The 110,956-nt window shown below is 38.7% G+C and overlaps 6 protein-coding genes across 8 annotated transcripts; 3 read left to right on the top strand and 3 right to left on the bottom strand.

The window, feature by feature from the left end:
* Positions 1 to 381: 381 nt before the first annotated feature.
* On the bottom strand, positions 382 to 22,308 carry sf3b1 (splicing factor 3b, subunit 1). Of its 3 annotated transcripts, XM_041806411.1 has the most exons (24): positions 22,227 to 22,308; positions 20,375 to 20,547; positions 20,122 to 20,223; positions 18,901 to 19,015; positions 15,470 to 15,549; positions 15,096 to 15,278; positions 13,736 to 14,198; positions 13,268 to 13,389; positions 12,967 to 13,164; positions 12,746 to 12,847; positions 9,561 to 9,740; positions 9,390 to 9,476; positions 8,625 to 8,895; positions 7,589 to 7,734; positions 7,178 to 7,324; positions 6,729 to 6,854; positions 5,855 to 6,076; positions 5,580 to 5,762; positions 5,376 to 5,487; positions 5,173 to 5,293; positions 4,950 to 5,081; positions 2,938 to 3,210; positions 2,620 to 2,836; positions 382 to 937 (listed from the first exon to the last, which is right to left on the bottom strand). In XM_041806411.1, the coding sequence occupies exons 1-24, from the start codon at positions 22,252 to 22,254 to the stop codon at positions 779 to 781; spliced, it is 3,942 nt and encodes a 1,313-aa protein (XP_041662345.1). In that variant the 5' UTR covers positions 22,255 to 22,308; the 3' UTR covers positions 382 to 778. The 3 variants fall into 3 exon arrangements, with proteins under 3 accessions (XP_041662345.1, XP_041662347.1, XP_041662346.1); XM_041806413.1 differs by lacking the exons at positions 18,901 to 19,015; positions 20,122 to 20,223; positions 20,375 to 20,547; positions 22,227 to 22,308 and adding exons at positions 15,917 to 15,971; positions 16,528 to 18,814; XM_041806412.1 differs by lacking the exons at positions 18,901 to 19,015; positions 20,122 to 20,223; positions 20,375 to 20,547; positions 22,227 to 22,308 and adding an exon at positions 15,917 to 18,814.
* Positions 22,309 to 24,828: 2,520 nt separating this feature from the next.
* On the top strand, positions 24,829 to 39,406 carry coq10b (coenzyme Q10B). The gene is made up of 5 exons (XM_041807274.1): positions 24,829 to 24,978; positions 31,261 to 31,416; positions 33,884 to 34,076; positions 36,084 to 36,185; positions 36,421 to 39,406. The coding sequence occupies exons 1-5, from the start codon at positions 24,881 to 24,883 to the stop codon at positions 36,586 to 36,588; spliced, it is 717 nt and encodes a 238-aa protein (XP_041663208.1). The 5' UTR covers positions 24,829 to 24,880; the 3' UTR covers positions 36,589 to 39,406.
* A 2,905-nt stretch (positions 39,407 to 42,311) lies between these two features.
* Positions 42,312 to 51,247, bottom strand: hspd1 (heat shock 60 protein 1). Its single transcript, XM_041807541.1, has 11 exons — positions 51,127 to 51,247; positions 48,698 to 48,871; positions 47,346 to 47,681; positions 46,878 to 46,973; positions 45,480 to 45,573; positions 45,206 to 45,374; positions 44,829 to 44,928; positions 43,752 to 43,997; positions 43,495 to 43,669; positions 43,102 to 43,280; positions 42,312 to 42,912 (listed from the first exon to the last, which is right to left on the bottom strand). The coding sequence occupies exons 2-11, from the start codon at positions 48,869 to 48,871 to the stop codon at positions 42,754 to 42,756; spliced, it is 1,728 nt and encodes a 575-aa protein (XP_041663475.1). The 5' UTR covers positions 51,127 to 51,247; the 3' UTR covers positions 42,312 to 42,753.
* Positions 51,248 to 51,552: 305 nt separating this feature from the next.
* hspe1 (heat shock 10 protein 1) lies at positions 51,553 to 57,129 on the top strand. The gene is made up of 4 exons (XM_041807002.1): positions 51,553 to 51,838; positions 56,479 to 56,634; positions 56,744 to 56,833; positions 56,926 to 57,129. Exons 1-4 carry the CDS (start codon positions 51,710 to 51,712, stop codon positions 56,974 to 56,976), a joined length of 426 nt encoding a protein of 141 aa, XP_041662936.1. The 5' UTR covers positions 51,553 to 51,709; the 3' UTR covers positions 56,977 to 57,129.
* Positions 57,130 to 59,628: 2,499 nt separating this feature from the next.
* mob4 (MOB family member 4, phocein) lies at positions 59,629 to 69,831 on the top strand. The gene is made up of 8 exons (XM_041807001.1): positions 59,629 to 59,706; positions 60,561 to 60,623; positions 62,795 to 62,895; positions 63,421 to 63,463; positions 64,981 to 65,067; positions 65,877 to 65,956; positions 66,242 to 66,353; positions 67,186 to 69,831. The coding sequence occupies exons 1-8, from the start codon at positions 59,647 to 59,649 to the stop codon at positions 67,318 to 67,320; spliced, it is 681 nt and encodes a 226-aa protein (XP_041662935.1). The 5' UTR covers positions 59,629 to 59,646; the 3' UTR covers positions 67,321 to 69,831.
* Positions 69,832 to 71,681: 1,850 nt separating this feature from the next.
* rftn2 (raftlin family member 2) lies at positions 71,682 to 108,522 on the bottom strand. Its single transcript, XM_041807591.1, has 9 exons — positions 108,120 to 108,522; positions 84,863 to 85,043; positions 82,058 to 82,166; positions 81,224 to 81,398; positions 80,387 to 80,605; positions 78,419 to 78,525; positions 76,464 to 76,567; positions 76,279 to 76,360; positions 71,682 to 75,872 (listed from the first exon to the last, which is right to left on the bottom strand). Exons 1-9 carry the CDS (start codon positions 108,256 to 108,258, stop codon positions 75,669 to 75,671), a joined length of 1,320 nt encoding a protein of 439 aa, XP_041663525.1. The 5' UTR covers positions 108,259 to 108,522; the 3' UTR covers positions 71,682 to 75,668.
* Between the last annotated feature and the right edge of the window lie 2,434 nt (positions 108,523 to 110,956).

Below are 110,956 nucleotides of genomic sequence, written 5' to 3'. Positions count from 1 at the left end.
GTCAGACTGAGATCAGCACCCTGATGTGACCAATGATTTCATCCTGACGGAGGCTGCCAGCAGAGCCATCCCCCATCATCTCTCTGCTTTATCTGTGTTGTGTCTGTGTGGGATGATAACAGGGAGTTGATTTTTGATGGAGAATCCGGTCGTATTTTAAGGAATGAGATTAAACAGTTTCAGAAAGAAACAGATAAACAAAAGTAACGAGGAGATCTAGTTCTTACAAAAATACCTTAATTTCCAATTTCTCTTTAACTTCATTTACTTCAAACATCATCTGTCTCATCTTAAAAACATTAACCAACATCATCATGGCATCATCTGCATAAATGGCTGTTTCCCACATACGAGAAGAAAAAAAAAAACATTGACACAGAGTGACTTTTATACACAAACATTTTATTTGGTTAAATAAAGCAACAATCTAATGAGAACAGAGGAGGCGTGAAAGAAGAGCTGCGTGTGTAAAACAAGCACAAAGGCTGATTTTAATACACACAAATGAAAAAACATAATCCAGATATTTAAAACATTGTGTTGATGACTGCTTCATTTTCTTCTTTCTTGCTTATGACCTCCACATTTCCTCACCGGGACGTTCAACAACAGTAAAAATAAAAAATACATACAGACTCTACAGCGTCCCTTCTTTTTCATGCTCTTTTTGTTTCAAGGTCGGTGAAGGTGGCGTCAAACAGAAGCAGAGTGAGCTAAACTAAAACCCGACCCAGTCGACAGTGCAGAAGAAAAAAGAATTGAGGACATTAATTCGTATTTACAATGTGTACTCGAGCTCGTAGCGGACATAGATGTTCTTCTCGTCGTTGTAGACCTGTGGGTAGTGAGCAATCAGGGCGTCCTGTGAGCCGATGTAGATTGAGTTGTAGATCTTCCAGTAGACGTCTCGCACCTTCCTGGCAGGGTGGAACAAGCCCTGAAGAAAAAAAAAACAATGAATCATAATATACTCAACACTTAATATAAACCATTCTTACATTCATTTAATTCCCATTCAAATAAATGCTTGCATGAAAGGATGCTCCTAAATAACATTAAGACTAAGCATCTCACTGAATCATGGTGTACCAGTGATTCAATTCGCCAGCAACAAATACACAGTTGTTCTAATAATCCAGGATATTTTGAAGAATATTTAAAGAAGGAACTAAATGTCTGTGGAGATATTAATTCACTTCAAGCTAGTGGTAGCATTGAACGTGTGTCAGTGCCATCACCAGTAAAATTTCTGCCAAAAAAGGTTTTTGTAACACTGTCGCTGGTTTGAATTCATACATTGTGTTTTAATGCACACAAGGCATATCCAATGCCACCAATAGGTCAAACTGCTACTCACAGTGGCGGATGAATAAAAATTGTGCAACAGAGTAATGTTAGACAACAGAGTCTGGTAGGGCTGGGCAACAAATCCCAAATTAGATTAAATCACTATATGGCCTGCTTTAATATACAAGTCTGACAAGTTACAATCTGTCTTTAACCTGAAATGTGCCAATATACCAGTTTAATACATTATTTTTGCAGCATCAGAGATGTTATGCACATTATGCAAACAAACTGTGCATAAAATCTCTTAAGGGTGTGTTTATAATGACTGTTGTTTTAAATCCATGATGATTCAAAGAACAGGGCTGTGCAGTTAAATGAGGCTGGGGGAGAAGCTGCAATCACCTTAGCTCCATACATTCACTGACACTTCTGCTAAAGCTAGGTTAAATTAATGATACATAATTTATGACAAGTCTTTCGAAGTAAAAGTCCATATTTGTCATTTGTCTTGAGGGCTTTCATTGTGAATGCCTTTATCAGGTATTATCAGTAGCAGCTTGATGAACCTCAGCAGGACAGAAAGTAAATTTAAAACTACAGGTGGAGCTACACTTATAAAATTTTTATACATATTTTACTGTGATCACATACTTAGACACGAGTTCAACATACCAATGAAGGCTTGCTTTAGGGGAAAAGGGGGGTATTAGCACCTCTATATGCATTTAATTGTGTTATTTATTTATTATTATTTATTTTGATAATATGGGATATAACACAATTACTGCAAAGACTGAAAAAACAGTGATTTTAATTGATGGCCATATTGCCATGTTTGCTTTGAATTGATATGAAACATAATTTCAGCAACATCCATCTCCAACATTTTCAGATATATTTTTCATCTCTTCAGTCATACTTCAGACTTACATAACGTGGAATATCAACCTAGCAGTACCAGGAAACAACAGCACTTATTTTTTGTTTTAGAAGTCTGCATTTATCATCATCTACTTGCTATTGTTTTAGGGCTGTAGGACGGCGGTGTGGGTGGTTATGCAATGGTACAAAGCCTGGAAGAAATGTCATGATGTTTTATTTTTTCATTAGTATTATTTCTGTCAAGGGTTTTTTGGTCCCTGTGTTTAAAATGGTCTTGTTTAAGCCTCTTTGGGCCAGACATATTGTTTATGCACAACACAAAATTTAAATTAAATCAAAATCAAGTCAGATGTTACCAGGAATAACAGAGAAAACAATTTAGGACCAGCTAAGTCAACAGAATGTTAGGTTATACATCTATATGACATATTGGGATGGTAGTTTTACCTGTAGGCAGTACTGTAGCATGCGGCAGGGTCCAATGGCGACCCTCAGACCCTCCAGAGCACCCATGACAGCCTGGATCACGTGAGGTGACGTCTCAAACACGTTGGGCCAAACGTAGTTCAATAGGTGGTTAAGAGAGTCTTCACAGCCAAAGCCATAGACGCCCAGAGACATGTGCTGGACCACAGCACTTGCTGTCTGTCTGTGAACCAGATCTCTGCAGGACCAGACAAGAACAGAGTCACAGTTAATATGCTATAAACTAGATATAGATTTATACCACAGAAGCTTCAGGTTAAACTGAAGTGTGTTCCTCACCTGTCCATGAGTGCATCCTCCAGCAGCGGTGTGACAGCGTAGATGTAGTCTTTTCCCATCTCTCCGATGTATTCAAACAAGAAGGAGAGGGATTTCAACACACCATTCTGCACATTGAGCTCAGGTACTCTGTATTCATTCATGAGTGCTGGCAGCACAGTGAATGGGGAGCAGGTCTCAGCAACGATGGCGATGGCAACAGTTGTGCAGACTCTGTTCTGTCGCTCCTGGACCTTCAGGTTGTTGAGCAGAGTGGCCAAAACATCATGGGGACTGAGAGGAAGGAGGAGAGAAGATACTTAATACAGATAACAATTTAACATGTTTACATTGCACACATCAAGCAGATCTCCAACAGAGTAGACTTCGTTAGAAAAAGCAAGGCCTTTTAATACTCTGAATCCAGCTTCTGAAGTGTGAATGGTTTTCACTCCATAGTAAAAGTAAAGTTAGAACTCTTGAATTTTAGGCCTTTTGACTGGGATATGTCGAAATAATCAAATCTAAACCGCTCTCTTAGCCTCTGGACTTACTCCTGTTTCAAGAAGAAAATTTATGAGGCTACAATAAGGACATTCAAAAAAAGCTTTAAATATGGGACACTGGAGATCAAAGCTGTTGAGTCCCATATAAGACCACAGAGGCAACATGGTGGAAAAATCTATCATTCTTTTGATGTTTGGATCTTAAAAAGGTCTTCATTTCCATTCTTATTTTTAAGGTTTAGTTTGAGCATTTTGTGTCATTATTGGATAGAGGAGGACAGTGGATATTAGGGATGGGGATCGTTCATTTTTATAGATATTGATACCCTTATTGATACTCCTTATTGATCCGAGTCCTTATCGATACCACTATCGATGCTCTTCTATAGTTTGGTGGAAAAACAAAATGGATACAAATATTTACACTGGTCTTAGCTGAGTAGTGCCTGAGTTAAAAAGCTATGATTCAGTCTGTAACATCCATTTTATATCCCTCAAATACAAGCACATTCTTCAAATTAACAACTGTATTTATTAAGGTTTCTCGTGAAAAACTAAATTTTCCGGTTTTTATGAGACATTTGAACACATAACATATACGATACAGTTGTCTAATTTACTGAGGTTACCTCAACGCACCATATTTTCCGTCTTTCAGCTATTTAAGTTCAGCACCATGGATTTCTACACTGGATTAATACTTTGAACAAACAGGACTTTTTACAAGTTTTGGAGCCCATTTCAGCATTTATCTGAGCGGCTGAAAAAGAAAACTGTCCTGAAGCAGCTAAAGAGAGGGGTATAAGGGCCTGCTACTCCCAGCGCTGGTGGATATGAGTGCATGCATCTCGCAGGCAGTGTCTTTTTTCCTCAAGTCGACAGCTGAAGGTAGCACATTCTGGTGATGCACAATACTGATGTGCTTTTAGTTTATGCTCCCCTTGAAAGAACTGATGCATGTTTTTACAACAGTTATATCTTAAAATGACGTTACGTCACAGAGCCCGTGAGACTCCATAGCAGTATCGATTAGCTAAAACACCATTGATTTTCAGGTATTTCAAAAACACAGAGGACTCGGGTTTTGATCCCCATCCCTAGTGGATAGAGTCAGGGAAGAGAGCAGGGAGAGACATGTGGCCAAGGGGCACAGGCCAGATTCGAACCCAGGCCACCCGTGTACATGGTCGCGCCATAAACCACTAGGCCAACTGCGCGCCCTTCAATTCCATTCTAAAGACTGTATGGACACGTTGCTTTTAAAGCTAAATTACAAGCTTTTACAAAAATTAACTGCTGCAGTGCAGCTGCTGAATTTTCTTATTTATTGCACTGGTAGGGATACCACCCAAAACTGCAATTGAAAATACATACTCAAGTTTCTAAAGGTTATATAATATGACTGTCTCTGTTAACATTGCAATACTTTTTTGAATGAAACAGGTGCCAGAGATTGCGATACTATGGCAGAAACATTAAATCAATCACAAATAAAGTGGTTTTAATAAAGATCTGAATGCCACTCACCCAATAGCTTTGGCGATGTAACCGAACGTGTTGACGGTAGCTCTGCGGATCGCCTTTTTGTGAGCCTTCAGCAGCTCCAGAAGCTCAAAACAAATCCTCATCCACTCCCTAGCTGATACGTATTCAGCACCCCTGAAACACACAGAAAAGGTTGGAATAAAGTCTCCTTTAAACTCTGAATTTCAACTAGTTAACTGATATCTGAGGGTTTTATTCTACTAACCTGTCGGCAATCCTTCCCACCAGGTCGATACAATTCTCCTGAACCTTCTCATGTCTGTTCTTCAGGATGGGAGTCAGACGAGGGAGCAGATCTTTGATAGGTGGAGTCATCTTGTGCATACCTGCAATGACAGGAACATGTTTAGTTATCCAGCACAGTAAGGCAGGTTTGTAACTTAGATGGCTATGACATTGTAGACATACCAATAACATTCACAATAGCCTTCAGAGCTCCTAGGATGCTACCCAGCACCTCAGGGTACTCCTCTCCCAGGTACTCGTACAACACGACACCCAAGTGACCCATCAGCTTTTCCTGCAGAGACAGAACAGCATAGGTTAGTTTTTAGAATGAGTTACATATGTGTTGGATCTTTGAATCTGTTTGAGCAATTGTTCATTATTTACCTCCTGGCAAGTCTTCATGACTACAGCTGTTCGTGAGATCAGATCAGCCGCCTGTTGACGGACTTTAGCAGACTTGTTGTTCAGACGCCACAGCACTGTACCACAGATCTGTGGCAGGTAGGGCTTCACACGCTTCCCAAGGGCGTTTACAACTGTACCAAAACCATTCAACATCACAGAATCCTGCAGGAAGAGACAAAAGATGAGTTAAATAACTCAATCTAACCTTAAATACAAGTTGTTCGCATGTTGTGTAGATCTATAAGTCTTCTCACCTCTGTGGTCTGCTCCTGGAAGGCGTACAGGATACCGTCGATCAGCTGCTCCTCCAGCTTGTGGTCAATGTCTGCTGCTCCCAGGTTTCCCATGATTTTCTCAATGGTCTCCATCACCATCTTTCTGTATTGCTCAGCTTCATCTTTCAGGTCGTCAACAATGCGAGAGATGATCTCTGCTGCTCCCACTTTGTTGGCCAGCTCCACTGTAGTGTCCACCAACTGTACAGGGGAAAAATAATTTGAATTAAACAGCAAAGAACATTAAAAAAAAGTATTATATGGAATATTAAGACCTTTATCCTTTAACCTCTAGGGTAGTAAGGTACTAATTGTTGTTCTTTGCATGCAATGTTTTTAATTTTAATGGCATATAGAGATAAAGAAGACTAAACTGATTAGATTACTCTAAAGATCTGCAACTGCTTACTGTAAATCTTATTAGGAGACAAACACAAACACTCTAAACATCATTAAATTGTCTTTGCAAGTAACTAAACTGCAGTCAAAGGAGGAAGATATCTGTCTGTAACCAACGGGTGCAGGTTGAGAACAGACAAGACACAGATGCCAGGTCTGCTGGTTCTCGTGTTGGAGTTATTTTAGCAAACGACTAGCCCTGATCAGACCATGGATTGGTTAAACAGGCGAGAATAGTTCGCAGGAGAGGAAGTGTGCACAGGCAGCTGATAAAAAGTAAACAATTCAGTGACTGTTTAAGATGCTTTAGCTGGTTTCATAACTTGCAGCTGTCAAGATTAATGTGGTTAATATGAAAAGCACACATCTTATACTTCCTTGTGTGTAATCAAGCCAGCTAGAATCCCTTAAGTTTAACTTGTTTGGTTGGCTACTATCTTATGTGTCGACTGACCTGTCTGTAGTTGCGTCTGTCCAGAGCCATTCTGTGCTGCCAGAAGTGCTTGAAGAATGGGGGCAGGATTTCAGTCTTGATGTAGTTAGCTTCCACACCATCAGTGCCACAACACTGCTTCACCACCTATGAGACAGGGAACAAAACAAGTGAACATCAGAGGAAGAGCCTTGATTTTTCTTCTGATTTCTTTTACTCAGTGAGAGCTAAAAGTAATTAAAAAGTCCAGAATTTGTAACCAACGGGTGCAGGGTGAGAACAGAGCAGACACGTAACAGTTAGCTCTGCTAGCTCTCATGCTGGTGTTTATCTAGCGAACTACTAGCCATGATGCAACCATGCAGAGACTGAACAGGCGAGAATGGGTCACACAGTTTGGGCTAGAAATCCTCTCTTAACCTTTTATTTTTTTTTTCCTCTGATGTAGATTTACTCATCACATTTCTTACCTTCAGTACGATCTTTTTCATCTCCTCATCAGGAGACTGGAACTCTCTGATGAGGATCAACATCACTTCTCTGGTGTAGTAGTTTGCATACTCTGCATCCATTAGCGGGATCAGGTAACCGATAGCCTTCAGGAAAGCAGCCAAACCCTGGGGACGGATGCCAAGAAATAATGTCAATATAAATTAAGATTGTTCCTTGTAAACTTCAATTATCTAATCATTTGTCTGATGCCCTCAGTAGAGTTTAATTGTCTTTCTTCAGACCTCTACCAAAAGCAGCAGCCCCTCAGAGGAGACTTTATAGCAAGCAATATTCACACTGTGGCCACATTCAGGCTCAGTGCTGGGTGTGGATCTTGCATTAAAACAGCTTTCTTGCCATAGGTAAACTTTTACTGATAGACATCTTACCTTTCCTCTGTGCTGCCTGATACCCTTCCACAGCGGTTTGAGGACAGAGTCAAAGGACTCGATACCGTAGGGAGTCGCAGCCTCAGCCAGAGCAGCAATAGCCAGGGCACTGATGGTCCTCACCTTCTGCTGCTCATCAACGAGACCTGCAGAATCACAAATTTAATATCAGCAGTCAAGACTTGAACATAAGCCATAAGCTCTTTACAGGGATCATAAATTCTTTCTGCAGGATGTGACGTCTATTTCCGGCATGATTTAAACACCTGTGAAATTCAATCAAGGATTTGGAGGAGCACAAAAAAATTAAACACCTATTTAAAAATAGCATATGCATTTAAAGCAGTGTTAAAATCCAGGAGCGTAGCTGCAGTGTGAATTTGCTCCACTTAACTATATTAAAGTTGTGTTTAACTTGCAGTTGAGTTTTTAAGTCCTACCTGAGGCAGTAAATTTAAAACTTTTATGTGAGTGCAAAAGGAGGACAATAAATATCCTTTTCCCTGTGCAATAATCTGACAAAACTCTTCAATAACAGAGCCACACATGGGTTGTTTTATACTGTAAGTCATGCATCTTTTGTATTTAAATATGCATGAAACACTTCAAGGACATCTGTATAGAATTTCTTTTATTCCAGTGCCCCTGATTGCAAGATCCTTCACCTTAAGGTGAACAAGAGTGCCCTCAAAGTCTGTATGACATGTACACAACAGTGGAAGAAAATTCTTATTCTAAGGTTCTTGCGGTTTGTTTTCCTGTCTGAAAGAAGCAGAGATTGTCTGAAAAGGCAACTTTAGCAGATGTTTAAAAACAGTGTAGAACCATTGCAAACTTTGCACATGCAAGTAAAAATGCAGCTAAAACAGTGCACCGACGCATGGTTCTTCAAAAGTTCCCTGGTTGAAATAATCCACAGAGGGTCTAACGACATGTATCATTTGCTGCAGAGACTATGCCTGCTGAGGCAGACTGTCATCAGTAATGTTTGTCTAAACAACTCAAAGAATAGGCTTTAACATCTGCAATGATTTACCATGCTCAATGATCTCCACCAAGCTGCGTAGATGAGGAAGAATGGCGCAGCCCATCAGGATGGCGATCTGCTGCACAATTTTGATGCCTGTGTGACGAGCCTGCCAGGACTTCTTACTCTTACACACGGCTTTGAGGAAAGGCAGGAGGGAGGGGATACCGAGAGCAGACGCCACCACAGCGAAGGCTCGAGCTGTGGTGTTTCTCACATACTCGTCCATGTTGTCAATATCGGGTCGCATCGTGGAGATCATGGTGGCCAAACCAGCAGCCTGGATGGACATGGATAAGATGTTAAATATCAGAGACATCACTGAACTTTCTGAACAACAATTCCAGGACCTTGAGAAAGACTTTCACAACAATTAATCTTCTACAACAATATTCATTTGGCAAGTGGATCAACAAATTACTCTAAAATCTACACGAAAAGCTGCTTAATTTGCTATTTACAGCAAACAATTTCTTAAAAGTCTTTATAAATGTCAGACTTTGTAAGAATCTAACAGTGACAGTAAGTCTGACATAAAAGCATAAATAACACATTTCTATTAATTAAAAAATCTGCTTATAACCAACGGGTGCAGGTTGAGAGCAGATGAGACAAAAATGTCCTGTCTGCAGGTTCTCGTGTTGGTGTTATTCTAGCGAACGACTAGCCCTGATCAGACCACAGACTGGTTGAACAGGCGAGAATAGTTCGCAGAAAGCAAAGTGTTGAGAATTTTATAAATAAAAAAAGTGAATGAACAATCCTCTGCATTACCTTTGCCAAGTTAGAGATGATTTCTCTTCCTTCCACTCTAGCGTAGTAGTCCTCATCAATCAGCAGCGGCTCAATCACCACCAAGATCTAAACACAAAAATGTCCCACAGTTAGTGAAATCTCTCTCCCACTCTTAATCTGTTAAAATAAGAGCAACCAAACGTAGCCTACCTTGTGTACATATGGCCTAACCAAGTCGTCCAGTTTGTAGAGAATGCGGTCAATGACTTTGACCAGCAGATGGCGCTCCTGGTCCTCCAGGGTGGGTGACATCAGTAGAGGCAGGATCTGATTGAAGAGGGGTCCAGCTCCAAACTCACGAGCTTTATCTGTGATCTGACGTAGAGCAGCCTGAGGGACAAGAGGAGGGGATCAATCAGTGACATATTTTCGATCACAGTGACGAGATAGTCGACAGTTTTGTAAGATTTATCTTTGGGCCTTTTCATGCCTTTATTGGATAGGACAGTGGATAGACTCGGAAACAGGGATGAGAGTGGAGGTGAGACATGCAGCAAAGGGCCACAGGCCCTTAAACCACTCGAACATCGGCGCACCTAATAGATGCCAGTTTTGACAGATCTGATGATTTTCTGTTTGCTGCTCCCAGCAGATCATAATGGTCAACATTCTGACCTCTACTGACAACAGCAGCTCCTCAGGAGATTCTTTAGCAAGCAAATATTCACACTGTGGCCACATTCAGGCTCAGTGCTGGGTGTGGATCTTGCATTTTGTTCTTTATGCCAATATAAGCAATTTTAATGACTTCAGAAAGAACTGACAGTAGAAGTTTAAGGAAATATGCATATTTGGGAACTTATTGGTTTATTACTTTCATTTTTGGGGGGCGCTACAAGAGAGATGTGAACTACTTCTGTTTTAACAAGGATAATAAGAATAAAGATACAAGCTGTACTTCACAAGAATTCAAACCAATATTGAGCCTGTTGCAGGGAAAAGATTCACTTTAATGGCCACACTTTGTTTAAAGGGGGCATATTCTACCCTTTTAAGACAAGTTTATATTAATCTCAGAGAGATTTTTGTATGTCTAAAAACCCCTCTGTTTCAGCCCTGCTCAGAATGAGCTGTTTCTGTGCCTGCGGCTTTAAATGTTCATGTTAATCTCCTGATGTTACAGACACTTTTATCCAAAATTTAGGACTTGATTGGGATTCAAACCATCAACCTCCCAGACCATACTCAGCAGGGTAACCCGCTGAGCTATCCAGCATCTCAGCTGGCACCTGAGAGGAAGATCACTAGATGAGGGCGGAACTTTCTTCCAAGTGGGAAGGGCCAACAAAACCTGGGGGGGTGCTTACTCCCCATATGAGGTCACTAGGGTTAAAATCTGAAAATGGCTTGTTTCAGCACACATTTTCTGAAAGGTGGAGAAAGAGAGGGTGGAAGGAAATGGATTTTTCTGGTACTTGAGGGAACTGTGGACAGGCCAGGTGGACATATTTCTGTTAGAAAAGCCTGAAATAGTATGGGTGTGACGAGATCTCGGCAGGAGATCTCGCAAGATCAAAACATCACAAGATTTCTCGTCATGGAAAAATCAATCTCGCGAGATCAATATTGCGCAGACAGTAGGAGCAGCAGCTGTCCTTACAGAATAAAATACCAAACTGGAAGTTTTAATAGATCACAAAGATGCCCTGGACTCTTTAAAACTGTTCGTGAGAGAGCCTATTAAGAAATGGAGCTGATCCGTGGCCCATTAAGGCGACTTCTCCAACTCCCAACCCCACTTCCCCATGCGCTACGTGGGGCCGCCTCGCGTGATCCGCCTATGCATAATGAGTTCATCATAACGGTCCAAAATGATGAGATGCTGCTGCTGGTAACTTGTGACGTCTCCATGAGGAGAATACAGCATTTATTTAGCTTGTATATGCGCGCAGACTCGCTCGTAGTGCCGCTGTTTGTGACTTTGTAACTTTGAGTTGCTGCATCGTCATGTCTCCTTCTCGTCTCACCATCTGTCAGTCACACGTCCATCAGCTGTTGGCTGCGCGTGTCATCAATCAGAAGCTTAACATGAGTAGCTGCAGTAAACTTAGCAAAACAAACACTATTAGAGCGCCACAGAGTCCACCGTTAGCTCCAAAAAGCGAAGTTTTTTCTACAGTTAAACACGCCCTGTGTGTCTGACTGACACACACTCACCCATCAACACACAGACATTAACACACACACACATACACACACAGACATCTGTGCATGGTGTCAAAGCTGATGTGAGATTAAAAAAAAACACAAAACAATAAAATAATCTATTTCTCTAAATTACAGCAAATGTGTTATTGACAAATATTTCTTTTGAGTGTTTTAAATATGGATGTACTTAAAGAGGATGAAAAACAGTTTGAATTTACTGATGCAGCTCTTTATATTTCAGTCTATAAACAGTGCTTAAAGTACTTTCAAAATAATCCAAATGCTTTTATTATATATAATTAACTATAGTAAATATAGTTATTGTAATTGTAGCGATGAGTGCATAGTGTAGTAAATTAAAGATTTTGTAGACTGTTGAAATGAAAGGTTTGATTTGAAGAACATTAAACTACACAGTTTCAGTCAGAGTTAGACGAGACATACTTTTTGGAAGCACTGACAGCCTATTCCGTACAACAGGAGTTAGTTTAAACATTTTGGAATATACCTGAATGCTTCGCAATTATCACTTTTAGTTGTATAAAGGGCATATCATCCACCTATGTATTTTTTTTTTTTTTTTCAAAAATTAAAAAAGGTGTAAAATCTCATCTCGTCAGATAAGCGTCTCGTCACACCCCTATGAAAAAGTGATATTTGCCTAATATGTCCCCTTTAAACATGTTTGTAGCTATTAAATCCTGTTTCAGTGCAGTAGATTAAATAAATCTAGTGAAGATCCTCCAGAACTTTCTGAACTATTAGACATTTAACCATTCAAAAAACATATTTTCTGCAGGTACATGAAAGAGGAAAGGTTCTGCTGCAAATGCTTCTATTAATTCAGTTTCCAACCACTTAATTAGCCGGCAAATAAACTGGGAAGAGTTTTTTGTAGGTTAGCTGTAAATGCATTTGAGGAGTGGAATAACATGAGATAAAGGAGGAAAGTGGGAAAGAGGTAAGGATAAACAAGTTTTACTACTATGTTCTTCTATTTGGATACTATTAGTCCTGTTTGTTATAGTTTGTGTTGTAAAGTAATTTATTCATTTATTTAGACGTCAAAATATGAAGAGCTCATGCAAGGTGTTTTAAATAGAGGAACTGAAGCTAAAGATGTTTAAACTGCTAATTTTGGTAATTAAATGTATGTTGAGGGTATGAAAGTAAAAACTATGACCAACCTTCCTCATGGGCGGTGTTCCATTTTTAATCTTCAGCAGCAGTTTCATGATCTTCCTCTCTTTCTGCTCCTCTGGACTCAGCGTGGACTCATCCACCTCCACCTTACACACAAAAACACACCGTCAGAGTTCATCACACATGATAACCTTCAGACAGAGCAAACAACCATCTGTTGACCTTACAGTGTTTTACGTATGATGTACGCAGGGATGCGACTCACCAGCAGCTTGTCAAAATACTGGATGTCGTCAGGTTTGAGGAAGGGGAGGTTTCCTGAAGGTTGGTCGTTCATCTGTTTGGTGGTTCGGTCTTCAGCCTGCATGTGGAAACCCGTCATGCCTCCAATAGGAGTGGGTGTGGCTGAGAGCTTACGGGCCGGGGTACGGATCGGTACGTAGCCCGCTGGTGGAGGTAAAACCTGCAAAAATAGAGACAATCAAACCATCAGCAACAGTTCTGTGCTATTTTATCACAATTTTGTTACTAATGAAACAAATGAAAACTCATAATAGGGTACAGACCTTGTATCCCTCTGGAAACATGGCATCAAGCTCCTCGTCTGTGAGAGGTCTGTTCCTCTCATCGATTTCTCTCTCCCACCTCCATGCCTGCAGCTGCTCTGGAGTCATGCTCATCAAGTGACCTAAAGGAAAACAAAGAAGAAACATGTTAGTCTCAAATCTTAAGCATTTCAATGCACTTTAAAAGGGTTTTATTTCTTCTCCATGGCCTTTGATACTCTTGGCCCTTTAAACACAGTTAAAAAGTGGAGTCATTTTGAAGTTGTGGCTAAGGCTTTTAAATGCAAATAAATGATCACAACAGACACAGCTACATATCCTTACAGTAAATTCCCCAACTTAACCACTACAGACAAAGAGTTAATAATGCAACCAAGATAGCAATAAAACTTTACATCCAAGTCATACAGTACGAAGATAAAAAATAAACAAAGAAACAGGCCCCCTTAAAATGATGAGCTTCTTTACCTGGTGTTGGGGTGGCCATGTTCATAGCTGGCGTTCCTATCGGAGTTTTTCCAGGGGTAAGAAGTGGCGTTGAGGATCCCATCTGACTGGCAGGAGTTTCATCCCACCGAGACTTCCTCTTACTGGCTCCTGGAGTCGGCGTCTCTCCTACCGACTCATCTCCTCTGTCTGTGCGGGGTGTTTCAGCCCAGCCGCTCCCATGTCCAGGGGTCTCTCTTTCCGTCTTTGGTGTCTCATCCCAGCGGTTTTTGCGGACACTTCCTGTGGCTCCTCCATGTCCGGGTGTGGCATGGCCTGGTGTGTCTCTTCCAGGTGTGGCAGCACCTGCAGGCGTGTGGCTTGGAGTGGGGTCCCACATGCGTGAACTTGGGGTGGCTCCTGGGGTTTCACTGCCTTTAGGACGACCAGGGGTTTCATCCCATCTACTGTTTGAAGGTGTGTGTGCAGGAGTGTGTCCTGGAGTCTAAAAAGGAGAAGAATTGAAGAAAATTTAGATCAAAAACATGAAGGAGACTATCTAAATCTCGATTGCCTTCTATTCTCTAAATCAACAAGTTATATCATAGAAAGAGCATATGAGGAATCAACCGTACCAACTCTCAGTACAATCAGGTATTCAAAGAGTAAAGACCATTGTTCTCAGATGAAGACCTAAGTATGTTTGAATTATTAGTACTGTCGATCAGTTAGGGTCCATATCTTGACATTTTAGCACACATCACCTAAATTCTACCTTTCTGTCATCACAACAGAGCTCAACAGTTACTGCCTTTTTTACCTGACCGTTACCCTTACTTTGAGTAGCTCACAGCCAAAATTTGCAGCTCATCAGAGATTTTTCTGTGAGACTTTAGGCTCTTGGGTAATGGAGTACTGTTTCCTGAGATTACAAATGAACAATGTCCATCTCAAAAAATAAGATCAACAACGAAAAACTGTCTTCTGTTGGAAATTACCGTTAAATTCACAAAGGACAGACACAGAGGTTTGGGCAGGGAAGACTATCCAATAAAAGACATTGCAGTGACACTCTAGGATTGTGGGTCATGTATTGCTGTTGACTGATAATATAAAATAGACCTTTTTTATCTTAAAAAAATCAGTAACATAACCCTTTGTGTCTTCTGTATGACCATATTTCATTGTTTCACACTCTGGTAGCTAACTGTAAGCCTACCTTCAATGGCTGTGACATTATGGCTAATAATCTAAACAAAACAGTAGCATAAATCCTCCCAGCCCTTAACATGACTGTTTGAAAGTCCTGGGAAGATGCAACTTAGTTGAAACTTTAGTTTAGTTATTTAGCAAGTCTTAGCAAGTTAGCAATAAAGCATTAAGAGGTTGAAATCTGTCTCACCTCAGCAGCAGTGTCAGCCTGGTCCCAGCTGGACATCTTTTTGGGTGTAGCAGAGGGGGTCTGGTCTGCTGTCTGGTCCCAGCGGCGCTTACGTTTTGCGGCAGCTTGGCTTGCAGCGGACCCGTTGACTGCTTTCAGCTCCCCAGCTTTGGCCTTCTCTGCCAGCTGCTGACGAATCTCCCTCTGTTAACAAAAAAAACAGGAGTTAGGATAAATAATGCAACTATACATAGAAAGTTTTATTTTTAATTTGAGACTGTTCTAGCTCTTCAATGCCAAAAAAGTACAGGAAATCAACCAAGTATTTTCTGCATTAAGAGTTTTTGATGGAAATGTCTCAAGTTTGTCTGTCATTTTGATTTAATGTTGCTTACCTCCTCTTTGGACAGGTTTTGCTCCAACATGACGTCCACGTATGATCTGACCTGCAGCTTGGGATCCGGCGTTTTGCCCCCTGCGCGAAAGAGCACCAACAAGAAGAAAGGACAATCATCAGTACACACTCCAGAGACCCCACTTTATACAAACACAGCAAGCACAAACACAGCCAGCTAACCCTGACTCAATTTTTTATACCAACAAATTAACTTACATTCTTTATTTTTCTTTTTAAATAAACATATCAATCACAAAACAAAGTCCTTCTAAATTACATACAAATATACATTTGACTTTCTTACATACAGTCATAGCATTCTAATGAAAAACAAGCAGATACATAGAGAGAAGAGCTGAGTTTGTGGTGCTTTCTTTAAGTGGATTAAGAAGTTATAGCCATCACTGATGCAGGGGTCCTGGGCTGTGCTCTTCAGAATACGTACACTTTCAGTGCCAAGGGTCCTTCTGCAGTCAGACTTCAACCGGCAGAAAAGAAGCCTAGAAAATTTCTCTTTACCATTAGTAACACTTTGGAAAAGGGTTTGAACTCACACACAACAGTATACCACCTGGGTTGCATCATTGATTCATTGCACTCAAAAAAAAAAAAAAAACAGAAATAATCTTCTTGGGTATTATCATAAAACTTGACAAAAATCACATGTGACCCTGTTGTCTACATTCCCCTTAATTTAAACTAGCAATAAAGTCAGATTTCCAGGCTAAGAATTACATCGATATATAGTACAGAAGTATGTATTTTTGCATCTAAATGAGGCAAGTAAGTAAATCTCAACAGGCAGGCTGATAATTACAAATCAATTATAGATATAGGTCTTGAATTTCAAGAATAGGTAACTAATGAGAAAGGCAAAAATAGGATGTGAAACATTTGGCCAATGAATGTCCAATGTGAATGCCTCAATAATTTAGCTAAAATTGAAGGGGAGGGGTTTATTGTAGAAGGGCTGTGTCCGATTCCCCCCAAACAAGCAGCTAGTGGACCCTGACCAAACTGTCAAGTGCATAGATCTCTGTGATCCCCATAACCTACACAGGATGAGTTGCTGCACCCTTAACAGAGTGCAGTACAGGACTGGCAAAGCAGTACTGCTGTAGGAGAGAAATTAAGGACAGTTAGTATGGGCCTGTGGTATTGTTGTACACATTTTTTCTTGTTAACATATTTCTATTTTACAGAGAGAGTTGTAAAATAAAAATATATTGACACAACAACTTTGTACAAAGAGCTCTCTCTACATGCAGGCTTCAGATAAGCCCTAACTAGACCAGACCTGATACACTCAGGTCATTTAGCTCATGTCGTTGGGGGAGTGAAGATGCAATAAAATGGAGACAAAGATAAACTAACTGGTCTATAATATAGTCTGTTGAGTGTGTCTTTTCTGACTCTAATAACGTCTTATCAAATCAAAGTCTTAAAGCTTACAAAACTTAAGAAAAGGGTTTATTATAAACTAATATGTCTGAAAAAGTTATCCTGAAAGTTTGAAAACTAAAAAAATCTAGCCTCACCTAAAAGTAAGATATAACTAGAGATGCACCGATCGCAAATTCTTCAACTGATCCAATTTCTGATTTTTTTCAAGGTCCAAGCTGCTGATATCCATTTTCCTCCCCAGCTCACATTTTCTTTCTTTAAAATAACTATAATAAAGAGCAAAAAACAAATATTTGGTGCACTTTTAAACAGTTGTTGGACTTTTGTCTTTGATAGATAGGACAACTAAAGAGAGATTGGAAATTGGGAGAGACAGCAGGGAAAGACATACACCAAAAATGCATGACCCATCTCCTCTCTGAGACTGAGACTTCAAACTGCATCCAGGGCACTGAGGACTATGGCCACTAACAACTTAGCTCAACGAGCATCAGACTTCTGACTTTCTTTGATGAAAATAGCATTTTAGACTCTGAATAGGCATTCACTGATAATTTACCATCTTAAAAAAATCCTCCAAAACTGCAGACCAGTGACCTCTTTCACTCAAACAAATCTCCACCAGAAGATTCAATGCATTTCAATGCCTTAATTCTTTGTTTTCTGGTGTATTTTATACCAACATTTCTGGAGTATATTTATTCAAATGTGAATAAAACTAAAAGAAATTAAATGATCTTTTAAAATAATACATTAGTGGAAATTTTAAACACAATACATGACCATGGTTGGCCTGGCAAAGTGTCAAACCAGCACATGCTCCAATTCCTGACCTAACTCTTAAAACCGTCTGTTGTCAAATGTTACTTAGAAATAAATTACATCAAAATAAGAGTAAAAGTAATTAATGGTTTCACTCTCTTCAGCTTGAGCAATTTATGTATTGCACAAAAAATTATTTTTTTGTGCAATTTATGTATTGCACAAAAAATTAATTTGTTGGTGACTACTTAATTTGTCCATTGCATGCAGACTTATACATGCCTGGCCCTCAGCTTGTTTGTGGCCTTAGCCAACAATCTTTGTGGTTTCAAGAGGATCCATTGATTACCAGTGCCCAAAATGCTACTCTGCTTTCTGCTCAATCGGTGCATATCTAATTATAACTTAATGGTAATTCTCTGTCCTGTGATGAGGCCTAATGACCTGCTTAATTTACAGCAAGGTAAGCCAACTGGGTTAATTTAACTATCACAGAGCTGAATGTTTGCTTGGACTGAGCACAACTGGGAGACCAAACCAACCTTTTTTTTTTCAATTTTCGTACCAAAACATTTTTATAGAACTCTAAGGCTATCTCCTCGGACTGCCTGGGGATCTAATGATGTGTCTAATACCTCATATTTATTAGGTTTTAATCTCAGAATGGCAAAGCATAGTTTAATGCCAGGTGAATTACACCATAGCCAAAATCATGAAATTCCCATCACCTTTTTCACAATCTTTGTCATGAAATCACTGCATTTTCAATCATAATCTAGCCTGGTGCTCAGATGGGATTGTTAACCCTTCGACTCACACACAAACCATCTGCGACCCACGTTCATTAGGTGAAATACCCCCCGTGAACATCAAAACACCTAACCACCTCTCCCACTGAAACGTGTGGCAACCCCACCAGGACTTCATTTCATAGGCTTGAGCAAAAACGTTCATTTTGTATGCAGCAATCATAACTATAATAATCTTCCAAACCACATCCATCCAAATAACTCGAGCCCACACTAACATTTGTGGCAAAGTTGATACAAGTAGAATCATAGAAAATGTTCTTAGACCACAAAGGATTGACCACAGGGAAGGTATCAAGTCTGGGAGGCAAGCTATTGTATTGTGGTCGAAGGGTTGAACAGCATAACTATGGGCATTAAACCATTGGTAGTCATGGAGGTGTCACAATAGAGTGAACCGTGAAAAAAGGGGGAGGAAATGGGAAGAATGAAGAGAAAAAATAGCAAAATTTACCGTCTGCAAAAGGGTCAAGACGCTCAGGTGAGATGATCATCTGTCTGCGCCTGGCTTTGTATTCATCTTCACGCTCTGCAATCTTCTGAGGACGATGTTCTGCAAAGGGGTCATACTGCCAAACAAAAAAAGGTGCGAGTTAGACCTGGGAAATATGGCCTAAAAATCATATCACAGTATTTTTCTTGCCTTTGACGATAACGGTATTATATCACGGTATTACAAAATTAAAAAGAGATTATGCTTTTTAATCCAAATTCTCCCCTTAAAACAAGCCTTTGATGGCATACTCAATTTATCTCTAAATATAGGAACAAAGAAAACATGTTCATTTTTTAAGTCTCTCTAGGTTTACTTCTAACTGCACTCTAAGTTTTGCATTTCATCTCTAACCTGATGAGGTGTGTTAAGCTGCTAATGACTTGAACACGTTTCCTAGTGAAGGCATTCACAATAAAAGAGCTTGGCGGAAGTATTGTGTTTAGCATTGAGTTAGCTTAGCTTTGGCTGCTGTACCGGAGAATATGGCTAGTTTACAGCAGCTTTTCTGACCTCATTTAACATCGCAGCCTGGATCTTTGACTCACTGTGGACTTAGAAAAGAAAGTCATAAGTTAAAATAGACTTTTAAATGGTTGTTCATGCCGTTGTAAGAGGAAGAGCTGCAGTGCTGGGCTCTGAGACCAGCCAAAGCAGCACTTAGCTTGTGTTACAGCCCCAGGCAGGCTGACAGAGACAGCACACTGACTTTGTTGCTGTATAGCCGTCAGACTTTGAGAGGAAAAAACACGTTTTTTCCTGCTAACTGTGCCTGGTCACAGCAGCAAGAGTCCTTGACATTCGGTTAGTTACCTGGCTACATGTAATGCTAGAGCTAAATGTGCTATTGACTAGACTCAGCCTGAGCTGTGTGTCACAACTCACTCTCTCCGCCAGCTTTGGGACAGTATTAATACCAGTTTACTGCCCACGTCTATGTAGCACCGTTTTTTTTAACCAGCTCCTCCTGCTCCGTGGTCTCTGTGATTGAAGCCATTGTCACACTGAAGCAGATACGATGGCGTCATCCACAAGAGTTATCGCAACTGGTCGGTAGAGTCCAAATCTATATCGTTTATACCATCTACCTCATATACCGTGCACCCCTAGTGTGAGTATATTTTTAAATCCAAAACAGAGTACAAAGATCAAAACTGACACAAAGAAAAAAAAGGTACACACTTGCTCGTCTGACTGAGGAATGGCATTGAGAATCGCCACTGGTGCATGGTACCCAGGCTTCTTCTGTCCCAGTAGGCTTGTTGATGAATCTTCTTCATCATCCTGAAGAAAGAAAGGGAAAAAGGAGTCTAGTCAAATCTTGCCAAGACGGCAAGGCTCTCCTAGCTCATATGCAACAGACAAAGTGGAGCAATCAAGCCCCAAAGTGTGACATGGAAAAAAATGCAAAATAACTTCTTGTGATAATACTTACGTCCTCCTGTTCATTTGCTGCAATGGAGGTGACATATCCGGCAAAACGACTGTCGCTGCCACCATAGATCTCCTGGTCATAAAATCCAGTGGAATCAAGGCCAACTCCCTGATCTCCTTCCTCCAGCAGGTTGGCCTTCATCCCCTGGATCTCCAGGATCTGAGCCTCAATATCTTGGCAAAACAAAATAAGATTACTTGAAGAGCACCATACATACAAATAATGACTCCAAGAGCAATACACAGCTAAGCAAGAAGGGGATATGAAAACTGTGATGCTAGAATTCTGATACAAGCCTGAGTATTCATACTCGTCAAACATTGCCAGTACTGCTGCACTCAATATCATTTTACAGCATGATGTTAAGTCTTTGTTTGAGCAGTAAGGCAAAGCTGGAGCCAGTTTACTGATGTTTCAGCATACATGAGGATGACAAAAGTAGAGCAGACTGCAAATCATTTGGGAAAGTAAAACAAACTCTAACTTAATCAAACAAACTCACTTAACTCCAGAATTGGCAGACAAAAATCAATCATGTTCTAATGTTTTAACAGACACTGTACTTCTTTCGTTTACAACTGCACATTGTGTGTTATATTAATTTAGAAACCGCACTATAAGTTCATTACTAATATACCTGAACATCAGTATAGGTTTTCCTTTTGACTCCTTTGCACACTTTTGTGATGTTTTTATTGAATTTCATATTTCTTTTTTCTATAATAATCTACTTAAGTTTCAAGCTTCCTCTTCTTTTATGTTAATTGTTTGTACCAAATACCTAGACAAATTCCTTGTTTGAAGGAATGTAATTGGCAATAAAACTCCAAAATGATTTTTAAACAGATAAATTAAAACAGTGGTTCTCAATGGTATGAGGCAAGTCCAGGTGTGCCATGGAAATCTGAACATTCATGCATTACCTCAACTACACAAAAACTTTAGTTGCTGTACCCTGATAAAAAAGGGGGCCATTTTGTATTGATATAGAAATGGTGTGCCTTAGGACAAGACTTTGTCTATGAATTTGTGCAAATTAAACAATATGCTAGAGTTTCACTGCATTTCTCTGTACCTAAAAACAGTATTTATTCCCATATTGGGAGTTAAGGGCATTTGTTTCGGTTGCCGCGATCATGACGCGGGTGATCTTTCTGCTGACTACATTCATATTGTAATTTAATCACGACAATACAATATTTAATATTATATGTTTACAAATAAGCTTAAGAAACATTGGATATAGAAACAAGAGTGAAGAACAGAGAAAGTTTGAAATCTACATTGGACAATTTAAGTGTAGCAGAACATTTGTTCAAATATTGTGCAGTTGATTTATTTTGAATCAAGAACGCTCAAAATGCAGTTGAAGACGATAAACAGATCCAACACGCTAATAGCTGCACCGTACACCGTTGTGTGAACGTTTGGTGATGTTAACTGAAGCTACTGCTAACCAGGTTAGCCATATGAGGACACTATCATATTCATAGCACCTGGAAATGGCACTTTCCGAAGCAAATGTATACACAAAAGCATTTTTGAACGTGCATGTAACAGGCGTCGATATCTTGGGGTGACAATGGCCAGCAATAACATCGAAACACCCAAAATGCGGTCAGTCATGCAAGTTAACGGTTGCTAACTCAAATGCTAGCCACCAGCGCCATTATCTAACCCGGCCGCGTTGCGTCGTATCGTGGCCTGCTACTCCTGCTGTTAAAACTAAACATTTAGCTGAATGTATGTGCTCTCGACTCTGCAAATTAAACTAAATCCCGTTTATGACATAGTATACTAAACTGAGTCGATAGATAATGTAGGACATTTCAAACATTTAATATTTATTTACCTTCGTGCGTTTTGGCGATCTTCGCCATTTTGGTGCTGGTTGTTCAACACTGAAACCGGAAGTGTGTTGATGTAGACTTCCGTCCCTTTGTAGCTGTTCTCAGATCAGTTTACAGATAATTTACTTAACACATTGTTTGAATGATCAAAAGAATTTTCATTAGTCCAAAGTTCGAGTAAATTTCAATTGTTTACAAAGAGAAAACAGTTTTTGTCAACAAAACGAATCACTTTTTCTGGTAATAGATTATAAAAAGTTAATTTATTCACAAGTTTATTAGTTAATTGAACAATGTTATCGTTTTTTTCAATTAAAAATTGTGGTCTGAAAGTAACCAAATAGTTAAAAGAATAAACAGTAAACCTGTATTTGAAAATTTAGTAAAAATGTATAATAAATTCTTAACTTCTTCATATGGATTATTAATTCAGAACACCACATTCCTCTGAGCTTGTTATTGGTTTAATTCACTTTTACTGACACAATAATAGCCCTCCCTACATAACAGTTTCTAAAAGCTTAGGAGAAGCAAGTTTACAGATAAAAATTCTTCTTCTTCTTCTTCATAAAAAATAAAAAAAATAAAAATCAGTATAAATAACAAACTGATGTTGAAGCATTTCGTCCTCTGTTGGACTCAAATGTTTGAAGAATTGCAGTGAAAGTGCCTCCCTGATGCCTCTATGGATAGATTAACATAATAAAGTGCCCTTTAAAGTGCTCTCTGTGTTGACAAAAATTGATAAAGTGCACTCAAGGTTGCCTTTTAAATTGACAATAACTGATGAATTACCCTCCATGCTGCCCTTCCAGTGAACAATAAGTGATAAAATGCCCTTCAGGGTTTACTTCCAGCCGTTTGCATCTTTGTGAAATCATTGGTTAAATAATTTTTAGTCCCTCGTCTGCAGAGTTCTTATAGATGCAATAGTGTAAATGTTAAATCTTATCCAGGTTTGTAACTATTTATTTTAAACTTTTTTGTTGCGGGTGCCCCACCACAAACATCAGGTGCCTTTTTTTTCTTCTTCTCCTTTTTTTTCTTTTTTTACCTTTTTTGCCTCTCAAACATCCTGAGTCTGCCCCTTATTTCACTTAGAGCTAATGAAGTGTTGAAGCATGAAACAGTACCTCTACAAAAGGGCATCTTATGACTGTGCCTGACAAGGCCGTTTTGGAGTGAATTGTCTGACAGAAAGCAAGACCAATGGGTGAGTCTGTGTGAGGAGCCACTACACTTCCTACCTTATTTTAGCCTGATTCTGAGGGAATTTTGACCCTTCAACTCACACATACAGCTCATTTGTGACCCATACTTTTGTTTAGTGAATCACTTTAAACACAAAATTCCTAAACCTCCTAATGGAAAATGTGGCCACCTTAAAAAGCTTTTATTCAGTATTCAAAGGGGAGTGTAACATTCATTTTGCACATAACAGTCATGACAGTTAAAGTTTTCCAAACTGACCAAATAAATTGAGCCTATGCTACTATTTGTTTCAAAGATGATACAAGTACAATAACACAAAGGTACTTGGACCAAACAGAATTGGCCTTGAGGAGGGTACCAGGTGTGCCCTACTGCCTGTTGGGAAAGTGAGACTGTGGTCAGAGACAAGCAGTATAACACTGAATAACATATAAAGCAGGTACCTAGTTTGAGGATACTGTGATTTATCTTGTTTTCTAAGATTTTATTTTTTGCTTCTAGAAACTTTGCCAATGTATTTTTATTACTTATATGTCTGCAGTTTGGAAATACCATGAATGAAGACAACAGAAACTCTCAATCTGATGAAAATAAAGCAAACTTTGAAATAATTTTAAGAACAGATATGGTATTGTTAAGTATTTATATTTGTATTTGGTATCAGAGTATATCCAAATGTAAGTATACTTGTACTTGGTCTGGAAAAATGTGGCACTGGTGGATCACTAGTCTTGTTGCTTTCATGTAATGCTTTTGTTATAAATAATGTGTGTATTATAACTCTGTAAAGCACACTGAATTGCTTTGGGTATGAAGTATGCTCTGTTTATAAACTTTCTTTGCCTTAAGTTGCCAAATAAACTAAACATCACATAATAAGCAAGGCAATAAAACATAATGACAAAGGGAAATAGCAGCACATTGAAATGCGATGTATTTGAGAATGAAAAGCCATTAAAACCCAAACAGTTGATGAAAAACTGCTAAGATTAAAACGAATGATTGTAAAATGTAGGTTGTGTGCTGCGGAATTAAAATGGCCGTTAAAATATTTCTTTGAAAACATTAATAGTGATTGTAGCTGAAAATACAGAGCTGAAATACTTAAATGTTACAGTGATGACCTTACTGTGGGTTTGTGAATAACCTTACAGTTCACTGAACCTTCAGTTTTGGTATCACACAGCAACCCGAGCCAATGCATCTCGTGACATTCCTGCGCGTGCAAGTTCATGCACGCCCGTGGCATGCACGTCATAACTTTCAATTGACGAACTACGGGACCGGCCAATGCAAATCCGCAGCGAATGTAGGTTATCCAATGACAGAGCGATTTAGAAGGCATACGTCACGCTAGGGGCGGGACAAATCTGTGGGTAGTGACGCCTGTCAGTTTTGGCATTAGCAAGTGAAGCGAGTGGAGAAATCCGTCAAAGAAGGGACGATGGCGAGGGGCAGCCGGAGCCTGAGAAAAGTAGCCGAGTGCATTAAACAGTTACCTTCAACGACCAGCCGGGAAGTACAGACTAGGAACAATTTAAGGTAAACAAGCTTTTATATCTCGACTAAACATGGAAAATTTAAGAAAAGACACACCTTTAACAAAGACACAGCTAACCTATGTAGCTTCGGCTCTAAAGATCTCCCTGCTTATCGTAACCGTATGTAGTGAAAGCAAAAAAGCTTGAAAATGGCATCCTGTCTTACTGTGCTTGAACTCTGCCTTATTATTAGCCTTGAAAACTAGCAAACGCGACAGCTACAATACACCAGGGGCTGAAAACTGCTATAACTAGCTTACTAACGTTGCAGTTCTGCATATTTCAGTACTGTCAGTAATATTACATCCTAATAAACCCTTTAAATACCCAAAGTTAGACATAAACAGTCTAAAACTTGGCGTTTAAATCCAATAAGTCGACTCTCATACTTTAATTGCAGCTTTTATAGCATGTACTGCGATTTATTGTAGTTGTATGAATGTATAAATAAACCATATGGCCCAAGAGTCTAATAGTATTGTCAAAATTGACAATAAAACGCCATTTTAATCATAAAGATGAAACTTGAACATAGAAGCAGAATTTTTTTAATGTGCTCAGCTTGACCAGTCCTCATCTATTCAACATCTAAACAGATTACAGGGTACTTTTATCCATAAGTATATTTTAGGACTGTCAAAAGATTAGAATTCCTAATTCTTATCAATAATTGCAACCATTTTAGGGCATTTTAAAATGACACCTTTTTGTATTCTGTTTTTATGTTATCTTGTTTTTTTGTCTTTCTTAACTTTATGATTTTTGACATCCTGACGAGATACAAACCTGCTTTATGGGTATATTGAAGACTTTAACATGAACCTGATCACAGAAGAAATAACTTGTTATGGGTCTTAAAGCAAATACAAGGTGCAGATGACTTCTGACTTGTTACTGAGCTGTCTGTGAGGGTTTTAAAGGGAAATGAGTAGTGATGCACGATAACTATTTTTCTGAACCGATACCGATAACCGGTAATTTCCTCCTCCTGATGGCCGATAATAACCGATATATTTTTTTCAATTGTTGATTTAACAAAAGAAGTTTATTTGATGTGTTTATGCACGTCTGGGGGTAAGAAGGGGTTAATATGTAGTGAGAAAAGATATTTATAACTAATTTTAACTAATATCACTTGTGTTTTTCAAAAAACAAAGAACTATTCTGTCTTTATAACTGTTATTACAGTTAACTTTTTTTAGTTAAACATTTGTGTACCAAGTACAACATACACAAACAACCGACAGACGGTTTTCCTCCATAAAACCAAATGATAACAGGCTGTTACGCTTAACAAATGGAGATATTTAGGGGTCTGTTTTTTTTTTTTTTTTTTTTTTTGCTTAAGCCAGAATAAAAGCAAGCTGGTGTTTTACATAAAGATTAGGAATATGCACTGACATAAGTCATATCAGAGATAGGTTAAGAATGTAAAGTCCACCGTGGTCTGTGGCTAACTTCTGTTCATAACGTCGATCAGACTGAATGAAACCACGTCAAACAGAGCAGGCAGGTACACGCCTCTGAAAGCAGCGATGGATCAGGAGACTGCCACACTGATTTTGTTATTATAACGTTGGGCCTTTTGGCTCTTGCAGTTTTCAATTCCTGCTAATGCCCGCGGCTGAGGTTAGTGGCTGCTGTCGCTTCGTTTTAACGTCGTTAGGATGATGACTCTTAAGTGACTTATAAGATCCGTCGGGGACTTCTTTCTACTCTTTGCGACCTTTGCAGGGCAAATTCTACACACACGGTCGTGTTATCCTCCCCGTAAATACTGAATAACGCCACCGTGTTGTTAGCATTTTAGCACAGGCGCTGCTACTTTCTCTTCTTCTTTGGTGCTTTAATAGGAGGTCTTGTACTGCGGCGCCACCTGCTGTTTCGGAATGTGTAGTCTCCTGAGAAAGAAAACAAATGCTAGCACTGCCGTGCTGACAAAAATATAAATGTTATCGGGGCTCGTCGTAATGATATCGGACCGATAAGAATGACGTAATAATTTCCTGTTATCGGCCCGATAACTATCGGCCCTATAGTTATCATGCACCCCTAGAAATGAGACACTAAGGAGCAGTTTTCTTATTAAAAATGAGAATGGCAATACAATAGTCATTCCTTCCCTTTCAGAAATTCAATCAAATCTGACAATGACTCAAAATAATCACAACTTTATTTTTTTCTGAAATTGTTCATTTTTGGCAGCTTATGGACAAAGAGGACCATCCAACATGTTCATACAACAAACAGTGATAGATGATGGATTTTAAATAATTGACAACCTTGAAGCCAGGGATGTATTAATGCATCAGTTTAACATCAGTACAGGTGGATATTGACCATGTTTTTAAACATCAGCCTTTGGTAAATAATGTGGCATGAACAGATATAGATATATCTAATGTTTATGAGATGTATCCAATCAAGTTGATGTTTGTTGATGCAGCAGGTGTATCTTACTCCTGAACCAAGTAAGACACTTTTACTAGGCCAAGGAATCAGCTATTGGACATACTCTAATCTATTTCATGGTCAAACATGAGAGGAAATGTTGACTTACAGGCGTGTTTCACCTAAAGATGTGAGGAAAAAGAATCTGAATCATTGTCAGCCCCCTTTTCCACCCTTTTTCATAATCAGTGCATCTCTGCTCAAAGCTCCATGATGAACAGTGTTTAAAGCTTGTAATCGTTGATACAAGCCATGCATGTGTAAGGCATTGTCATAGTCTAGCACAGACATAAAAGTGGCTGAAACATGTCTCTTTTGGACTCAAAAGAAAGGCAGAGCACCTAGCTGAATCTCCTACTGAAAAATACATATGAAGTATAGGTAATTAAGAAAAGAGCATGGTCACAAGACAGTTTCATAGGTTTTAAATTGACCTACAGAGATTTGTTGACAGTCTAGCTGTAGATGTACTTCACTCCTATGACAAGTTAAGTCATGGGATAAGTTATGGACATGTCCAAGTCTTTTCACTTGCAACACCGGATTCCCTGGCATGATGTTTTGCATCATCTCTGGAAATCCTATTCTGTCTCTGGTTTAAAGTTCTACAAGGGAAAAGTATGTAACAGTGTCAGCAGATGCAGCAGGTTTTAGGAAAGATAAGACCTTTGCCATCTCTTTCATAACAGGAGACACTGCTGAAGTCTGAGTTAGACTATGGAGCAATGTTAGGGAAGGGGTCAGATAACCTAAATTAGTTTCTCTTGGAAAATGAATATAATTCACTGAATGCTGAATATAGCAAGCTCTCAAGAGTGTAAATATGACCTAACATTTTCCTCTTTTGGATGCTCAAAGTGTCACATTGTTTATTATGTTAGAGCTTGCATAATTTGGTGTGCAAATTACCTTTTTGTCCATGTGATTTGACTCTGGTTTTGTTCTGCTTCCACACGATGTTGAGGATCAAACATGCACGGCCTTCTTTTTCTTTGCTCTTAAATCCAATAACTCAGCCATGACCCTCCATATCTGCATGGACTTGGCAGTTTGAGGTCAGCGCCATGTGTTAGCTGTATCACATTTCAGGTAGTAGTGAGTGGGCTATCTTTGAAGTGACCTGTACCAGAGCTGGAGTTTAAAGGTTGCACGCACGTCATGTGAAGTACTGAGTAGCTTTTGTGGCTTTAAGGTAATGGTGACATTGATATTCTTGTCCCAGCACATTAACAGGTTACGTAATGGCTGGTTAAATCTGCACAGAGTGCTGTTGTGCATCCAAACCATCCGGTGCCAGGGACATCGTGGAACTGGCTCCCGCAGGTGTTACGGATGACAGCTGGGCACAGTGTACAAATCAAACAGTCGGACAAATACCAAGTAGTGGGCAGACACAGTGGCTTAATGTTAATGACGTCTGTGAAGTTACTGGCCAGGTTTTACACTTCAAGGGTGAATACAATCCTCCTCATTCATGGTGTCAGAGAGGATCAGATCACTTTAACTCCTGATGAGTGGTGCATTTGTTTTGAAATCATATTAGTAAATATTGAAAACATAGATTTTAAATTGGCAAATAACTCAACAACTTTAAGATCAATAAACAGCAGACTGTAGGGGGTTTTCTGACCAATAATACATCAAATTTACTGTATAAAGCCAGACAAAACAGAGCATCTGAGTGGACATCTACGTTAAGTGAATATTTTACTCTATGAATGTTCTTGAATTCAGTGAAAGGAAGAACACTGTGGCTCAAAAAAGTATCTTAGATTGACAGAACAATACTGTGAACTTCCTTTGTCATTATTGTTAGCCCACATGGGAACCTAGTTGTTGCTCACTGTCACTAGTCTTTATATTTTGAATTTTATTTTGTTTTGATTGCACACATACAGTCATAGACTGTTTTGTTGCCACAGTATTTACTTCTGTGGCATTACAGAGCATAAAAAACATTTAAAATAATGAGAGCAGCTTCTCAGACCTTACAGGTATATGGTTAAAGAAAACACGTTCAAGAGCCTTGTTTGTACTGGATCTTGCCTTCCTGTTAAAGTTGCACTAGTCTTAGACCCTTGTTTTTCTACTTTTGATTAGAGAGAGGGCTTAAGTGTAGGATGCTGATGCCTTGAACTAGACCTGGATGATGAATCATATTTATGGAAAATTTAGATTTTGATCATGAAAATCTAGATTTTTTCCTGGACTTCCTTCACTGGTCCCTTCCTCACTGGAAAGGCTTTTCCTGGACAAATACAGGATGGACTGGTCAGAAGTGCAGCGTAAGAATGAGAAACATTTAGATCATTTCAGCATTGGCTTGCTGGACAGGTTAAAGTCAATTTTGAACAAACATTAAGACCAGTTTTAGAATAAAGCCCAGTCAACAATATAAATATTAATATAGGATTTAATATAGAATGTTTCTAATATAATTGTTCCTATGATGCCTCTGTTGTTTGTACAGAGAGAGTTAACAAACTGTATACATTTTATACTTAATATTGATGTTATACAATAAAATACAATATTGTTATTCCTCATGTTACTCCTAAGTACCCCCTGAAATAACATAATGCACTTTAAAGACTTTTAAAGATGATTTTACAGTTAATCCCAAAAGGAAAATTCAGTATACATTTTTAAATTTCATAGATGAAAGTAAAGAAAACTTGTTTTGAGTCACTTCTTTTTAAGTTGTATTTTTTAGTAAGAAAAAATTGATTAAAAAGGGATTTGGAGTGAAATAACAGCAGGAGGATTTAGGCTATTTAAAATGTATTAAATTATTGGTAATCACAGTGGCTAAACTGAGAATATCTGTAAATCTGTGACAATTTTGCCCTTTGGCTCTTTAGCTGTCCTATCAAATAAAGGCAAAAAGCCCCAAAAAACTATCTTTAAAAAAAATGTAAACAACTCATGCATCTCACATCAGTCTTTGCCATCAGGAGGCTTGAGTATTAATTGTATTTTCTCTCTGGAACATTGTTATTCTTTATTGTGTTAGGAGGTTAGTGAAAGAGTTACTCTGCCAACTTTCTGACCTATATCTGCAAATTTTAATTGCACACACACTAAAAGCACATGGACAGAAATGGAGGCAAAGAGTCATAAAAAGGGGTTGAACAAGCAACGGAATTGGATATTTTCACAACTAATTATGGTTTTTGTATTGATCTTAATGATAATGTATATATGTATCATAGAGAAGATCTGTTATTTGAAGAAAGTTTACTAATTAAGGAAGTAACATATTTATGATTGCAGACATACATATGTGGGATGGCTGTACAGTATTTATAGGTCACCAAAGCTTGCGGTACATTTGAAGTCATTGACCTTGTTCCATATTTTGTTGTACCTATGTACGTGTGTGACCTGTTTTATTTCAAAGACCAATGTTTGGCAGGAGCTGCATGAAGACTTTTCCATGTAGACTTGTTTCCCAGAACTAAAGGCTTTTGTGGTTGCTTGTTACTTCCCAGGTATTGAAAGATGTTTAAGGCAGAGCTTAATGTCGATGCTGTTAATTAGAAATCAATGCAACAGTTTCTGTCATGCTTGAGTCCGCCTGGGAAAAAGATTCAAGGGTCAACAGACTTTTAAAACCAATTGTCCTAAGATTATTGAAACAAATCAGTGTCTTTTCTCTGTCTGTGCTTGTTTACATTGTACATGTAAATATTATTGACCTATAGGTCTGTACAGTCTAGACACACAGGTGAGAAACTGTCAATAAAGGTATACATGGCTGCTACAGCTCACTGTATTGATTCATAACCTCACTTTGCTTTTCTGACCCACTTCTTGTTTGTTTTGTGATCAGATACCTGTCATCATGTGGGATCCTGATGACTCGTGTACCTCCATTGATTGGTGCCACCATGCCGAGCCGGAGTGTCACGTTGCCTGCCCGCACCTTCTTCAACCTCGCCGACTCCTTCTCCAAAAAGAAAGAGTATTCGGAGAGACGCATCATTGGGTGAGTCAAGAGTTTCTGAATCTCTCCATTGATTTATCTCCTGAGTGTCCTCACTAACCATTTCAGTTTGTGCTTAATAAAATGTTAGAGAGAAATTATGATAAACATCCCTGTTTCTCAGACTGATGATAGCCTAGCAGTTATCTGTGTGCTCCACGTGCAGAGGCTGTTGCCCTTGAAGTGGGTAGCCTGGGTTCAGACCCAGCCTGTGGCGCTTCTCCTGCATGTAATTCCCAGCTCTTTTTACCCTGTTTCCAATTTTATCAAATGTCCTATCCAATCACAATAAAGGCATAAAAGCTCGTGTCAAACCTTAGACAGCCCAGGTCAAATTGAGCCCGTGGCTTCTTTCCTTCATGTCAGTTCCCCTTCTCTCTTTCCCATTTTGCTCTCTTTCCACTGTCCTGCCACTGCCTTAAAGGAACAAAAAATCTTTCAAACTAAACAACAAAATAGTTTGCGTTTACATAGACAGCTGTACCCTCACTTGGTGGGCGGGCCGTAAAGGCATGCATGTGAAGTCATAGCAGCATGATGATTAATGCAGATGTGCTAAATATTAAGGCTGCACTATATTGTAGGCATGATATTGGTACCTGCAGATATTAGCTTAAAAATGAAATATTGTAATGCCAGATATGACTAATTCTGCAACTACTTAAAACCTATATTAATCTGTATTCATCATCATTTCTTATACTTGGAAGTGTGTTTAAAGGACTGAAAGTTTAGGTCTGAACTACATTTAAATATCAGAATTGGTAAATATTAGCATATCGGATATCTGCAGAACTACAAAATTCAGCATCCCCACTTAAACAAGCCCACTTACGGCTACAAGCTGAAATATGTCAGTCTAATTAAGTTGTTCTCTGAACTACAGGTGTTGCAGGAGCATTCTGTTTGCCCCAAGATTTATTTATTCTCCGTGCACTTATGCAGTTAGTAAAGCTGTGCCAGAAATACTTTCTTCAGAGTTTTTCCAGTGAAATAAGAATTCTGTTTGAATATGGTTCTGCATTTATCTGAAGAATCTTTACCCAAGCTGTACATAATATATGGACTTAAAAACTTAAAATATTTCAGCTACTTACCAACACATGAAAGATGAATGGACTGTGACATACTAAAGGAAAAGGCCAAAAATATCACAAGATTGCATGTTATCATGCACACCCACAAGGCAAACTAAAAATGACCATATGGATGGCAGAATTACTCACTTAGTCATTTGTTACAGATTGTTTTGTCTTATTTCTTTTTTAGGGTCTACTCCTACAACCATTAAAAAAAGAAAGAAGGACATAAATTTACGAGACAAAAGCTGTATATTCTCTGGCTCATTTGTTGTTAATTTGCAGTTTTATAATTTGAAAAAATCTCAGTATTTTCTTGTAAATTTGTGGCTCATTTCCTCTTTTTTATCCCCCCAAATATGCATTTGTAAGAGTTGAATGTCATCTTAATCATGGTATTTTCTCCCTTTTCCATGCAGCACCCATCAAATGCTGCATTTGCACCAAACATTGCCCCTCTGTTTGGTTCAGCTGGCAATTATCTTTGTTGTCTCTGTCAAAAGCTGGGAAAGGTACCAATCTGTGCCGTCCTATTTTTGTTGCACCATTCTGTTGGTGAACCAGATGAACCTATCTGACCCCGAACTCACCACAAGTTTCATTAAAACTTGGCCTGAAGTTTTCTGTTCATTATCTGCATTATAAACAAAGTTACTGCATCAGAAAGATAAACTTCTTCCTAACTCAGAGAGATAATACTGTCTCTTCTACAACTATTTAAAAGTTGTTGTTTTTTCATTGCAACATCATCCATGTTTTTTGCATATACTAAGACCTGCTTATGAGCTTTTTAACATTTAATTTATGCTCTAAACATCATTGTAAAGTTAATAAAAATTGTAATAATGGTGCACAATCATGGTCAGAGTGTTCTTGAAAGAGAAAAAAACATTGCATGCATATAAAAGAATTTGTTTCGTAAATCATGGGGTTGAATATGAAAGTTGTTGCTCTGTGTGCAGCTCTGCATGCTGTTAGTGGCTCAGTATGACGCACTGAATGTCCTCTTTGTTCCATGGAGAGGTCATAATCACTAATCTGTTGTATAAATAGACTCAGACAGCAGCAGCTAGTTTCCCTCAGCTGGAGAAATGAACTTATATAACGTTGGAAAGTTTCTTTATCTTTTATTATTGTCTATATGTTATCTAGTTTTATATGCAGCTTTTATTTCCCTCCTTTCTTTCTTCCTCTTTCTGTTTCCACTCTCTCCTCCTCTCCCTCTCTGACCCAGTTCTTCTTCTTCTTTTTACTGGGTCAATCATCTCGTACCGTGCCAGCTGTGTTTAGTGTTCGGTGTTATGTCAGAGTTGGTGCTGACCTGTTTCTACTTCCTGACGTGTATGCTGGGAGCTCATGTTTTTTTTTCCCCCCTCTGTTTGACTCCTCAGGTATTCCATGCAGGAGATCTATGAGGTAGTGGCCGGAGTGGAAAACTACCGCCACTTTGTGCCCTGGTGTAAGAAGTCAGATATTGTGTTCAAAAGAGCCGGATTCTGCAAGGCCAAACTGACGGTGGGCTTCCCTCCTGTGGTGGAGAACTACACCTCACTGGTTACTACTGTGCGCCCCCACCTGGTCAAGGTGAGACACTGCAACTCAGCCTGTGTGTGCCAAATACGTCGGTCTTTTTGAAGGCATATTTTTCATCCAAAACTTTTATGTAAACATTATGAACACCCTGAAAATGCTAACTTAAATGAAAAGTAGGCAGCTTTTACTGCACAGAGTTTGGGCAAGTTTTACTCTCAAAACACTAAAAGAAAAAGAAAAAATACACTTCAGCATTGCAAAGCTTTATCTGTGCTGAAAGAAATCAGTAGACCAAAAACTATTTGACAAAGTCCATAAAAGTTGTGAAAGATGAAAAGAAACCCCCCTTTTAATCATCAGACTGTGGCCCTGTGAACCTGGGAGCTGTGTTTTCAGGGGCATTCTTCCCTGGAAGGGTCTCCAAAGGTAAACTGGTCCCAGAAGAGGGCCCAGACAAAGAGGCATATGGTATATGTGTACTAAAATTATGTTATGTATAAAAGGCATCTTATCACTAACTTGATATTCTTTCATTTTTAAACATTATATAACTCAGTCAAACTTGTCAAAGACGAACAGTAGTAGTCCTGGTAGAGAGAGGCTGACTATTCTGATGTGACTTGAAAATCGTCCTGTTTGCTCAGTAATTAGGCTGATTAACAGGAGAGAAGACAAATAAGAGAAAATTATCTCAAATCACCTATACCTCAAGACAAAGGCTGGCTGCCCGCCCATTGTGATACACTTTATCATCCCCAAGGGGAAATTTATCTCGGACTCCAAGTGCTGAACTCATACTGCTGCCGCAACAATAACAACTTGAATGCAAACACAAAATCTATGTGGTAGAAGAAATGTAAAATAGTACTGGTGCTCTTGTAAAACAGGAAAATTAACACATCATAGTGAGGAGAAACCAGACACTCCAAGCATCTTAAATATAAAACTAAGGAAGGGACTATTTAGAAAAAATTTATTTCAATGGCCAAATGATTTAAAAATCATGTTTTGACCATTGAGGTCTTCATCAGGGCTTACATACAATTACTTGTTATGTGTCCACACCTATGAATATCAACTTAAACCAGAGGTAGGTAGTCACATAAATCAGAGATGATTATGTAGGATCTTCCAATTCCTTAAATACACCTAGATGAGGGGAAATTGAGTGAGAGGGGAGGCTTTTGGAGGAGCTCAGAGCAAAAATTTTTATGGCAAAAGATGCATCATGATTGGTTTGGAGGTGCAACATCTGCTGAAAGCCACATCTCTTAACAGGTCATTATATTTTCTCACATTTTATATTCACAGTGCTAATATACTTAGAATATGAAAGTTATGCATATATCAAAAATACATTAAATACTTAAAAATAGGGATGCATGATATTGGATTTTTGCCAGCATGCTGGTACGCTTTCTGCTATGCTGATATTTACAAATTAGTTTTAGCAGACGCCTTAGACACAGTCCTTAAAACACAATGAAGTACATACTAAAGTTTAAGGAATGATGATGAATTAAGAAAAGACCTTAGCTGACATAGATCTGTTGGTCCAGCCTAAATCTTCACACAGTCATTTGTTCATACAGTGGTATTTACAGCTGATATAGGCAGATTTTATAGCCAAAATATTGGTTGCAAATATGGGCAGAAATTTTTATATCTGCAAAAACTGAAATCATGCAGATAATTTTGTGCATCCCTACTTAAAAACACACAAAAAATACAACATGAAAAGTCAAACCAGGATACATTAAAGCAGTTATTTTACCTAAGTAACTCTAAAATTTGAGTCAGCAAACATGTTAGAGTATCTTAAATTGTGTAGTTGTAGTTAGTAATAATGTAGGGTTGTACAAATTCCCACTGCACACTTAGACAAGCCTCAAGGCACAAGGCACCATTTTCATTTATATGTCACTTAAAAAATGTTTAAAAAATGTTTTTATTGTAAAGTTATTATCTCTTGCTTACTCTGTTGTATTGAGTATCATTTGTAAGAAGTCTTTAGTTTCTTTGTCAAATTGTTTTGTTTTTTTTTTCTTTTCTTTTTAGGCGTCCTGTTCTGAGGCTAAACTCTTCAACCACCTGGAAACAGTTTGGCGTTTCAGTCCTGGCCTACCAGGTTACCCTCGAACCTGCACCGTGGATTTTGCTGTGAGTACTAGTGAATGTGAAACCATGATTTTGAGGATGTAGAAGAGCTAAAGAGTGTGGTTGAACTTCTGTGTGTCCTCCACGTGTCCGTTCTCCCCCGTGTCTGAGCTTGGCATGTCTGCAGCTGTGGTGTTGTATTTCACATTGGATCAGTTTCAGACTCACATACATGGCCCTCAGACGTACACGGTCTGACATTCAGCCGCTAACTCCGTCCTCCCTCTCCCTCCCTCAGATCTCCTTTGAGTTTCGCTCTCTCTTGCACTCCCAACTCGCTCACGTCTTCTTCGATGAGGTGGTGAAGCAGATGGTGTCTGCGTTTGAGCGTCGCGCCTCCAAGGTATACGGTGCTGAGACTCCCATCCCACGCGAGCTCATGTTCCATGAGGTTCACCACACGTAGCGCCCCCTGCTGCACATACAGACACACACAAAGCCTGACGCCAGAGAGAAAAAAAGAGATAAAGAAGAGACTTTCTAACTGATAACTGCAGTGCCTTTTCTCACACCGATGACCGAGTTCATTCCCAGCAGTTTCCTTTCCTATCTCATGTTTTTATAAATAATGTGGATTTATCTGCTCATGTTACCCTTGGTGCTTCAACACACTGACCGCTGTGTCATAACTGTCTGTTGCATCCATCTGTTACCTGGTGATAGAATTACTCTGCAAGTTTTAAGCAATGCTGTCACATTATCACATCTGTAAACATCAACTTCACTCATTTGTTAGTTGTATTTTTCTAACCAACATTTCACTGAAACATGTAGAGGGAAACTTTAATTGTAAAGCTGCAGTTCCAGCCTGAGTATGTTTTCTAAAAACAAATTCCTGTCAGTGTATGTGGAAAATAACAGAGCCTTTAGTGGTAAAAAAAACTTTTAAACATTAGGAATAAGACAGACGTGGTTTTCACAACTACAGAGGAACAGATGTGAGCTTTTCTGTGGGACTGAAACAGATTTTAGATGTGTGAAAGTACAGCCCATGGAGAGGAGATTTGAGCTGGAATGAAAACAGGCCTCTCCTGTGTGGATCAAACACTGAAAATTTCACAATTTGCTTCCCTTTAGATAAAATCTGTATAGGACATTTAATTTTATTGCCACTCCTTTGCATCAAAACAAGTCAGTTGAGGTGGTTTGTGCATCAGATCAGGACCGGCCTCCTAGTTGCTTCCTTTTTGAGTTCTTTCAGGCACATCCAACTGAGAGGACACCCCAGGAGACCCTCAGAGCTTCCTGGAGGGATTATATATCCTGTCTTATCAGGGAATGCCTCAGGAGGAGGTGGAAAACATTGCTAGGGAGTGAGATTTCTCACCGTGACTGGACCCATATGAGTAAAAAAATCCATCCAGTATCTATACCATTTGACTCATTTGGGGTCACAGGAAACTGGAGCCAATCCTGGCAGTCAATGAGTGAGAGGTGAGGTACACCCTGGACTGATAGCCAGCCAACCACAGGACTATCTTCAGCCATTAAACCAATTATTTTCTGTTTCATCATGTTTTTTTCTGCACATATTATGAGGAAGTGACAAGATAAAAACATAAAAACATTTTTTTAAAAAAGGTGATTTAATTGCTGTTTTTCAAAAACAGGCCTGAAAACTTATGTTATTACCAGGGCTGCATAATTAGGGTTAAAATAATATTCATGTTTTTTAATCAACATTAACATCCTATTTATTAATCATGGTTAATGGGGATTTTAGGGACAGTTTTTGATAGTGATGACTTTTGTCACCACTCAGTCAGAACACAACTGTAATGATGTTGTATTCAAATATGTGTCCTTTAAAAATATCACTTACAGTTGACTGTTGAAAATCCAGTAGGGATGAAATTCCACCAACTGTCTTATTGCAAAGGTGGCATCCATCACAGTACCACGCTGAAAGTCACTGAGCTCTTCAGAACAACTATTTAGGATCACAAACGTTTGTAAATGGAGACTGCATGGCTAGGCGATGATTTTGTACACCTGTGGAAACAGGTCTGATTGAAACACCTGAATTCAATGACAGGTGTGGCTAAATACTTTAGTCCATAGAGTGTATCTTTTGAATATCTGAAAACCATGATGTGATCCCAACAACCATGGGATTTGTGGTCTTTTGCACAAATAGACGGGCCTGTATAAGAAAATATTCATTAACTCAGTTTTTACGCAGATTTATATCCCACTTCCTCCAATGTGACATCCATGTAATACCTAAGCAACAACAGCAGAGGGGCTGGACTTCTCTTCCATCAGAGCTCAGACATCAGAAGGATTTTAAGGATGTTTTTTATGTATATATATTGCAAATCACCTGCAATTTAATACAAACAAACACAGGCAGGAAAATGTGGCAAATTTAATGCTGCAGGAGTAAAGGGAGCATTTGTAAAGAAAACTTTTAGCAGGTTTTTGCAAAGGATAAGATAAGCTAGAGGATGTTGTGTAGTTGTGATAAGAGGAAGGGCTCTGACATTTTACATTAACCGACTGATAATTGCACAAATCAAAGCAGAGGAACTGCTAATGTACAGAGTCTCTTCTCTAAGATGTTAAGTTTTACCTCCACATGCTGCAAATTTTTAGAATATGTTACAAAAATAAACAACAGAGGCTAAATCCTGCTTATCAGTGCAAGAAAACATGCAAAAGTGACTGCAGATCGCTGGACAAAATGCACTCTCAACAGTCATAAAACCTTTAAAATCCTCTGGACCTTTATTTTTACATTGTTTCTCAGCAGGATTACTGTTTTTCTTCTTGCTAATGTTACAAACGCTCTCTTCTCTGCTTTATAGAGGGAGCGATGCTGGACATAGAGAGTCAAAATTATGAAGCATAAGTGTGCAATACCAGCAGTGTACTGTGGGAGTTATTTAATAAAATGCAGCTATACAAACATGAAAAAAATCCAGTTTCAATAAGAGGACCTAAACCATGTCTGTGCAGACGCTGAGTCAGACATCTCAAATCTTTTCGACTCCTTTTAATCCCTCAGGCCGTCACAGAGTGCCTCTTTGCCTACAGGCCGCATATTTATCTTTTATTTCATGTTATAGTCATTTTAACATATTTATTACTTAGTTTTAAGTGTAAATACTGGTTTGAATATCCAAAAAAGAGAAATGTGTTTGTATTTCATTGGAAAGGACTCTTTGTGGTGTAAGTGTTGGACTTGAGAAAGTTGCATGATTTATAAAGTATTTTTCTAAAAAGATGCCTCCTGTGTTTTGTTTGATTTTCTGGTGTATTATTGCATAACACAGCATGGCTTCACTGCCTGTGTGAGCAGAAATAGTGTCATCACATGAGTGGTAAAGATAGAAAGCTGCATGTGAACAGATGGGTGGTCATAAGGTTACGAAATGTCACTGCTACCAAGGTTCAAAAGTTATTTTTATCTGCTTTGATGTTTATAGTTTGGACTTTTAAGGACAGTGAGTTTGGCTGTACAATAGGAGCCTCCTGAAAGATAAGCTTACAGAGATTTAACACAAAACACAACGATTAGAAATTGATCAATGGACACAAAATCAAATATAAAGGTCCTGTATGTTATAAAGAAAGGAACCCTTTTAAAATAACATTAATTTTTCACAACATTTGCATTTTTCTTCAAGACAATATTGTTATTCATCACCAAATCAGCAGAAGGAGCAGCTCTTTGGAGCATTTGATCAAATCAATAACATCCTTGTTTGCAGATAGAGTTTAATTCTATCTTTAGATTATTTTCTTGGCTTTTGCTTTTATTTTGATAGGTAAGATGGAGAGAGAGGAAATTTGAGAAGAGGGAGAACACATGTCATGCATCAAACAACACCAGGATCAGGATGAAACCTGTGACCGGTGTATTAAGAATAAAGAAAACTACATTATTTCACAAAAACAAAAAACTACCAGGGTCTAAATTATTACCACTGAACTGACCTTTTCTGTTTTAATCATAGCACAAACCACTGTTGTGCAATGATGCTCTTTAACTTTATGTTCAAAGCTTGTAAAATCAGGTTAAACTGAGGGTTATCTTCATATTTACTCAGAGTCTAAAAACTTCAGTAAGGGTTTGAGCTGTCACTGAACAAGTCTGGCAGAGGTAGGAAGAGAAAGATTTCTAAGACTGGAAAGAAAACTAATGAGAGATGTGTCTAAAGACCCAAGTCAAGCCGTGAAATGTAGTCTCAAAGAAAATCCTTACTACAGCCCTGCACAGGAATGGACCAAGAAAAAGTCCACTTCTGCAGAAGAGACGCCTGTTTAGTCTGCTAAGGACAACCTGGAGAAAGATTCTGATCTTTGGAGCATGTCCTTTGGTCCAATGAGACCAACCTAGAGCTCTTTGACCACAGAGATGTTGGTGATGTTTTAAGAAAGAAGGGGGAAGAGTTGGACCCAAAGAACACCGTCCTCACAGTGAAACACGGTGGTGGGAGTATTGTGCTGTAGGGATGCTTCAGTGAGTCTGGAACTGGGATTCTGGTGGAGGGAATTATGAAGAAAGAAGGATATGTGAAGATTTAAGAAGAAAACCACAGCCAGTCAGCAGCTAAACAGGGTCTGGGTCTACTGTATGACCCTGAACATCCAAGGCTCCTGGTAAAGAACTACCTACAGAAAACCAAAGCAAACGTTACTGACTGGCCTGAACAAAGCCCTGGCTTGAATCCCATTGAAAATCTGTGGGGTGAACTGAAGACCAAGGTCCAGGCAAGAAGACCATCACATCTGGAGGAGCTTGAAAGATTGACCAAAGAAGAATGGTCTAGGATTCCTCAGGAGACGAGTCTGAGACTAAAACTACAACAAATGACTGCAGGCTGTTACCAAGCAAAAAGGAGACACAACTGACGATTACCATTAGAGGGATGATAATTTAGACCCCGGGAGTGTGAACAAGTTTGTTTCTGTGGGCAAAGTAAAATAACGTTAGCATCCAAAATAAAACTAGGGTGTTTGGAAACACTGTTAAAAGTTCATTGTTCTGTTTAACAGCACTTGGGAAATATAAAAAAAAATGAAATTTTCACAGAGGCTAATAATTGCGTTTTTATCTGTATGTTGTCTCATTTAATCATGATAAAAAAGCACATAAATGAATTGTCTTCCTGTTTATTTGCAGAAAACAGCAGTGCCCCCTTATGTTGAAATTAAGGAGCACAGTACTTATGTGCCAATATGCCCACATTTCATTTTCTTTTTTAAAGTTTTCTGCATGCCAAATTAAAAACAGACAGCAGTTTGGACACCCCTGTTCTACATTATAGCTATAGTTTAATCTTCTAGTGACAGAATGTGAAATACATTTAACCTAATCCATTTTTTCTTTGAAATCCAGGTAAAAACTGTTAGATTACCTCATCCTGGATAGCAAAACATGATTCCCATTCCTGTGTAATTCTTACAAGGTTTGAATATTTTGAACTGGGATGAAACCTGTCTTAAAGCAGCTAATTACTGGATTTAATGATGCAGTTATTTCCTCAGCTGCTGTTTCATAGGTGTAGAATTAACCTTCTTTACTTTAAATATTTAAAAGACACAAGGCATGACATGGGAACTTTATTAGCTGGGCATAAAATAAAGCTGCTGCTCCAGTTTTAATAAATTTGAGTTACAACACTTCTGAACAGGTGAATTTATTAAATTAAAAAAGAATCACCATAGACAATGTCTGTAGCGTACAAAACATGAGATAATCACCTCTACTCAGAACCCCCTTCTGTGTTTTCTGTCAGTAAAAGTCTCGTTTTTAGTTGCTTTAGCAGAACCTTTGAGTGAAACGAAGGTCAATGTGTAACAGCACAATGACAAAGGTTCTCACATTTAGACTTTGCGGCTGAGACCTCGAACGGTCCAAACTGGTTTGTAACTTGAGTCAGACTTCATGACTCTTCATCTCTTTAAAACAATCAGCTGTTTGTAATATGAATGTGAGCCTTAAAAGGCTGAAAATTCACAATTCTGCATGCATGACAAGGACTGTCAGGCTTTAAAAGCCTCAGTAAACATTATTTAAATGTTTCATTTTTAAACAGGCCTCTGGTGATGTTCAAACTCGTATTTCAGGCACTATATCCAATCAGGCTGACATAGAAGGGAAAAGACAGAAAGAGCTCAAAGTTCTGTAAGAAAACTTATTTAATTAAATCAAATGACAGATTTAACCTCACATTATTTTATCTGAGAGAAAAAAAAAATATATAAAAAAACAAGAATTAACATGACAAAAATAAAGAACAGACAATCCTGGCTATGTTTTCTCATCACACTCTGCTGTAATACAGAGCTTCATCATTGTGTGTTTGCTATGTTAGTTTCTTCTTCTCTAACGGCGGTTTTGTGCAGACGAACAATGGATTAGAGTTTATTCCTCCACAAACAGAAGAAGAGAGGGGGGAGGGGAGAGGGAGGCCGACCGTTTTCAGCTCCGTCACCTTCATCAGTCAGTGTGGCCGAAGTTTGCTGGAGGCGGGTGCGGCTTTTTTGGAGGTTTTTTTTGTCCCTCATCAGCCACCACCCTCCTCCTGCCTTTGAGTCTGTACAGCAAGTCACGGCAATCCGTTTAGAAGCCCATTCCTCCCATTCCACCCATACCGCCCATTCCTCCCATGCCACCTGCGGGCATCTCCTTCTCCTCTTTAGGGATCTCTGTGACAACGGCCTCTGCAGTAGAGAGCAGGGAGGCAACTCCAGCAGCGTCCAGGAGGGCAGTCCTCACCACCTGTGGAGGGAGAAGATCACAGGTCATACACCTTAGTTAATGTACCAAAAGATTTGGCCGGTTTGTTGAATTTCACCAAACATTTCAAGCTAATCATTTTCAGAAGCCTTAGCAAAAACACTTCAATCAGCAGCTGGCTGAACTCTACTGCTGTTAAAATTAACATCTACTGTGAAGTGACAGCTGTACCTTGGTAGGGTCGATGATGCCCTTCTCCACCATGTTGACGTACTCTCCCTGCATGGCGTCGTAGCCAAGCTCAGCTGATCCCTGAAGGATCTTCTCCACCACCAGAGAACCCTCCACGCCGGCATTTTTAGCGATCGTCATGGCTGGAATCCTGAGTGCCCGTCTGATAATGTCCACACCTACGAGGACACCAAAACAGGACATCAGATTACTTAGCTGTTTTTTTTTTTGTTTTTTTTTTCAACTTTTCTATGCACTGTTCAATCTAAAAGGATTTGACCTTTATCCATGCCCGTAACACTGCAGACATTTTTCAGCCCATCAACATTTTAACCAAATATTTACCATATCTGAATATCTGAAATAAAACTGATATGCTGGTGCTTAACTCACCAATTTTCTGGTCCGAGTTTGCTGCTTTGATGCCATCGAGTGCCGGGATGCAGCGCAGCAGAGCACAGCCCCCTCCGGGTACAATTCCCTCCTCCACAGCTGCTCGTGTGGCGTTCAGCGCGTCTGTCACTCTGTCCTTCTTCTCGTTCACCTCTACATCACTCGTTCCTCCAATCTAGAAAGAAAATCATGGTCACGACCTTGTTGAATTTGAATAAGTGAGATAGAACAGCGCTTGGATTTTGTGAAAGTCTTACCTTGAGTACAGCTACTCCGTCCGACAGCTTGGCGAGCCTCTCGTTGAGTTTCTCCTTCTCGTAGTCGCTGGTTGTGCTCTCCAGCTGCTCGGCGATCTCTGCAGCACGTTTCTCGACGTCAGCGGGGTTTCCTCCTCCCTTCAGCAGCAGAGTGTCGTCTTTGGTGATCTGCACCTCGCCAATTCTACCAAAGTCGTGAGCTTGGATGTCCTCCAGAGCAAGACCAAGAGACTCGTCTCCAAACACCTGCAGGAAGGAGGAGATTATTCACTTTACTTTTAAAAGCCTTAATTTTGGCTAAATTGATGTATGTATTTTTAATACATTAAGACCTCCATGGACACCTGCCAGTGTGTAAGTTGCTGTTTGTGTTTGTTTACTTATTTTTCAATGAAATGCATATTTAATCAGACATTATGATTAAAAAAAACTAGAGAAAGACAACTTTTTAAGTTAAACCACATGAATGGGGGCTTGTCTTCAGTGGTCAGCACAAGTGTGGCTCTTTTGCCACGTCACCCCCTGATATGTGACACTATCCACAGTCCTGTCATCTCTAATTAAAGGCAAAAGTCTCAAAAATAATAATTATTAACAAAGAGACATTTGCAGCAAACATTTCCGTTTTTCAACAGCTGCTGTTATGACATCTTAGGGTGCATTAAGCTGAGTCACCAGTTAACACAGTTAAATGTTAAACCATAACATCTGGACTGTAACATCCATGTACTGGGTAAAAATGTTAGAGACTGTCTATTCTGGCCACTGATCAGTCTGTGCTGATCTGATCTAACTACAAAAAAACAGATTATTATTATGAAAATTAATCCCAGAATTAACATCAAAGTAACTTCCTCATGTGTCTCCATGTCAGCAGTTTACATCTCACAAGTCATGTAGTTGAAGACAGCCTGCCCTCTAGTGGTGTCCTCCAGTAACACCCTTCACATAAGGTCAGTTATATCTACAATTCTTCTCATGATGCAGCCAGATGTTTACACCAGTACAAGCTTAAACAGTAAAGTGCATGTATAAGCCCTTATTTGAATCAGTACTTGTGGTTAAAAGTGGACTTACAGTGCCCCCAGTGGCAACGGCCATATCCCTCAGCTGGTTCTTCCTGTTGTCTCCAAAGCCCGGTGCTTTAACAGCCACGACCTGCAGACCCACCTTCAGCCTTTAGGGAAAATGATAAAATACTTAGTGATGTTAATCTAATAACTCTCAGAAACCAGCACCTGGAAAATCTTTGTAACGTGAGCTACTTTAAAGCTGGTCAGGAGGGAATCATACACAAAGATATTCCTTTATTCCTGTTTATATTTCTTATTCTATTCTTTTATACATATATTTCCTACAGTTTTCATGATTTATTGAATATAGAAGAAACTGTTACACCTAAATTTACCCTGGAAATTAGTAAATACTTTGATCAGATATTTAACATGAAGTACCTGTTGAGGACGAGCGTGCTGAGTGCCTCTCCATCCACATCTTCAGCCACAATGACCAGCGGTTTGCGGTGCTGGTTGGCGATCTCCAGAGCTGGTACGATGCTCTGAACACTGGAGATCTTCTTCTCACTCAGCAGCAGGTAGGCGTCCTGGAACTCACACTTCTGACCTGAAGATGGAGTAAACCGGTGTTACAAACAATGTTACAACAGAGGGTGTTCACTAAACAGAGTTGATGTTTAATAATGCAAAGGTTTAGTGTGAACATGTGTACCTTTGGCAGTGTTGATGAAATATGGGGAGATGTAACCTCGGTCAAACTTCATGCCCTCGATGATCTCCAGCTCGTCGTGGAGAGTTTTCCCGTCCTGAAAGAGAGCGCATGTTCAGTCTGGTCTCATAAACAGGCTTTATCTTAAAGGATTTATCCTCTGCAGACACAGTAATCCATCATTAAAACAGAAAAAAAACCTCAGAGCAACTTTAAGCCTCTTATGATTAACAATTAGGCAATTTAAAATTTGTACAGCAAGTACAAAAGAGGAAATCAGACATTTACTAAAGACAGTTAAAATCTTCCAGATTTGATCATTAAAAGATCCTGTTGATTTCACTTTTTTTTCTTGACATATTCCCACACTGTTCCTCAGTGAGTTTTTCCCTTCATTTCATTTCCCAAAATCTTTTTATACTGTTGAATATTCTGTGTAAGCTGTTTATGAACTTTTAAAAGTACGTTATGAAAAGTCTGAAAAACATTAGGCTGTTTTACCAGAATTTTAAACTTTTACATACTAAATTAAGTCAAATGATATCAACACCTTTTTTGATACCACAGAAGCATGATTTTGATGCTTTATTGTGGCATTAATCAAAAATTCAAAACACAATACTGAAAATTATTGATGTATAACAAAGTCAGATCATTCTACTTTAATCTGTTGTGAGTTATTGCCCCAGAAAAGTTTAAAAATAAAGTGATGAAGTGTTTTTTGTGCTTTTTGGCCTATCATAAACATGAATACTCCTTGAATACTCCTTTCAGAGTAAACATTTTTAGAAACCATTTACAGCTTTAAAGGGTAGATGAGGAAAACTGAGTTTTGGGCTTGTAACATCACACCGAGTGCTGGTTTCTCCTCCATTTGATGTCACTGGTTTTTGGCATTATCACTTCTTCTTTGGCAATTACGGTTGATGCCAAAATTGTTTTTGTGTTATTGCTAACTGAATTTTTTTCTATGCTGGGTTTTTCTAAGCTTCTTTTTCACTTCAGTGAAGACCATTTAAATCTTTCTCTGGCTCTGCTGTGGCAGCCGTTTCACTCTTTTAACCTCAGTTTCCCTTTTTCAATCTGATTATCAATCAGACTAATTACCTGAAGAGTTACACCTAGACGTAAACACAGTACACTGAATCATAATTAACTTACTGATCCTGAACCTATAACAGGCCTTGCCAAGTAGCTAGGTCTAGGCTTGTATTATTCACTGTTTTAACCTTAAAATTTGTTGTCTGTTAAAATTAACTAATTTTTCTTATAACACTGTTTAGATGTCTTGTGATTGTGGGTCACTTTGGTCAGGTCTAACTATTATAAATCTGCTACACAATTAAATCTGACATGATTATTTGTCCCTAAACAAATAAACCTGGACTATGTGAGACAAACCTTGACTGTGATGACACCTTTGCGGCCAACTTTCTTCATGGCATTGGAAATGATGTTACCGATCTCCACGTCTCCATTGGCTGAGATTGTAGCGACCTTTAAGACAAGAACATAATCATTACACCATTTCATTGGAAGTACAAAGGATTTCTAATTTTCATCAAACACTGCAGAGCTTACCTCTGCAAACTCAACCTTTTTAACAAACAAACTTGTGCCTAAGTTGATCAAAATTTCAAAGCATGTTGTTTTTTAGTCTTTAGGGGACCATGACGTTGTTTCCTAACTTTTTACTTAGGGTTAGGTGCTATTTATGTTGTGAGTGGACAAGATAATGTCAGATACTACACACAAGATAACCAGCTGATGCTCGTCTTTATGTGGATCACTGGTTGTTTTGATTGCAGTTTAATATTTGCAGCAATGATTTTTATTCCCTGTGAGTAGATTAAAGATATTGAATCATACCTGTGCAATCTCTTCCGGTGTAGTGACAGGCTTGGAGAGCTCCTTCAGTTCATTAATAACACATTCAACGGCCGTCATGACACCACGGCGGATCTCCACGGGGTTGGCGCCCTTGCTGATGGTGTCAAAGCCCTCCTTGGCGATGGCCCTGGCGAGCACTGTGGCGGTGGTGGTGCCGTCTCCGGCCTCCTCATTGGTGTTGTTAGCCACATCCTGCACCAGCTTGGCACCGATGTTCTTGTACTTGTCCTTCAGGTCGATGCTCTTGGCTACCGTCACGCCGTCCTTGGTGACCTTTGGGCTGCCCCAGCTCTGCTCGATGATGACTGTGCGGCCCTGGAGAAGAGAGGGAGAGTTATAACACAGTTGGATTATAAAATTATCTTCTACTGCAGTTAGGTAAAAGCTTTTAGACATGCAGTTGGAGAACTTTAACATCTTTCAATCAGTATATGTTGCTCTGGAATTTAAAAAAAGCAAAAGCTGGCAAGTCTGTAGTTTATTTATTGCATGCCACACACATAGAAATTTCAGTTTACAACTTAATTACTGTTTTAATTAAAGTCACTAATGCCTTTATACCATAGTTTTCTTTAGACTGATCCAAGGGATGAATGAGTTTAGTCATTTAGTTTGTTTCCTCACCCATAAATGATTTTAGGGAGGGCCAAATGAGTAAAATTGTCTGCACTTTCTTATATCAATCTAATCTGTATTTAATTTGCCACTTTGTATGGGACAGAGGAAAGAGAGACAGAAGATCATGATTGTGTCCCTTCAGTGAAAAGCTGACTAAGTTGTAATGTCTAATGTTAAACTCATGCTGCTTTTGCTGTTGTCTGAAGTTTTAAGTGGCAGATTTGTTTTTGATGATCATGGAGATATGGGCAAACATCAATAAGCCTCATACATTTGGATCAACCTGTGGTGATAACTGAATATAAGTAATGTTAAAGGCTGTTTGCAGATGACATCACAGCGAGATCTCCAGATAGAGAGAAGAAAAACTTTCTGGATAAAGAAGCAGTATCAAAATGCAATATGTAGCACATCATTGGGATCATCAGACTGAAAACAACCTATTTGAGCATAAATGCTGCTGTTGAACATGGCTAACAAAGCAGAAACAGACATAAAAACAAAGCATTACGAGACATGGAAGAACAAGATGCTGTGAGGGGAGCAGTGCAGTTTTCTTCAGCTTTACATGGATAGTCTTCACAGTTGCCGGATTATCAAATAATTTACTGTGATAAAATTCTTATTTATCAACAAAATGATTACTTAACACTAATGAGGTGTATAAAACCCATCATATAGACTGAATTAACAATACTAAACCCTTTGATTACCTTCGGGCCCATCGTGACAGCTACAGCGTCAGCCAGCAGGTCGACTCCCTGCAGCATCAGCGCCCGGGCATCAGCGCCAAACTTCACATCCTTTGCGTACGCACGTGTTAGGTGAGGAGCCAGCGCCCGGCACACAGGCCTCACCTGCTTCATGACTGTGGGTAAACGAAACATCTGTGTGGAAAGAAAAGGAAACACAGCATCCATTCATAAATAACTGATCAATCAGAATCAGTGTTCTGTTAAATCTTAAATATGGTAAAACAACTTTTATAGGTTTCACTGTTTGGAGAGAAGAGCCATAGTTCACATCAATAATTATTCTCTAAATTCCCCCTCAAAAGTATCACATGGGAGACTGTGACAAAGGTTAACTCTCCCCTTAGTGGCCATGAGTGGTATAACAGCAGAAATGAATGAAAGGAGGTCCACTGACAGAGATGGTCAAACATTATCTGAGTTCTCAGAGTCACCTTCAACTGATGGGTGCGATTACAAGCAAAGGAAGAATGCAGAAAGATAGGATAAATCTGCTTTTATACAAACTTTTTAGGCTAAAATCTACTAATACAGATTTAATGCCAATAAAATTGTGCATATCTACTATAGACATAATCAAACAATGGATTGGGGGATTACTGTGATGTGTAATACATTTTATGATGCGGGCTGCATGGTGGCACAGGGGTTACAGCAACAAGGTTCCCGATCCAAATCCTAATCAGGGCCTTTCTACATATTCCCCACTAGTAGGGGTGGGTTCTCTTCAAGTATTTTGGCATCTTCCCACAGACATCCCAAAGACATGCTCATTAGGTGACTAACTGGCCATAGGTGTGAGTTTGCCTGGGAGTCTGTCTATACATGTCCCTGTGATTGACTAGTGACCAGTCCATGAAGTACTGTTGGGTACTGAGTTGACATTCATGGACTCCTTGTTACAAAAGTGATTTTTTAAAAAGTTGCCACTAAATGGATGTGATACATGTTTTTAGGGATGCATGACATTGGATTTTTGCATTTATCTGATAGGTCAATACGGATATATGCAGGTATTTAAATGTAGTTCAGACTTAAAACTTAAGTCCTTAAAATACACAATTTTAAGTTGTAGTATGATCAAATTTCAGGCCTTCAAACAGACAATGGATTGATGACCAATTAGGAAAAGACTTAAGCTGATGTAGGTCTGTTGGTCTAGCCTATAAGTACTCCAACCTATTCGGTTGTACGGCAAATAAACACAGCTGAATAAGGCAGACTTTTAGGCACAGTATCAGTTGTAAATATTGGCAGTGATTTAAACATCTGTTGATACCAATATTATACTGATAATATCGAGCACCCCTCCGTGTTTTGCGTGTGTAATATTACTGTCTTTTGATAAGTTTAATAACTTAAATTACTATTTAAAAAAATAAATTTGAATAGATTTTTTAATCCTTATTCCTACCTTCAACACACAAAGCCATCAGGTGACACAACTGGGAATTTGTAAAAAATAATATATGCATTTTCCTTTTGTTAATCCTGTAAGAATTCTTTGGTAATTACCCCTAAAATGTCCATATTAGCTCGCACATATGTCTTTTGGGGGTGTCTGATTATTACCTTAGGATAGCGGACTCCATTGTCATGGTATTTAGAGACTTAAGCAAAATAGTGAAAAACAATTTACAAATGAGTGAGTTCAATACTGAAAGTATTGCTATGGGGATTTTTTTTTTAAACCCGTTTATTAGATAGTGGGAATAGTGTTGGTGTGCCATTGTATTTTTTGTCAGAAGCAAGTCACTGAGGAAGTGCTCTTTCAAATCTAATTAAACCTGATTGTGAATGGCTTAAATTCGATTTAATGCAGATAAAGTTCGTTGATAATGAATCCCCACTCCAGTTCCTGGTTACCCCACGTGTGCTCTTCAGGTCGTGCGTCACAAGGTCAAATTGTAAAAGCATGTGCGGAACTGATTCACCACCATCACTGCTCAGCCCTCTGTCGGACCATCACATTAACAGGGGCTCAATGATCAATATCTGATCGATAAACATGTACCTTACGGCTCATTCGTACTTCTAAGACTCCCACTGTGCTGCCATTTAAGTTGTTCCCAGCTCTACAGCATGGCATGACTTCAATAAGGAGAGGTTTCATCAGACAGTCACGACTTCAATTACGATCTTAATCCGATTTAATAACCAAGTGAGATTTAGTTCATATAGCTAGATTACAGATAGATTGCACCGTTAGCAGCCTGTTCTCACGTATGTCCTTGCAGTTAATCAGAGAAATCTGTTAGCAATGAGTTATTTAAGCTAGCTGTCTTGACAGCACAAAATCCACTACTAAAAGTCAACGCTTGTCAAAAGCAGATAGAGACTGTAACATTGAGTTGATAGCGCTAAACGCTTGATAAAATGTCAGAACTTACTTTTGAGGTGAAAGCTTGCGGCTGCTACGAGTCTGCAAGACGGAATGATATAACGCCTGGACGTTTGAGGACAGCGGTGTGGTACAGACAGGCTGCTGAGCTGGGACTGCACATGGCCTATCACATCCGGGTAATTTACCGGCGCGCCCCGGAATCTGAGTATTACATCAACTAGCTTGAACAAATGTCGCATTTTTTTTAGTTTAGAATGATAGACATAAATTTAAGTGAATTTGTGGATTTTTTTACTGACTCATTTCAAATTTCAGGTTTAAAACACTTGTAAATCGTCGTTATTATATCGATTATATAATAATGCTCGTTCCTGGGCCTGACGATTCTAGAAATTTCCCGTGTGCCATTGGAGGAAAAAATAAAGGTCAAAGTTGACGTTGTGCAATATTACTCCAACTAAAAATGAATGAATATAAGAGGAAACACTAAATTTGTCTGCTCCAAAGTCACTCATACATGTCCGAGTTAAGTTTATTTGTGGTAATCGCTGTTTTGAGTTTCGTTTTAGCCGTTAGGTGTACTAGAATTTTCGGTTAGGCAAAGAAACAAGTTAGGATAGGGACCACGCATGCGCAGTATCCTTCTGGATATTTCCTCACGTGGAGCGATTCCCCTTCACTGTGTCAGATCCACGCTCAAGAAGAAATCGGGGTGCAGCTCCACGCCGGCTTTTAGACCACTTTTACGTGCAGACATGGTAAGAAACTAGATCCAACATTTCAATATTTATGATGGATACTAATTATAGTGATGTTAGCAGCGAACGGGACATTTTGAGGCTACATATGGCTGCTAAGTTACGGCTAGCAGGCTGCTAATTTTAAGTAAGGAGGCGTTAATGTTCATCACAAGGTCAAATAGCTCAGAAGCAGATTTAAAAGGAGCATAGGATAATCATAAGACGATGTATGTCATGATTTATTAGAGGAACTGTCAGAGGTGAAAAAGACCGGGTTTTATCAGAGCTAAATTTGTAGGTGCAGCTACAAAATCGCTGTCAGCTAACATACTGACACATATTCCGTCTTTATGTTTATCATTGAGATACTTCGCTGTCAATAAACGGTCATATAGAGGCTTGATAAGTCCTGGGAGACTTATTATAATGCCAACGGATCGTGACATTCATCACTGCTGCAGACACGTGCATGAATCAAGTGTCTGTGATCTCACCGATAATCAGACTAGTACGGGTGAATGTATTTAATCTACCTTAATGTAAGTGATAGGTCTGATTCATTTCTCACATTGCACCATGCATGTCCTTGATCAGTGAAACATATGAGTTACATGCGAGTTGAAATCACTTCCTGCTTCCTCTACGTAGGCTGTGACCTCACAATGACCTAGGCATGACCAGTGGTTATTTGACCATGGCTAAATCTGGTAAAATGGCAATCTTATTTAACATGGAAGACGCATCTGCATTAATTTTTTAAAGAAAATTATTCAAAAACGTGACGTCAAAGTGAACAAGACAAGGTTTTTAGAAAGCAATTTGTCCTGCTGGTTATGCAGAGTAAATAATTGAAGACACTGATGTTATATGAATTAAAAGGTGCATAAGAAGCAGTGGAAATAGTACAAGAATATCAGCTAAAGTAATTTTTTAAAATTCAGTTTTATTACACATATAACAAACAGAAAGGAAAACATACAGAACTGAACAAAGAATGTAATACATGCACGGCATGATAAATTGAAAGTCATGTTAATTAAAGAAATGTGCAGGAGAAGCCAAAAAAACCCATATGGGCTTATTAAGTGCCCTCATTAGCGAGAAAATAAACATTCAGATGAAAAATCAAAGTGGTGCAAAGTCGCATGGTCTTTTCCCAGCTCAGTAAAAACTAGTACATTCAGAAATTTGGCTTAACATTACTAACAATCATTTTATACATTTTTCAATGAAAAAGAGAATAAAAACGTAAAAAATGTCACTCTTTTAATACCACAGTTCATATCGAAATTACAATATAAGTCAAATAATCTCAGTTTAATTTATTTCCAAAATTGTTCAGCCCTAGTGTGGCTGTAAAAGGGCACAAAATAAGGGGCAGGGCAAAGATAGTACTTTTTAAAAGAGTCCTGTGGACTTTATGGCATTATTTTTTTATCCTGAGGTATATTCATGGCCTATTGGAAATGGCTGCAGTAGTATGTCCTTTCAGTAAATGCACCATTTGAGGAGCAGGGTCTCTTATTAGGAATTAAGGTTTTCATGCTTTCATTTTAACATTTTTCATCTCAGCTGCTATGATTACTGAATACAAAGGGAAGAATTTCAAAAGGTGCGTGATGTTATTTGAGCATCTTAAGACAATGTGCTGCTGATGAACTCTGTCAAAAGCAGAGACATTGTGTAGTTTATAGACCAACTTTATTTGACTGATGTGTTTCAGCTTTTGGCCTTCAGGGCCATCAGGCCACAAGCTTAAAATCAGTCTAATAAAGCTGTTCTTTAAATTACAAGTGTTGCTGGACCTTTCTTTTTCCTTGGACTTTGTAATTCTCCATGCACCTTGGAAGTTGGTGAAGTCATGCCAGATATACCTACCTCATCTAAAGGAGCATAGACACAAAAATAAGCTGATGAAATGAGATAGGCGGATGGCCCCCTCTGTCACTTAAGTATAGGAACATTCTGTGGGAAACACTGAAAAGAGTAAAAACAAGAATGAATGAAATGTCAAATATCATATTAATAAAACAATTTGACTCCATAAAGGAGTGCTCCAGCTTTAAAAACCTTGATTAAATGTTCTCATCATTTCTGAGTTGGTCTGATACAGTGTTAATTATTGTGTTACGCATCCATTTTTATAAATAATTCAGACAATTACAAACAAGGCATTCTAAATAGGTAGAAATCCTGAGGGTCACAATCATCCTTTAGAACCTGTCCCCCCACCACATCATAAAGTACTGCAAAGAGAACCTTCTGGAAAACTGAACAGACTGGCCTCTCCTGTTATCTCCTATGGTGTTTAAAAACCTGCAGGATGTTTCCTCACAGATCAAGGCTGTTATCATGGACACTGTTTGGATTTTGTAACTGACTGATCCCCTCAAAGACCAAGATGGCTCTATCATTAGTCCTCGTCCTTCTCTGCCTTAGGTTAAACAGTCACGTTGTTAAAGTGACTCCTCCTCCTCTGGAGCTACAACTGAATCTGATCAGTCAACAAACTCTGGGACATTTTTTTCTCCAGCTCAACCCCCTCAGCTTTCTGTTTTTCTTTCTTTTTTTTCTTTTTTTTTTTTTTTATTTTAACTCCCAGCCACCAGGCGACCTTCAGCCAAGGTCGCTCTTACATCTGCTGTTATCAGACTGGCGGCAGTTGGTGCAATAAATCTTAGAGAAGCCCTTGACCTCCTCTCACTCATTCATTCACTGCTTTAACTGTTGGCATCACCTAAAACATTAGATCTAAGGACAAAACGTTAAATTTCATTACTCTACAAATAATCTGATTGGACAAAGGCAGCCTCTATGTAGTAGCTGTTCATTCATTGTACAGACGTCCTCACTTAAGCGCTCTGTTACCTCATCTAACCTCACCCCTCCTCCTCCTTCTTACCTCTCTCCTTTCCCTCTCAGAGCAGCCACACTTGCTTTAATCATTACTGAGTTCAACCAGAAGAGTTCTGCATTTACAAGCCTCAAACTGAGGTTTTAAGCTTGTTTCCTTGGCTGTAGTTAAATAGTTGTTGTCCTGAGACAAGCTTTTTGTTGCATCCAATTGAATAGGATTCATTGCAGCATCATGGCAAAAGAAAAAAAAATCCAACATGTGTGTTTGTAGAAGTTGCTGAATTTGTTGAAGTATGATTTGTGGTTGTCACAATAATTGCACCAATCAAATGGCAATGGTCTGTTACTGAAAGTTGCAAAATTCCTAATAAAGAAGGAAAAACAGAATTTCTGACTTTATAATACAAGGGGAAATACATTCATCTGTTCATAATCTGTTTTGATGTCTTAGCAAAATTTAAACAATTAAGGGAGAGAAATAATTAGGGATAAATGATACTGGATTTCTGCCGATATACAATGTAATGATATTTCAAAATATTTTATGCTCAGAACACTAAAGTTTAATAATTACAGATGTGCAAAGAAGACTTCACCTTGTGTAGTTCTGTCTTGCCTAAAACTTCATAAACTTATTCATGCATAAAGCTAATACTTACAGCCAGTGTAGGCCAATATTTACTACTAATAAAGGCTGATATCTAAAGCTAGTATAGGCTGACATCTACAGCCGACATGGGCTGATAACTACAGCCAACATGGGCTGATATCTATAGCCAGAGTATGCTGATTTTACAGTCAATCTCAGTCGACATTTAAAGTTGATATGGGCCAATATTTACGGCTAATTTGGGCTGACTTTACAGATGATATCGCAGATATTGACAGTTGATTAAGGCTGATATGTGCAGCCAAAATGGGCCAAAATTTACTGATTTTATTATATTTGTCAGTTTGGGCTGACATTTGCAGATACAATTTGGTAAATATTGATTTAAATGTTTGTATTTTTATATAATTCCCTTTTAAAAGGGAAATAAGCAATAGCTATAAACTCTGCAGCACATCAGCTTCATGCTCTGAAACAATTTTGAACTGCAGTCTTGCTACTAAATAAAGATAAATTCAGTTCAAGGCAATACCCACCAATGTCAGGCTGATTATACTGTGCATTCTTAAAGAATGAGATATAGAAGAAAGAAGGCCAAAATGTTTTAATGGTACAAAGATTTTGTGATATACAGAACATCTAATGAAACTCAACTCCCTTCACATATTTAAAATTGTTTAATGAAATACAAAAGCATTTGTGAAACACACAAAACAGAAAATACAAATAAGTTCTTGAAATGCTAAAACCTTAACTGATATGCAAAAAAAATTAATAAAATATTTTGACACAAACTTTATCAAAATATGAAAAGATGAAAATTGCAAACACATTTTGTGAAACTCGAAACTAGATTTTTTTTTAAGCCTTTACATCGTTGATGAAAATAACAGATTGTGTTATTTTACAGCTGTAGTATTGAAATGTGCTGCCGTATTCTTAAAGCTTCATATTTGATGCAGCATAAAAGCCAAAGATTTTTTTAGTGTTTGCGGAAGTTGTGAAACCCAGAATGAAGTCTGGAGGGTTGGGGGAATATAGGGTTGTGTTTAAAAAAAGGACTAAAAACAGCTATTATCTGATGATATCAGCTTTGTCTCTGTCGATTATAGAAAGTTAATATGCCAGTTAAAAAGTAATCTTTTTAATGGTCATTTTTTCCATGTATTTATTTTCTTTTGGTCACTTGCAGGCCTTCAGAAAATTCCTCCCGTTGTTCGACCGGGTGCTGGTGGAGCGCTTCACAGCAGAGACGGTAACAAAAGGCGGCATCATGCTGCCAGAGAAGTCTCAAGGCAAAGTGCTGCAGGCCACAGTGGTGGCAGTCGGACCCGGCTCTGTGAATCAGGTAAAGTATTAGTGATACTAGGGTAGCAAAATAACTATGAGAAATGTTGGGTTTTATAAATACTCTGTGGATGCTTGTGTGACTTTTATCTGTGTTTTTTTTAATCTAGAAAGGAGATCTGCAGCCGGTCAGCGTGAAAGTTGGAGAGAAAGTTCTCCTGCCAGAGTACGGTGGAACTAAAGTCAGTCTGGATGATAAGGTACGGGACATTTATCTGTGACGACTAAATGAGTGAACATTTGTTTAAGTGTCTTCCCCTGCTAATTTCTTCATTCTTATTCTGTCCTGTAGGACTATTTCCTGTTCCGAGATGGAGATATCCTTGGTAAATACGTTGATTGAATTTGATTTTGTTTTCGTCGCTGTAGAAGTCCCCACCATCGCCTGGAAGAGAAGAAATTATGTTGTCTCATTCATGTCTTTTTTTTCTATGTTATTTCAATTGTAAATAATTCTAATCACATTTTGTTACAATAATAAAGGTGAACTGTTGGATTTTTGGCTTTTTGTCTCAAGTACTTTTTGGACATTTTTGAAAGGAAAATATGAATTTGGTGGAGCTATATATCTGCCTGTTAAAATTAATATCAATGGTTTTATGTTCATATGTAAGCCATCATTTGATATTTTTAATTATAAACTTATATAGGTTCATATAGGTTGAAAAGTGAATAATTTTAAGGGTAAAAATGTATAAATTGGCTTCTGAAATGGAGATGACTAGAAGCAGAAGGATATATTAAACAAAAGTACAAAAGCATGTAGATCAGTACAAGTATTTAAGTAATCATACATAGTATATTTAATACATTCTTACAATCTGCCTCTGTTGTACCACCTGGCAAGTACAAATATGTGTTATGGCAGAGAGGAAAAACACAGTATTTGTAGATTTGTAGTACAGTTTAAGCTTTGTATATACAGTGCATTCTGCAAGTATTCAGACATTTACTTTTTTAATTTTATGTTGCAGCCTGATGCTATAGTAGAAAAAATGTACTCAATTGGTACCCCATATTGGTAAGGAATTTAGAATTTTTGCAAATGTATTTTAAAAAATGAACAAATTGACTTAAGTATTCAGACCCTTTGCAACAACACCATGGCTTCTGTTATTTCTACTGATCATTGCAGAGATGTTTCTACACCTTGATTGGAGTCCACCTGTGGTAATTAAATTGATCATGATTCATTAAGGCTCACACTTCTCTATAGAAGTTTGCAAAAAATAAAAAAACCCCATTTGAAAATGAGCTGGCTTTTATGTGTTCACTGAGGAGAGGCTTAGCCACTTTGTCATAAAGCCCAGGTCAGTGGAGGGCTTCAGTGATGGTTTGTGATGATCTTTGTCTCATCTCCACACAGGATCTCTGGAGCTCAGAGTGACTATCGGGTTCTTGGTCACCTCTACTGCTCAGTTATTCTGGACGACCAGCTCCTGAAAGAGCTGGTTGTGTCAAACTTCTTGAGTTTGAGAATTATTGAGGCTATTGTTCTCTTGGAAACTTTTAGCGCAGAAGAATTGTTTTTGTAGCCTTCCCCAGATCTGTGCCTGTCAACAATCCTGTTTCTTCAGGCAATTCCTTTGATCTCATGTCTTGGTTTTTGCTCTGATGTACAGGGCTTAATAAATTTATTAGACCACCGCTCAAAGTAAGGTTTATGCCACAGCTGCACTAAATTAACAGCATTGATAATTACCAAAAATATTATTTAAGTTTCTGCAATGGTTAATACACCAATATGTAGAAGCTCTTTAACCCAAATTATATTTTTAATGCTAAAATATATAATTATTATTGTTATCCATTTATTTTCAAATTTACTGATTACAAAAGAACTGAAAAAAAATCATAAAGCACATTATTATTTCTTGATTTAAATGTCAAATTATAGTTATTTACTTGCATTCCTGAACAGAAAAAGGCGTTTTAGTGGTTGAATGTTATGCTTGATTAATTTCTGACTTCTCAGAGAAGCCCAGTGAGCCGTCTCAAATTTGTGTATAAAAGGGTGAATTCAGTTTGAAATTCCTCATTCCTGTTCAAAATAGTGAAACGTGGAGAGCTCACTGAAAATGAAAGAGTCCACATTAAAGCACTTCATGATGCTGGATGGTCTCTGAGACAAATATGACAGGTGGTCTAATAAATTTGTTAAGGACTGTACATTACCAGTTGTGAGGCTGTTTTCACTTTGTAGTTATAGGTGACGGAGTGTAGATCAATGAGGAAAACAATATTTTTGGACTGTAGCATAAGGCTGGAACATAACGTTTATTAAGTTAAGGGGGCTGAAGACTGTTGTTTGCGTTTGCAGCTCTAGATGGTGTTGTAATAGATATATGGAAACCAATTTCTTCAAGGTCGTCATACGTTCATAGCACTGAAGAGTCCAGTTTTCACGAAACGAGAAAACAGCTCCCTTTCAGCTTTATGACCATACATTTTCTTCTAAATGTAAGTTTTTTGGGGGAGCAGTTGAAGAAATAGGGTTAATTTTCTCATCATAGAAAGGAGCATCACTACTGTATGACATAAAGCTTTGCTGCCTACATGCGCTCCTCAGATGCTAGGATTTTTCAGATTCGTAAGTTGTTCCTTCGATTTTCAATGTATTTTCGAGATGGAAGCCATAATGTAGGAACATTTTGGGTAGATCCAGAGGAAAAATTAATTTCAGAAATTAATTTCACGATAAACCAGGCAGATGTAGACGGCAACTAACCGTTATAACCTTGGCATAAATTATATTTCACACATTTATTTGAGTTCATTCGCAGCGTAATTATATGTATAAAAATATCTGTCAGTGTCTCTCCGTAATATGTCAGCAATTCTTTACTGAGTGCTATTTATACACTCTCTGAGTTGTTTATATATTTGATGGATATTACAAGTAAATCTTCCAAGTTGGAAGCTGAATTTACCGATTGTTTTGATACCCCCTGAACGCAGGGCGAGTCTGCTGCTACAACCCAGCGGTTGACGAACATCCGGGTATTCTGTCGAGATGGTCATGGCGGAGGGTACTGCAGTTCTTAGGAGGAATCGGCCTGGAACCAAGGCAAAGGTGCGTTTTCACCTTGTGAGAACACGCTAACATGACGAATAACAACCCCCGAAACTACACGATGTTGTCTAATTCGAGTACTGCTATTTTACTCTACGTGTTTAATCGACTAATACAATGGCAGACTGTATATAAAAAGGGCCTGACCTGGAAATGGACAGCGAAGCTAATGCTAACGGTCGCTCCGTCTATTTCCTGGAGTTACGTTAACTTTAATGACTGTTGGATTTGTTGTTGTGGCATTACGGTGACCTTATTGTTACGAAACGTAAAAATCAACATTCCGTTCTTAATTTTTTCTTTCTGAGGATCATGGTACATGTAATTTTGAATTGCTTAATATCTGCCACAAAAGCTCGTTAACGGTTTGAGATGCAGGAAATAGTTGCACCCCAGCTGACGTTATTTAGCAGTTAGCCTCGTAGCTGTGAGTAATGTTGGAAAATGAACCTCTGCTCCATGCAGAAACTATATCCTTGAAGTCATATGACAAATTTAGAGATATCCCTACTTTCCACCCTTTAATCGCCGTATGTTCATATTTGTCATTCAGTGATTGATTTTAATGCTCAACGTCTAATGACAGCTGTAGCATTGTTTACACTCAGGATGTTGAATATTTCTATTACCCTCGATACCTACATATGTTCCTTTTCATTTTAATGATTGATAGTATAGGACACGGCTAAAGCTTTAAAGAAACTACAATCATTTCATAAGATATATGTTAAAAAAGTAATAAATCCATTATAAATCTAAAGCAGACTCCCACACTGACGAAATTGCACAGATACTTTGGCAAGTCTCCATATGAGTTGGAATGTGGGCTAAAATTGTCCTCTCTCCATGTCTAGGATTTCTACAACTGGCCGGATGAATCATTCGAGGAGATGGACAGCACCCTGGCTGTCCAACAGGTGGGTTGTTGTGTGTTTGTGTGGCCCACTCATCCAGTCAGTAATAGATTGTTAGTAATGTACAGCCTTACAGTATTATCATTTAAGTGCATGTTTTTTCCCAGGAAATCCTGATATTTCAATGGATCTCTGCTCTATGGCCACCACTTTAGACATTTGTAAATTATAAAAATCGCTGAACATTATCCTGAAAGAGGTTTCTCTTAAATCTTTATTCAGTGTAAATAAGGGATGTAGCAATACATCCGTTTAACATATCTATCAGCTGATATCAGCCCTGTTGACATTGTAAATTAATCTGGCAATCACTGATACCAGTAGCCAATCTGTTGTGCTGTATCAGTTTAATGCTGGCTTCCAGTTTATCTAACTGCTGAATGAAATAAGAGATATTTAACTAGGTAGAGAAAGCCACCTGTTGGGCATCTTTGATCTGTTTATGTGGCAAATGATAGATAATGTTGGCATAGTGGGAGTGTAAGTCTTTTCGCACTGATTCTGTTATTTTGGATGTATTTTTTTGATCCATAGTCTGATTTAAAAAATCATGTACGCAAACTTTTCCCACTGAGACCAAAGTGCTTATTTTTCTATTCATTCCAAAAATTTGTAGTGCTGTACTCTTGTCCTGCGAAGAAAAAATGAGTGAAGATGATGGTGTGACTCTTTTACTCCTTTAATTTGAAAAAACACTGGGTATATCCATTCCTGACACAGATCATCATATGGGTTATTTGCACTTGCTCGTGTATCATGCCACTATGCTAAGTTGGTTTAAGACTCACAAGATTTTACTTCAGTCTGTGTTATGTGGCTGTGAGTACAGATTTTGGCCTTTATCTTGTATGTTCCATGTTCCACATCAACATAATACATGGGCAAATCACAGTGTTTAAAATTATGTTTCAGTGAAAGGAGGGAGGGAGAACGAGGGGGAAAGAAAGGAGATGCAGCTGCTGCTCTGATTTGTCAGTTACCCATTTGAATGACTTAAATGGATACCAAATAAATGCAAAAAATCAAAGTTGTTTAAAAAATAATTACAGGTGACAGTTTCAGAGTCAGTGTGCAAACATTATAAACACAACATAAGATTGTAATTCTTCTGTAGTCACACTTAAACCCAGATCGCTTGCCTGGAGGAGCCTCTTGGGGCCCGACAATAGACCTCTGGTTTTCAACTCTTTTTGTACACCTAAGGTCAAGCAAAAATGTCACGGCAAACCATATTCATAGCCATTCATAATTGCCTTTTTATGAACATTATAATGTCTTTAGTGGATGTATTTTTAACAAAGTATGGTTGTATAATTTCTCATGGAACACCTAGATAAGGCCTTGCATGAGAGAAACACTTCTCTAGGCCAACAGCACCCCTTGCCTCTGTTTTTAAAATAATCTGTTTTGTTTCAATTAATTCACTTTTAACATAGCTGACAAACTTAAGAGTCTATGCAGCATTTAGCAGGGATGTGGTCCAGATTACTCTTTTTTTTTAATGAAGGGTACAACCTAGTTTATCCATGAAACTGTGTCCCACTTATCAGTAACGGGAGCATATTATCAAATCATTTTCCGCTTTCCTTTTCTCTTTATTTGTACATATGAGATTGGCAAAGTTGTGGGCGACATGCACTCTTACTCATTCTTATTTTTACATTTTTAATATAATGCATGGGGATGTAGATGTGTCCTAACACATCATTGCTTTACTCTTATGTACTCTGAGGCTTCAGTAGGAATGCTGGTTGTCATCATAACGCCTGCCCATACTTGCAGTGAAACTATCCTTTCCTAACTTTATTACAATGTATGCCCCTCATTCAGTGGAGGAGGTATTTCTAATGTCAGCTGAGAGTTGTATTAGAGGCATCAGCTGTCTGCAATATGAAGTGAATATCCTCCAGAGTAATGGCTCTACTTTTCCTCTTTGCTTTTCTGTGACTCTGCTGCAGTTTAGCAAGCAATAAAAGAGGGTCTTTAGTCCAAGATTGCTCACCACTTTTGTCTAAATGTGGGCATCTTTTCTGGATTTAATAAACTTTACCTAATCTGCTTTTAGAGTGGAATAATAAGTGGATTACCAATGTATTATGGCTGTGTAAAGATGTAAAATATCCTGTTGTTGTTGCTTTTGGGTCTCCTCTAAAGTGTTTTATGGCTTTTTTCAGTACATTCAGCAGAACATTAGATCAGATTGCTCCAATATCGACAAAATCCTGGAGCCTCCAGAAGGTCAGGACGAGGGTGTGTGGAAGTACGAGCACCTCAGGTATGTTTAAATGCACAACACACACAACTTATGTATTGTCATGGTTCATTATAATTAGCCTTTACTGCCTTGTAACACTGGTCCAATAATCTGATAAAGGTTCAGACAGCTTTATTTATCCCAGAAGGGCAGGCAGACTACCATGTTTAAATAAAAGAAATCAAGCCAAACCAAAGCAATAAACGGCTGCAGCAGCATTTGGATGATTACATTCTCATGTCAGTGACAACAGACGAGCAGACGTACATGACAAAAGAGATAGATGCACTATAAAGAGGAAGGAATAAAGGAGTTCAGGTATCTGTTAGATTTCCTTGGGAGGCAAGATAGTGCTGTCCACAGGGCTTTAAAGAAAAGTCAAGTGTTGGAGTCAGTTGAGAGGGTTGGGTTTGTTATTTATGTTGCCCTAAAGTTACTGAAAAGTTTGACCTCCCGTGGGCTGCTGACACAGAATTCTAGTGGGATTACCCACTCATGCTCATGTTTTTCCCCATGTAATCTTTGCTTTGTTCGTTTTGTTTGTAGGCAGTTCTGCTTGGAGCTCAACGGACTAGCTGTTAAACTGCAGGTAAGGGATCTAACTCACTAGACACATGAATGAGCCTAGAAAAAGACGGTCTTTTCCACCCTGTGATAAACAGATTCTGAAAATCAGGGCAAATTAGGTTTGCATTTCACACCTGACCTGTTTGATTCAGTTAAAATGAACTTAAATCTATTTGCCAAGCAAACTTTTTTTTTTTTTTAATTTGCGTTGTGTGAACGCGGTCAACTGAACCCTTGGTGCAGACCAATCACCATTACAGATACTACTTGAAAAGCTGGGTCCCTGTCAACTTTTTTCAGAATCTGTTTGCAGTTTGTTGGTTTTGAAAAGATGAAACAATGTCAATCTGACCTAACTGCAGGAAGCATTGTGCTTCTTTGGATTAAACCAGCCATCGTAGCTGGTAAACCACGTGTTAAAGAGCGCAGGCAGCCTTAACAGATCTTCAGAATCAAAGCATTGGATTAGCAGGACATGGTTAAGGAGGATTAATGTTCTTCAGCAATTGAATTATCTAAATAAAACATCAACATATTATTTCTAGCAGCGGTTACGCCTCATTTACAAACATTATGGTTTACCTACAATGAAAAATGCAAAAAATATACAGCAACACACAGTCAACACCAGTCTGTGTAGTTGTCTGTCTATTTTCAAATTGTAAAGTGTCTTTGGAGCAGCTAAATTTAGGAAGGAATCAGTTAGCCTCTGTTTACTTCTAGAACTTTTACTGGATCAGAATTTCCCAAGAAATTGTGATCTACAAGAGATTTTTCCTCAGCATCTCACATTGTTGTCTGCTTGTGAATGCCCCTATGTGAATACAGACCAAACTTAAGTAATTATGCAACAGTGGAATGATTGGTCAATAATTCAGATAAGAGCAAACAAACTGTAGGTGTGAAAATGCCCTAAAATTACAATTTGGCTGATAGCCAAGCTCAGTGTTTTTTCATAACTTCTTGCATTTTATCGTAACTTTGTTTTAGCCATATGACTGATTATCATTAAATCGTTATTAGTTGCTTCCTTCTCTATAAATGTCACTGGAACTGCATGTTGCTGAACTTATTCAGAGACAGTTTAAGACTCCCATACTGCTGATGTTTTCTATCACACTTGACTGTGAAAACAAATCACACCTGTGTGCTTAGCACCTGTTTAAGTCATACCAGAGTTTGTCCAACAGGTTTCTTCTTCTGCCCAATAAAAATCATCTTCTCTGAATCAGCAGTTCAGTGCTCTAGCTTGCCAGAATATTAATATTGATATTGATTTGACACAGCAGATGAACATGACATTGGTGCATGTCACATTACTTGCTGATTGGCTTGTACCAGTGTTTAGCTGATTAATCTCTGCCTCCCCGATACTGTCTACTTTTGAAGACTAGAAGTCTGTCCAAGTTTTGGCCAATATCACAAATTTATGATTAAAAAGATGGAGGATAAAGTCCATTAAAGCTATTGAAAAGTACAAATTGACTTTAATATCATTGCAAAATTCTGCTGAATTGATGTTTGTGTCACCTCCTTTAGAGCGAGTGCCATCCAGACACCTGCACCCAGATGACGGCCACAGAGCAGTGGATCTTTTTATGTGCTGCCCACAAGACACCCAAAGAGGTCAGTCAGTGAGCATCTAACCAAATGTCATTGTTTGGAGCTGATTTTTATGGGTGAAAGCTAGTGTCCCAGGTATGAGTTAGGCATGCACGATATAAGGAAAATTTGTGACATGCAGTTTCCCTGTTAATTTCGCAATGACAACAGAGAAGTGATAAAGAAGCGTGTATTATGTGTGCATATTTTACTCGAAAGCTGATCTGTCTTTGTCTGTTATGCACCACTTTTTATTAGGGACTGTATACTGCTTACTATAACTGGTTTATAATTGGTGCCCGTGGTTTTTTTAACTGTGTGCACAGATTTGCTATCAGTAGGTGTCTGTGTGCATTTGAAAAGCATTGCAATTCTGCCTGGGAATCTTTGGGCAGTGATTTGTAAACAGCTTTTTCATTTTCTCAAATGTGTGAAGAGGGAAATAAAATAAGTTGCATCAAAAGATCCCTAAATAAAAAGGAAAACTAGCCCAGGCTCATGAGCAAACTGAAACTCAGCTACACCATCTTTGAATCCGTGTTTACAATCAGTTCACAGTGCTCAGCTTAATCATGAGTAATGGCCATCTTTTATATCATGCCCTCAGCTGAATGGAGAGTAATGGTGACATCTGTATTTTTATGAAGTCATCACCTCTTAGCCGTACCGTGTGATGCTTACATCGCATATTTCCATATCTAGGTGGTGATTTAAATGTGCTCAATCTTTCAGCCCTAGCATAAATATTCAAGGAGAAGTATTTGCCTCTACTTCTTTTTTAATGGAGTATCAGCGTTGAAATTAATGTCTGTTTTGTTCTGCTGCCTCCTCAGTGCCCTGCCATTGACTACACTAGGCACACGCTGGACGGAGCTGCCTGTCTTCTCAATAGCAACAAATACTTCCCAAGCAGGTCTGTTATCTCATCTTAAAGCTTTTTATTACCGTTAGACATAACTAACTATGCATCCAGCAGACAGTAAGAAATCTACCATGAATGATATTTATAAGGCAGCAATAGAGAAGTAGAAACCTTGTGTACTTTCTAATGTAAAAGCTTGTATTTTGAGACATACTGATACTTCTACTGCCATCAAGGCTTGAGTGAGTCTTAATATTGCTGTTGTGACTCGTAGCACTGCTGTCTTACACACAGTTCATATGAAATAACAGATACCACGGTGCTTTGTCTGTTCAGGGTGAGCATCAAGGAGTCGTCAGTGGCCAAACTTGGCTCCGTCTGTCGTCGTATCTATAGGATATTCTCTCACGCCTACTTCCATCATCGCCAGATATTTGACAAGTATGAGGTAAGCTTCAGTCGTGGATTCATTTGATGATGATGCAGTTGTCCATCTTCAGCAGCCATTAAACCATTTATTTTCTACTTCATCGTGTTTTTGTACACATATCTATGAGGAAGTGCGAACAATTGATTGAATAAAACAACAACAGCATATTTACTCTGTTTTCCAAATGTGGCCAGAAAGTTAATGTTATTATTGGGGCTGCACAATTGTGGCCAAAAACTTATGCCTGTTTAAATCAACATTAAAATCACACTTTATAAACATAATTATTTGATCATTTTAGGGACAATTTTTCTTGTTGATTTTTCACTTTTAAAGTGCAAGAGCAATGCCTACTTTTAAATTTTTTTTTTCATTCTAGTTTATGTTCAGAAAGGAAAATGGTATCAGTGGAGCACTGACTGTGGCACTGTGTTGTTCTTGTACTACCATCTGTTTTTGTTCATATGGAGTCTGCACATCTACTAGCTATAATATGGTAGATGAGGAGTTAGCGCTGTTGCCACACAGCAAGAAGGTCTGCTCACCCTGTCAGGGTCATTCGGTGCAGAGTTTGCATGTTCTCCTTGCGCATGCGTGGGTGTACCCTGCCTCTCGCCCAATTGCCAACAGCTTGGACAGGCTCCAACCCCAATGACCCCGAACGGGATAAGCGGTGTAGAAAATGGATGGATAGAAAATACTCTGTTTTCTTGATGGATAAGCAGCATTTTTCAAACTTCTGTCAGTGCTCCTCTTGTTTTTTATGAAATAAGATCGAACTGTGTGCAGAGCTTCATTCTCGTGTTTTTTTTTTTTTTTTTTTTTTTTTTTTTTTTGGGGATGTGAACAGAACGAGACGTTCCTGTGTCACCGGTTCACGCGCTTCGTCATGAAGTACAACCTGATGTCCAAGGACAACCTGATCGTGCCCATTCTGGAGGAGGAGGTGCAGAACACCTCGTCAGCTGGCGAAAGCGAGGCCTGAGATACAGCTGCTGCTGGCGCTGCCGCCATACGGGAGACGACACACATGTAAAAACACACACAGAGACACACAAACATCTACACACATACAGTCTACACACACTACAGTGTATTACGCCTCCATGTCCCTCCACCTTCGTCACCCGTGTCTATCTCAGAGGAGGTCAAGAGGAGCAGAGTCAGCCATGCCTGCAGGGTTTTATTTCCTCTCTGTTCGTCCAATCAGATCCTCCAGAGTCGTTTCCTGCTACACTACTCCTCCAATCCAACCTTTTTTGTTCCTTTTTAATCTTCTTTAAGCAGCTGGATTTGCAAAAACTTGTAATCATGGTGAGCTGTATGTTGACAAAGGCACACACTGACAGCCTCCCCCCTCCTCCTCTCTGTATATAACCCTCACCCCTTCTCACCCCTCTATTTTAATTCACTATCATGTTTTTCTGATGGTGCTTCACTTTCTGTGTCTGCTTCTGTTTTTCTCTGCTTGTTTTGCCTGTTTTTTGGGGGGGTTGTCTCATGAAACGGATGACTAGATTAGCCTGCTGACATAGGGCTGGGCCATATGGACCAAAAACCATATCTCTGTAATTCAAGTGAAATGGCGATATGCAATATTGATCTGGACAATAGATAACAATGATAGTCACAATACCAGAATGGTAAACTCTGATATGATTCTAGTAAAAAATTAATGCAGATTGATATTTGTTTGATACCATGGAAAGAAATAAAGAAATAACGGGCATTTTTAGGTATGAAAACTAGCAGACTCTGACACCTGGTCTAAACTGCACAAAACCATTTGCAACATTTCTATATATTAGGGTTGTCCAAATTTCTGTACTTTTAAAAACCTTGTGTTGAAAATGATTAAATCATTATTTAAATGATCAATGGTACCAAAAAGTACAGAAACTTCATGATCTTCAGTTATGTTTTTTGACCAAAAGAGAGAGAAAACTATCTGAATTGCAGAAATATGTTGACAACATTTGGAGAAGTGGGTGGAACTGGATCAAATGTTGGGCATTTTTTTGTTTTTGATCATCAAAAATGGCATATAAAGTCCTGCATAATATCTAAATTGCACAGATAAATTGGCAACATTTAGAAGAAGGAGGCATGCCAGTTTCATCTTCTTTATAAAATGTTTTCAACATTTTTGTTCAGTTTAGATCGTGCTTTTTCTCTTTTGGCCTAAATGATTTACTTTTGATACCGCTGGTCATTAGAATTATAGAAATTTGATGATTTTGAAGAGCAGAAAGTCTTTCCAAAGTTTTTGTAGTTAAGAGAGTGTGTAGACATTTGCAATTTTTGTTTATTTAGAGGAAATACTCACCAGCATTGGGTGTCTTTGACTGCTATTTGTTTAGCTGTGTTATCAAACAGGGATCAATACTATTCGATTTTTTTTAAGTAGTAAAAGTCAGATGACATTGGTACATGTTTGATTACATAGCAACATAAAATAAAAGTCCTAGATGCCCAATATTTTTGTTCCTTTTTTTTTTTTTTTTGCTCATTCTCTCATTTTGGTACAAACATTTACTTTTGATACCACCGATCATTAAATAAAAGAAATTTTGCCCTTTTAAACATACAGTAATTTGTAAAAACTCAATACAGTAATGTTTTGTGCAATTTAAATGGTGTGAGGACATTAAACTGCAATTTTTGATGACTTGAAAGGAAATATTGACCAGTATTGGGTTTCTAGGATTTCTATTTTTGTTGCTTCATTGGTATTAAAAAAAGATGTGAATTTTATTGAATTTTTACTAGTAATATAAATGCTCAGTAAATGGTTAAGTAAAAGTAAATATCATTTTGACTTAACATTTCAGATAGATTATCTTGGTGTCAGTAAGTGTATAACTACCAGTTGTTCTTACTGTGAATCTTGTAACTGAGCATTAGAAGTGGCATTTTAAAAATTAACAAACTATATCGATAGAGACGTTATTGTCTCACTTTATATCTCAGTTAAAAATATATCTATAAATCTTAAAACCTGGATGTATTGCCCAGCCCTATCTGCCCTATTAATGCTATTAAACACAATGTTAGGTGTGCGGCTCGTGTGGTAGTGAACAAAGATAACCTCTAGCTTCGTCCGTGTACTAGCAGTCGGATCTTCTTTATCCGAGTATTTAGGAAGGCTTGTTGGCTAACTCTGATCCTGCTTTGTGACATGCTCTTTTTTTTAATACTGTATCAAACGTGGCTGATATTCCACATATTCATCCATAGATAATGATGTGTTCACATGCAGAGACTGAGCTGCTGTAGGCCAGTTTTCATTAGAAGACTAAACACAGAGAGGATGCTGGAATATCAGCCACATGTACCCGAGCACAGCCTCCCCTCTTTTACCCTCCCCCATCATTAAGTTATTTTGTGGGAGGAGTCTTGTCAATCCAACCCACTTTTTTTTTTTAATGGACTAAAAAATTTTGTTACTGTTGACATTTTCATGATGTCTGTTAATAAAAAAGACCTATTATTCAAACGCTTCTGTGTACATTTTTCTTTGATGCTTTTATGCTCCACTAACCAGGTTTTAATGCAGATGTCATGCAAATTAAAAATGAAATCTGATTTTTTTACACATCTATAAGAAAATGACTCGATTTATTCCTTCAGGAAACATTTTTCTAATGCATTATAGGGCTCAATCTGTAGTTTTAAGTCTTCTGTGATACAGCAGATATTCATTTAGTAGATTATGGTCTCATTTTGATCAAGGTGGTCAACTTTTTTAATATTTGACAGTTTTTCAAAACGATGCATTCTCAGTTTTTTTAATTGATACAGTAAAAAGTGATCAACCCACTGCAGCAGCAGACAGGTTGACAACGTTTTTAGGTTGACAAAGTTGCTGCATTTCAGTTTCATTTGATTCACAGTGCTCGTGTTTTTAATGGGTGTTCAATATATATGCTGTAGTTTTACACGATTTCTTCAAATAAAAGTTGTTTAATGTGATGCACTACCTGATGAGGAGACAAGCCAGGGTTGTATTTCTACAGAATGCTATCAGAGAGAAAACCCAGAGGAGCAAAGAGCAGATTAATGCTACAGCTAATGTTAGATGCTCCACTGTTCCTTTAGGGAACGATACAGTAGCACTCAACAGACTTCTTCTAATCCTGCCATTAAATATTGTGTGTACCTGAGCAGAGTAACATGAACTTGCAATTTAAAGCTTATTAGCACTCATCTTCACTTTAATGGTGAAGAATTTCTTGCCCTTCACTTCCCAATAGCAGCATCATTCACCTTAACATGCCATTAATACATCAAACAGTGTCTCTACTTAGCAGACTTTTATGGAGGGGATTGTGTGAGGAGTAGGATCTTCCTCTACTGTAGAGATACTGGTATGTTAACATCACTGAAGCTAAGAACTGGCTCTGCTTTTCTGATTTTAGTGATCTAAATAGTGTCTCCGTGTTGTATAAAAGTCTAAAGCAGTGGTTCTAAACCCTGCTCAACTAAAGAGCCAAACGTTGAAAGACTTGTGAAAGAGCCACAGTCCAAACCTGGGGGTGTGCATCCCATAATTACCAAAATATATGCATGTACTAATCAGAGCAAGCAGAGAGCTCGGTTTCACATTTTATTTACTAATTTTTCTTTATTTATAGTCAAAGAGATGATTTGAATGAAAAAGTAGTCATCACTCTTTATACCCCTTGCCAGCTCTGTCAGATAATGGTTTTGTTCATTTTCCAAAAAAAAGTAATGATCCTCTGTTCATTTTACTCTGCTCATGTTAAAATACCAGCTCATCTATATGTTATATGGGCTAATTTATTTTAAAATTTTAGTTTAATATGATTAATATTAAAGATAAATTTAGGAAATCAAGAAATTCAGAGATAAGATTCTTCAGATGAATGAAAAAACAGTAGAAATAATGCATTTTCTTACTAAATATCATGACTGAATACCAGTATTAGATAACTGAAAAGTTAACATTCATCTTGAATCAATAAGATAAAAATGGAATACATTTTAGAGTGTCTTACAAAAATCAAGCTATAAGGGGCAAAAATGGCATTCTGGGAAAAAGAAAGTTATTGAATTAAGAATCTGTTCCTTCACACAACTGCTAAATGAGACCTCAGCCTGCACAAATATGCACTTTGAATTATTGAAGTAAAAACGTATAAAGTCAAGCTCAGAACAGCTCTACTTATTGGTCGAAGGTAACAGCCACTGTCCTACACTTTTTGCCCTCTTGGCCTCTCTGCTGGTCATGTGGCTTAAAGCTATGAATATAATTATATTATTACATCTGTTCCTCTCTCAGCCAAAGACACCCCAGTATCAACAACAGGTGATTGATTTTTGATAAATAGATACTAAAGTCAGGAAATTAATCATGTTTTAATTGTAACTTTACACAATCATGAAAACCAGAAAATCCAGATCAAATGATGTACTGCAGACTGTTGCTCTTACTTTGCTTTTTTACTTATTTTTAATAGATATTTACAACTATTTCTCTGATTTACTTCTATTGGTTGCCTGCTTTTCAAAGTGTTTAACATGACAATGTTAGAAATATTTAAGTTAAAAAAATAAAGGAGCATGATTCAAATATATACAGTAATTATGTTTAATAATCCTAGCCTCAATTTAAATCTAAATAGACATCATAACTCTTGCCATAACTGCACAGTCCAAGCAAACACATTACTGTTCATCCCCAAGAGGTTGTAAATCAGACAGGAGTCAGGGACCATGGGAAATGAGTGTTTAATACAATAAAAAAACACCAATGATAATAAAAGGAAGCAAAAATTTACAACTTTCCAAAAGGAAAGGTTTGAATTTTAATACTGACATTTAGTAAATAAACCCTGATGATGAGCTGATGAAGCTACAATAGTTTAAACCACATCATGAATCAAAGCTTTTTAATACACTGAAATATCTAAAATATACTTCAGCTGTTTTTGATCCCTTTCTCCCATAAACCCTACCAACATGCATCACAGCGAGCAGAAATAAAAACACTAATGTCTAAAATATATACAGCAGCGTGTCCCTTTAACAGCATCAACACAGGGCTTCAAACATTAGCAGTTTCACTCCTTAACACCCTCTTTTTTTGAATTACACTTTCTTTTTCCTTCTCAAAGCATGCTGCCTACATTACCCACAATGCAACTAAACCGCAGCAAGCTTGGTCAAAGATTTAGGTGTTTTTTAAACAGTTTCTTATCTTAACATAAAACCCCACATCTTTACACCAACAGACTCAAGACTTGGCATTTCCTTCTAAAGCAACAAAATACTTCCTTTGACTTTTCCAACATCCACAGAAACACTTTCAAACACCTCAGAGTGTTCAATCAATGGAGTTTCTACTAAAAAAAAGTCTTAATACTTTCTGAAGAACTTCATCCATGAAAGAGGAAGTACCATAAAGGTGGTAAAGCAGCAGTTTGCAGAAAACAAATGTACAACAGTAACATGGCTGATCAAATATTTAAATACTTTAAAGATATGCATGAGAAATAAAACCATTCCATAGAGTTATGGAGGCAGGTGTTCGTATGGAGGAGAATCATGAAATATAAAAGATGATATGGCCTCTTCTTTAGGGAAATAACACTGATGTACTTAAAATACTGAGACACAGACCGTCTGTTAAATATTCTGATCCCAGTATGAAAGGCTTTCTGCAGGGGATAACGTTTCTCTGAACATGTATTTTCATTAAGATGGCTGTTTGTTGTGTTTAATTCAGTGAAACTTTTTGAAATGTGATTTAAAAATAAAATCTACAGTCCTTTAATGATCAAGAATATTGCAGAGAATTCATGAAAGGAATGTTTTAGCTGGACCTCATGTTATTCTCAGCCAGGTGTACACTCTGTGATTTAAGTCTGATTCAAACATGAATTTTAAGTTACTAACTCACTTGGACCAGTTTACATGAGGACATGACTGCCCGATCACCTGCTCCTGACTGGTTGGATGGAGTTCTGCCATGTTTGATACTTTAGTTGTACTACTGGTCACACTCCTGCAGTGAGAGCAGAACCATGAGCAGAAGGGATGCGTGATGTTATCGTATGGAAATCAGCAGATACCAACTTAAAAGATTACATATTGGTATTTGCAGATATGAAATTTCTGTTGCTACACAGTACTGTGCAGAACATCATGGCATGTTTAGGCCAAAAACTGAAGCTATAGTAAGGCATAGGTGTGGGGAGTAAGCTGCCTGAGGGCACCATTGGAAGGAGAATTTACACAACCCTCGTGCTCTGGATGTCCTTGCATGTTACCAGAGACATGGGAAAATAATCTGTTGAAAAAGCAGACTCCACACCTTAATGGCGGAGTAAGGAGTGGATGTGGCACAGTAAGCACAGCCTGGGGTACCGTCCTGGAAGGTAGTAGGTTTGCCATGAGCCCCTGGCCATGCTGTGGATGTCCCAAGGGCCCGAAAACCACCGGCGGACTCCGGGTGTTTACCAGAGGTGAAAAGAGATGAATAAAAGGAGATGGAGTCAAGCCTGATCTTGGCTATAAAGCAACACACATGTTTATCAACATGTGTTGAGCTTGACTCTAGCAGCCGCCCACTCCAGCACCAGGTTGTGGCACATCGGGCCCCCTGATGAATCCTTAGCGCCCTACACACTTACAATGCACATGACTGTGCAAAGCTGATACATCAGCTGTATCAAAACAACTATCAGACTGTCTACTTCCCTCTCAGCTCTGCTTGGCTCAGCCTTTCTTTACACTGAGGACGCTTGGTGTGTTTTTAGGATACTAAAGGAGTGTATATATTATCAGCACTGACAAAAATGAGTAAATATCAGCACATTGGATATTGGCAAAAGCCCAATATCATACATCACGAGCAAGCAGATTTCCCAACTTTAGGGCCTTTTTATTCCCCATGTAAAACTGTTGAACAGCGTCTCAATCACCGAGACAACAGCAGGCACGCTTATTTGAAGGGCCTTCCCCAACAATAAGAAATAAACATACAGCACACAGGCCTAACTACAGACCTCCAGCAGACAATAATGATTTGTCGTTCATGAAGAAATCTAAGAGCTGACTCATGTTCATTTTAATTTGATACACCTCAGCATAAAGGAATTATCTTACACCATCTGTTCAAACACAGGCTTACATGCTGCAAGGTCAGTTCAGCCAATACATATGAATTAAAACCTACATAAACAGTCCAGACCTAAAACTTTAGTCCTTAAAACAAACTTTAAAGTTTAAGGAATGTGGGGCGCAGATGGCTGAGCAGTTTGGTCGCACCCAATGTGCACGGATGGTTCAAGCCCAGCCTGCAGCTCCTTTCCTGCATGTCTCTCTCCCAGTCTCATCCCTGTTTGCAACTTTTTCAAGTGTCCACTTCCATCAATAAAAGGTATAAAAAGCCCAAAAATACATCTTTAAAAAGTTTAAGGAATGAGGATGGAAAAAGAGAGACTTCAGCTGACTAAAACTCCACCATAAATATGTGCAGAACTTTGCATATTTGCTGGTACCAATTCATGCTGATATCATCATGCATAGCCACTAAATTTGGCTAATTTTATAAAAGCCAGACAAAGCCATTTGTAAGCTGAGAGAATTGACTCTTGAACCAAAAGATCCATCACTAAAACCAGCTGACAGAATATTTGTTATTATCTACTTGCTGGTTGTGTTTGCTGGTGACGCTGTTAATGTGTTAAAACAGATAATTAAGGTGTTTTTATTGTTGTATGTAGCTACTTGAACCGTATTAATGAGAATCTGACTTGTTGGTCGTGTGTCATAAACGATTCAGGCCCAGTGTAGGCTGATGCTCCTCCACAACTTTGAGAGAGCCGGCTTGAAATCACACAGTATACACCCGGCTTTACACATTGAAGACTAATCTCTGCTTTTTTTCAATCAGTGAGGCGTGCATTTTGTAAATTAAAACTTGATTTAATATGTGTATCCCAAAGAAATAATTATACTGAAGTGTATCACCAACTGCATTTTTCCAAGAGTGTGCTTAAAGTGTTTGTGCTCTGTAGTTTTGTTACAGCTCCCCATGAACACATGAACTGATCCCCGTAAATTGCTCTAAAATGTGTAAAACTTCTCCCAAAGACAGATCTGTATAAAAGTTTTGAACACTTGTAATTCAAACCTCATTTTATGGCTTCATTAAAAAAACATTTTTTAAAAAGTGCTGAGTTTTTCGGTGTTGAAGTCTCTGATAAAGAGATGGATGACGGACATGATGGTGGAATGAAGAAAGTCTGGATCAGCGTTTTAAATCCTCTCAGAGCGAGGCTGCATCTGTCCGTCTGTCGGCCCTCCTCACATACAGGTGACCTCAGCTTTCCCCTCCTCCTGCTCGAAGCCCCCCTCCTCCAGGTGAGACAATGCGCTGGGGTAACCTCCTCCAAATACGGGGAAGCCCCCGATGCCCCCTGCCGTGGGGGACAGCTCTTCTGTGGGGACGGAGCTGCTGACGGAGCGACTCACGGAGCGACTGGAGACGTCGCTGTGCACAGACAGAGTCTGCAGATGTAGAGCAGATGAAATGAAATAATACTGGAATCACAGTTATTTTCATACATACAAATGCCTGTTAATGCCTCATAAACCATGTAAAAAAATCATTTTTAAAGGAACAACCTCAAACTCTTCGAACATTCACTGCCACTAGAAATCATGTCTCATTCATCCACTAGGGGGCGGTAAAGTCCCAGAAACAGAACTTTTCCTGCAGCAACAGAATGAGGGAGTCTGACAAACCTTTAACCTTCTAACTAAAGTGCCATCAATTTTCACTAAATACCCTCCAAAATCATGCTTTAAACTTGAATTAGTCTTTGTGACATACATTTACAGGATTGGATTAAATAAGAGGAAATGACTGTGATTAAATCTGGTAAAATCCCGTGTGACTCTCTCCTGATCTCACCTGGTTCCTGGAGTGTCCGGAACTCTGACCTCTGACCGGCCTCTGCAGAAACACGACTTGTTTGGTGGCCAAGTTTCCATCGCTGTAAAAACAAACAGAGAGCACGATTAGCTCTGACATTTAAACGTCAACAGTCAGAGTTTTAAAAACAGAACCTCAGTGTGAATACAGAGCCTTGTTGTTACCTGTCGTGTCTGATGATGGGCGTGGGCAGCACACAGGTGAGCAGCCAGCCAAACTCAGCCAACGTATGAAGGAGTGGACCGTAGTCTGTTTTTACATTAGAGCCCTGAGAGGAAACATGAAAACATATCCACATGAGAGAGTCATGAAATAAGAAAAAGGGGTCCATATCAAGGTTATTTTAGTTAACTAAAACTAACTAAATAACTAAAACTAAAATGTGAAAATAATTTTAGTTAACTGAAACTAAATAAAGATTAAGCTCTACCAAAAAAAAAATAATAATCAAAACTGTATGAGGCACTTACAGAACAAATATAATAAAAAAAATAGAGACAAATTATCCTCAGTTTTAGTCTTTGACACAACCATGCTGACTGGCACCTACATCTAAACCTCAGGGATGTAAAATGGCCTGACTTATCCCTCTTCATCATTGTATGGCACCTCCTTCAGTACATACGCATTTAGGGTAATTCTCTAGAGGGGCCTGGTCCACAGTATCAAAAAAAAAAATCTCTACCCCTGGACTAGTGCATTGGAAAAGAAATACTAGCAAACTCATGTACACTATCTGCATATTATAGTTGCTAATGCTGGTATTATGATGATAAGTCTACAGATGAGGATGAAATGATCAGCCCCCTATGAAAATGTCATTTTTCAAATGTATTTCCATCTGCTGTTAAACAGAACAAGGCATGTTTAACACAGCTTTTCCAAACATCCTAGTTTCATTTTGGATGCTAACATTATTTTCATTGGTCAGGTCAGTAAGGTTTACTTTGGTTTTCTGGAGGTAGTTCATCACCAGGAGCCACAGATGTCTTTCTTCATTTGCCGCATTGAAGACAAAGAGACAACCAAGACTTAGTTTAGCTGCTGGCTGCTTGAGGTTCTCTTTCTAAATCTTCACATATCCCTCTTTCTTCATGATTCCTTCAACCTTTACCAGATTCCCAGTTCCAGACTCACTGACCCCCTTTATTTGCCAAAAATCATAACGCCTCTGTGGCCAGAGAGCTCTAGTTTGGTCTCATCTGACCAAAGGAAATGCTTCCAGTATCAGAAACTTTCTTCAGGTTGTCCTTAGCAGACTTCAGTCTGGCTTGAAGGTGTCTCTTCTACAGAAGTGGACTTTTTCTTGGTCCGATCCTGTGCAGGGCTCTGGTGATGGTCTTCTTTGTGACTACAGTTCCTGACTTGTCTAAGTCCTTCACTAGAGTCTTTGCAGTTGCTCTGTGGTTGAGTCAAGTCTTAGACATCTTTCTCTTCCTACCTCTGCCAGGCTTGTTCTGGACTGTGTAAATTTCTTGATGATCTTTCTCACTCCAGTCCTTGACTCTTCGAAACACTGTGGTAACTTTTCCTTCTCCTGCTTTGTGAACATTAAGTCTAAACTGATTTCTTTGGTTTTTGCCAAGAGGCTTTCTCCAGTGACAGCTCAAACCCTTACTGAAGTTTTGAGACTGTAAATGTGAATATAACCCTTAGTTTCACTTCATTTTACCAGTTTTTATGATTTTGATGCACTTTAAATCCTTTTTAAACTAAAGATTGAGTATTTCCTGCAGCAACACTGCCTCAAAAATAAACTGAATATTTTTTTAATGGTTTCAGACCCCTATTCTGCACAGCATGTGATAAATCTGTAAAGAGGATTGTAGGTCCAAGCAGCCTAAATAATATTCTGGGTTTCACCCTGTAGGATGAAAGCAGACACATTAGGACGTCCTGGTGTTTCTCTAAAGCTTGTATTGGATCTCTTTCAGATACTATAAACAGTATGAAAGGTAGAAGTATTGGAACACAGCCTGTTTAATCTGCAGCTCTGACCCTTCACAATAAGAGTCCCTGCCCTCTGATCACACTGTCGGCCTGATTACATCACACTGTTTAGTCAGAATGAGGTCGAGCTCGATTATCACGATTATAAAGCGCCAACATGCACACTGACCTCGATGACGGTCCACTGCTCGACCACGATGGTGTCGTTGGCAGGAGGAGACGTGCTCCTCTCCTCATAGACGAACAATCCCTCCAGAGACCTGGGCACCGGCTCACCTATAACGCAAAAGTCACAGAAAGAATACTTTTATAATACATGTAAATTTGTACACATTATTTACATTCAAAAATATGAACTCTTGATGTATCACAGCTGGAGATAGAATTACTGATCCTAACTTTGATCATGTTATTCTATTTATTTTAAAAACTCAGAATTTAAATGGGTTCTTTACAACAGAGAATACTGAACTGCTGAAAGTGTAAATGCTATAACATTAACTGAGGATCATCAGAGGTCACTGTGTCATTTTGTACATGCACTTCTGCATATTTCTTCCTGTATAACAGTGCTTAAAGTCATGGTTTCTGACCAAACTGGTGTAGCAGTGCAGCACTCATTTAAATACTTTCAGACTCAACATCATTACGCTCTGTTCAGATTAGAGTTTCCCTTAGCTGGTATTTATCAGTCTATGGTAAATTTCACAGCTGGATGTCCAGCAGATTAAAATATTTACAGCCAAAATATCTGGCTGAAAAAAAAAGCCAATTACCAAATTAGTAAGTACTGAATTATTACAAATCATATATTGTGTTACCTAGAAGATATACTGCAAGAATCCTTCAGAAATAAAAATGTGTTCCCGGTCCTGTTTTTGCATAGACTTCAAGCTGTATCTCAGTGTTTCTGGTTTTATGTCATTTTTCTGTTAAAAGCAGGTTATTGGTCACATGGCTATCTAAAGCAAATGTCAGTAATTGTTCATATGGCCAATACCCTTGAGGACTGTCCATCATTTTGGCTGGGGACAAAAAAAGTCATGTAAACTGTGGCTGGTCAGGCTCTGAAGAACAGTTAAAATAATTATTTTGACGCTACACACTCAAGGATTATTTTGACAAATAATCAAGCCTCAATTTGGGACGCACCTGCCCAATTGTCAGAGGGAATAATTAGGCCAAAGTTGGGCTTAGAATAATGTAGTGTGTGGAACGCCTTACACAGTGTGTCAAGTTTGACTGCAGTTTTTAGTTAAGTACACAAAATCCCCCTTTATGGGTGGAACATCTTTTTTGTTGCAGTGGTATCAAACAGGTTTTAGTGCGAATGATTTTTAATTGGATTCAGATTTATGAAGAAATACAGCATAGTGACAACCCCACCTAGAACACTTACAGGAACAGTAGTGTGCTCTGCTTTTCATTCACTCTTTATATAAATATTAGTATGAAACGGTTTGTGTACTTCAGCAACAACAGAGGCTTAAAGTCTTTTCTTATGTAACCTGATACTATCACAGTAATCTCAAATCTCCATAAATTTAACACAAAGAGGCCGTGAAAGAAAAGGAAAAATATCGAGTGTCTTTGGGTTGATAATGACCCACTTATTAGAGGGAGGCTCAGCTCCTGTGTGTCAGTGAGTGTTTTATTTCCATTTTTCAGATGATGTTCATATTTGTGGCTCTGCACAGAAACAGGAAGTGAGGTCACTGAGGTCAGGAAGACGCCTCCAAATATAGATCAGGAAGACGGAGCAATAGAGGAGCCAAAACAGGACGGACTGGTTATGTGTGAAAGATGATAATAAAGACGAGGAGGGACAGAGAGTAATCCCAGAGTCCCTTTAGGATATTTCTGCCCCGTCGTCATTTCCTTTATTTACAGCTGCATGTCTGCAGAGGATTTACAGCAGCTTAGGAAGTCATTCTTTCAAATGCATGCTTTAAATTTGTCATAAAAACTAACATTATCGATGGTATTGTCAATGTATTTCTTGCTTAAATTTAACAGGTTCAATTATGTTCATGCTCAGTGATTAACAACCAAACGGTAGCAGAAAAGACAGAACCACTGCTAGCATGGATAAGGACGTTATCTGAATGAGTCCACAACAAACAAACATCAAACCAACCTCTGGGAGTGTCCCAGTAGACGAACGAGTCCACCAATGACCAGCCTTTACGATAATATGCAGCAGTTAGCTCCAGCCAATCAGCTTCCAGAGCGCTGACCACATGACCTTTCCTTGACACGCGCATAGAGAGCGCCCCCTGGTGGTACTGACAGGCCAGAGAGTCCAGAGGGGCACAGCCGGGAGCCCAGGAGTGAAAGAAGACAAGCAGACGCAGGTCTGAAGAGAGGAAAACAAATTAGACTTGATTTCAAAATCACCTGATTAACACACATCTGTAAAAATATTTCCTGTTTAAAGATCTTGTTTTAAGATTTAAGGACTCAATAAGTCTCATTTTTATGTCTGCATTTTATCTTCAACTTTTCAACTGTCAGGGATGGAAAAATGTAAAATAAGTTCATAATTTTTTTTTTAAACAACAATGATTGTTCACCATCAGTGGAGCCAGTTTATGAACTCTTGCGAAAGCAGGTCCAGTAAAGACCAAAAATATATTTTCTAAAACATACATTTGGAACATTTGTAGTGCCAGGAGAATTATTTTGTTCTCTTAAAGATTTGAAAATAATTTTTGCAATTTCTCCAAACATTTCCTCATTGAAAACAGAAAAATACTCTGTACAAACAGATCCAACGCAGTGGATCTTAAACACTTAAACGCACTTAAGTGAAGCTTTATGAATCAGTTTCAGAACATGTTAAAGAGGCAGATTTTGAGCTCAGAATAAAACATTAAAAGTGAAAAAAATAATAACTTACAAGAAAAATCCATCAGAGCCTCAAAAACATGAGAAAAGTTTCACTAAAAAATAAACATTAAGTGTGGTGCCTCACCTGGACTGTAGGTGTTCTCCTCCAGCTCTCTGTCTCCTGGCGGGGTTCGAGGAGGAGTACGTGGAGGAGATCGACAGCTCCTCTTCGGACTGTGAACTCTGCCGTTGGTGATCCCGCTCACCTGCTGGAGGACTGAGCCGACGAATCGAACGCCCCCTCGAGCGCTGCTGTTCACCTGCAGGAGAGCGTCAGCCATAATGTAACCATCAAACTAATAGAATAACATTAAAACAGTTAAAAGTCATTCATTTATCCCTAGATAAAACACACTCTGGTCTGCATGGAAAATGCTAGAAACCAGGCAAAAATGAACATGGACAAAGTGTGAAAATCCAGTCTAGCCTGGATGCATTTTTTGGCATTTGAGATGCAACAATTCTGATGTTATTAATGTGCAGCTTTTGGAGTAAATTCCAGCCCTGCAAGGCAAAATAAAAATAGCTACCAGTTTTACACCTCTCTTCTTTACATTTTAGCTGCTTGAAAACATAAAAAATCCCATCTTTACTCCATCTATATGGGACAGGTGTTCATAACAGAACAAATCATCTTGTTGAGGCTTCAGAAAAACAAATTAGAGAAACTGACAAACCACTTACCCTTGGGAGGCTTATGTGAAATATCTCTCTAATTAATCATGATAATTCAGATTATTTCCTGAATGTTTATTAATGAAACTGTGATTTATTCCACAGTATGCAGTATCTTAATATCTGCAGGGTCTTGTAGCAGCTTAAAAGGATAAATCCACGCTTTAATCACTAACCACTGACACTAAACTTGCAGTAATTCATCAGCTTGTATAGTTTTTATGTTTGAGTAACTCATACTGACCCTGTCAATGAGCGCTCTGACCGTGTCACCCGTCAGAGACTCTCCAGGTAACGGCCACTCCTCCACCTTTAACATGGGCACGCTGTGACACATGGACGCCATCTGCTTACTGAAAGAGACAGAGACGAAATCATCCATTACACTGCTTCAGCATGGTCAGTAGGGAGACTTTAGGTTCGTGACACCAAACCTCCTGAACCAGTGCAGCTGGAGGGTCCATAGTTCAGTAGTAATCGTCACCGAGCTGCAGACACCAACACGTGAATCATTTATGGGCTCAGTGGGAGACAGTGACCAGCAATTACACCAAGAGTAAACAGCAATTTAGGAAACTAAATTACTAACACCTCCTACACTGTATACTTGTTTCTGTGCATGCATGAATAAAATAAATCAATCTGGGTGCAGAAAACAGCTCCCTTTTTAAATACAACACAAAAACATCCTCATTAATTCACCTGTACTGCTCATACTGTCATATAAAATATAATTACCATCATGATAACAGGATCCAGACCTATCAAACCTCAAAGATCAAAGATACTTCATCATCATTGGCTGCTTTTAGACCCCATGTTGTTGGGTGGTTCAACAGCCAATGAGAAACCTTACAGACATAAGGATGGAGTCAAACCAAAACAAAGTCTGACCCCCTCCTCCTACAGGCACGACAGTCTGACCTCCTACCACTGCTCCTTATTAAATATGCAGCTGACTTCATCCATCATTCATCTCTTTACTAGACAGCGTGACGGTGAACATGTGGGTGCAGTGGGGAATGAGTGTGGGGGGGTCTCTTCACAGTGTGTAGACAGTTATGCCCATCGACCTCTTAGAGTGTTTGATACTTTAGATAAAAACGTTATCAGCAGGAAACTACAGACTTTAGACCACTACTATCTTATGTTCATTAAATCAGGACTGGGGTACCACAGGGCTCTGATCTCAGTCCATTAAGATTTACTACATCTATGAAAAACCCTTACTGTATCCTTGTATGAACCCTATTATCAAACATTACGCAGACAATACAATACTTTATTACTCTAACATACAGTTTAAAAGGTCCATTTGCATACGCTTACAACACAAATTGATATACTGTTGTCTGAAAATTATTACAGTTATAGAAGTGCAAAAGAATGACATTTTTTCTATATCTGGATTGTTTTTTGGGACTTTTCTCCCTTCAGTATAAAACAGCTGAGGTGTGACAGAAAATATGGGGGGAGAGATTTGGGGAAGACATGAACCAAACAGCACCAGGATCAGTACTGAAATCTAATCAAGCATCAAGGACTTTAGCCTTTGTACATCAATCGACCTTTGTTTGAACTGTGCCAGTTCATAACCAAAGTTTTCTCAAGATACTTTACAAAGAGGACAGTTTTGGACCGTACTCTCTTTTGTAGCCAATTATCATACAGACCAGTGCCACCATGAGCACAGCACTAGCAGTATTTAGCCCCATTGAAGTGGCGACAAAAACCTTTCCTTTAACAGGCAGTAATGTCGCGCAGACCAGACTCGTGTTGACAGCTCTCTGACGAAGCCACACTGGAGTTGGAAACAACATCTGCTCTACCAGCTGAGCAAATCAGCACCAAAATCTTGATTTCGTTTCTAGTGGGCAGCTGGAGGAAATCCACTTTTCAAAAAGAAGTCTAAAGACTAAAGAAGTCTATTTTACCGAGATGAATCACAGCCGTTACAGCTCCTTCAAATTGTGCCTTATTTTCACTTGGTGTCTTTACTGTTCTAAGGTCACAAAGCTTAAAGCTCTGATCTTATCCTAGCACAAACACACCTGTAAAGATGTGGTGCTAAGTGCAGTTTGCTATTGTCTTTTTTGTCTGAATGTGGAGAGAAGCTACTGTACGGGGACCTTTACTCTGCACAGAGCTAAACTCCAATGCTGTCATGGGTCATTTCTGTCTACAAAGAGATGATGATGAGGAGAGGAGGGGGAAATTCTCCATCTATACTGTGATGACAAACTCATCATGGAAACAGCTCCAGACCATCTCAACACATGTGGATGAAGTGGTGCCACCAACAGCCCCAGGCTGATTTAAACCCCTGGTTATATTAACAACAGTAATGTGAATGTATTAACAGACTTTAAAGATAATGCATTTTTGGGCACTGGTATCCTAGTGGTTATACCCACACTCCCCATGTACTTTTTCATTACAGCAAGATGTTAAGTAACTTCTGGTCAAATTTAGAGTTACAAAGCATTTAAGCACGGTATGCTTCTGACTGCAACAACCATGTGTAATAAAATCAGATCAGTAGTATTTAAAGTTATCATGGGAACAAAGGACAAAGTACTGCACCAACACTATGACCTCCTTTGTGTGGGTTATTCTGGATCTGTTAACATGAAGTTAATACCTAGGACACAGTGTTCTCTGACTACCATGCTGCTAAAACTTTAAACAAATGCTACCCGTATATGTATCTCTTTCTGGGTCAAATACGTACTCAGGAATCAGGGCTCAGAGCAGAGTCATTTATGATTCATATTATCTTTAACTCAAAAATTCAGAATAAAAGAAACCTTCTTCATTAAATTTAAGGCTGTATGCCTATTCAAAAACTCAAAAATTATTTTTGAACCATCTTCAATGTAAGGCAGTACTTTGTACTTTAAACCATGTACTCAATCACTACTTGAGCAGCTTCAATGTTTTTAATAAAATTAATTCATTGGTCTATTCCCTCGTTATGTGTCTTATTTCAATATTTAGGAGTGTTAAGATGACAACTGAGGATGTAAAAAGCTGTGTAGGATTGGTGTACCTGGGTCTTGGACGGGCGAGAATGGCTCTGTAGAGCAGGCTGAAGGGCAGCGAGCGCGTTCGACCCACAGACAGGATGATGGGATGCAGCGCGGCCAGGACGTAACCCTGAGTGTAATACGGCTGCAGGGCCTGTGGCAGCTCAGAGAGCGAGGACACATACTGCACGGTGGGACGGCTACCTGCAAGGCAACATGGGAGATTATAAGTATCAAGTTTAATGCATTTAAAATAATAAATAAAGAACAGAACAACCACATCCTCTTGTTGGAATTCAAAGACACTTATTCAAAGCCATTTAAGGTTTCCTGAGTCACAACTTTCTAAACGGGAGGTCTTGTTCAGATAATAATCCTGACTGTGATTCAATCATTTTTGTGGCATAGAGCAAGCATGCTGTGGTATCATTGTTTATTCTTAGAATTTCTGTAAAAATGTCTTTTTTTGCAGCAGAGCATTTACAATCTGTCCTGTTTATAGCAGCACAACCTGCTTTTTTTCAGGTTTGTATGAACAAAAGTCAACACAAACTTGGACACTTAAGTCTGGAAAAGTTTCCTTTTCCTTCCTCTATAATGACTTTAACATCACTGCTCCACTTACAGAGGAAAGCACACACACACACTCACTCATAGACACACAATAAAAGAGGCTCCAGGACTGGAAGATTATGACACACAGCACTGTTTATTTTACTTTCAGTTATGTAAGACAGATGTCAAATAATCTGTAGAAAGTTGCTATTTTTAGTCATCACATATGGAGCAGTTTATGTGAAAACACGTCACATACACGACCTAAACACTATGATAGAGGAAGTCTGATCACGCTCTGTATAACAGAATCTCTGCATGCTGTGTACATTGAAGCTGCTGCTGATAAAAATGAATGGGGAGAAGTTCTGAGGCCAACAGTGCCTCTTTAACAGCTTTTCTCCCTCATGTTTTCATTAACATGCTTTTAAAAAGACACAATGATATAGTATTTAACAAATAAATCTTGTGGAACACTGGTCAGACTGAAATGACGACTCAATTCAAGACGACACGTCATGAGGGAGTCGTGACTTGTTTGCAGACGAGTCAGTTCTAATGTCAGAGCCGGCTTCTTCTGTGAACAACAGAAGCTGGCTCCCAATGAAGAGCTGGTTTCCTTTGTTCCTTTTTATTTTTGTTTTAAAGACTTAAATGTCAAATGAGGAGCTGTCAGGGAGCTGAAGACCTGCTCTTACACTGAGCTAAGCCAAATTATCCTGATCCTTTATAGGATGTTTCCACCGAGTGGTTCAGTTGGGTATGGCATGGCACATATTTTTTTGCTTTTCCATATAGCAAAAGTTGGAAAGGACCCAAAAAAGGGACAATCAATTTTTGTTGTAAGCCTATGACAATAACAATAATGATAATAGGGCTCATATATGGAAACAGTAAGGGTTTTTCTTGGATGTAGCAGATCTTAATGGACAGAGGGATACCAATCTTACCTATCAGTACCTATCAGTCCCAAAAAGGCGGAGCTACACACACAACAATGTGTGATTTGCAATGATGTGACGTCAGCGCACGACACAGCTGGACTGGCAGACTTGCGCTGCATGTGGAAACGCAAAGTATTTTGGTGTTTAGCATACCAAACCATACCAAACTGTACTCATTCAAACAGGACCACCTGATGGAAACGTGGCTTGTTTGGTAGCATAAGACCACAGAACATGTCAGTTAATATGGGTGTCTTTAAGGCATGCCAGTATATGTTGTCTACACGACCAATTCAGTCCTGATAAAGGTATCCCAGCCCACCTCTATATGCAGTCTGAGCTATCAGATAAACTGCTTTCAGTACACGTTGAAGTGCATCCACACTAAGCATTGAGGATTACGATTTTGAATCTGAATGCCCTAAATGAGTATAAATCATTGTTTTGATATGGTCTTAAGCCTGGCCATTTTGGGCTGTCCCAGACAAAAGATGACCAGTTGTGGTTCTCTCTTTGGTTGTGGCTCTACAATGGTGGTCCTATGTCTTCACTGTGAGACAGGCTGACAGACGGCCATTGGGAAAATTTCTGACACTGTAAGAAAATTAGGATGACCATCTCTCAATGTGACTGCTGTTATGAACTATGTTGACTAACAATCCAGTGGGGATGCAGCAAGAAATGACAAATGAATACAAACAAGTTATCCTTAGACAATGCCTATGTGTATGGTGTTTCTTATATTGTGTATTTTTATGTCCGACTTTTAGGCTTTAAATTGGGTCCTATATCACTGCTGATGTTGTCTTTGTGTACCTTGTCTTTTGTGTGCTCCTGCTGCAAAACTCATTTCCCTTTGTGGGACAATAAAGAGAATCTGAATCTGAAAGTGTAGAGGTCTGTGGGATTTCAACAAGGAGGAAAATCTTGATCTCAGATGTTTATCTGAACATATGAATGCTACAATGACTACGGCTTTGTTGTTGCTTTGCTTCATTATTTACCACAGCACTGACAGTGTAGATAGATGATACACACTGTTGACGTTTATTTTTGCATACCAGTGTACATCGCAGCCTGTGATCCAGTGGCGTTTAGTGGGATTTATCATTGCACAGTCTGCACACATCAAACTTGATCAGAGAGAGATTCATATTGCACAGTGTACAATAACAAAAACTTGTAGGATTGCTAAAAATACAGCTTGAAGGAGGCTTTAGATGTCATTTTTTGCAATGAGGCACCATGACCTTGACCTTCAAAATCTAACCGTTTTTTTTGAGTGAGAGGGGAAATTTGTGCAAAGTTTAAACAACATAAACTGAATCCCCTCAAGATGAGCTGAACTACATATATCCACATCACATAGCTAAAGATAAGGACTCATGAAAGCTGGACTTTTACAAGATGAAATATGGCAAAGAGATGATGCTTGACTGAAGGTTAAACTGCACTGCACATTACATAAAGTAGTAAAAATAAACACATTGAAGAATTAATGATTCTCAGAAATGAAATTAAAAACAGATATAAATGGAGCAGTCAGATTAATATAACATAATTAGATACCTTTCAGTAAAACTTCTCTATTAAGTTATTTTCTCTTAATAAGTTGTAAACATTTTGATAATTTTGCAGACATATTTTTATTATGGTTAAGTATCTTTTTACACATTAAGGACCTCAATCCTTTACCAGCATGCCCACTTAAAATTTATTATAAATATCCTTCAGACACAGCACCTCTTGCCTTGTTACATCAGACCTTTTGAAATATGAATTATAAAATTACTGCTGATCTTTGAAACCTAGAAAGTCTGCTGCTCTGTCAGAGTTTTAATTTCCCGAGTTCGGCTGACTCTGATGGTTTCAAGGACACTGCAATCTTATATAAAAGTTAAATATACACACTAAAAGACATACGGAGAGCATATTTCAGAGCTGCTACTCCAGCTGTGATGCCTGATGAGGTTAGACTGAAGCTCAGTCCACAAGTTCACATGAGGAGGAGGATAAAAGTAAAGATATGAAATATGATAACACCACAATCAAAGGGGACGTCTTTCTGCTCAAAACACTTCAATTCAAAACACTTTTTTCTGCACTTTCACTTGTGTCACAGTCTATCTGCAGATTGGAATTGAAGGCTGCCATAAAAGTTTGAAAATGTAAATTCTGAACTAAGAAAACCCAGATTATGCTCAAGTTTTCTACTTAATCTTCTGCATTCCTTTTTTTTGGCTGTCAAAAAATACCAATATTAAAATACATGCTAACACGAGTGATGTTAATCCAGCTGGAATGGTACTTCTCTAATTCTGACTAACACAATTATAGAGTTGGAGATCAGTTTACTCTTGCATTTATGCATCCAAATCAGACCCAGACTGGACCAGGAGCTCTGAGCATGCTCCACAGTTCCTGTGCCAGGCTCTGACCTGGAAGTCAAACAGCATTAATGCAAGCATAGGAAATAAAAAAACTGAAATATCACATCGACATTATTATTGAGACCCTTTGCAAAAACACCATAAATGAAGGTTCATCCCATTTCCCTGGATCTTTGCAGAGATGGTTCTACACCTTTATTGGAGTCCACCTGTGGTAAATTAAGCTGACTGGACATGATTTGGAAAGGCACACACCTCTCTATACAAGACCTCATCGCTGACAGTGATATCAGATCAAAAACCAAGCTATGAGTGCAAAGGAACTGCAGAGCTCAGAGACAGGCACAGATCTGAGGAGGGCTAAAAAGACATGTCTGCTGCACTGAAGGTTTCCAAGAGCACAGCGGTCTCCAGAATTCTCAAATGGAAGACATCTGGCAAAACCAGGACTCTCTCAAGAGCTGGTCGTCCAACCAAACTGAGCAGGAACCTGTTGGTCAATCTGACTGATCCCCAGAGAAGAACTGCAGCCCTCCACCGGCCTGGGTTTTATGGCAGAGTGGTAAGACGGAAGCCTCTCCTTAGTGCAAAACACATGAAAGTTTGCTAAGAGCTTGAAAAAACTAAGTAAAAACCAAGCAAGCTTTTATACATTTTTGCACTGAGGAGTAGGGTTGGGTATCATTTGGGTTGTTGTAAGACGAGTACAGTGAGTGTTTAAATGTTTGTGAGCAGCTTGTTTAAAAAAACTCTGGCTGGAAATCCCTGTGACCATCAGCGTACTTCCTGTGTCCACAAAGAGGGGCTGTTCACAGAGATGGCTGGCTAAGTGCCCCACATTCACACACACACACACACACAAAATACACACAAAATACACAAACATAAAGTCCATTTGACACGTTTCAAGCTTTAAACTCTCTAAATTCTTTTTGGGAGCAGTGAGTTTACAAGAAGAAACCGAGGTGCCAGACACAGAAAGGGAGAAGAGTGTGTGAGAGAAAGTATGTGTGAGTGTGTGTGATGGAGCATTCCTCACTACAACCCCCCACATTCTCACGCACACACACCCAGGGGATCGGGGAGACCAGCTGAGTTCTGATTGGTCAGTCTGGCTCCATTATTAAACTAAAGAGCTGAAAAAACCTCAATAAAAACTTCTAAAACCAGTAAACAGCTCCACTTTACTGGTTTCAGTGGTTTCCAGCTCCAGTTAAGGGACATTCCTGTGGGTCCAAATCCAAACACAAACACTTGAGGTGAATTTAAATTTAACATCCACCTACGTAAACGCTGCAGCTGTGAAGGAGAAACCTTTAGGACAACTTCCATCCCTGTGGGGCCATGATTCTGTCACAGCCATGTTTCAGAACAGTGGTAGTTTGGAAAACTACAGGGAGCACCAAAGATTTTTTTCAACCGTTAATTATAAAGATCTTTCCCTCTGAGAATTTGCTCAATCATTTTTACAATAAAACTTCTCAATTAAATTGTAAAAAAAGCTTCTTGAATCACACTTAATATTTAGTGTCTCTGTTGTAAATAAAATCACTAGCTGCCATAAACTTCCAACTGATGCCACTCACATCACTTCTGTTTGTTTTAAACTTTATTTATATTTTTATAATTTGTAGGTATTAATCATACCACACCACTTTATATCATCACTGGTACCCCTTCTCTTCAACACATACTGGGAGAATATAATGGTGAGGTTCTGAAGTCTGCTATTACTAAATCGGAGCTTGACAGGGAAAATCGTGGAACTGCTGTTGTCATCGCTAACGCATGGTAAATGTTACAGAGAGTTAGCCAAACTAGCACATCAAGTGCTTTGCACATGCGCCTAATTTGGCCACCCAAGCCGTTCTTCATGAACCCTGTACAGTTCTGTACTGGGATAGGTAAGGCGCGTTGCAGCTTTCTTCCAGCAGAGTTCAGCAGCCATTGCTGCACTAGCGTCCTCAAGCTAATCATCGATGTATCTATGCATTGTGAAGTGGAGCTGTCCACACCAGCGGTGGAAAGAAAAACTCCTCTCCTGCAGCAAAAGCATTTCTCTCCATACCAGCCACGTCACCAAGAGACAGGTTACTCAACATTGGTACTGTTGAGAGGTCTCAGCTTCTGCCTGAGAATGTAGATATGCTGATATTCCCTTACAAAACATGAAAGGTCAAAGCCAGGAAAATAAGTTCCACTGTTGCTAGTTAATGGGAATTAAAAGGGAGTTACATTATTTTACATTTTGCTTTATTTATTTTGTTTGGAAATTTTTCAAAGTGGCATTTTTCTATTTCATATAGGGCTGGGCAATTAACTCATTGAGTGCCAGCCCTTTTATAAAATGAAAGTGGCTTGTGCCAGCATTTTTGGCCATTTTGAGTCATCTTTCAAGACCCACAGAATATTGTGTACTATGACTCTGAAAACACCAAATAGCTCAAATGAAGAAAGAAACACTCTATTTCATCAGGGAAAAAAAACGTTTGTTTGCACCTTGTTCCGTTCTTGATTTATCTTAAGTTGAATAGAGGCTAGTTTCACCAAGAAGACCACTTTTTCTAAAAAGCTGAAATGCATTTTTTGTGAAAGAGAGTCTGTCAAGCAGAACAGTGATTTGAATGTTATAATTTTGCCTTCAATGACATAAAAGACATCTGAAAATTGTATTAAAAATGTTATTTTATTGTAAAATAAATAACAATGCTTCCAGTCACTGTCATTCACACTCTGGAACTGGACGGCCTCCACGGGACCCCCCTATACACCCACGTCCTCTCCTGCTTGTGTGTCCCCTGGCACTGCCTGTAAATTATAGAAGTAATGTAATATAAAATATGTTTTATATATATAATATATAATCTATAATATAGAATTTTTTTGTTCTTACCTCCTTTTCTGTCAACAGATGGTGTTGTAGAAGTGCATGGGGCTTGCTCTGCTCTGCTTCTGAAATCACAGAACATGAACGCATAAGTGATGGTTTCATTCGATAAATTTGGCTGAATAATCAGAGGGTTTCTAAAGTTAACTTACCTTCATCGCTCTGGGATGGAGAACAAGATCTGCTCCGCTCACTCGGCAGCCATTCCTCAGAGTCTGGGTCAGAAAAGTCCGTCTCTGAAGTGTTGTCGCTGTCTGTATCCAGCTGGCGAGCGGCTGCCTTTTTCCACCGACGTACGGGGGAGACCTCACGGCATTCTTTAGCCTCTTGGCCGGCATAGGCAGATGAATGGCCGCGCTAATCCCTGGACTCGCTGTCGTTAAGTTCAGTGTTGGTTTCAGAGAGTAAGCTATTTCTCAGGCAAAAGGTTAAAGTTTCTTCCAGCGTCTGTTAGAACTTTCAGCTTAGTTTACCTCCGATCGCTCTGCTCTTTGACCCCAGGGTCTCCACCTCTTATCTCTGTGGCTTTGATCTTCCACCTCTTCTGTGTTCCCACCACAGACATCTGACTACGTATCCCAGAAGCCCCAAAATTACTCACAGGGAGTGTGAGAGCGCCCCCTTGTGCCAGCTGCTGAAAAAACACTTTGACGTATATATACGTCATACATTTCATACGTTTATGGCACTCAATGAGTTAATCAAAAATTAGATTAAATCGCAATATGTCCTCCTGCAATTTTCAGGTGCCAGTGCAATTTTTCTTTAAACAGAAATATGTGTCAAAATAACAGTTTAATACATACATACATTGTTTTTGCAGTAGAGATGTTGTGTTCTACACATTATGCAAATATTCAGATGTCTATTCTTTAGAACATTTTTCAAAAAGTCCCACTTTTCTTGTTTGTGTATGCCATCTTAATCAAAATGACAATGGTATAAAAATGATTATTCTCTTCAGTTCAATAACTGATATCAAATTTGCAATATGAGTCAAAATAATTGCAATTTCAGAATCTTCAAAAATCTATCATCCCTAGTTTAACTATTGTATTACCAGCTACTACTGTGCTGGTAATAATAATAATGACTTAATGCTTGTGCTTGTGGAAAAATACACAAGAGGAGGAACGTAAAAATATTGGCATTTTAAATCACAATCATAATTTGGACAAAGTTTATGGGAATCATAAAGTTAGATGGACGTCAGAAATGAAGGAGCAACGTCTTGATTTGTGGCAACAACAAGGGTGATTATAGAAAGTATTCTATAACACAATGGATGTAGCCAGTATCTAACAGCATGCCACACAAGTTTGTTTAGTCTGAGGTGGCAAGCATTCAGGATTACCTCTTGGTATCCAAATTCCTAGCATGTATGCAGATGGAAGGTATAAGCAGTGTCAAATCAGGGGCTTTAGACACATCAGTTTGGGTAAAGTTCATGATACTGCATTTATTAAACACTGCTTACTTGACTTCTAGAAAGAACTGAGCCAACACAACATGAACTGTTCTTAATAGCAGATACATGTAGTGCAAAAAACACAGGATTATACCTCTATATAGGCATTTTCTTGTTTAAAAAAATTTGGACTAGTCTGTAGTGATGTGGCTGATGGAGATGATGTTAAATGATTGCATTAATTTAAAAGTTCATAAATCTTAGCCTTGGTAGCAGAGAATGTGGATCAGTCTCAGCCTCACACACCAAAATAAAACAGACGACCACGCAGCAGCCGATGGCCCCCAGGAGAATCATGATGTCACTCACTCACACCTCTAACCGCAGCTTTTGTTGAAGCTTTTTGCTTGTCTCCTCCCCGCCTTTCAGCTCTCACACCCCCTCCTCTCCTGCTGCCACTCACTCCATCAACGCACACTGAAGCCTCTGTTTTACACCAAGAAAAAAAAGACGAGGAGGAGGAGGAGGTGGAGAGGAAGAGGAGAGGGCGAGCAAAGAGGGTCCAAATAAATGTGTGGGGAGGAGGAGGGGGCTCAAGAAGAATTAAGCAACAACTGGAGGGCCCAGAGAGGCAACAGCGCTGAGAGAACCATAGGAGAGGGAGGGTGAAGAGATGGATTTTATGAGCACAGATGTGAAAGGCAGAGAGGGGGAAAGAGTTTCACTGCAACAAAGAGGAACAGAAGCAGGGAAAACAAGTAGCTCTGTCGAAATTTACCAGCTTAACATCAAAGTCAGCACAATTGAAAACATAAGATGACAATACTCATGTCTGGCTGCTAAACCACCACTCTTTTGTCCTATTGTTTCAACAATAATTAGCAGCCAAGACGGAACAAAACTATCACACATCCACGCCCAAGATGTAATTCCTTCTCTGATATATTTTGAAAGACTGATCGCTGTTTGTATCCTGTTTTTCTTGTTTAAAAAGCCTTGTTTATTTTAAGGATGTTGCTAGGTGACTACTTTCAAAGTTGATTAAATGCAATTTATTCTAAGAGGAACAGATTAGTCTAAAGGCAAAAAAACACTTGGAAAACACAGCAAGTTGAGCACTGTTCATGCATTTTTTTTCTGCAGGTAAAACATGTAATTTTGCTTTGCCGAATATGATATCAGCCTTTGGTTCTCCCTGCAGGTTAACATCCAAATAACTGTGAATGTGGTTAATGTTTTGCTCCAGTGAAAAAGCCAATTTACTCAGACACAGCAAGCATTTTATCTCCATGTTATTGATCAAAATGCTGACAAATCACGCTACTTCTACTGATGATATCGTTTCTCTGTGCTTGTTGATCTCCAGGTTGTAGAGCAGGGAGAATAAGCTTCACCTTCATCCAGTGAAACGGTGTTGTCATAACAGGCACGATTGTTTTGTACCATGCTTGAGTCTGATTGCTTGCCCTCTTCTTCCCCGGTTGGTCTACCTTCACATTTAAAACACCCATGCCATGCCACACTAGCAGCAGTGCAAGCATATAGTTTGCATATATGCAAAGAAGAGGAGGCAATGTTGGCAACCACCTTCATCAACATGTATCTATGTTGTGTTTGGAAAATTGACGCTTCGCTACTTTTCCATCAGCAGTTTGGCCGTGCTGTACTATGTTGAGCTGTGCCCAGAACGGTCCTGCCAATAGAAGATGATGAAGCTTTGAAGTAGAAACAATGGCCAACTCTTGAACAGAACACCGCTTTCATCTCTTTTTAATGACTTAAATCGCTGCGTCATCAGCTCAGTCCTGGTGGTCGAGTCAAACCAAGAAGAGCCAAGCCACCGTCTGCTAGCTGTCACTTTATTCTTGTAAGGCTTTCACTACCTGGTGCCCTGCATGCCCCAAGTCCAACTAAGGTACTGTCATCTACGAGCTCCCTTTGTTTTTTTTTTACTTGAGTTCAAATGCATGCTGGTTTGTGTGATTTATTGTTTGCTTATCTGTCCCTGCTGGGATTTGAGAAGCGCTTTGTTACAATGTTTTAAAAAGTGTTATTTATATTAAAAAGTTGATGATTAAGGATGTTGAAGAAAATCAGTATTAGTTTGTTCTTAGTGTGAATTCACAGGACGGTCCTGCTTGGTGCTGTCCTTCAAAACTCCTCTAAATTTAATCTTAAAAATACTGACTTTAATCTGAAATAATCCTGTGTGAACCTTTAGATTCCCAGATTAGACAGAGATTACAGAAAACTGCTCTCATCCCTGAAAATAATGGAGAGTACTGACAGGTCGTAGCGACACTTTTACAAATCAGAGCTTCTCTCTCACCCGAGTCAAAGAAGTTTAACCCAGTTTATTTCTCATACCTTCCATTCATCCAGGCAGCAACACAGACATGTCAGCCCAGGTTAAGCCTCTCCATGCACAAATCCTCTTCATATCATCCTATTTATCCATCTAGTCCTGACCTGCCATCACTGTGGTTCCCTTCACATCTCTCTCTAATCCTGCACCGCCTTCAGAGTCCACTTCAAGTCTTTACAGGACTCAGATTCATTCATAAAGAGTTTCATTCTTGCTTAAGCCAGAAATTCATTCAATACTTTTTTTATTTCTATTTTTATGATAAGTAAAACTTGTTTTGGAGTATTATTAGCCTCATGCCTGGAAACTTAATTTGTTACCTTAGGTGCACTTTAGGTGCAATCTGCTCATGTCTGCAGTTATCCAAAAGCTGCATGTCCAAGAGTTCAAACAGGGCTTTCCAGAGACATATGGAGCAGTCAGCCTGTAGGAGAAAGTAGCTAGAGGATAAAATGGGGATAAAGTTGTTTGTAGGCTGTGTCAGGTTATACCCACAGATAACTGAAGCACTGTGACATGTTCAACATTCACACTGTTCACTAGTAAAAAGCACTGATCTGGCGAGCACTGGTCTCTACCTGTCATACTGTGTTATTGTTCTGATTAAGAGCACCCTGACTGTAATATTTAAAAACTTGGTGCTTAATTCTTCACACAGGAGGAAGCTTGGACATACTTTGACAAGTTTTTATCTGGTCAAAAAAACAGACTGAATATATATTTATGCCTCTATTTGACCTTAAAAAGCAACAAAACTCCCCAAATATTATCAATTATTTCTTATTTGTATCTAAATACTCCTTTGTGATCCGCTTGAGGGTGAGCCTCATTCATGACGTAAGCGTATCAAAACCATCTGGACATTGCAGAATGTAGAGTTCATCAAAGCACGAAAAGAGTGTGGAGAATGGGCAGATTAAGCACAAGTTTATGGGTCGCAGAAGACAATCCTAAATCAGCAACTAGACCTGGATGGGCGATGTAACAGCTCCCTTTCTGTGCATTTTAGGTGATCTGTGTGTTACCTCACACCTGTCCACAGCATGTGTGTATTTGTGTGAGGAGAGGGAGGGAAAACAAACGGATGCTCAAATAATCCAGACTTATGTCACTCATTCTACTGTGACCTTTCCTTAACTGTGCAAACATTTGCAATGTGACACTGTAAAGACCACTGTCAATGCATACTTCAGAGTTGGACCCCCATGCATTATAAGGACCATACTTGCAGGGATTGAGTATTTGGTGCAGGATTCCGATCATCCTGTGCCAAAATTCAGACCCTGGATAGTAGGGGTGTAACGTACGGAAAAATTTCGGTTTGGTATGTACCTCGGTTTTAAAGTCACGGTTCAGTATGTTTTCAGTATTGTAATTAAAGTGAATAATTAACAGAATTTATTACTAATTTTCTAAACTGCATTAAAATAAATAGGCTGAATATATTACATTTAAATTATTAGTAATGCTGCAACCTCCTTCCAAAAGGTCTTCAATTAATAAGAATATTTATAAGCACATTTTTGAATTACTAGGTTATTCTAATTTATATATTGACATATTTATACCTGTTAAAACTTGTTAGGTTTTAGTTAAATAGCTGACCACCTAAGAATCTCAAGTTAAAGAGCCAATGACAATTGAAGCAAGTTTGAGGATTTATCTCCATCCAAAGCCATAGTTTCTGTGTCAACATACAATTAAAGTAATAGGTTAAAATAAGTTAAAAACAATCAAATTCCAATTTGTATCATTATCATAAAAGTAGTAAAGAAAAATGCAGTCAAACAAAGATAAACAGTTTTACATGCATGAGGACGCATGGCCTGGGAGTGAATGGAGATCGGAGAGACCTCTTTATAACTGAGTTGGGCTGTTAATGCTGGCTGCAGGCACACCTATGTTCCCAACACACCTGCAATTATCACTCCTTTCAGAGATGTACCATTGTTTACCACCAGATGCTGCCATTTTGACAGCATGGGAAAATTCACAACAATACCCATACTTGAAATACTAAAATTTCCCAGGCAACTTGAACAAATCATCATACCACCATAAGTTAGCTTGTTAAGTATGCTAATTAGCATCTATTCTGCTGACTTCAACATGCTTCAGCACTGGATTACTTTTTAACCAATGGGACCTACTACAAACCAGAGCTCCATTGTTATAATAAAAAGATTTTAAATCATGGGAAATTCATATCTGGCTGGTGAGACTTTTTGTTGTTCGTCCTCGTTACAGTGACGTTCTTGTTTGAGTGGTGCCTTTTCAAATGCTTTGATTGATCCACTGGACAATATGCTGTCAGTGACACACCTGCTGAATAATGTCAGCGCTACTGTCCTTGTCTTTGTCCACTGTTTTATTTTACTGGGAAACAAAGTGTTCCTTAACAGGACACTTTTATCTGGTAATATTCAGGCTATTGCTGTCGTTTACTGTGGTTGTGTGGTTGTCAGGACAGTGTGACAGTGAGTTACGCTCTGGTTTCCCGTCTGTGTATGAGCTTCATTCAACATGTATCCATTCAGTACACGTCTGTACCGTACCGAGAGGCCCGTACCAAACAGATACAGTACGGATACCAGTACCTTTACACCTTTAGCCTGACTTGATTGCCAGTTTATTTTAATGCTTTTAAACAGGACCCGTATGTGTCTTTAAGCTGACAAACATTTAAAAGCTTCTCTGCTCCTTTCTATCAGATTGGGATACTCCCAGTGCAGCCGGACTCTCTCAGCTAAATGAACACAGAGGTCGTTTATTACAGCACAGAGGTTTAACACTGAGGAACACAATGAGAGGTCTGAAATGAAAAGATCAATAGTTTTGAGGAGTCCACATGATTTTTCGCTCTCACATGAGTGTTTGAGCTCAGGGAAGTATTAGTTAACCATCAGGAGCTTTGAAGTGCTGCCTCTGGCTCTGCTCTCCTCTCAGTCCGAGTAAAACGAGGCCAAGCTGACGGGGAGCACCGCTGATACTGGTGGGCACAGCCATGGCAGCTCCAAGGGGGATGGTGAGAGTGTGAGGGAGTGTGAGTGTGAGGGAGTGTAAGAGAGAGTGGTTTTGTATTCAAGTGAGAGAGAGAGAGAGAGAGAGAGAGAGAGAGAGAGAGAGGCAAAAGCAGATTAAAAGTGAGAGTTGAATGTGTGACAGTCGCTCTGTGTGTGTCCCAGAAAAATTCACTGTTCAAGGAGAAGCAAGGACGGAAATGGGAGGGGTGGAGTGGGGATCGTGCTCAGTGATGTCAGCCTGGTTCATGGTTCCCTCTCTTTACAATAAAAGTCAACAGGAGTACTGATACACTACGTTCTAGGCAAAGACATGGTTTAACTTTATCTTATTGGTACATATAATCTAGTTTTCCTTTCTTTATGTCTTTCAGCGGTGCAGCTCTTCTGAACTCTCTTTATATTATTGCCACTTTAAGGGTTTTAAATTCATTAGAATTTTACAAATTTATGCATTTCTTTTTCTTTTTTGTGAATTCAGCAAAACAGAGACAAGAACATTCCCATCTGAAAGGACAGCAAGATTGTGAAATATCTGCTTTAAGGCCAACGAATCCTTTAATAATTTATCTAAGCCATTTTCATTACAAGAATGTTTCTTAAAAAAATCAGCATATTAGCCCTATGCTGATGACGCCTATACTTACCTATCAGAACAGATTCATTTCATACAGTCTTAGTTGTTTGATGCTGCAAAAAAATGGCTTATACTTTTTTTTTTTTTTACATTTTACAATTTAAAAAGATTAAAATGGTTCACCACCTTTTATAACTGAGCTGATAATCATTAGCAGTACTGAAGGGTACAAAGGAAAATTAGTCCTGCGTGTGTTGGGACATGCCTCAGAAAATATTATTACAGAAAGTAGTTCAACTCGATATGCAACCAGAGGATATTGAGACCTCTCTCTTAGACATCTGCATGCCAGGTGCTCAGCAAGAGAGGAATGTACTGACAGGCAGACAGCGTTAATGCCCTGAAACATACATGACTACTGACGGTTCACACCTCCTCCTAAAACCAATTACTTAACAGTTCCATCAGCCCATTAAATGCTGGGAAGACCCAGTGTGAATTTCATGATTTTGCATGTTAACTGTTAACTCCCCTCACAGTGAACTGATTGGCTCACCTGTTTGTGTTACGGACTGGTCAGAAGAGTGATTTCAGTGAGCTGATTGATCCAGAGCATTTAATAGCAGTATGTCTAAGGCCAGAGGAGACTGTGTTGTTTAATGTTTCATTGGACTAAAGTCACGTTAGGTTGTAAACAGCTCCAGCTGAGCGAATAGCGCACTTACGCTTACATAGACTTGGTTGGATGCCTGCTGCCTGTCTCTCCCTTTTACCAGGCTACATAAAATCAAAGACAAAACAACTTCACACTTGCTAAAGACAGACATGAAAAGAGGACAAACATTGTGTGGTGTTGGAGAGGAGGACGCTTTTGCTCCTCTTTCTGCCTTTAAACTTGGCAACAAACAAGTGTCTTGATTGGCCAGAATTGTGATTGACTGGAGCAAAAATTAAGGTTTGAAAAAATATCAGATGCAATTTCAGACTGCAAAATTACATTGCTGGTGTGAAAGCTTGCATTGACTCACTACATGCTCAATAAAAATCATTTGGCCCTTGGTGTGCAAAGACCTTAAGAATTTTATAAGAAATTTTAAAGTATGCATCTAGACACAGTGGCCAACGGTGAATAAGCATTTACATAACAAATTTTACCAGTTTAGGACGATCTAAAACTAAAAATGTTAAATGTCTAATCTCAAAGTCCAGTTTTCCACACTGATCAATCCTCGAGGGGTAAAGACCAAAAAAGGAATATTTCAAGACCCACCTGATATTTTATTAGCCATCTCTAATATTAAGGGGGGAGGGGGTTAATGAAAATGGGGCAGTATGAACTTAAGATGCAACGAAAGACATGAGAGACAAAGAAATGGAGACTTTTTCTTTCAAAATAAAAGCACAATATAGACATTTTGGTGCATATTTTCTTCAAAACAGCCTCAGCGTTCTAGTGTATCCTAGTCTATAACTTGACAACTGATATAGGTAATTGTCACAACACCAGGATTTTAATCGTTAATTTCACTAAAAAAAAAACAAAAAAAACGTGTCATAAGTAATCAATATCTCTCCAATACTAGGCCCATGCTCAAAAATTGTTATGGCAATATATTTGTACATACTCCTTGCCAATAAATGTATGGATTCAGAGATTACAGAATTAATACAGCTGCAAACACCATGACATCAGCAGGTTTGAATTACACACATCCCCTACAGTGCATTAAAAAATAAAGCCTATAGGGGGCAGCAGACACAAAACTACATGATGCAGCTCACGCTTCAGATCAAAACAAATGACCAGAATGAGTAATTCTAATGGCTGCCGGTAAAAGTGGGTATTTCTGGCACAACCTCACCAACTTCCAAGGTCCATGGAAGATGAATAGAATCTTGGAGGTAACAGAGAACTCCAACAACACTCGCAGTTTAGAGAACAACTTCATTTGACCGACACATTTCTGCTTGTAGCCTTTGTCAGGGTCATCCGAGACACATCAGTCGAATAAAGTTGTTCTCAAAACTGCAAGTGTTGCTGAGGTTATAAATCTAAAATCCTCTTCAACTTGAGAATGGGATCAGAAGATCACATGCAGCACTTAATTCTTCATTAGTAAATACTTAAGACATACAGCATAGCTGATAACAAAGGCTTCAGACTGCTGCTTACTGTGTGTGAGTCTGTCATCTCCACCCATATTCCTACACAATGTCTAAACTGCACAAAAGATTGGTACTTTTCAATACAATTGATTATTAAATTGGCAGATTATACTGTTTAAAGATGTGACAAAATGTTGACAGCCTTGATCTGTGTCTGCCAAGCTTTAGATGCCATAATAGCTGACGTTTTAATAAATAATATATATGGACTTTAAGTGCTATGGCTGTGTTAAAATCTGCGGCAGTAATCAAGAATATTAATACAGACATGCTTCAACGTTTCATCACAATTTTCATCACCCAAGGCGATGGTTTTATTCATCTCAGCCTGGCATCTATTTTTAACATGTAAAGGAAATTTTTTCAAGCCAACTTCAGTCCCATTTTGTTGAGTGCAGTTTCATAACCGTCTGTTTTCTATTTTCCCTGGCATGACCAGAAACACCTTGATCAATTCTGGGAGCACACCAAATTTCTTCGATGTAATGACGGTGGTTTTAACCTGGAATGCAAACCCTGCAGAGACGCAGTTCTGTTTAAAAGCAGTTTAACAAGCCAGGACAAAGCACAGATTGGATTTGTCTTTTCATCTTTGATTTGGCAAGGAGGAACAAAACCAGACGCTGAATCATAAGAGGTGATGAATACAGGTCTCACTCAAGTAAACAATTAATAGTTTTGTTCCTCTCAGGATGCCAGCCATCACCAGACTGCATGTGACGACTGCGAGATGGAATCACTCCGGGTATCTTTAGCTCTGCCAACTGTGGAGCCTTCACACTTGGAGGACGATGCACATTTGCACATTTCACGTTGGTGACGTTGGCATGAAGGCACGAAGACAGAAATCCTGCTTTTTGTGCAACCAGCCTGGGGTATCTAATCACACATTGCATACTGACTTTAGTAGTGTTCAGTGCCACAAATCCAAAGAGATAAATATTCAAAAATGTTCTGATAATTTGTAGGAAAAAATGTCTTGATTCGTGGAGCATGTTTTGCAGAAAATAAATCTCCTAAAAGCAGATGGACAAAGATGATCCATCCAAACAGCTTTGATAAGATTTAAAAATAATATCTAAACTGCTTTACCAAGCAGCCACTCCAATCTTTATCTGCAGCTGTATGAAGAAGCACCAGTGTAAAGGCTGGAAGCCACACTTTCTCACAAAGTAGATCTAATCAACTATGGCACTCAAGTTTCAGTATGAATCATGATATTAAAACAAAAATGCCAACACATCCACCATCACATCCAAACCTCCATCTTTAAGCTAAATAATCTTAGATCAGGACTTTAACCTTTATTTCAAATGACTGCAGAGCTATGAGAAATTATGTCCAGTGCTAAAATGAATCATTAAGAAACAAAGGTCTAATACGACATCATATAGTACCATACGATACCAAAAATACCACACTTTACATTAACAACAATTACTATTGACTAACTATCCTGTTAGACAAATACCAGTATTACATAATTTCACCCTAGAGTTTTAGAGTTATCTATTTTCCTTGTAATAACTTTGGAACAACATACCTCGGTGCTGGCCTACTGCACAAATTACAGCTAGAGGCATGCTGTCCATGACACTTTACAATAAAAACTATACTCCGAGAGGTTTATTTGCAAAACATTATGTTCCCCTTTTTTCTTTAAATGTATGTTTGTAACATAATGAGGCATTTAAAAAGGGGGGTTGCCAGCTTGATTAACTCTGCAACCACACATTGAAATAGTGCAGAGAGAGAGAGCACGGCATGCAATTATGCACAGATGGAGGAAAAAGATACAAAAATTGGAATGCAACTGAGTTTTTTAACAAAGTGAGTGAGCAACCCTGCAGACTGTAGTCTCTGTTAACAGGCTAAAGATCACCAAAAAGCTGTGTGTTTAGCACATACAGGTGTCTGTGCGCCTGCTCTTCATCCTCACTGCTCTTTTCATTATAAACAATAAATAGGCCACATCTGTGAAACATGCTTCATTACGATTTCATCTGGACATTTTCCTGTCACCAAAATAGGTCTGAATTGTAGTTTAAACTTTAATGTAACGGCAAAATGACTAAAAATGTAAGCTTTGAACTGTGTCGGGCCCATAGTCAATAGGACGAGACGGCTTGGAGAGAAGGTTTTGGAGTTTTTGGACCTGACTGAAGTAATGTGATAGGATACTATAGCATCCAATACCATACAATACAATTCACTGTCTCTGTATAGAAATTTTTCTCGGTCACCAATGCCTCAAAAGTTAAACTGTTTCTACAGTTGCAATGATTAAAATCTCTCAGATCTAAGAGTATCTGAGATTGTGTATGCATGATGTGTTAGTGAATTTATTTTGGATCTAGGTACAGTCTGTGACTCACAAACACAGTGAACAACACGTGCACAGAGAGTTTGAACTTCTGTATTTAAAAGTCTGAGCTCGTGACTCCCTGCTGATGACAGACACAAAGAAGTAGACTTTTTAAGTAACCCAGACCCAAGGAGCATTCAGCTCTGTGTCGGGCCATAAACTGCTCTTTTGTGGGTGATAGAGAAAACTTCCTTCATTTCACAAGGAAGCTTAATGAGTTTAAGTTACATGTGCAAGATGTCTGTGTCAAACTCACTTTTCAGTTTATCCTACCCTAACATTGGTTGGGCTTCTTTAATTCAGTGAATGTGCTGATCTTTAAAGCCTACTCTCTGGGAATTTAAACCCATTTTATAAAAGTCATGGTGGATTGTTAGCTCACACTGTGCAAATCAATCTTTATGCATGCTCACAATTTATGCGCTCACACTACACCAGTCAAATCAGGACGGACCAAGACAAATGCTGATAAAGTTTCCTTTGAAAACTCCAACAGACAGATTGATATCATGTCCATCTGTATTTCAGATTTCTGCACGACTCAAACATTAATGATAAAATGCTCTCACACACATATACAACACCAGCAGACTTGCAGCAAAGGGAATTTCAGCTCTCTTTGAGGTATTACATCTCATTCAAGAGTCTGCAGACTACAGAATTCACATTTAAGGGCCAATAATGTTCAAATAATCGCATTTAGATCCTTTTTTTTTCAAAATCATTCAGCCCAACTCCTTTCCCACTTCATTCCTTATTCTCACTCCCTGATTTCCTAAACTATCCATGATCCTTTCCTCTTAAAATAAAGGCAAAAGCCCCAGAAACAAATCTTTATAAAATAATATTAATGTATCAAGCTGACTTTTTCATGACTGACACATCACAGGTGTCTGATGGAGGTCTGCAGATATTTTCTGCTTGTTCATGTGTTTCCATATACGAGGGGATGATGCATCAAACATGTCTGGTGTTGTCATGGTTCTTAAGACACTGTCTCAAAAGAAGAAAAGCCCTGGAGTTAGAGAACCTGCTCACGTTTCTGCATACCTCATTGTGTAAGTATGTTGTGCAGCATGACCAAAGTATCAAACATGTCAGTAATTTGTCTGACCGGTCAGCAACAGCTGGTCGGGCCTTTGTGCACCCCTCTACACAGTAAATGATCAGGCTGAAACTCAACCAACTTTCAAACATATGACTAAATAATCAGGTCAGAATCAGCTAGAATAGAACAGTGGTTCCAGGACTTAAGTAAGAAATGAAATTCACAGGCATGGATTTGGTATCTTAAAGGCCAATGATAACAGGGGTGCAGTCCAGTTTAGTTTAGAATTTAATAACTGAACAGATTATTTTCCATCATCATCAACCATTTTTTACAGGTTGGTAATAGAAACTTTCATTCAGGCTCATATTTCCTGTCAACAGAACTTAACACAAGTTTCATGTCCGACATTCCTGAAGTCATTAGGCGGCAGGATGCGTTTTTCACTTCTGTGACCCCCCCTGACTTGGAAAGCAGCTCTTTCCCTCCATGATTCATGATGTTGTTGTCCTGCTGTTTACGTGCTCGGTTCCCATTCAGAACTTAATCACCATTTCCTTCCAAATAGGTCACACTGAAAACAGACAGTCTGAGGACCAGATGAAGGGATTATCTCTGCATAAAAAGGCAACGCTCGGCCATCTGAGATCAGCACACATGTTCAAATTAGACCTAACGTCACAGCAGGTGGGGATCGCTCTGCATTCTGCTTCGTGCTCTCACACACACGGGAAGACAGCAGCGAGTGTGTGTCCATGTGTGTGTGTGTGTTGAAGGAAGAAGGGCGACTGGTGAAGGCAGGAAAAACCTTGTGTGACCTATTTCTAGATAGGCTGAACCATGAGCCCTGTTGCTAGGAAAAGTCCAGAGTTGAACGCTCGAATTTTAAATATCACCACATACACGGTGATATTTAAAATTCACATATAGATGTACAAGTCTCTCTCTGCTCTCACTGTGATGTCACTTTACATGCATCGAAAGGAAAAACAGCCCCTGTGTGAATAATAAAGGCTTTCTCTTTTCAATAAAAGCTCCATATAGAGGCTGTGTGCTGTTTACGGCCGTTTTAAAACCACATAAACAAAGAGGAATGTGTTAGTCAAAGAGGAAACAAGAAGGGGCCCTTTTAAATGGTAACTACAATAATAATACTTGTGAAGGGGCCAGCTGAGGGGCCTGCTTTGTATTTGGCTTTGTTAATATCACTGTGGTGTTAATAGATTCCTTTCACTATGGAAACATGAAGTAACGAATGCAATAATCAGAGTGCTGCTGGGTGAATAATCAGGTGTAAATTACACCCTGGGGAACTAAAATTCCCCAAAATTGTGAAACAAGAAAATTGCAATTAAAAGAATTACAGTGCCATATGTCATGTTGAGCTTGTTTAAGGTTTTCCTTTATGTGCACAGCATGTGCTCTAACACAACCACCAAAACAGCTCTCACTTTAATTTAAGTGAGGAGCAGAGAAGCCATGACACATGCTGGTTTGTTTGAAAACAGAGCAAAAGGTGACAGAAAGGCAGCTGTTGGTTAAGAGAAAAAATGACATCAGTCATAAAAATCCACTTTGCTGCAAAATAGCTTGCAGAATGTCTTACACCGTGTCCTAACTGGACATGAGCAAGCATCGGTGACAAAATCAGCTTGATTGCACTGATCCAAACTGTAGCACGTGAGTGTTAAAGCACAATGTGGTGTAAAATGTTTTGCCTTGTCTCCCTGTTCCTATTTTCCTCCACACTCACATTAAGATGTGTGAAGAATAAGGAAACAGGAAGATAATAAAACACAAGTGGTGTCAGATGGAATATTTCCTCGATTTTCTTTCACTTTCCTCACTCTGCAGAGCTTCTTAGCTTGTTTTACAAAGCGGAGAAGGTAATCCATTTATATCCTTGTCTGTGTTTGAAATGCCAGCATGGAGACAAAACTCTTTGGCTAAAGCTCTGAAAGGCTTGTTGATACAAAGCCCAACACACCTGTTTCTTCACTTTCAAAATTGAAACGCGAGTTGTCAAATTTTTTTATACAAACACATAGAGCAGAGAATTCAATGTTTAACTGATCAAGATTGGGTTGCAAGCCTGCAATGCAATGATGCTCAGATGCTGTTAGGACACCACATGGTTGTTGCTGCTTCTCAAAGCAGCACAACAAATTTATTTAGCTATTTGAGAGTCACACACATATGCAGATGTTAAATCATTGACTAATTTAATACTTGTCATCTCATTATCAATCAAAAAAAGCATTTAAGTTACACAGGTAAAAGAAATATTAGCTGATTTTGGGCCTACTCAGCAATGACCAGTTACCGGATTGTCCTATCCTACTACTGAGGAGGAGAGGCTTTGAAACACTGCAGATTAAAAACAGGTTTCCCTCATTCCTCTTAAATTAATGAATTCATGCTGCCGGTGCATGTGCACACACTCCTGCTGTCTACCTTTTTGAGCACAAACAATCAAATTTTTTTTCTAAAAAAGAAAATAGGTACTTGGCTAAAATCAATTTGCAGGCAAGATCATATAATCTTACCAATACTTAAGATCTTATATATTATCATCTTCTTGTTCTATTTTTTCCAAAAAAAAAAAAAAAATGTAAATACAGCCAAAGTGGTCCCAAGTCCTTTATGACAATCAAACCCAGCATTAGGGTTTGAAACAGGGGATTTGGGGGAATCATCAATTATTGCACACTAACAGAGAGTGAAATAAACAATTGGTCTTGATAAAAGTTGCCTAGAAATGTCCTGATCTGTCATTTTAATGACTTATCTGTAGTTATAGGTCATGTGTTTAGCTGTTCTCTCCTCAGAGTGCATTTAAACAGCTGATCATAATTAATCAATTACTTTTCTTAAATTAATCACATATTTTAATACTTAATAAAGTGATCTGAATCTTATAAAGGTAGTGATGTAAAAAAATTGATTTCAACACCACATGTGAATACTTGTAGTCTCATTTCCTCTGGATAGCTCTCAACTAGGAATCTCTGAGTTGTTTAAATGAATAATTTAAAGACCAAAACAAACAAATAAAAACAAATGTTCACAGTGGACTTATGTAAAAGATGCAGTACACTACCAACAATTTTTTATCCTTAACTAATGTCCCATTTTCAAGTTCACAAAAGCTGATGGTGCGCATGCGCATGGTGAACTCAATTTACTAAATCACAGCATCTAAGTTTGGTGTCGTTTGTATCATTACATTTCCAGACCAGATCACGAGAAAACTCGTTGATTTAATTCAATTATTACTAAACATGTAAAACACGAGTTTTGTGTTATTTTTTTTTTTTTTTTTTTTTTTTTTTTGCTTATTTAGTGATCAATCATTTAAAAAAAAGTTTTCCACATGATTTATTTTGGTATACTTTTTCAAAGTTGACGCTTAAAAGAATGTAGTTACCTGAAATCCAAACGTTATTGAACACATTAATCTATAAATCTACCGATAAAGTTGAAAAAATGTCTTGATTTTCATTACAAAGTCCATGAACTTTGGTGGCAAAGTCCATGAACCATTTCCAAGCTTACCTTCCAGGCTGAAGTCGAGCAGCACGTACTCGTAGACCGTGTCGGTTTTGGTCTCCACCTGCGGTCTCTTTAACGTGGAGTAGATTTTCCCGGGGCTGCTGTCCTCCGGGTCCTCCAGCTTCCTCAACCCGCAGCCCATGGCCTCAGAGGCGGGGACAGCAGCTCTCTCAGCGTGATGGGAGAGCCCCGGAGGAGCCGCTTTGATTCAGCCTCTCTCTCTCGTGTCTTCAACTTTAACGGCACCGTTACATCCCTCCGCGTGCTCCCGGTTAATCCCTCGATGGTTCTCAACGGCTGGACAAAGACAGAAAGCCCGCCGGTAAACGCAGGATGAGTTAACGGAGCGGTTGTTTGATTAAAAAGTGTCCCGCTGATGTGGCTGTGGGTCTGGAGCGTGGAAAGGAGGAGCGGTTTATCTGGAGAAAAACTTTGGCACACAATGAAGTTAGCAGGGAAAGTACTACTTCCTCTGTACATTTCAAAATAAGATGTCTGAATTTCAACTTAGTATCAAAGTGATTTAAACAGTACTTCAGAGAGTTATCAGATATGTATTGCTGATTACTAATTTTTGCTGGGTTACTAGTTAATTCACTAACACGATTCGTTATAAATAAGGTCAAACGAGAGGGCTCTACTTTGAAAATGTTAATTGTTTAACATAACCAAAAGATATTTAACTTTTAGTGTCTATGATATTCACATGGGCCTAGGCTGTTCGACTATTGTATTTTACATCATGAAATTATTTTTGTTGCACATTTAAATAATGTAATCATACTTAGTTTTAGGTTGAGGTCAAGCAAGTTAACGTTCTGTACAAGACAGCTGATTATGTAATTATTCAAAGCTCTATACTAATCTATTTTTTCTCTCCTAATATAATTTTGTTTTTGTTTTTTGTTTTTCTTTTGTTTTGTTTTGTTTTGTTTTGTTTTGTTTTTTTGAAGGGGAAAGGAAGGAATATCATCAAAAACACCCAGGGTCCATATATAGCCTACCTGCTTACAAAGCTTTATTCTATTATTTTATTTTGGTCTTTTCTATACAATTTACAAATAAACCATTTAAATAGCTGATAGCAAAACAAAACCTTTATTCAACAATTCAAGATGTAAGAAAAAGATTACATTTTGATCAGTAATAAGTAGATAATATTAGATAATCCAACATAAAATCCTGATGACAAATATAGTAACAAATCCACTCAGTCTGCTTTCATTGAATATAATCAATCAATCAATCAATCAATCAATCAATGATATCAGCCATGACATAACTCACATCTGTGAAAGTCTATGATGCAAGCCATTCACTCTGTTTAGACTTTTATTTTGAAGACAAATGTACGGAACTTCCGGTCTCACAGCGAGTAACGGTTATTTTGTGTGCTGAAAGTTTTCTGGAGCGAAAGCTGTTAACGCATTAGTATCATCCTGTAGCAGAGACTTAAGTGAAACTGTAAAGTAAAGAATCTAAAATCTTGACGATTGAAGTTGAAAGGCACACCTGAAAGTAAATGGTAGAAGTTGCATCCACAAAAACACGGGACACTGATGTGATCCTATTGGTGTTGAGATAAAGATGCCATTTTCAAAATTAATAACTGTACTAAAGCAGCCCTATTAGCAACAGCATTACTGAATCAACTTGACATCAGCAGCCGTCTTTCTTCTGATGCTTAAGGAATTTGAAAGTCTGGTTGGTCAACTGCACATATTTCAAAGTAAAACAGCATATTTCATAACCTTAAAGTTACACTCAGCTAAGTAGAAATTAGCATTAAACCAATTTCAAGATAAGAACAGCTAACCTCTTCTGCTGTATTAGCATTATCAAAGTGTTAGCAGCAGAAGGGTTAAATGCTAGCATTACCGGTTGTTTTGCGGTTATGTTTTCTTTTACCTGAAATGGGATCAAATGTGGAAAAACATTAGCCACCTACAACTTAATCATCAAATTATGAACCTTTTACTAGCTATAATACTACTGTAAGCTTGCTACTTTACCCAAGGAACTTCTCATTAACACAGTCACACTGTAGCAGGAAATGCTTGAATTCTAGCATTAGCTGTCAAAACTAATTGAGTTGAATGAGTTCAAAAATCGCTTTTTTTGTTTCATCAAAATATGCACTGATTTGTAAACAGCATGACTAAGCTACCTTTAGCTAAATCACAAACATTAGCATTTTGCAGTTTGCAAGACAAGACCATCACAATTGGCTAGCTATAGCCCTTGGATGAGTACTTTTGCCTTTTCTGTAATATCTTAAAAAATGATCATGCTATAAGACTGACTAGGAAATGGTTGATCTTTAGTTTTGCTGTAGAAATGTTGCTTTACTACAATCCCATTTACAAAAAGTTGGGGCTCTGTGTAAAATGTAAACAACTGAACACAACGACTGTTGAATATCATAAACCCATATTTTATTCATAAAAGAATATAAACAAAAAATCAGATGTTGAAATTAAGACATTTTACCATTTCATGAAAATATTAGCTCACTCTGAATTTGATGGCAGCAACACATCCCCAAAAAAGTAGTGCCAGGGCAACAAAGGGCTGGTAAAGTAAGTGGGTCTTATGAAAACCAGGTTTAGGAGCATTTTACACCTAGTTAGGTTAGTTGGCAACAGGTCAGTATGACTGGGTATAAAAGGAGCATTTTGGAGGGGCAGAAGTAAAGATGGGCAGAGGTTCATCACTCTGTGAAAAACTGCATCTAAAATTGTAGAACAGTTAAAGTAAAGGTGTTCCTCAATGTAGAATAGCCAAAACTTTGAATATCCCATCATCCACAGTACATTTAATAAAAAATTCAGAGAATCTGG

The sequence above is a fragment of the Cheilinus undulatus genome, linkage group 15, assembly GCF_018320785.1.
Source record: "Cheilinus undulatus linkage group 15, ASM1832078v1, whole genome shotgun sequence".
Lineage (NCBI taxonomy): Eukaryota > Metazoa > Chordata > Actinopteri > Labriformes > Labridae > Cheilinus > Cheilinus undulatus.
This window is presented reverse-complemented; position numbering and strand designations above follow the sequence as displayed.

Bases quoted from the DNA above. Each gene is read 5' to 3' on its own strand.
- sf3b1 (XM_041806411.1), bottom strand. From the start codon at position 22,254: ATGGCGAAGATCGCCAAAACGCACGAAG. The intron at 20,224-20,374 runs GTAAGTATTATC...TTCTTTCTTCAG, and splicing joins CAGCAAATGAACAGGAGGAC to GATGATGAAGAAGATTCATC. The intron at 7,325-7,588 runs GTAAGATGTCTA...ATCCGTCCCCAG, and splicing joins TCAGGCAGCACAGAGGAAAG to GGTTTGGCTGCTTTCCTGAA.
- coq10b (XM_041807274.1), top strand. From the start codon at position 24,881: ATGGCGAGGGGCAGCCGGAGCCTGAGAAAAGTAGCCGAGTGCATTAAA. The intron at 24,979-31,260 runs GTAAACAAGCTT...TTTTGTGATCAG, and splicing joins CAGACTAGGAACAATTTAAG to ATACCTGTCATCATGTGGGA. The intron at 34,077-36,083 runs GTGAGACACTGC...TTTTCTTTTTAG, and splicing joins TGCGCCCCCACCTGGTCAAG to GCGTCCTGTTCTGAGGCTAA.
- hspd1 (XM_041807541.1), bottom strand. From the start codon at position 48,871: ATGTTTCGTTTACCCACAGTCATGAAGCAGGTGAGGCCTGTGTGCCGG. The intron at 45,375-45,479 runs GTACACATGTTC...CTCCATCTTCAG, and splicing joins TTTCATCAACACTGCCAAAG to GTCAGAAGTGTGAGTTCCAG. The intron at 43,998-44,828 runs GTAAGTCCACTT...TCCTTCCTGCAG, and splicing joins CCGTTGCCACTGGGGGCACT to GTGTTTGGAGACGAGTCTCT.
- hspe1 (XM_041807002.1), top strand. From the start codon at position 51,710: ATGCGCAGTATCCTTCTGGATATTTCCTCACGTGGAGCGATTCCCCTT. The intron at 51,839-56,478 runs GTAAGAAACTAG...GGTCACTTGCAG, and splicing joins CACTTTTACGTGCAGACATG to GCCTTCAGAAAATTCCTCCC. The intron at 56,635-56,743 runs GTAAAGTATTAG...TTTTTAATCTAG, and splicing joins GACCCGGCTCTGTGAATCAG to AAAGGAGATCTGCAGCCGGT.
- mob4 (XM_041807001.1), top strand. From the start codon at position 59,647: ATGGTCATGGCGGAGGGTACTGCAGTTCTTAGGAGGAATCGGCCTGGA. The intron at 65,068-65,876 runs GTCAGTCAGTGA...CTGCCTCCTCAG, and splicing joins CCCACAAGACACCCAAAGAG to TGCCCTGCCATTGACTACAC. The intron at 65,957-66,241 runs GTCTGTTATCTC...TTGTCTGTTCAG, and splicing joins AACAAATACTTCCCAAGCAG to GGTGAGCATCAAGGAGTCGT.
- rftn2 (XM_041807591.1), bottom strand. From the start codon at position 108,258: ATGGGCTGCGGGTTGAGGAAGCTGGAGGACCCGGAGGACAGCAGCCCC. The intron at 82,167-84,862 runs GTACACCAATCC...TGTCTCTTTCAG, and splicing joins CTCGCCCGTCCAAGACCCAG to TAAGCAGATGGCGTCCATGT. The intron at 78,526-80,386 runs GTTGGTTTGATG...TTTGCGTTATAG, and splicing joins CTACTGGGACACTCCCAGAG to GTGAGCCGGTGCCCAGGTCT.